General features: G+C 38.4%; 3 protein-coding genes across 5 annotated transcripts; 2 read left to right on the top strand and 1 right to left on the bottom strand.

Moving 5' to 3' along the window:
* Positions 1-28,487: 28,487 nt before the first annotated feature.
* LRRC72 (leucine rich repeat containing 72) lies at positions 28,488-45,217 on the top strand. The gene is made up of 9 exons (XM_057371641.1): positions 28,488-28,517; positions 30,057-30,130; positions 33,625-33,694; positions 34,753-34,834; positions 36,019-36,132; positions 40,308-40,397; positions 42,374-42,541; positions 43,528-43,555; positions 45,003-45,217. The coding sequence occupies exons 1-9, from the start codon at positions 28,488-28,490 to the stop codon at positions 45,166-45,168; spliced, it is 822 nt and encodes a 273-aa protein (XP_057227624.1). The 3' UTR covers positions 45,169-45,217.
* Positions 45,212-70,619, bottom strand: ANKMY2 (ankyrin repeat and MYND domain containing 2). Of its 3 annotated transcripts, none has more exons than XM_057371639.1 (11): positions 70,177-70,619; positions 66,859-66,923; positions 58,898-59,036; positions 56,981-57,079; positions 54,777-54,937; positions 53,395-53,609; positions 52,150-52,285; positions 50,294-50,422; positions 49,751-49,892; positions 47,355-47,574; positions 45,212-45,688 (listed from the first exon to the last, which is right to left on the bottom strand). In XM_057371639.1, the coding sequence occupies exons 1-11, from the start codon at positions 70,385-70,387 to the stop codon at positions 45,637-45,639; spliced, it is 1,569 nt and encodes a 522-aa protein (XP_057227622.1). In that variant the 5' UTR covers positions 70,388-70,619; the 3' UTR covers positions 45,212-45,636. The 3 variants fall into 3 exon arrangements, with proteins under 3 accessions (XP_057227622.1, XP_057227621.1, XP_057227620.1); XM_057371638.1 differs by having other exon boundaries at positions 45,625-45,688; positions 47,344-47,574; positions 70,177-70,402; XM_057371637.1 differs by lacking the exon at positions 45,212-45,688 and having other exon boundaries at positions 45,697-47,574; positions 70,177-70,402.
* On the top strand, positions 70,607-126,939 carry BZW2 (basic leucine zipper and W2 domains 2). The gene is made up of 12 exons (XM_057371640.1): positions 70,607-70,716; positions 90,900-90,964; positions 97,258-97,434; positions 98,534-98,637; positions 101,761-101,826; positions 108,399-108,534; positions 111,974-112,083; positions 113,901-114,071; positions 114,531-114,677; positions 118,220-118,358; positions 124,714-124,836; positions 126,483-126,939. Exons 2-12 carry the CDS (start codon positions 90,907-90,909, stop codon positions 126,509-126,511), a joined length of 1,260 nt encoding a protein of 419 aa, XP_057227623.1. The 5' UTR covers positions 70,607-70,716; positions 90,900-90,906; the 3' UTR covers positions 126,512-126,939.
* Positions 126,940-142,157: the final 15,218 nt, after the last annotated feature.

Below are 142,157 nucleotides of genomic sequence, written 5' to 3'. Positions count from 1 at the left end.
TTTTCTCAAGCAAATTATCTAAAAGAAGTACATTACAGACCATTAATATATGAGCATTATTTTTTTTTTCAACAGGAGTGAACCAATGGACTACTTTGTTGATGTTCAAGTCCTACTTCATTTTTTCTCATATTCACAGATCTTACAGATCTTTACACATCTCACCTTCCCTGCAGGACAGTCTCTGTGCTGAAATGAGCCACTGTAATTAAAAGCATGGAACCAACTTGCAAGTTATCCACAGTACCAGTGTATACCAGTCAGGGGACCTCTTCMCAGCAGAGAGATTTTCCCACATTATACAACAGTTAAGAAAGTCATAGGTTTCCTTGAGAGCTGTCTTCTTTGAAATAAGGCGCATAATATTCTCACAGGGAAAATGAATGGGACTTTGGAGTCATTATAGGACTGGGTCTACAAGGAGCTTGCTAGGCCTCAAACTTTCCTGCTTTCAAAGAAAGCTGATGATCATCCTTTCAAATGTAGACTGCATGAAACCATTAAGTCTGTCACATACATCTCTTGGTCTTGTCACTTAGAGAAGGAAGACCTCAAGACAAGTTTCTTACAGCCTTTGTAAGGGAAAAGTTTGGCCCTGAATTCACCAAAGGAAAGATAGGATAGATTACCTCATTTTTCTGTGCACTAGACACAGAGTAGACATTATTTTAATTTTATGTGTGTTTTGCACTTTTTACAAATACTGTATGAAAATATTGTGAATTCAATTCCTGTCAGCCTCTCTGCTTTGAAAGCTAAGCAGGCCTCTGAGGAATTTAGCAGTTGATTTGATTTATGCTTTCTTCATCAAACTTAGAGCTTGCAGTCTTTCACTTTTCTTGAGTCTTCCTGAGAGAGATTAGAAGTTGCYTGAAGAAATTCTGATCAGACAAACTTGGTCATTCTTCCTCAGTGAACTTCAGGATCAGAAAGTGTTTCTTGTTGATTAGCTCAGAATGAGTTCTTCCCACACTTTAAATATATTTTGCTATCATTAGTTAGATGTTGTGATAAGTTCTCAAAGGTGGAAGGCTCTAAGTTATTCTTGTAGCCTCCAAAATAGACTTACACAATGTSTAGTCTGTTCTCATTCTAGTCAGATTCAATGGCTTGTGTAGAACATTGCTCTGCTTAATCTGTAATATTGGCCATAAGGAATACATTACACAAGGCCTTTGAAGTCTGTACTGGCTTCCTTTTTGCCCCTGGGCATAATTCAGGATGTTCTTATTGATCTATAAAACTCTATGTGCTTTGAGTCCTCGGCAATAAATTCTCTCTCCTTTATCTTCCATTATGATGCTTAAGATCAGCTGGGGCATACTGACTATACCTGAGTGTCTGGAGAGGTTGAATGCTCAGTGTGAAGGGTCCAGGAGTCTGGATTTCACTGCTCCGAAGGACACAAGGATACTCTGCTGCTTGGCATGGTGTAAAGACCTTTGTTTAGTCAGATACTTGAAAAGTGATCCTGGGGAAGGCACAGGGCAGGAACCCATTAAGCAGATTAATTTAAATGTTTGTACATGTACCCAGGGATAAAGTGGTACATTTAACTACTCACTTTTTTCAACTTAACTACTCCTTCTATCTTAACAGCCTTGTTTCTGAGTGAACTTAAACATAGTGGTAAAGCCATCCATCATTCTTCAGAGAGAATGGTATCCAGAGTTATCTGCACTTTAAATCTTACTTTTTCCATTTTCTGTGATGGAAAAACCACACTCTCTCAATAGATGTGGAATAATATAAGGCATACATTCCATAAAGATCCTAAAAGAGAATTCCCTTCTTCRTGGTCATTTATAAGTCTGTCAGGATCCCATCCTCCATGTTTCTTAGACACTATAATGATGTCCAAAGGGCAAAGTTTTGTGCAGAGTGCACACACCTGTCTAGCAGCACAAAACAGCCACAGGGAATAGAAGAGTATGCACTGACAAGTACAAATGACTGCCAGARAGCCTTGTCTTTGCAAACCACATGATCACTGAATATGCACAAAAAACAGAAGGAATCCTCAATTTTTCATAAAACTTAGGCCTGCCCGGTTTTAATAATGGCAGGAAAAGGCCAGAATTAGAATGAAGGCATCATGGAAAGAAAGGTTCAAAATTTGGGTTTATATTTTTATCATTAATTCCAAAAAGAAGACCATTCAAATGCTGCATTTCTGACTTGTTTCAAAGCCAGATAGATACTTGAAGCACAGGCTCAGATAAATGATTGCAAAAAATAAACTGACATTTATTACTTTGCACCTTAAAACAGAAATTACTGTCKGGCTATTTTCTGTTAAGCAATAAGTATATTAGTAATGTACTTCAAAGCTGCATAAAATGTGATTTGGAGCTTGATAAGAGAACTTGTCTAAAAGTGAGGTAAAATTGTAATAAAGGCAACGGTTGAGAACTTGTAAGCTGTTGTGCAACAAGTTAGCGTAGTTTTAAAGCTCATACAGAAAACATGTTAGAGAACCAAGATACCCTCCCATGCTGCAAATTCTAAAACCAAAGACTTTTTTAATACTGAGGTTTTTCTATACTGACACTTTTTAATTTTCTCAGTAAATTAATTTTGAGAGATTCAATGAAAAACATAACATATATTCTCATTAAAAAGAATGGCTAATTAGTTCTGATTTATGTCTTCTTCATCTCCCTAAGATGCCATATTATAATTTTATTTTTTTCTGCTTGCTCTTCTTATACATAATGTAGACAGAATAATTTAGGTCAGGCTGTGGCTTCAAAGGAAGTAGTTTACCATTTTTATCAAAAAAAGATATTAAATAGACTGAAAAGGGGGAAGTATCTTTTTTTTTAATTCTAGGAAAATTTACAGTAGAATGAAGAGTTCTTCTGGAACATTTCCAGTAAGATTTTAAGACAAATTTAAAAACAATGTGGCTTATCATCCAAAATATATTTTATTATTTCGTCATGTGTTGAAAAAGCAGGAATAACAAAACATTTTACGAATTGAAAGAAAAGAATGAGAATAACAGCCTGTCCATTTGCGATAACATTTTCAGAAACTCTTAGATGACACTGAAATGTAGAGCAGGAAAGACAAATTTATTTTTTTTAATACACATAGACACTGAAGTCAACTGGACTGTGGTATCTACATACTTTCTAAAGTGTTGCCCTAAGGAGTGAAAGTTCTATTGATTTTCAGTGAGCCAGTMACTTAAATGCTTTTGAAAATTTTACCCTCCGGTTAAAATTCTGAAACTCCTACTCAATGTTAAACAGGCAAAGTCCCATCAGCATGCCCCAGTTACAAATAAAACAGAAACTGAGTAAAGGTTTTGAAGTCTGACTTGTTTCTTTATGTGTAATTAASTGAACTCTTAATATATCACCATGTTTCAGTAAACTGCTTTGTGTTTCTAATTATGTGGTCTGAAATGATTACAGTGTATTTAAAAAATGCACACTCTACTACAAACCAGCTAAGAAAAYCTGGCACGGTGTCAGGATTTCCTAGGCAAACACTTGCCAAACCTGTTGTTAGATCCAAAGTCATAATTTAAAAACAAGCCTACAAGGTATCTGGAAGAAGATCCCTCTTTCCTTCCTCCTGCTCCATCTCCCACTCCCTTTACGAGGAAATTGCTTTACATTATCTAAACAGAACAGTTACTGACATTTGTCTCCTGGTAGGAAACTTAYCCCTGCTATGTTCAGATTTTAGATTTGACTAGTGCACATTCTTGCTAAAAAAAAAGTTACCTTCCCCAAGAATGATAGTGTCCAAATTCTTCAATCAGATAAACATTCACAACTTCCTGCTGAAATTAAGGAAGTTCCTGAGGGCAAAACCTGGCCCCAAATTATAATTTTAATAATTGTAATACTGTGCGGTCCTTTCCCTGCCAAGAGGCAGAAATGGCCTATCCTGCACAGCAAATTCACGCAAGTACCACACMCTCAGTATCAGGGTTTCACTTTTARTTCATGAACCACAATATAATTGATCAGAGTGWATAGAACTTATTTTATTAAAATTAATCCATCCAATATGATGGCACGTTTGTACAGTACTAAGAAGTTCTTATTTGCATGTGTGGGATCTGTCATGATCCAGCAAATGTTTCCACATTGTCACCCCAGACACAGTTTTAAAAACTGTGAACCTTAATTAAAATGAAAATCTGTCTCTCTCAAAGGATGTATCTTGATGTGTTTGGTTTTACTCTCAGCTACTGAGAGTATTTCCTTCCTACCTGAAGTTAATTTCAGTCACCTAATTCTCTTTTAAGTCCCATATTGTTTCATGAGATAGATGAATGTATTCAGTCTGAATGAAATTAAGACACAGAACCAAGTATCACCTGACTACACAGACACTACAGCCCATTCCAGATTTCCTTTCCGGCATTTTAATTACCTTGAATTCACATGCAAAAAGAAAACATAATAGGAAGAGCTGTTTGAAGATCTCCAWGGAAAGCTCTAGAATCTCYTCTAAAATTGCATTTTTACTAAACTAAAGTTTAGTAAAACTTACTTTGACCACAACACAGCCTTAATCATAAAGTGGCAAAATGCACACTGAGAATCAAGTTTCCAGAATTCTACGGCTAAGTGCATAATAGGTTTTTTAGGCATTTTTACAGTGAAACCATTATGTTGTTGCAGTTGAATCATGTCACTCACAAATATAATACATAGAAACACATGCGCAGTCAGTTTGGTGAAGAGTGTGAAAGATGTTATTGACATGAAGTTGAGATGTGGGAATGAATATTCAGCATATTCCACCCATTCTCCAAGTTCCATGAAAACTCTAATATCAAAACATTGTGGGGAAGAACGAGAATTCTTTGCAGCAGTAAATGTCAAGATTTCAAAATCTTTTCTTCAATACAAGTCAGAAAAAAATCTACACATTCTGAGACTCCTTACAGAAGAAACTTCCGAGAATGAAGAAAATCTAACCAGATGTTACTATTTTGATTTTTTTCTTTGATTAATCTTGACTTTTATTAGTGGCAGTTCAACAGCAGTAGAATAATCCCTGCCTTAGGTTTTAAAGGATTATTTATCTCATCTCATCTTATCTAAGTTTAGAASACTCTTAGTATACCTTCATGCTAATAAATAATTGTTAGCTGTACTTGCTTAATSACAGAGTTTTAAGCAAACAATCCTCTAGCCTGAAGTGCAGTGGGATTTCAGTTTTCATCTAATGCTTCATATATYTGTATGATCACAACAGATTAGCACTTTGAATTAAAATGTAGTTAAAGTAATATGATTACAAAATACCTTAACGAGGCCATTGTTAGCAGAGATAATCAGCAATGATTATTTCTGTATAACTATTTCTCTGAAGATTAAACTTTGTCCATACTGCTCAAAACTGGCCATAAGAGTAGCTCTTGTCACTGTTGCACYTCACACTGTTGCACACCTGGACATTAGTCCAGGAACAAAACAGACTCAAAAACAAATGCATGTTATCCTACTCAAAACTTTGCCACTATTTATGCCTCTAATCTTCCAGTAATGACGACATTTTTTTTCCAATGCAAAGAATGGTTGTTGTGAGCGACATTTATTTTGGGACTTTAGTCTTTGGAATGACAAACTGGTTTAGATGACTTATAAACAATATTCAAGAAAGGAAATGTCAGAACATTCTGTTTGTTCACTTGGCCTTTCTGCAATTCTTCAAAGCTTTTCAAAGGGTTGCTTTTCTAAAATGTATCCTWGCATGGAAACATTAGACAAATAAAGCTTTCATAACTGTCAACATCTGAGTTTGTTTTTCAGGAGGAATATTTCCAATAGATTTTCACTCTGAGGAAAAACAGAGTAGTGTCCTCCCTTCCTGGAGTTTTTATCTAAAATGTAGCTCTCATCTCACACGTTYATGCTTGCCTGATTAGAGCAACAATTTTTCCTGTAAATTGAAAATCCTGCAGGTGAAAATACCTGGCCTGATTCTTTCCTGATGGTAACCAGACAGACCTCCTATGGACTTGGAGATGCCTGATTTCTTTGTACTTTGTACTTTTTTGTGGTTGGATGTATCTAGCCACCTTGGTATAAACCAAGGTATAAGCCAGTAAGATGGTATTTTGCTTAATTTTTGTTTTTCTCATTACACTACCTTTGTTACTTCTTAGGAGGGTAGGAGCATGAAATCTTGTCTTCCAGCCTCCCTTCAGAGTTTTGCACCACAGACCCTCATTTCCATCCACCTCTTGCACATCTGAATGGAATTAGCGCCCTATGCCGACTCCCTCCTTTTCTTTTTCCATTGCAAACTCAGGCAAGCTGTCAGAGCATAAGAAGTGTGATAACAACTGCGTGGCATTCCCGTGTCTGTCCACCTGGTTCCCCTGTGTGGGGAGCACATTTAGCAACCAAGAGAGGAGATAGAGGATTGGAAGGGTATCTCTCCAGAGATTTTTTTTTTTTTTTGCACAATTGAATTGAATTTTCAAGGAAGGAAATGCATTTCAAGTACCTGTAAAAGCTGCATACTTGCACGATGTCAGAAAGGGCCAGTAGATCACGCAGGTCCAGGGAGCAATTTGGAGATAAGTTTTATAAATTTGGTATTCTGAGGAGATTCTCSTAACTAGTAGGTGGCAATGCATTTTGTACCAATTTATATAAAATAATTTGTGAAAAAKAATTTTACAAATTTCTGTGATTCTATGGATGTAACTGTTGCTGTAGAGCTCCTTTAAACAGTGAAGAAGCATATCTGTCGTGCATTTCTTACTTTATGGAAATCACATAAAGTAAAGGAGAACTAGTTAACAATTACTTCTATATGTAGAAGTTATGGCTCAATTTTTGTATTTTATAGGTGTAGAGGATGTCAGTAAATGCTGTTATGGCTCAAAGGCCTACCTGAACTTTGAGGTTGTGCCCATTCTAGCTGATATAGTTTCACAACTGCTTCTTACTTGAACTACCACATTTGCATATGTAGCCTCTTATAAATTGTGCATAGAATAGATATATTTCTCTCCTTCTAACAAATAATATGGAGAACAGAAAACTTTATTATATGCAGAATAAAGTGTTTTATTCTGGGCAACCCAATCCATAATTCTTGTCAACATAATATCCAGCATAAAGCATAAAGTCTGTTAAAAAAAAACCCAACCTAATACTGAAGTGCTGGACCCATTTTATTCGTTAATGACTTTCTCTGTTTTAAAGTGAGGAAAGTTGTCATTTTATTACTGTTAATTCAGTCAACAAGTATAAACATGAATGATAGGATATGATGGTTACTAAGGACAAAGGAATCTATAGCCATGAAATGTGTTTTATTGTACATTCTAGAAAACTGTTTAAGTTAATTTATTTTCTAAACTGTCACAAGGAAGAGCCTTGCATGCTTTTTGCTTCAGTACTAGGGGTCCAATCTGAACTCTGCTGAAGTCAATGGAAATCCTATGATCACCTCACAGGGAGTTGTGTTTAGAACCTCCATGCAGTAAAACACTCACCAACAGAGCAGCTGGCCAAGTTCTGATAATAAGTGTTGTGAGCATGCACTTTAAAATAACCCTAAATGTCTTTCCAGTAGGTGGCACTTGAGATTTCATAGTTTAAAGTGTAAATACAACAATGGCATGTCACCACCAGCCCAGAAAGCTCTTATGTAAACAGTTTGGACTAAAAGGCCAATATGAACTTTGACTGTCTCTATGCAGCAATTTGTATGGTCTTTTTACTAGCTTTTGCTTAATTAATATTAGATTCACATTTCCATGTTAAAAAGAAACATCATATTTAGGAATAGCATGGTTATAAAAATTTTGATTTATCCAACTTGTTAAAATAGTTTGCATCTTTTCAGTGCTCCCATTTCTTAATGTTTATTACAAATGTCAGCACACTTGTGCCAATTATGTGATGGCAGTCCTTCCCAAGTACTCATTCCAATCATCTGAGGGGGGACTATTTTCTCATTCTTCCTGACAGAATTGCACTTTGCTTTGAGGTCATTAGTGAATGTATCATGTCCTTCCATCCCCCAATATGCACTGCTTCCTATGGACATTAAACACTGAAACTCCAATTTCAACCTCATGCCGCAAAAAAATGCCGCTATAAAAGATCTGGGACTGTCCTTCAAAGAGAGGCTTGGGAATCCTCCCATTTCCATTTGGGTCCTTTTTGTATCACTAACTGTTGTTTATTTTGATACAATAGGTAATGCAGTAGTGACTTAATACCACATCACCACATAAGACTTTGTATGCTTTGTGAAACTACAATACCTGAARGAACTTGAAAATATTTTAATTATCCCACACAGAAAGATTAAAGGAAGGAAGACAGTCTCAGGAATACAGAGGGTGCTTAATGTAATCATACTTCAGGATTACTCTTGGTTATTAAGGTCCTTTTTGGCGARGGATGTTGCAGAGGATTGAAGTCACTCATTGTGTGCCTTATTACCTTCAGTAAAACTTCTGAGGAGCAGGAGCACTGAGATTGCTCTCCAAATCTAGCCTTCAGCTTTGTGGCACACATAATCTTTGCATGGTAAAAGTTCAGACTGTATCCTGAACCCTAATTGGTTTGGGCTCCAGCATCAAAAGATGGCGGTGTACTTGAAAATATCTCATTAATCTAATCTCATGATTTTGGGACCATTGCAATGCTTTTTATGTCTAGGATTTGCATCTCCACTGTCAGGCATGTGTGGATCTCAGAATATTCTCAAGACCTAACTCTCCCATAATTCATACCACAAACCCTTAAACTAATACCRAGGCATTATTTAGATGAGTGCCAGGAGGTGGAAAAACTCTCACTACACTCAGAAACGCTGATTATACTCAGTGGCTTTGTGTGGGCCAAGCTTTTGTTCAGGCAGCCTGCTTGGCCTGCACCCAGGCAAATCAATCATAGTAATGGTTCATCAGCTAGCGCTAGGAGGTTGGTTTTCTTTGTAACAGTGTAAATTATTTGAAACCAAGCTGTGAGTGGGCTATGCACAAAAGTAGAGATGGAAAAATTGTGGGACATGTGGCTTGGGGTGCCCATATGTGCAGTCAAACCCACTTTTCAGTTTGTAGTCTAGACATGGCCTTATGGCTTGGATTTGGRAATACTGAACCTCACGGAGATGAAAGTAGGGTTTAATACCCTAAGGCAGATAGGATGGAATGTGGAGAAAACCTAATAATGCAGGTTACTTTAATGTCTGCAGTATGATTGTGGTCAATCCTACTCTTTTAAATGGGGAGGGGGAATTTCATGTCATCAAAATTTGGCAGGTAAAATTCAAGACAAATAGTTTGAATCTCTAGTGAACGTGGTTTGGAAGTGAAATTAAAGTTTCTAATAAATTTCTGTAAATTTTCTTTCTGAATGTTCAGCTAAACAGCTTCTCTCTTGGAGACAGCTGTAATAATAAAATATTTTACATTTATAAAGTGCTTTTCATCCTGAAAGGTCCCAACAGACTTTGCAAACTGCATTCAATCAAAATCACCTAAATATGAATAAATTGCATGGGGAGCAACAACCAGTCATGAAGGCCCAACACATACCTTGGGACCACAAAAGTTTTGGCCCTGAATACTAGACTAAAATTATACCAATATTGAAAGAATAATACTGTTTTTATTTACATGAAATGGCCAGGACYCTGGATTTTTCAAAATACTCAGTTGATTGTAAATTTTACCACTCCACTAAGTACCTGAGAAGGTAGAAGCAGTGAAATTATTTAGTTGGGTTTGGAATAATAAAAGTCTTTTTGTCTTAAAGCTAATGCTCAGAGTGTTAAGCTTTCCTTGACAGATATGTCTGGATATTAGTTCCTATGTTTTGCATGCAGGTGAAACAGTGTCAAATACAAAACCTTAGGGAGGCTGCAGACATGCAAAAGTCCTTTCCTACAGGAAAGGGAACTGAATGTTATTAGAATTCATTTGCCAGATTGGTATGCTCTCCTAAAATTAAAAAAAATATTATACACAGCAGTAACTTAGAAAGAAGTACTTAATGCAAGCAACTACAACAAGAAATAATATTGGTTGAATGCATATATTAAAATCATGAGCTTTTTCATGAAAGTGGGAATAAAATGGAGGATATAGTCTGTGCTCTTTTTGTTYGCTTACAGAACTGTCATGCAGCATTGTATTTTGGCATCAAGTATGTTGAAAGATCCAAAAATGCTTGACACAAGTCAGGACTGAGATGTGTGCTTCTTTAGAAGCAGGAACTCTCACACAGTTCARTTGTGCATAAGCAAGGCAGGATCTAGCTTGCTTAAGAGTAGCTGCACCATTCAGTGAAATGCTGTTAGGAATGGAAAAGTAAAGGATTTAGTATGTGGCATTAGAAATAATAAATCAAATTGAAACTGCACTTTTGTGTATTGAGGCAAGAGTCTCAAGAAACTAAAAATGTATTTCACCCAAAGAAACAKATTCTTGGTTTATGTATTCCATGCCAGCTCACTCCTGCCAGAGAGCCAGTCCTTATCCGAGCATTTTATGCWAATTATCAATAGAACACTTATGGACAAAACACACTCATATGGTACAGATAATAAACATGTATATAAAACATTTCAATATATACAGTTTCTTCTTCCCTTTCAAATTGTAAACTATAATCTACATATTTTCTTTTTTTCTTTCATTCTTTTTTTTTTAAATGAGTTTTTGGAAGAATTCTCTTAAAATTGGACCAACTTCATTTTAGAAGAAAGGAATGATTGCAATTGATGTTGCTTTTTGGGACCTAYTATTCATTAAAACGTTTTTATCTTTCCACACATAGTTTACTGGCCAAGTTATGTCTGTTGTTCTGTGCCATAAACTGTAAAGTCTTCAAGACTATAGCTTTGTTTCAGGGATAATTCTTTAGCGAAACAGAAGAGAAATACTCTTTTTAAAGTGCACRGAATGCAAATTATTTCTTGTTTCTGAGTTTGTGTTTGTAGGAGAAACATGAAAAAAAGGAAAATTGAGTTTGGATGAAGTCTTTAAAAGAGCCAAAGAAAGTCAGCTGTCTACTTTAGTTRGTTCATGAGGATGGTTTATTTTCTATCAGCTTGACATTTATCTGAAAAAGACAGTCACTAAAGCAAAGCACTATTTTTGATTGGAGCCCAAGAATCTGAGACTGTGAAAGCCACAAAATATATGTAAATTAATAATTCTAAAGGCTACAGATATGGCAAAATACTTGGCCTACACATGAAAAGTATTCAAATGTCTTTTTTTAATGGARGAGTAAACAGAGCATAGATCCAATTTTGCTTCATTTCTCAAGGCTTTTTTAAGATTGAGGCCAGGGGAGATTGCCAGGTGATTTTGTAACATACATACAGGTTTTTTTTGTACTGAACTTCATTACTTTGGTATTTGACTAAAGCATGTGTTTCAGAAAGACAACTGAAACGTGAAGGAACACTTCTTCAGAGATGCACAATCAATCCTTTCTGCTAATTTGGATATTGTCCCTTGTTATTAAGAATATATATATCTTATCTGTAGCCTGAAGATTTGGGATTTCATATTTTGGCCACAAAGACTTCTTGGCTATATTATAACCTAGACCTTTGCCTTGTAAAGCTACAGGCACACTAGGTCTCAATGATCTCTAAGTCTTCTTTTATTTCTCTATCATTTGTCACCGTTCAGTCTCTCAGACAATGCCAACCTACTCYGCTGAACACAAAGGAGTTATTTTTGTCTCTAAGAATATGGTATGAGGCCTGCTATACACAGAGTACAAAACATCAAGGCATTCATGACAAAAACCCAACATAAGAACAGTGCTGTCAAAWTCTCAGCAGTGTCAGAGTGAAGAATACCTTGATAAAAACAGTTATATCTGTCTCTAACTTTTACCATCTTTGGTTCAACATGCAAATACATACCTCTAGCAAATGAATTAGTCGAGGTGGACCCCCTTGCCTCTGTTTTTTGGGTTTTTTAAAAAGATCATATAGAAAGAACTGTGCTTGTTTCAGGCTTGTTGCTAATTTTTCAGCGGAYGCTGATAATTTGTACCTCTGCACAGCCCAATTATGCATTCTCTCTAGAATCCTCTTGCAGTAGAAATTCCAGATTCATTAGACTAATGCCACTGAAATGTACTGGTTTATGAGCAAGTTATACAGACATTGTCTTCAATTCTAAATCTGTGCACAAATTGGGAAGTTGGTGCTTTCATGGAAATGAAACAAATGGATTCCTAGAACTTGTGGGATGAAGGTTGGTGTCATTTGATGTGAACTGGTAACAAGGTTACATGTTCAGGCAAGTAGTGTGGTTTCAGACCAAAATTCCCATCCCCTAGAGGTGTATTTCTTGTGTATTTCATCAGGCAAACTCATGGATCTGCAGAAAGCCTTAGCAATTATACTGATGCCCCACATCCCAGGAGACTGTGACAGTCCAGGTGCGTTCCAAGGAATAAAGGCAGTGAAMGCTGACATTTTAAAACATGTAAGGGTACATATAATTGCTCCTCATGTTTCATAAGTGCTATAGAAGTCACTGAGAAGTAAAAAAACCTGAACTTCTACTAATAAACATGGGTTTAACACAAAGATTGGGATATAATTAGAAAGTCAGAAACAGAATATAGTGACTAAAAGGATGGAGCATACTATTAAATAAGATGGAAAATAACTGGACTTCATCACTAAYCACTTTTGTACCAAATTATGAACTCAACCATTTCATAGAAATCTTATGATTTAAAGCCAAAAGAAGCTTGAGTTCTTGGGCTTTTCCCTCTTTTTTTCCCCCTCTCTTTTGTTCTTTTGTGCAACTTATTTATTTGTCATTCTGGGCCAGTTCTGTACATAGGAGCTCACTCCTCACAAATCATGCTGCTTGAGAAATGGGTAAAAGATGAATGAGGCCAAGGCATAGAGCTGTGCTGGGGGAATGTCTGCTGKGAGAAAGACTGCACAGGGCAGGAACAGAGGGAGGCCATGAAACACTGACTGTACCTCCTGAACTGTGATAGCTCCAGAGCGTATCTCCTCGTCCGTAGAGGATGCTGGAGAGGACACCAGGGAACGAAACACTGATGCTCTTCAAAGCTAGCAAGATCAATCMCAGCCATGAATGTGAGATCTACAGGGTATGGAGTCAACCTTTTTTTCACCCATGACTATGTATCTACTTGTCCAACGGAGAAATTGCCTGTGGCAACAGTTTAGTTTAGTTGACATGTACATAATGAGCAACACATTACAAGAACCATAGATTCTATTTTTATTTTCATTTTCCCTTTTTTTTTTTTTTNTTTTTTTTTTTTTTTTTTTTTTTTTTTTTGGGGGGGGGGGGTGGACTTAACTGTTTTTCTAGTACGAAATATAAAGTGATACCATTTTCCTTCATTAACACATCCAGATTGCTCTCAAATACATACCTACAACCCCATTCAGTACAAAACCTTAAGTTCTCATCTTGTGGTTTGCTGTGAAATTTTTTCAGTCTGTCACATTTCCTTTCCCTATTGTTACTACAGACTCCATGGGGTATCATAAGTGAAGATTCACCAGAACGCTCTATTGTAAGATCTTCCTTTTGTGCTTCCTTTTGTCCTGGCAGGAGATAAACCATCTCCTTCACTCTGTCTGGGACACAGATGGGTATGGGCAACATTCTTCCACTATTGAGTCATTAATCAAAAGGATCTATTTTTCCACTTTTTAGTGGCCTCTCTTTCAAAATTTTGTCATTGAGTAGACACTGTTGAATATTTTATATTTATATAAGCCTGATTTTTTTCCTAAACCAGATTGAATTGATTCATTTAGTGTCAATATTCTCTAAACCATGCAGAATTTCTTCAGTGCTAATAAAATATGGATGCTTGAGATCTTCCTGCCTCMATTATCCATTGAAAGCTGAAAATGTAATGCAGCAATAAAGAGCACTGTTTCCCACTTTATTTTCCAGATATGACAGTTTTATAAACTGTGAAATTTGTCCTTGAGCACTGAAATATCAAAAAATGTTTGTGAGTTTCAAGAACCTGCTGTTGGTATTTGTGAAATAGGCACACAACTGTTCCTCAATTCTTCAGGTGGGCACAAAGGGYATGTTGTTGTGGGCCATCCATAAGGTGGATAAATGTACTTAAATGTTTATAATTGCAACCAAATACATTTTTTTTTTTTACTACAAAAGTTGGTGTTGTTCAGATACCTTGCAGTTTTGTAGCTGTATTCACTCTCATGCTGAAGGACCATAACAAGCATTGTTGTGATGAAAATCCTTCACAAGCATGGCCTCTAAGYAACCCAGACCATCAAGGACCTTTGTGCTTAACATATTGAAATGTAACTAATTTCAAATGTTGATGATTACTACCCACAGTAGTATTTAATCACTGACATTTTACTGCTTCTGCAGTATTTATCATGCTTTTATTCACATTACAAARCAATCTCAAAGCATAGAAACCAGGCAGCTTTTAGATGAGACTGAACTAGAAGATATACTCCAAAAGTGCACCTAATGCTCTCCAGCCACAGGTCCAGGCTATCTATCTGTCTGTCTGTCTATCTATCTATCTAGCTAGCTAGCTAGCTAGCTATCTAGCTATCTAGCTATCATCTATCTATCCCTGAAATAGCTTCCTGAAATGTGTGATGTGGTTTTTAAGTTCTCAGCACTAACTCATGCCATAAATGCTTTCTCATTTGCCTGCACTTCTCACTAAAGTAGACATCATTTCCGTGGCTCACCTCAACCTACCTGCAGAGCAGAGACTACCTAGATGGGCTCTGTGAATCTGACTGGAAATTTCAGTCCATCCAGCAAAGTGAACTACAAAATGGAAACACTACTGGGGCAGGCTCTTCTGTGCTTGAGGGTTCATTGCATGTCTCTAAGGTATGTAATGTTGTAGCTAGGTAAAAAGCCCCGGATCAAAACATTTCTTCTYAGTCAGAGTCCAGAACAATTAATTTTCAGAATATGCTTTTTTTCCCCCTTGGTGTAATAGGATGGATGTTTTGAGAGATTTCCCTAGAAGCGGGGTATTCTACCGAATTTCCTAGCAGCAAAAAAAGAATTTTGAAGAAGAATTTTGAAGACAGCATTATTGACAATGTATGTTATACATTTGTCTGAAAAATGCATTTTGTCTGCTGTGTTTATATTTCTCATGAAGCATGCAAAGAGAGACATAGAGTRTATTTCTTAATATTAAAAAAAAATGGAGACAAAATCACATCTGTGTATAATTATAGCTGATGTGCTGAAAATTTGCAGATCTATTGTGAGCTCATCCTCAGCAAAACCCCACACAATCACCCATTTTCATGCCAAAAAATGAGTTAAATAGCCTGGACTTTTTTCACAATGCAGAAGCATTGGGAAATATTATCAAAACCAATATTTTTTTGAAGAGGTATAATGCATTTCTGTATTCTGCTTTCTAGGCTAAGTTTTGCTATAAATTTGTAAGCCCACGCAACCATGTAGTACTTTYCCCTTATATGATACAATAAAGGATCTTAAAATACACAAGCTGTATATTTAAAATCAAGTAACCACAAATTCTTACAATTCAGAAAGCAGCAGTATTCCTGTAAAGAAAGGACACAATTTACTGCAATTATTTTTATTAAGCAAACCCAATTTGGACTTTTATGAGGCCAAGATAAGTAAACTGGATTTCTTCAGTTATTTTAATGGCAAACTGAACTATTCAAACTTAACATTCACCTTTTGGATTAATAATGCCTATCAGATCAATCTTTGCATTTACCTAAAGCTCCTAATTTTAAAATTGTGCGAAAGGTTTTATTGGGTCAGACCAATGGTCTATCCAGCCAACTTTTTTTGTCTTCAGCAGTGACAATAGGAAAAGCTATTCAGGGATTAACAAACCCAGCTGTTCTCAGAGGTCCATTCCTCTTTCTGTTTCCATGATACACCACTGCTGTGTTGGGGTGGCCAGAGGTACATCCTCACCCTGTTGTGATATTGTCCATCCSTTTGCCTAATCCCTTTTGGAATCTCTTGATGCCCTGAAATCTCATGTGACAACAAGTGCCAGGAATCCACTACTTTGTGTTTAAATAAATGTGGGCTTTTTCCATTTGTGTTAGGCAGATGTTCTATTATTTTCAAGTTCTCATATTATAGATAGAATGAGCAGAAATTTTGCTTTCTACCTTTTCCACAATTTTCATTATGTGGTCACTTGTCTTCCCTGCATTCTCCTTTCAATGCTGAAGACACACAATATTTTTTTTTATTTTCTCCACATAAGGTAGCTGCTGAATTCCATATTCATTTCAGTTCCCCTTAGAGAAACATGTTTTGTACAGAATGCCAAGATATTTTTTAATTTTTTGAGAGCTCCTCAGAAACTTAGAGATTCAGCTGCTGTACTGGTGAAAAGAAAACTGAAGCTTTTCAYATTATCAGTCTGATAGTTGCCTTTCTAATAAGACAGATAACTTTTCCTTGTTGTTTATGCATAGAGGTCAAAAAATTATTTCTAGAGAATAGAGTTTGGTTTTTCCTCCTTACAAATTTCCAACTACTATYTTATATGTAACACTATTCATTAACCTAAAATTTAATATTTTGAACAGTAACTCATTTTTGGTGTAGCAGGCTAATATATTTAGCTGTTGATCAGTAACACTTACACTTTCCTCCAGTGTGCTATTTGCTTCTTCCTTTAAYGCATTTATCTATATCTACAGCTCTAATTATGTTAGGCTCTCCTGGAATGTCTTTAAAGTGTTGCTCAAAGACTCTGAATCATGTATATTTGTTGCCTTCCCTGACACTCAGTATTTCTTCTGCTCTAGCAACTTTAAATACAGTTTTTGAAAACTTTACATTTCACTTTTATTTGAGGGGTGTTTTTTCCACCTCATCTGCTAGAGATTTAATTTTGCATTAGTAACAGATATTATGTACAAGCACAGAAGCTTATGGCCACAGGTAGCTATATTTTTTTTCTCCCAGGAGAAAAATACAAGCATTGTGCTGACTGTAAGTGATTTATAGAACACAAAGGCCTCATTCATTCTCATTTCAAGGTCATCGCTGTGTGATCTTCTTTGAACAACTTGCAGATAAGCATCAAGAACTCCTCATGAATAACAATGACTAAACTGTCAAGGCAGTAATAGCATGATTGAGGAGAGCATCCTTTAAATGCAACATATAGTAAGGAATGTGGAGAAAACTTCCATGCCTTACAGTTGAGATAAAATGCCAAGTGCCATTTTAATATAATGGTGAACTGGAATACAGATTGGAATCAGGTCTTAAACAAATGGCTTATTTAGCCAAGAAGAGAGGGGGTTTGCATTTTGAATAAAGCAGTGATTTGCAGGAAGCTCGGAGAGTACAGTATCTTTCTCTAGCTCCTTTGTTCCTCTGTGAGGGGCCACTTTACAGTATTCAAGGAAATGCCCTGATGGTGCTACTGAGTTTCATATGAGCACRTTGACAGGATGCACAGTTTGGCACAATTGCCTATTTCTGATCTGAATTACAAATATGGTGGCAAAGATCCAAACTGACCTACACTGGTGGAATAATTCAAGTAATTATTCACGAAACTGTAGTGCAAACACATTTAGTTCTTTACTTTCCTGTGGGGTTCAAAATGCTGTAAAAATCTCATCGTATGCTACACAGTTGTGAGTTCCATGCTGCACACRTAGTTTAATAATGTGGTGAGGTATCCCATGAGACTGAGACAAGAAGATATATACAACAACCTTCTAAGGAGTGATAAAGTGGGTTTATTTAATTCCTGGATAAGTTTCATAGAAGTAGGACACATGTGAAAATTGGATGGTAAAGATTCCCATGCCCARATCAACTAGGAATGTCATGTATACTAATTAAGCAAACAGAAACAAGAAGATAGTTTTTATGTATTTTTGAGGTGCATACAATTCACAATAAGACAGGTTTCCAGTCTCAGTGCCAGATAAGCCTAGTCAAAAAAGATAATTGATTGGTTTTATGCACCATTGCACAGTGTCTAAAGCCATTCATAATCTATGGTTGATTGCATTTTGAATATTGCCAAAATGAATACAATCCCCTCACTGTTGGACAAGATCACAATATTTATATTGACAATTGAGAACTTTGAATAATACATGGTCCCATCACGTTTTTACTACRAAATTAAGACTCTTTTATGTCTGAAATTAAAACCAGTCCAAACAGTTAGGATTTTGACAGCATTTTTCAATTAAAATTGCTTATTTGTGTAAGTTGTGCCTTTGTCATATAAATATGAAAATACATTCTTATAGTATGGACTTGGATTCAATTCAACTTCTAGTTTTTCTAATATGTTCTTATAGTAAGCCTTCACAAAATGAGATGTAAAGGAAGTTCTTAGTTTGTACGACTGAGAGAACAAAACAAGGTTCCCATTTAAAAATTCTGTCTAAAAGTTAGTGTTAAATATGGAGACATGTATCATCTAAGAGTGACCACATTCATTGTGACATAGCACAAGCTGAGGGAAGAGTATGTTCCCTCTCTGAAAAAAGTCCCGCTCCTCAGTCAAATTCTGGAATAAAGAGCTATTTTTATTCTGAGAGAACATGGGAACAATCACTATAACCCGTGAGTGTCCCAATCAAGCAAGAATGCTGAATCAATTTTAAAATACCAATTTTCAGGCACTTCAAGAACTTATTCTCAGGCTCAAACTTCATGCATGCATTCAAGTATTTAAAAAGTTTTTTTAAACTATTTTATTAAAATATTTTTCAATCCCCTTTCTTTTCTGCCCCCTTCTAATTGCAGAGAGCTCTGCTATTTGGGCATCATGATGAAAGTCAGTAGATTTTAACTTTGTTTCCATCACTACTGTTCTGCTTTGAATTCTGCACTGATAAAAAGAAATTCTTTAGTATAAAGCTTTGGGATTTATCTATGAAAATATCTATTCACACAAACCAACAAGATAAATTTTGGTTGCTGGCTAAGAAAAAAAGCTTGAAGTTATCTAGATAGCCTAGAACAAATTTGAGACTAAAATCAAACCARAACCCCAACTGGAATAGGTTCACCATTGCAGTATATCCAGTGAACAAGCAGTTACATTTTGCTCACGGAAGCCTTGAACTGAAATTCCTGCCACAAATCTGACAGAGGAGCAATTTGGGGTCCTCTATACTCATTGGACTGKGGGCATAAATGACCTACTCAGAAGAAAGTACACACAGAAGGACTGATGTTATTGGCATGTTGTGCTGATGCTGTAGAGCCTCTGGGATAAGGGAAGTCCCTTCGGGTACTGCTGCCCCTGCCAAAAAATTACCTCTGAATGTTCTCCTCATTCTTTACAGGCAGAGGAAGAGGGTACTGGGGTGCTTTGGGCACCTAGAAGAKGTCACAGCTGCAAATTGCATTTTTTGTTGGCTAGCTCAGAGTACAATCTGCCCTGCAAAAGGATTTCAGCTAATTCCCTTCTGGGCAGCTAGTTCTTCCAGCATGGCAAGTTCACTCAAAATTATGTAAGTGAAAGAGTTTTCAAGAGTCAGGCATAGCAATACTAAATGTTATATGTTTTACTTCTATAAAAATCTTCTGCATGTGAGTATTAGATAAAATTTTCACAGGATTAATTTCATAAAGGGATTGTTATGCCAGGGACACATTTCTGGTAGGTTTGATCTTATTTTTATCTCTATTAYTTAATGTTTTTCTTTCTTCTTGTCTACTGTTTCTCCAATAGCCTTGTGATTCAAAACGACATGGACTATCCAAGAGAAGTGATAATGGATTGCTGCTGAAAATGCATTGCTGAAAGTCGAGGTGTAATGAGAAACTGCACAAGAACTTTAAAGCTCAGCAGTGAAGTTCTGAAGGCCATCAGAGAATTGAAGATAGAGGTGTCACACTGTGATGCTTTCAGGAAGGCCACAAAAGCACTTGTTCATCCTGGATGTTCTGCAAGGGCCATGAGGTCTGATTTCCTTGATGAGCTGGATGAGGATGCTTTGAGGTTATGGAACACCATTTTGGATTTTTACTGTGGGAAGTCTCAGGTGCCAAGTCCAAATATTAATTTATATAACTTTTGAAGTTCTGTGAGAATTCTGCAGAACTGCTTTCTACCTTTGTTGATGCTGTTTCCAAAACATTAATTGGGAATCCTTCGGTTCTTTTAGGCAGTATGGGAGAAGATCAGAGAAAATTGCTCAGGATGTGCTGTTCAATTTTAGCACATACATTGTGKGCCAGAGTTGTTTATGTATGTGGTTAGCACAGCAATAGAGAGGGGAAAGAACCACAAAACAACAAAAAACCCCAAACCAGAAAGTCAGTTGCAATGAATGGCAGTTCAGCTTGTTCTTATTTGTGATGGATTTTTTTGATGATAATTATTTGGGAGAAAAAAAAAAACAGTCTTTAACTACAATCCCATCTACTCTGGAGTTAAATACTCAGCACTGCTTACTAATGACCTAACATTAGCACTAAAAAGCATAAGTGTTACTGGCAGTTATTAATGTTCTAATAGTATWTGGTTTGGCCTGTTCTGAGAGTTAAGATGATAACGTATAAAAAGCTTGCAGATACATATCCAAGTCAAACAAATCCCCAACAATGCACTGACAGACACAGGAAATCTCACACAAAACTATCACAGCACAGACTAGGCAGTATTTTATTCCTGCCTTTGTTGAACAAAGTATTTTAAATATGTGAAATGGTTTTTTTTTCCCAAAGCATTTTTGAAATCTGAAAGTTCAGCTATTACAATTTTCCTTTTCATTCTGAAGTTACATGTCTCCYGGATCTCTAGAACTTTCTAAAAATGTTCTTTCTAAAAAGTATATTTGGGTAACATTTTAGGTAAAAATCTTATTATCTTGAATGAGCTAAAATAACAAAAGCCAATGCTATGTATATGTATGTGTGTGTATGTGATTTTTTTTTTTTATTGCATGAGACATATACTTTTTAATGGAAAATTATTCCTAATAATTCCTAATAATTCCTAATGGATTATTATTCCTAATAATCCTCAATCCACACAAAACAAGGAGCTSTCTTGTATCAATAACCTTTAAGTAACAGCAAATCTTCTGTTCCTTCAAGGCAAACACTCAGGTAGCTCTGACWCCTGCAGCTACTGTGAACATTCACCTAAGGAGGAATCAGACTAGTGGGAGCCTGCAGAAATATAAATACARTAAATGGATTAAAAATACTTCACATGGTGTTTAGAGATTGTGCAGTCATGAAGTACTAGTTTCTCCTAATAAAACAAGCCCCCAGAACTCACTAAAAGTTACCCTACTGTGGGGTTGGAGCAATTATCAAATACTTAAGAGAGGATTAAGGCTGTGTTCATACGCCAARCTTTGAAGGTAGAACAGTTGTCTAAAATGACAATTCCTTTTAAGATCTGCTGGCATACTTGACAGAATATATCTAGCACTTAAAAAAAAAAAACCCACAGATTTTTCTGTGGAAATGGGGTCTAAATATATAAAATGTGATTTGTAACTGTGCCCGTCTTTTAAAAAATAAATCACAAATTCATGCTGACAGACAAAAAGTAAAATTCTCAAAAGTACCAGWGTACTTAAATTCCAATTGTCTAAATTTTCTTTATAATTTGTGTTGCTTCAGCRATTCCTCTACATTTGACAGTTCCAAAGAGTCTATATTGGATTCAAATTGTGTTCTGCTACAAAGACTTACTTGCTCAAGTTCTGTACCACTTTTACATWAATATGCTCATGTATTTTTCTCCCCAGTACAATTTTGTGATCTTGAACATGTATCTTTGTTAGTCTTGGGTCTAAATAATGCCAATAATCAGTATACATACCATACCTCTACATATCATTGCACAAAACTACTGTGGAAAATGAGAACATGGGCAAAAGAAAAGTTTAATCTGAATTTATTAAACTGTTTCTGTGTGAAAGGGAAATCATCAAGCCWATTAGCTGTAGAAAAACCTCTGAAATTAGTAGCAATTATGTAATTTGTGAGTATCTTGAAGTTCGTGAAGCTGCTCTTCAAGACCTCCAGAAGTTTTCTCTATTCAATGTTACCTGCTCCCTTCTTCTCCAACATGAAGACAAGAAAGAAGAAACAGAATCAGAAGCACTTGTGAAACATAATGATGGTATTTTCATTCTGCTGCTAACTGACAAAAATATAACAAATTTATGAATGTGATTACATGGACATAAGAGGAAAACAGTGGAATTGATCTAGAAGATCTGTTCCAACCTAGATCATATTTTCTGTCCAGGACAGTACTGTAATGGTGGCTTTTGGCATGTACAAAAATTTGAGAGACAACTGAGAATTAATCCATTAATTGCCTTTGATACACTATCATGGTGTCCATATGTCGTTTGACACGAACTTTTACTAGGTTTAGCTTCTTTTTAGTACCTTTAGCCTAGGTACAGTACGGAGTATATAGCAAGAATTGTAGAATAAGAATAGCACTAGTAACATAGTGTGTAAGTAATTAATTCACACAGTTTAGGTCAGTAGAGCTTTGATAGACTAAACAACAGTTACAGGATCCCAAAATGTCAAATCAGTGAGACAGAKGAGTCAGAGTTTTTCCCAAGGCAGAAGGCATGAAGAAATAATTTCAATGCCAGGTTGCCAAAAGAAATAATGTATCCCATATTTAGATTAAGATGATCAGTATTATGTAAATAAAGACTTTTTTTTATTATCCAGATAATAATTTTAGGAGTCCTGGTATTAAGATTGCATTCATTTTCCCTTGAATGAACGTACATGCAAGTTCTTACACGTATAAATTCAGACTCTTCTTCAGACTTTAGTTTTATTGTGTATTGCATRTAATCATTTGCATCTATTTAATATTGCAGTATGAATTCAGCASAGGATATGTATTTTCCTGTGAAACATTCCTGAAGGTATGTTATATCTTCAGAACATTAACTGACCAATTAAGCTATTACATTTCTTGTCACTGGGGATGCTTATGCATACATTCTCTGAACCCCCCTGGCTCCAGAGAGTGTTTAGGGGTCAGCAATAGACACAGCCCATCCAACACCCAAGGAAATTAATTCAGTTCAGCTTTTGTGCATCTCTGTGTAGCACAGTTTTGCACACAGCCACATTGCTAACATATTAAGAAGACAGAATACTGGAAGTTTACTTCTGAAAATTACTTTGGCAGATATCACTATTAAAAAATATTTGAAAATGAAAAATTAGGGGTTGTTTTCAGTATCTGCACATTACAAAACAAAAACACTGACAAAGAACTCTCTGAATTGACAGGGACAYTGCCATCAGTCATCAGTAAGAACAGTATTGACTTCTACTTGTAGAGAGCTCTCCAGATATTCTTCTAGAAAAGAGTTATTACATAAAGGGTAAGGTAGTCAACTTTGTTAGAAAGCAATATTAAGTTTTAGCAATGCACAATATGTTTTTATGAAAAATACCAACAATATGAGTAAGTTGATTTCAAATACTGAATACAGAAGATTTACTTATGTGACAAGTAGTGATACTTTTATAGCAACYTCCCTGTTAAAATATCTTCCCATGAAGCCTCAGGCATTCCAAGCTTGCTCATTACAGAGGACTAAAAATTCCAGTTATCATGTTCTGGAAAGCATATGTGATCATAGCAATGGAGATTTTTTTTTTAAAATATATTTTATACATTTTTTTAATATAAGGATAGATACAAATCATTGTGGAAATGCACATACAACATTTTGAAAGGTTATGATGTAAATTTCTGAGACTAGAATAATATGATCATTTGCCATAAGAATGCTGTTTACAGAATGTTGCTTACCTACCCATAAAAGAGATGTAGCAGACAACAATTTCTTTTCGCACTGTTAATCTGACTTGGAAGCCRAACTGCAGGAACACTCCAGCATGCAGAATGACCAGGGAACAAAGTTAAGGGTTGGGTATGTTGAAATGAAAGATACATCCAAATTKTGCTGATAGAAAAATAAGACAGAGTATTTATAAGTCTGTTGGAACTCCTCTTCAGCAGGGCTGTCACATTAGTGGTGATGTYCTTTATTCTCCAGGGTAGCATTCAGTTGTCAAGTCCAAGTGAAGMTGGATTCAAACAAGGCGGTTCATCCATATGATGCAGTCTGCTGGGACAATTTTGCCATAGGTTGATCTGGACTGTTTTTTCTTTCCTTACACTCACCATTGTGTATAATGTACTAATTTATGTTACACATAATACTAGAAAAAATAAATGTTTCCCAGGCAGCAGCCTAACTATTCTCATTAATCATTACTTTCAAACTAAAAATAGTCTAAACTGTTTAGATATACGATTAAGTTTGTATTATTTACTGGAAAAAAACCCAACTAACTCCCAAAATTCTGCTCCCGAACCTGATAAAGGGTCACTGGGATGTCATCAGTGCCATCAGCAAGATTAATAGAATGAGTGAGAGAAGTGATTCAAATTCCTGAATGCTTTATTCAGCACTGAGTATCTGAAACATCTGCAAGGGCTTGCAGCTACTGGACCCACAAGAAAATGGCACTCTTCTGGAGCAATAGCTGGAATGCAGGTGGGATATCCTACTGATCTTTCCTCAGGCTTCTCAGCTTCACCTGATAAACACTGATAACATATTTCCGGTTACAAGAAGAAAAAAAGGAAATATGCATGTATCTACAGTATTTTGCATTTCACTTTTCAGGTGAAATACATTTAATAACCTCAAAACCAAGTTAATTGTACTAATTTCTATGTATCATTAGTATAACACAGGCAATTTTAAATTTGTCCCAGACAATGCTCTTGTTCTTTGATGGATGTTCTCTAAGTAGCAGAACTAAACAAACATGTGAGATGGGAAATAATTCTGTAGYTGGATCTACTTTCTTTTGGGGGTTAGACTAGATGACCWCCAGAAATCCCTTCCAAMAGAAATTAGTTGAGTCTATAAAATGAAAATACCCATGTGAAAAAGCCATACAGCACAGCACCTTTGATGAACAATATTTAATTGTAGAAGACAGTAAAGAACTGTGTGATCACCATACTTAAGGTGTATATAATACAAATTCCTCAAAAAAAAAGAGGGGATGAGTGCAATCTTACTACTTTATTTTTCATTCTTAAATACTTTTCTTTTTACACTGAATACATGTGCTCTAAAAATGCAGGTCTCCTCAGGGAGAGGCACTGAAACACCAAACATTAAATTGAGGTCAGTACAACTACAAAGGTGAGAATAATGCAAGCAGTTTAAGCTAGCTGTATTAAAATAGCTCATACTCACAGTGTTTGTGACATTTCATGAAAAAAATGCTTACTTATATATAAAAATGCAAACCTTCAAAATGTTAATTTTTAGAAATTAGAGGGGACTTGAAAACCAGAAACTGAATATAAACCTTGAAAAATAAAGAACAGTTCTAATATCATAGGCGAAGGAYAACTGAATTTTGAAGACTATAAACTTTGGCAATTAAAAATATCACATATTAGGCATTGGTTTCAGTATATTTCATCTTTCACAGCCATTAAATAACAGGTTAAGTTACAAAGAACTATAGTGCTATTGGTTTTTCAGTAAAGCCCTGTCAAAATCATTGGGAAGTAAAAAAAACGGCAGAATGATTTAGCACATCAGATCACTATTGTCCATGTGTCAGTTGCTAGACTGTGATAAAACTCTTCCACAGAAGAGTTTTCCCCACAAGGGTAAAGCACTTGGGCGACTGAAAAAGAGAGCATCCAACAGACACAGGTTACATTTTAAATCAGGTTTAATCTGTWTTTTATTGTCCCTAGCAAATCCATGTTTCTATAACGTGGTCTCTAAAGAAATACAATGACAATCTCCTATACCCTTGGTGTGTGGTTGAAGCACGGACATAACAGGCGGCCTCTGAAGTAGGGAATAAAAGGTGTCACTCCCCAAGGCCTGATGATTTACAAAATGASTAACCTGCTGTTCTGCACTTTCACTTTTGTCAGTAAAAGCAGATCTGTCTGTTCTTCCCCCTTTTTCTATGTTCTGTTATCACATACTATAAGGTCACGTTGTCTTGTTGCAATTGCTCATTCATGCATAAGCACATTAAGTATTTTTACTACATAAACATAAGAAGTTTTTTGAAAAATATGTATAGCAAATCAGTCAYTATTTTGAATAACCTAAAGGACAAATGATCATTGTTCACTGACAGACAGCAATCCAGGAATACTAACAAATAGGCAATAGGTTATGTGTTTTGGAAAAAAAACCAAACAAAACAACAAGCCAGTATAAAATATAGTAATAGTTCAGACTGAATGAAAAAATATTAATTTTTCTGCCCAAGTTTCTTTAAACTTAGGAGATTTTAAGAGTCAACTTGCGAATGCAAAAAGAAATAGGTATTTACTTTACTGAATTTTAGACAGTGTCTGAAATTCTCTCTCTCTTTTCCCGTATTTTATTACTGAATTTCCTTGTCCTGTCATGTTAATTGGACTAGTTGATAAGTCACTTTTATTATTAAAGGCAACTTTATTAACTATCTTGCTTTCACAATTCTAAACTGGTAGCTCTACCTGGCTGATTGAAAATGCTGAACTTGAATATAGCATGAAAAAAATATGGCTTTCTGTACCAGTTTCTTCTTCTCCATTAGAGCTCCTCTTTTTCTGATTTTAAATACCCTAGAGATATTTTTAGAAGCTAAAATAGGGGATTAAAGTAATTTCTCTTGTCATTTTTATACCTTTAACATGTCTAGTTTTCTTATTTGAGGTTTCTATTTGTTTAAAGCTACCTAGATGAAATGGAAGCCACCCACATAATTTTTTCTATGAAAATTAGATATTTGCAATATAATACTTGTACTGTAGTTCCATTCCTCCATCACACACATTACATCTAGCTTCAGTGGTCTGAACAAGCAGAGGCATGCACATAATTAATTCCATGAGGGACAGCTTATTCATATATTTGCACACACAACTCTTGTTCTTTGTATATCAGTTACACATAATTTACAATGACTATTTCTGCTAACTTGAGTGCTCTGCGTAAATTAAATTCTAAATAAAGCTCCAAGTTTTCAGACATATTTTTGTTGTAGCTTGATCAAACATTTTCTATTGTCCTACTTGCACATGAGTGCGTGCACACACACCCACTGGAAATGGCTTTCTCTATTCTTCAGCTTGTGCTATGCAGTAAAATGGTTATAAAAATAGCAACATGGCAACAGTTGCTTGCACATGTGGATGTCATAAACATTTTGTGCTCCTTTACAGCCAAACTCAATCCAAGGCTCTGTCGCCGCAGTGGGCCCACTCCAGGAGCTGGCAGGGAGAGGGGCTCTCAGGCATCAAGGTGATTTGTAAGTTGCAAGGGAATAATACATACGGTGTAAATTAGCTGTAAATTAAACACACAAGTGTTTTCCCTATATGTGACATACATTTCGGAGGAATTTCTTCACAGAAAGGGTGATTAGACATTGGAATGGACTGCCCAGGGTGGTGGTGGAGTCTCAGACCCTGGAGGTTTTTAAGGAAAGAGAGGATGTGGCGCTTAGTGCCATGGTCTAGTGCACGTGGTGGGTTTTGGTCATAGCTTGGACTCAGTGATGTCGAAAGATCTTTTCCAGCCTCATTGTTTCTGTGATATACACACATGGACATAGGGTCTCTGCTTAAAAATAAAAAGAAAGGAAAAAAAAAAAAAAAAAACCGAAACCATGGGAATATTGTTTAAAAAAAGCAAACAAACAAGCAAGCACACTTTTTTAGGGCTGTCAGAGAATATGATCCAGGAGACATCCCAAGGTATCAGAGTTCTCTCCCAGTTTCCCCTCGCCATTACCCACCCCAGTGTCCTGCTGGCCCACTCAGGCCCCCTCCCTGAGTGGGCATCCCTCACTTGCCATCAAGCTCCTTCCCCAGCACAAAGCCCTGTCTTGATTCTCTCACTTCAGTGTTAGGCCATTTCTACTGCAGCCAGTTCTGAGATCCTCAGTTCAGGAAGGACATCGAGGTGCTGAGAAGGGCAAGTGAGATGGTGAAGGGTCTGGAGTACAAGTGCTGTGAGGAGCAGCTGAGGGAGCTGACAAAAGGAGGCTCAGGGGAAACCTTACCCTCTCTACAACTGCCTGAAAGGAGGCTGGAGCTGGGGGTCGGTCTCTTCTCTAAGGCAAGCAGGACAGGACACAGCTGCCCTAAAGGAAAAAATAATTTCTTCACTAAAAGTGATTAGACACTGCAATGGGCTGCCCTGGGAGGTGGTGGAGTCACTGTCCCTGGAGATGTTTAAGCAAAGACTGGATGTGTCACTCGGTGGCATGGTCTAGTTGACATGGTGRTGGTCTGTCATAGGTCGGACTTGATGGTTTCAGAGATATTTTCCAACCAAACGATTCGGTGATTACCCCCGCGCTGAGGGGCCAGACCCTCACAGCGCAGCCCGGCCTGCCCACGCCTCGCGCCGCTGCCCCGCGGCCGCCCACACGGGGCTCTAAGATGGCGGCAGCCGCCACAGCCGGTGCGCAGGTGAGCGGGCGGCGGCCCCTCCTCTCCTCTCCCTTCGCCCCGCCCCGGCCGCGCCGCTCGCCGCTCACCGCCCCCCTCCCGATCCCAATGCCCCCGGCGTTCCCCTGTCGCTGTGCCGTGCCGGGGAGCGGGGAGGGCTCGGCACCGCCACCACACCCCGAGGCGCGGCGCGTTCCGTCCTCCCGCGGCGGTGGAAGGCGCTGGGCTTCCCCGCCCGGCCCCGCGGCGGCAGCCAGCGGCTCCGATCCTCCGCAGTGCCGGTGCAGCCCTTCCAAGGCAGCGGCTGAGCACACCTGAGCCCTGCGAGCCCCGCCGGGACAGGGAACGGGGCTCCAGGGTGGCGAGAGGATGAGATTTCGCATGACGGAGTATGCGAAATACAAATCCTTGAGCACAGCCTTCCTGACTTGGAAGGTGACACCGGCCCTGGTGCTCTCCGCAGTAGGTGTGCGTTCCCCTTTGTCACGTCCACATTCCCCATCGGTGTGTCCTGCAAATCTGAGGCCTGACATCGGCACACTTTGGGTGTCTCACAGGTGCTTCTTCTCTCCAGCTATCCCTTGGTGTGCTTTGGGCAGATTTTGCCCGTGTAGAAGGAGAACGRTGGCCATTTGTCCCCGATTTCCCCCATAGCTAAAACCTGCAGTTGCCAGCTGGCCGTAATGAACTGTGGGCGAATGGCAGGGTCCCACATCCACTGCGAGGGACAAGCGGCCCTGGCTGCCTCTGTCAGAGAGTGCCACTGGTCCCATGCTTTTGCAAGGTATTTTGTGTATTTTAGTACTCCCAGAACCACACTGGAGTGGTTGTGCACCTAATGCAGAGCATTCTCAACATGCCTGTTGATGCTTCCAAGCCATTTTGTACTTGTAAAGTTTATCCATTTTGTGTTTTAAACAGTAGTGATCATAATGGTGTTGGGTGCAGTAGCTCATGTAGTAGACCTGTTCTGTCTGACACACACTTTAGTTTTTATCAGCCACTAGTAACACAAATCCATAATTCTTACAGTAATGGGTTTTGTTGCTTTTGCAAATTATAGCATATCAGTAATATACTCWGAAAATTAAAATTGTGCCTGCATTTTTCAACCTTAAATGCACAAGTAGAGTTTTTTAGATGCATAGTTTTGAAATGTGGCGCACAGTAAAGCAGCCTAAAATGAAGTGATTGTAATGCAGAGGAAGCAGTTTCATTGTTCATCACGTGTACTGGGTTGGCTGACCTGAGTGAGAAGCCCATYCTCCAGTTAACCTACATTACTTTCTATCTTCATGTTTACCAACTATGATTCTCCACAGGAAAAGAAAACTAGTGTAAGTGTAGCCTAGTCATCGGAGTATTTTTATCAATTTAAAATAGAGACTCCCAATTTAATACCTCTTTATCTCTCATAGACTGTGTTATAGTTTGCAAGGTGCTGTGATACATATATTAATTTTGGTGTGCACTTTAAACACTGAATTCACATAAGTTACRATGTAATGAATCCATAGTGATCCAGTATGTTATACTGACAAATGTACTGTATACTGTCAGGCAATAGAAAACCAGCTGAAGATCTGTGGCTATAAGAGCAATATGGATGTCACAGCCTTGTATCTGGCCAGACAGTAAGTAAAATGTTTCTTGTTTCAACTTCTACTAAAAGTAGAGCACGTGGTAAATGGTAACCTTTCATAGCGCTGTCTGTATCATGGACTCTGTAAACATATTTTTTATGTGAAATACCAGTAAATTGTATTTTTCAGTAGTCCATACATGTTGTGAATGAAGAAATGTGAAGGTACACCAACACACAGCAGAGCTGTGCTCACAGCTAACAGCCTCACCCCTAGATACACRATCTGTCTTCAGCAATCCAGAGTTGCTTGAGGGTCTGTGAGTTCACAGAGTTGTACATGAATTTCTGCCATGGGGAGCARAGGAGTGAGGCTTGAAAGGCCAATCTCTGCCTGTTCTAACAGGCTCATAAGGCTGGGTGGAAGGAGTATCAAGAAGGCAAATGAAAAAACACAGGACCTGCCCAGTCTATGAACTGCCAAATTTCTGACCTCCCTGAAGAGATCTGTTACTGCAATGGGAAGGCTCGGTGGTACCACCCTTGAAATTACCTGCATTTCTACTGTTAGGAACTGAAGCAAGGGCAGGGCAACATGAAGTGAATGCAAGCACAAGAACACTTATTTTGGGCAGGCAGTGCTGATGAGAGAGCTGATCTCCTCTGAGAGCATGAAGTAGCTTGAGATGTAGGGCAGATGAGGAGAAGATGTGCTGAGTGAAGGAGGGCGAAGCTTTCATGAGCCTGTGGGTGATCTAGGTCGATAGAGGTGTATGTTGTAGTATGAACACGCTGAGAGGCGGCCATAGAGGGATGGATACATGACAGGACATACTTCAAAGTTTTGGGAAGGCGTGCTTTGAATTTCTGGCCAGGGCACAATTCCAAGTGTTGCATACCTGTCTGCAGTATCCCAACTGCATCCCCTGCTCACATAATTATATAGAAAGAACTAATATAGTTTAATAATTTAGGGAAAAGGTTTTCAAGGTCTCTTGGTCCAATAAGTGGAAAAAAAAAAAAAAAAAAAAAAAAATAATTTAAAAAAATAAGAAAAAAATTTTAAAAATTTATTGGTTCAAAAAAAAAAAAAAAAAAAAAAAAAAAAAAAAAGGTTAAGGGTTTTCAGTGTTATCTAGTCTGTTTTTAGTGGAAAYCATRTGGCCTTGAAAATCTAAATGTGCTCACTAGTATRTTCAAATTCCTTATTACATCTTCTGATTTACACCAAGAAAGTATTTGATGGTTTGTGAAAAGTAAACATGAAACATATAGTTACTGTCAAAACTCTTAAAATACGCATTTTAGAAAGAAGAAAACATACAAAATTTAAGGGAGAAGTTGAAATAATGAGAAAATTACAAGGTGCATAGATACATACTTTCTGAACAATGTGATTATTATACTCTATATCTGTAAAAGAATTAAAACTGTGTATACAGTCTTAATKGACACATTTTCTATTTTAAAATGCTTAAATGTGTGCCCTCACTGGGCTTTGAAGTATATTTTTTTGGTATAGAATAAAAAGGAATGTTCACATGRTAGATACAGAAGTGATCACTCTTTGCATGAAACCATTTTGGGAAAGATGATGCAAGATGAATTCTTTGATGACTGGATAGGAGTGAATTCCTTTTATTCTGTATCAGTTTATATAAACTTGAACCTCAGCCAAGCTCAGTATCAGATCATGCCTCCTTTACTATTGGTTTGACATATTTTTCTGCTGGCTGAAGTAAGAAAATGGAAAGAAAATAATTAAAGTCAATTAAATTCGAGGGAATGAGTTTCTATTTTTAAACCACTACTATTAAAGGGACATGAAGCAATGTATTTTGGACACTGAAAGCTATCATCCTAGGAAAACTGATTAACTGARCAGTAGGTAGAAAAAGAGTGCTGCAGGCCAAAAAGGATCAGTTTATAAAAGACATATATGCAAAGTTTGGAAGGCATCTAGAAAAGGCAGGCTCTTTTAAAATGTTAGAGGAATTAAGCTCTACCTGGGGCAAATTAAATGTCTTAATACCAGAAAAAAAAAAAAAACCCAAAAAAAACCCCCAAAAAAACCCAACCAAAACCCAGACAAGATTGCGGCTTGGAGGTAGTCAAGATGAGGCTGTTACTAAGCGTGGAGCAAAGCCAAATAAATGTAAACCTGTAAACTAGTTGTAAAGGGACAGTGACAAAGAATATTAGAAATTTTGGTTTTGCTACCTGAAATGTGATTCAAGGGTGCACAGGAGATTTAGATAGGAGCTCTGTAGGAACTCTCTATGTCCTGTCAACAGCCAGCTGCTCATCTSTGCTGCTTGCAGTAATGTCTTTTTCTGTTACTTGTGACAATAGTCAAGTCAGGTATATATTTGCTGGGTTAGTTTTTATGGATAATATGAGCAAGCCAAATAAACTGTTTAACAAAATAACACAGGAGGCTGGTCTGATTTTCAGTAATACAAGAGATTAAAAGTACAGCACCTTAACTTTGTAGGGTTTGCCTCTGACAGACTTTTCATTTGCAAATGCAAGATGAGAAAAGGCATTCACGMTCCCTTTGTCTGTACCTGGAGGGTGTGTTGGGAAAAAAAACCCCAACAAATAAAAAGACAACATGGAAAGCTGGAGGAGACACAGTTGGAAGACAAACATTACTTWAACCTGATGATGTGAGGTTAATTTTTATCAATCCAGTTACTTTGTGAAACACTGGCCTTTGTCTTGCAACATGTTAAACTCCATTAAAATCTTGCAATGAATTAAAAGGAAATTTTTATTATGGTAATTTGAAATTGTCAGGTATAGGTCATCTATAATTTTTCTAGTGGAAATCAAGAACATTTACTTAAAGCACTGAAAAATAAAGAAGAGCAGTTACTGAAAATTACTTGGTAGCTCACCAGTATTTTCTTTAGCAGGTAATTTGTTATTTATAGTACACTAGCTAGCTCAAARTGCTACATACACAATTAAATGTAAAACTATACTGGCACATGGGAGATAGTTTCATCCTCCGTGGATGTACTAAGTTAATATGAGAAGAGGAGAAGAGTGAAAAAAGGGCAAAATATTTCAAAATATGCACTAATGTGAAAAATAATAAAAAATACACATTAATGTGCTTGATGTCTGTCTTCTGTTGGCTTCTCTGGCACTGTGGCTGGACAATCCCCACTGCAAAGCACTTATCCTTTTAGCTTCATGTCCCCAGGGTGCTAAACTTCTCTGTTCTGAGCAGGATTTCTACAAACTGCAAAGTACATGTGACTCAGACTCATAACTCCTGCTGTTATGGAAAAGTAATTAATGTATCACTTATTTTGTCCCATTTCTTTACCACGTGCTGCCTTCTGATACTTGCAGGTGTGCAGAGTGCTTACACTGTCTCTGCCATCTTGTTCTTTGTGTCTTTGCTATAAATTCTAAGGAAGTGTGCCCTTCTGGTTCTTGTATAATGTTATTTATGGAAAACAAAAATATTTATAAAACTACTAGGCACAATTAATGTTAAGAAATTTGTTACTCCATTCTTTTTTCTTCCGCCAGAGGACTAGGAAGTATCCCAAGTCTGTCACAGTTTCGTAGATTAAAGTATTTGTGGATTAACAACAATAAGGTAATAAGATATTCCTTTAAAGAGCAGAACAATGATTATTCCCTGATTATTATTTTGCATTTTTTCTAACATAATGTATTACATAATTGTCAAATTAATAACTTATTTTTAATTTCTAAGCTAATTTTACTGTCAAATAAAACAGATTTGAAGAAAACTTTTATATATTACTGAGTATAACCTAATGTGTTTTCTTTTAGATGCATATCTGATTTATAAATTTTGTGTATTTAAGAAGCTGAGGTTAAATGCCTCAATAGGAGGAGCATATCTTTCTGTAATCAATAATTTTATCGCAAAAATAGTAAACTTCAGATGATCCGGGAAACAAAACTTGCCAAACATAGGGAAACACCTCTATGCCAGGGAATGGGAAAATTCCTGTTTTATGCTTTTGCTTCCAGCTTTCAGATACTGTTAATGCACAGAGCAAAACATATTTGTTTTGGAGTCAGTGGCAAAATTCAAGGACTGAAATAATTCCCTTCCTTACAAATTACTTTTCATCACAGAATTCAAAGAGTCAGGAATAAAACTGTGCTTGTTGTTCTTGCATTTAAACTGTAGGATAAAAACTTCAGTGCCATTAGTATCCCAGTTCTCAGTGATTACAATGGTCAGCTTGCTATCCCATTGCACATACTTTACCTTGTGCTGGAGTCAAAACAGTATTGGAATTGAGCTTCTCCAAGCAAGGAGGTGTGATTTCATAGGAACTGAAGATAACTCTTTATTTGAAATATACACTTTTTTCCCCCTGTAACTGTAATTGATTCTCTATATATGATTAAATTACATTTTTAGACATTTAGAACAAATAGGTACTCTTTGAACCTGCTGGTGAAGAAATAATTTAAAAACAAGCTGCTGGGTTTAGTCCAGTGATGTATTTCAGCGATATTTTTATTCCAACATAGAATTATTATGTTCTATAAGGGTCTTCTCACAATAAAAATTATTTCAAATGTGGATAGAAGGAAAAGAAAATGTGGAGACCAGTCATTCAAGGAAATCTGTTTCTGACTGACATATAACAGTTTGCCTAACTCTAATTTCAGATCCAAGATTTAACTTTCTTGATCAAAAACTATTGCTTGACTGAACTGTATCTCAACAATAATGAGCTGACAGATATATCAGGTACCAATCTTCCCTTTTTAGATTGTTGAACAGAGGCCGATGCTTTCTTTTCTCTATATTAGCATTCAAATTTATAAAACTGGGTGGCTGCAAGTAACTTTCTGGTTGAAAGCTCCTATGTATGCATAGTAATACATGTTAATTATTAGATATTTAATTTTTCCAGCATACTTGAGTGGCAATAAGATGATATGTTTATTCTCATCTAAGAGATGAAATGTCATTCACTTTATGTCAGGAAAATGTGAAATATTTTTGTTTTTACATGACCATATTTAATATTTAGAATTTATAACCAGAAATATTTTGCAAAGTTACTGCCAAACTTGGTTTATTGTAAAAATGCATCTGTCTTATACTTGTATTTCAGTTTTTCTTGCCCTTGTAGATTAAAATGGCTTTACCAGAATATGTGAATGAACAGGCCAAAGCATAATAAATTTCTAAATATTTTAGACATTTTAAATGGTAGTATTTTATTTTTCTCTGTCCCTATAAAATGCTGGGATGAGAAATGATGTTGATTAGTTTTAATTTATCTTTGAAAGACATAAACATGGATGCAAGAGACAATACAGATTCTAACAAATTATGGGTAAACAGAAAGGAATCATTAATAGAGAAATGTGGATAAAACACTGTATGTAATTTGGAAATGAGATGTTTAATCCTGATGTGGTGTGAGGATGTGAACACATAGTTTGGGTCACAACAATATTTTGAAATAACTTTTTAATAGATCAATAATTACTTGAAACAACTATTTTCTAAGGAATTCACTATTTATTGCTTGTGAGGCAAAGGTAGTATTAGGGATATACTATTGTTTGTGATGCAAAGGTAATTGCAAGTGAATTAAAGATTACAGGGATGTAGGAGGAAGGAAGGGAGGAAGAAGAGAGGTAGCAGTTGAGGCTGATTTGTTGATGCAGGGGTGATGTGGACAAATAGAAAATTGGAGTGAAAAAAGTTAGTTATATGTTTAAAGGATGTTACTAGAAAAGTGAAAAGGATATTGAAATATCTCTAATTTATTGTTTTTAATTAATATCTCATGCAATATGTTACCAAAAGACAGGCATAGATAGATAACTGGAATATCAAATTCAGTGTTCAGCATAGCAAAATGTTCTGATAAAAGCAGCTTTGGTGAGAATAATTAACTATTTTTCATTTTATTTCAGGTGCTCTGAAACACTTATGCTCATTACAGATTCTGTTTCTTCACAACAATGAGTTAAAAAAACTTGGCAAAACAGTGAAGGAATTGAAAGGAATGAGAAGCTTGCAGACCCTAAGTAATTCCTTATTTTTATTTTACAGAACAGCAAGTAGTAGGATGTTCCTTATCAGGATGTTTCTTGTCTGTTTCCGCATCATTTGCCAATAGCTTTTGAAGCTAATTATCAATTTCAACCAAATTTGACAGAAGATAGAGATCTCTAAGACATGAAAATTCCACAAAGAGTATCTCAGCTGAGGAAAAAACTGCTAAACGAGTTCAGAATTTAACTTTTTGGCTGCTAGCTAGCCAGTATCTTGGATTAATAGCTTAGAAGGGTGTGTAAGCAGTTTACAGCTGCCTCTTTGTAATGGAACATGGGAGTACAGTGAGATTAACAGAGGTGAAGGGAATTGAAAAATGGATGTTATTGCTGTTGAGAGTGTGATAGGTTATAGAACCTTAATTCTTTCCTCATTAATTCTCTTGCTTATAGAACTTCCTTTCTGCATCTTTTTGGCAGACTTTGGATTTCTAGAGTCTGTGCAAATATACTCTAGGTATTATTCATAACAATATCTGTTAAGGAGCATATTTTGATACACTGGCTGGAAATGAAAATAGCACCAGCTCTGAAATTTCAAATGAAGTTATACCAGACAGTGTTGGTGCCACTAAGTTACAATGTAAGAAGTAGCCTCCAGGGAAGGTAGGATTATACACTATTAAGATACTGAAAGTGAAAATACAAGCAGTCTTTTTCCATGATTCCTACAGAAATGTCCATATAGGTCATGCCAGATGCTTACTACTTGGAGAAGACCGGAAACAAGTTTTGTGCCTAGTGACATTGTTAAGAAGTTGAATGTCAGAATGTCACCAGGCCATAACACCTCCTTAAGCATTCAGAAAACTGAAAGTCTGATTGTGGGAAAGTGAAATATGAACGGAAAAACAAACTTTTAATTGAACTTGACCCTGGGCCAAAGCTAAAAAAAAAATAGATCAAGTGCTTATGAAGACAACATGCCAACCAAACTATTGTAATTTTTTTCATTTTATGCAAGATAGAAAAATTAGTCCATTTAACAATGAAGTGATTAGGCAGAGTCTGGACAGGCATCCTATGATAACCCTGTGAATGGTGCAGTCACTTGAATTTAATGTTAGCTTTACAAATTAATAAGGAGCTTCAAACAGTACAGGAAGTTTGTTGTACTTGTTGCAACCATCTGTGGGAAATACACAGCAGAGAGTTTAAGTGCTGCTGAGTCGTTATGAACGGCAGTTACAAAAGCATGGTGAAAACTGGACTGGCCATCACCACAGAAAAGGAAGTGTTTGAAAGAACAATCAAATAATATTTATAATATACTGATCTACCCTAATTAAAAAAAAAAAAAAAAGTTGTTCAAAGATTTGTACAAGAGTAAAAAAGTAATCGGTGGAAGAAGTTTAACAACCTTAATAATTATAACTTTAAATCCATTCCTTTTTGACCTTTGCAGTCATGAAAAAAATCGTCAATGTGTTTTTTTTCAAGGAGATTGCTTAATAATGAGTTCTCGAGTTAACAGGTCTCTATTGGTTTAATAAAATACACTCGTATTTGATGTAACTAAATTATATCAGCAAATGAACAAAATTTTAAAAGTCATTATCCTATATATCATATTACTCTATCATCTGTCTTCTTTCCATATTAATAAATACTAAATGGGTGCAGGATTTGCACTGTGTAGGTTTGAAAAGGGCTGTGCCCATAAGTCACTCTAATAAAACGAAACCAGTGAGACTTCTCACTGTTATGAGGTAGATACTTCTTATTGCCAAACAATCTGATTTTAAGAAAAACAGCTACTTGCTGGTCTTCATCAGAGCTCCTGGATGCTTAACAACATTTTATTATTTTGTAGCTCTCAGGGACAATAGAACTGTTAAAACACACTATTATCTGTTCACTTCAGGAGTAGCATCCAGCTGCCAAAATGTTACATTTCCCTTCCTGAAGGCTCTCCCATGATTTTAGTGACCGTCATGCACTGGATGTGTAGCATAACAACCATCCTTCATCAGGTGTCTGGGGAAGACTCTCAGCTTCAAAAGATTTACTACACATGCTGCTCACAAATGCAGTCTTTTGGGAGACACAGTGTTTCTTCATGGGCTCACCTTGTGATCACATCTCCCTTTTGGAATACAAGATTTTTGTTACCTACTCTGTAAATTGCCTCAACTGATTTATTGTCTGCAGCTGATAAAATCCTGCTGCTAGACCTCAGAAAACTGTTGTTCACTATGTTTCTGCCCCATGTGGCAGAGGCACACTGTTTTCCTACACTCCAAATAGAGAAAACAGACAAAACTGTGGAGGAAGAAAGCATTATCCTAATTTGTAGAACTAAAATTGCATGACCTTGACAAGAAAGTAGATAGCTCAACCAGGAATTGATCCCAGATGTTTTGTAAAACAAAACCATCTTGATCTGTACAACGGCTGAATTTATTGTAAAAATGAGTAGTAGAAAAAATCACATTCCCTAAAACAAACCTACAAATCAGTGTTGTTGAGAAAAGATGTAGTCCAGGCATTATCCAGATTCACAAGTGTTTAGTATCAGACCTGGTGTGGGCCTTGGAAAAATCTCCCTTGAATCTTTATTCCATTTCACTACCAAATATACCTGCTTTTACAGATCTTTCTGAAGCATTTTTCTCTTTGGAATGATACTGTATATTTTTTTGACTCAAGAACAGACTCATCAGATAYATACATAATATTCTTTCTAGGAAAAAATAGATCTATTATTTTGTTCAGTAAAAATGGAACTTTCTTTTGCTTCCACCTTGTACTAATTTTAAGTACCATGATTTTTAAAGATTCATTAAAGAATGAAAATAAAAAGTTCTCCTCTAATTACATGAACAGTTGTTTTCTGTGTGGGAGATACCAAATGCTGGTTCCAGCTTTATTGCATCTTCAACTAACTACTAAATCCCATGGAGAACTGAGCCCTCTCAGCAGTCATACTTGTCCTGAAGAACATGAAATTGCATCTTGTAGTTTACAAATCTGTGTGGAATATTTTCAGACTTTTTTCTTTTACTATCTCTTATTTGCTTCTGTAATACCATCTTCTTAACTGATAAAATGACATATAACAGCATTTTTTTACTCTAGAGGAAGTATTAGCCACATCTTTTCCTCAGAAAGAGAACTGATCACTGTAGAGTGTAGCAGAAGTTGTCAAAATTATCAATATAAGATCCTTTTCCCCTGCTCTGATCTCAAGGTGGCAGCCTCCTGATTATTTTACTGTCTTAGAAGAGCAACATTTGTATAAGGAGAAAAATATTATTATGTTATTTATTGAGAAAATAACCCCCACCCCACAACATTTGTTTATTAGCTGACCCAGGAAAGAGACAGTTTCTATTTTAATCAGCCTCAGATGTCATTAAACAGACTGATATAAAGCAGTAACACAGGACTGATACATGTCTCTGTGTTGTAAAGGTTTGGTTATGCAAGTAATATGAACCTGAACATGAACATTTAAGCCAAGTTGCTAATGGGCTTTTGGAGCTTGGTACCTCAAGTCTCAAGGGAAGCTGGTGAGACCCAGGTTTTCAGGAATTTAGGCCCTATGAAACATTTTTATGTTAAGTTTCTTGAGTTTTCAAACTTATCATCTGTCAAAACATCAGAAGGCTGTGTATTTGCATTTTACATTGTGTCTGTGGGATTAAAACCTTTTATCAGTGCTCATCAAGTACTAGGTTTCCTAAAGCTCATCTGATATTAATAACACCATCCTCCTACAAATTTTGTGTCTTACTTTTAAGCTGTCACCCCTGAAAGAACACCATTATTTAAAATAGGTATTACTCAATAATATGTAAGAAAATGGAAGGCAAACACTTCAGTGTTTTTTTTTCTGCAGATCTCATAAAACAGAAAAAAACTTCAAAGGTTTGGAGTCCATGATGGCACCTTTACTCAGTTCCTGCCTGTGGTATTTTGCATACTCTGCAATAAATCAGTTCCTGCAGTCCATGTTTAGATCAGTAATTTCGCATGCCTAAAGAAACTGCTTTGTTTACCTAGCGTAAGAACAATTTGAATTTGATATTTTGTACGAAATCTTTGTCTCCTGGTGACCTTTAATTTTCTTGCCGTGCAAAGTTGTTCTTTCGCTGTGTTTGCTTTTTTGTGACATTGTTTGTTTTTTTTCTGTATACATTTTGCAGACCTATTCCAAAATCCTCTGGCATATGATCCAGACTACCGGCTATATGTGATATACTTCCTTCCTTCAGTTCAGCTCCTTGACAGGAAGTGTAAGGATTGCTTTCCTCTCTCACAAAGCATTGACAGTTGCATTTGATTTTAGTCAGTTTGGAAAAATAGGTGAAATTGTCTTATCTGTTCTTTTATGAACATTTGTTGATAGAGAAAAAAGAACTAATAAACAAGATATCTGCTTTTTGCAAGATTTGTCAAGCAAAAAGACTTTGCACAGCATAAATACTTCTTCAAATGCTTTTGATTTCTTTTTCTTTTTAAATTGTGTATACTTTTCTTGTATCTTGGTCTATTTGAGTGAAGACAAAAGCCTGTGATTAGAAGCATGTACCTACATTAGTGCATTCAGACTGTTATGTTGATATGGGTGAATGTGCTTACTTAGGTATGGTAATATCCTGAGCTTCCTACATGTTTCCATACAGTTTAAATATGTATATGCGCATTTCTTGATAAAGTACATGCAGACCAAGCTTTCAAATATAAATATTCGTAAGTCATGAAGAGATCTTTCACAGCTTGTCTACTATAAATTTTACAGTAAAAAAAAAAAAAATAGTTTTCTTAAGAATAGCCAAATGTTAAATCAGTGAATCCATAAACATGCCACAACGAACCCAGAAAATCAGCTTTGGTGATTTTTGTCTCTGGTATTTGGAGAACTATGTGATTGGCAGGACTGAAAATTACTGGAGAGCACTGAGAAAGTAGCTGATTCCCACCTCAGCTCTATTTTATAAGACAATAGCTAGGAAAACCACTACCATCTTGAAATGGTACCATCTTGAAAACCTGCTCCAAGTCTCGAAGAGAATCAGGATGTAGGGCTGAGCAAGGCAGACGCAGGACACCTGCCGGTGCTGGGAGCCTGTGCAGCTTCATGAGGGAAAGCTGGTGGATGGGCCCCAGCAGGTGCCAGGGGCTGCACAGGAGCTGCTGGATCTGATCATGTGCCCATTTGCTCACACAGTCATTTTGCAATGGCACCGCCACTCTCCTGAGCTTTTGGTCTTGTGTTACAGTTGTGCTTAACACGTCTGTCGGGCTGTGTTACAAAATATCACTTTTTGACTGGGGAGCAATGACTGAAGCTTAATGTGCTGAAAAATACGTGTTGCATTTACATGTCCAGAAACACTTCCATAAAACTTCCTGGACTTCATCTCCTAAATACAGTTCCACTGGAGTCAGTCCTGGATTAAGGCTTGAGGCAGTAATTTGTATCAAACTGTATCCTGGATTTACTATTAGTGAACTATTTCTCTTACATTACAAAGATTCTTCACCATCTGTAGAACATTACCAGAGCATAGTCCTGGCTGTCTCCTTTATACAAGACGTGCTCAATTCTGTTACCTTCAGGCATGACTACTGCAGTTCCTTCCTAATTGGTCCCCTAGACACCATGACTCCAAAACTTCCCTGAACTGAAAATGCTTCTGCCAGTTACTTGTTCTAAAAGTTTAGCTTACTTCTGTTCCTTAGCTCAAGTACTAGATTAGTATAAAGTTCATATAATTGAAGCTACCACCCCCAATTTGATTTAATGGTCTCAAACTATTTGTTTAAAAATTGAAGTTATTTCTTTTAAAGTGCAAAACAGGAAAGAGTTACACTTTTCTTTTGATTCCACTCCTAGGGTTTTTATCTGTAATTGACCAATGGGAATTGAACTGGCCTTAAACCGAGCTTGTTTTTGCTCTTCATAAAGACACTTCCAAATCCTTACTGACTTCTGCAGAGCTCATTTAAGCAGTATGAAAAGTCTTCCTTTCTAGCATCTTCATTTAAAACTTCTGATCCTACTGCACTCAAGATATTTTATTGTGCCTGGCCTCACCCTAAAACCTTAGAAAGTATCACTCCATGTTCCCATTTCGAATTGCTGTGAAATTGTGTAAATAACATTACTACTGTTACAAAAGTGCACAGAAAATACATTAATCACTTTTGTATGCAGCCTTTTCAATTGATAGGAAAAAAAGTAATTTTTTTACATCCCTTTTAACAGTAGTTACACAAAGAGAAAGGGAGTCAGCGCTTCATCTTTGTAATCCCAAAAGGGCTTGGATCATGCAGTCAATAGCTTTTGGGACGAGAGTAGATACATCATCCCCGGGGACTACGGTGGGATCTAGCAGATGCACTCAACCAGCCACAAGACTGATAATGCCCTCAGGTATTTATAATACTGGAAGGAAAAGCATACTCTTCTGGTGATTTGAATTAGCAATTTTTTTTTTTTCTTCATCTGATGAAAGATTATTGGTTTTAATAATGAAAAATAAATGCATTGAAAACTCAGCCAATTTGCTTCATAAAGCAGTCGTAGCAACAGCAATGAATCCTACTGAGAGTATTGCAGCAGATAAATTCTAGTCACAACCTGCAGTTACACAATTGTCTTTAAAGATAGCTGAACAAACAATTTTCATCAGTATGAGTCTTGTGTTTAGTTTTAAATAAAACATCTCAGTACACTTCTGAGTCTCAATGCTCAGCATCATAGAGTTTTGATGCCCTCTAGTGCTTTTACAAAATAATCTCTTGAAAATATTTTGTTCCAGTGCTCTAAATTTTACATATCTTGCCTGTTTTGTAAACAGATTCCTCTTTATGCTTTCCAAGCTGAGTGTATTTTAATGATGCCTTATAATAGTATATAAAGCAATTTTTAGAGTTCTTAAAACATTCAGATCTGGAAGACAGCATGATCCTGGCACAAGAAAGCAGGTGAATATCACCTAGAATCATGAGACTTTATCACAATCCAGAACAAACTTTGATGTCCCACACAATCCTGTCTGGTTTTGATGTTTTAGAGATAAGAAAACCACCATTGTGTGTAGATGACTGAAATTACAGCATTTTAAATAGTGTAGATGAAAGTTTGGAAAGTAATCAAATAACTGCAAGTTTTTTTAAATGTATATATCACAATAGTAAAATGAAAGCACTGTACTAACAATGACTACATACACATAAAACCCAACTGATACTTGCTTCCATAGTAATTCAATAAAATATTATCTTAAATATTTCAAACCACATGCTAGTGTTCAATTAATATGAACAAGCAATTTAGGATCAAGATAGTAATCAATGCTCAGATACTCAAATTGTTCTACAGCCATTTAATGTCATAATTTGACCTTTCTGTTATAGGTTGTGAATTTGGAAATAACACAAATAAGTAAGTAATGCTTTGGATTTCTTCTTCCTTTTGCATCTCTGAAGCATTTAATTTCGTCCTTCCATGCCTAAAAAATACCTTAACTAGAGAAAATGTGCAGTAAAAATGAGCTTTTGAAACAATTTCATGTCTTTGTGTTTAATACAGCTGCAACTCTCCACTAGGTTTGATGTCTAAAATTTAGTATTGAAAGGTATTCCACATTTGGAAATGGGTATGTAAATATGCCATTTATTTGTAAGATCAAATATGGATCACTAGAAAAAGCATGCTCAAAGTATTAGAGCATCAGAATAGCTGTTCTCTATTATGTCCCAGAAAATATTCTCCTGACTGGTTCTTTAAAAGTACAATCTCTGGAAAATATTATGACTTGTAGAATGAAATTTTTTTAATCTCTACTTTTATTACTTTTATTCTGTTCAGTTTTGAAATAAATGTAAAACTTTTATCTCTGTGTCTGAATTGAGACAAGAGAAAGGTTGCACTTTAACGTGATGACATTTTAGACGCAAACTTTGTAAATTTACAAACTAGATATCAGTTTTGGCTTTACTTCCCAGCTTTACATGAGAAGATTTGAAAAATGCATTAAAGGAAATTATAAAAGCCTACATAAGATAGCCTTTAACTCTGAGCACAGCTCTTTAAAATCAAGCTAATTTCTGTTGAAAAACTCTTACCTGCCTTCAGTGGAGTTAGCTGTCCTTAGCTAGTGGATGTACAGCTGCCTTGAGTCTTATTTATGTAAATAGTGAGGCTTTGCAAGGTGTCTTTTTGTGACCAAGTGCATTATACTCAGTGGAGATAGCCCTGTGGCTTATATGAGGTGTATTACTACAGGGTCATCTTAAGAAATACGTTCTTCTAAGATATATATGTGAGTTGGAAGGTTTTGGTCTAACATGAATTCCTTGTCAATCCTGCTTTGATGCTGTGAGTCTGTTCTTTTTCTCTCCCAGATGGCAGCTCTGGCAGGGTATATGAACACAAGCTCACAGTGATCTGGACTCAGAGCCTGGGGAATGGATATTTGGCCAAGGCTAGTTAAGAGATTCAGTGAAATAAATGTACATTTCCATTAATGGGTATCAGATCACTTGAATCATGTCCATTGAATCAGAGCATTGAAAGTATACAATTATAACTTCTGTGGGGGGGAAAGAAACCCCAACAAAATAGCATTTTTAAGTCTACTAGAAATGTATTTTAAATAATTTATAGCCTTTTAAAAATTAGAATCCTGTGGTTCTGACCTTTTCTCATTTTGTTTAGCTTTCTTAAATTTGGTAAAAGAACACCTTCTGAAAATCTAAAATTTTCAAAGTCTCACTTTTAGTGTTATGATGACTGCTTCTTTCACTTTCTACAGAGTGCCTGTCGTAAATTAGTTCTGAAGTGGTTTGTAAATGTTCAGGTAATGGGCATTGCTTTGTTCTTTTTGCAGAGTACCATTTGAGAACCCCGAAGATGCAGTTTTAGTACGGGCAACCACAAGATCTCTAATGGAATACTCCTCTGTGGACTGGAGCAAAGTAGCCACTTGTCAAGAAAGACGGCTTAAAAACGAAGCAGAAGAGCCCCTTCAGAAGCTGACAGTCCAGTTTAGATGAGAAAAATCCCAATTTCTCTCTCTACTGTTAATCCCTTAAGTAGGTTAACAACTCAATTAAACAAGTACACATGGACCTAACTGAGTTTCCAGAAAAAAAAAGTTTGTGTAATATTTCTTTTATCATATGTAGTATAGAGAGTGAAGAAATTAGGATAACAAATGATAAATAGCGACAGTGTAATAATAAAAGTTGCTTGAAATGCAATTCTTACCATAATTTTGTTATCAGAAAGTACTAAACTGCATACTAATCTTTAAGAAATTAAGGAGAAATACTTTTATTTGTTATAATACATTTTCTCATATATTTATCCTTCCATTCTGTCAAAGGCTTAAAGTCAATGATGCTTTCTAAACATATCAAAGCCCTTCTTTCACATTGTAGCTTGTCTTCTGAGTTCCTTCTCTGCAAAGTTAGCACAGAGCCACAGAACACTCTACGTTGGCAGGGATCTCTGGAGCTTATTTAGTCCAATTTTCCTGTTGAAAGCAGGTCGGAGATGAGGTTGTCTGGTGGCCTGTCAAGGGGAATCAAAGATTTCCAATGAGCAAGGCACCACCACTGGGAGAATGAAAGGATTTGTGCTGGGGATTTTAGCACAACTCCAAACCCCTGAATCTCTTGCCCTGAAGGGGCATTTTTAGAGAATCTTTGAAGAGCAACACATCCCTGTGAGCCCCAAATGCTGTGTGTGGAACAGGGGAGCAGCAGCATTTCCACAGCTCCAGACCTCAGAGTGGAGGGTGACTACAGATTGGAGTTCCAGGCAGGAGTCTCTTGCCTGCCAACTGTCATGAAGTTAAACTTGTATACTCAAGCTACAGGAAGCCTCTGCATGTCACAAGAGAATGTCACCGTGTTACAGACAAAGGAAACAGAATTGTCACATAGCTGCCTTCTTTGAAAAAATTTCCCTTTATTCTTCACAATCTACTAATCCTTGAAATTAAAACATAGGTACATTCCCTGCACATGTGCATTTATGTATCCTCTTACAGTTTTCAGAATATTGAACAAAAACTTTCAACATATTAAATAGTAAAAAAATTAATAGCATTTTCCCTCTATTTTGAGAATGGTCCTTACTCCTCTAATTAGAATACTACCACGTTTAAAACACCAGTATTTCAGCCAACAAGACAGTCTCCAATTCTGCTATCCTTTTGCAGCAAATGATACTTTCAGTTGTGGCATTCCCACTGATTTAATGGGACACAGAAATAAATCTGAATGAAAAGCATAGTTAAGGGAAGCTATTTTCTAGATCTGGTATTTAGTTGAAAGCCAAAGTGAAATCCCAGTTGTATCAATGCACAATGAATTTTCTCATCTAATTCACTGTGACCATTCAGCATGAAAAATATTAAGCATTTTTTATGTTTATGAAATAACTCATAAGCAACATCCCAGTGTGCTCAAAGTCATCTTTACCTGAAAACTGGTTTAGAATGCATTATTCTTGTCAGTCAAAATATAGAGTCATTCTGGTCTTCCCTTCATTAGACTTTGGAATATTTCTGACCAAACCAATAGTGAAATACACGTTCCACCATCAGCTTGAGACACCTGAACACAGCAGTTTCATTTACTAAAATTGCCACAAAATAGACACTATTGTTGTGCTTTTACTAGTCAAAAATATTTACAGTAATGTCATGAAAAGTTGAGAGCTCAAATGAGTATCTCCAGAGACTTAACTACTACTGAATTCCTTCAGATAAAGCTTCATAAAGTGCTGGAAAAAAGCAATTTAACACTTGTCCTTCCAGTGCTTTTAACTACAGATCTATGTACTTGCAGAAAAAAATACTTAAATTACAATTAAAATAAGTTTTCGTTTCTGAAAACATGAATAATCCAAATCAAATGCTTTTCATTTTTCACTATGTGGTTCATTAACCAGATACTCATAGAGTTTCACTAGGCTTATTGTTGGTATACATACAGATGGATCTATGCCACTCTAACTTTTATCAGATAATAAATACCTATCTTGACAATTTACAACAAGACCTGGAGTATTTATAGACAAAGTTGTCAGTATTCAACCACATGATGAACAGAGAAATTCTGTCTTTTAAAGGAAGTCTTGCACAAGCCATGCTTTAGGAACTCACACATGGTCAGCCTAAAAAATTCTTTAGTACCCTTGAGAACTCTGTCCCTTCCTACCCTCTTCTTACTCCTCAGAATCTTGAATTTTTTGAAGATCAATGTCTTCCAAGCCACTATCACTTTCCAGTGGACTTCCAGGGTGCAGGGCTAATGCCTCCATCTCTTTGGTTAATTCAGGTTCTTCTGTTCCCTCAGTAGGATGATTTGGATCCACTTCTTTTGTAGGATCTGGACCAGGATCTGACTGTTGTTCACTTGTAGAACTACTCTCTACTAGTTGCATTTCATCTGAACAAAAGAGAAATCACAAAATTAATACACAATTAATTCATTTGCAAACAAATATTTTTATTACTGAACAATAATGAACACTAGGGTACTTTGCATCAATTACAGAAGTGATTAATTTCGATTAGATTTTATCAAAAAACCCCCAGACACTAAAGCTTTGAGTAAGTTAATATAAGGTTACTCTGGAACTAACCCTACACAAAGCTCTCATTAATTTATCTTCCATTTTGCCATACTTATTTTTAATATAGAGAGGAGTAGAGTAGGACACTACAGTTATTTTAACTTTCAATTCAAACATGCTTTATTGACACCATCCTTATCATCAGCTTTTCAAAGAATGGTGGCAGGCCAGTTAAACACAGAGTAGAGGTGGGGTTTGTTTTAAATCAAAAAGGCTTGGACATGACTATATAGAAAGCATTCCTGCATACAACAGACTGAAGAAATGATGTGCTTACAAACAGTGAATTTTGGTTGAAGTGAGTCATCCTAAAATTTACAACTTGATTGCATGGAACAGAATTAGCTATTGCACCTCTACTCATCAAGCAATGTTTTCTGAGAAAAAAAAAAGTTGTTAAATAACATTGTCCTGATTTTACTAAGTAGGGCTTTCATGCTAGCAATTCTGAAAAGGAGAGGAAAGCCTAATTGGGAGCAGAAGAAGTTTAATCTTAGTTTCTTGTTCTCTGTCATGACTGATAGCCAGCCAAAAATTGTCTCAGCTAGCCACAGCCCCGCCAAACCCCTGCCAAGATTTTACCTGGCTATGGGCTAAAAGCCTTCAGCACAGGCTGAAGCATGGACTTCCTTGACACCCTTGTACACTGGAAATGCTTAAACTCTTGGGTTTGCTTGTAGGTGCAGCTGTCACATTTATTTTTTAAATTTTTAATTTCCAGATGTACAGGATTTGTAGGGGGTATTACTAACTTCCTGAAATAAACCTGTTGATTATGAAATGCTCTGACAGAACACCATTCACAAGGTGACCTGAAGCTCAGATGAATTCAGTGTCTTGCTAACAATGCATAATCTGATAAGGTCTATAGTGTGCTGGCCACGTACCTGATGAAGTTAATAAAGATTAACATGTAGATAGTGCAGTAGAAACATAACAAAAAATGTTAGCTTCCCTTTTTAGGCAGGGAGGGAGAAGAGCCAGCCACCAAGATCCTGGCTGTACCAGCATGTGGTCACTGACTCCTTCAGTAAATATGAACCTGCAAGGGTGTGTGTTTGTCACCAGTGTGAGGCATTACTGCTCACAGCTCATTTTGTTTTATTGTACTTGTATGCAATATATCCAGGGATTTCTAATATCTTTGCCTCCAGCTTCCACAGCCATCCTGATCCTACACAACAGCAGCAGCTCTTGTAACAAGATCATTTCAGGAAACTGTTGAAAATTTCAATTATTACTAATTTATTACTGATTTATATCCTGATATTTCAAGAACAGTTGAAGTGAACCACATTACTATTGTAAAGCAACCATGACTTGTGCAGTCTATTTCTACTATCCTTAAATAGTACAATAAGTTGTAAAAGAGAAAGTGATTTCATCCCCAACTTTCCTATTATTTCACCTCAAGAAACATTGCATTAGAGTAAGTTAAGGGAAAGGGTGATAGTGTTTTTTCTGTTCTTATGTTTTAATTACTTCTTTCTTGAAGGGATCAAACAACCATGAGCAGTTTAAAGACTCCTACTTGCTTCCCTCCCATTTGAAGCGTATAACAAAATTAACTTGATAGTGTATAATGAAGAGAAAGTATTATGGGAGAATTAACATCTACATAAACCTTTGCAACTGGAAGGAGCAGGCTGATTATTATCCAACTTGTCCTAACACCTCCAACAAAAAGTAGAGCAGTATGAAACTTCTGCATGAGCTTGATTAAAGATCTGGATCTTGAAACACTGCAGTGTAAACCGGAATACTTTCATTGTAGAAACCTGTGTAACTGTAGCATTAAAAACCAGTTTGGAAAGTATACAGCATTTTTAAACTGAAAGGCCAGAATCCCAACAAACTCAGTTTTGCTGTTATGTTTCATCCAAGATTTTTCTCCCAATCTAAGCTGTTAGAGTATTAAGACCTGTTAAATTCTGTTTGTGATGCAGTTAACACAGCATTAGTTTCAGTAAGGGAACAACAGACACTAACCTTTCTTTTGCTTCTTCTCTTGTTTCCTTTTCTCTTTGGCAGCTTCTAGTTCTTGCTTCTCATGGATTTCCTTCAGGGTCTTGCAGACTTTTTTGTGAGTAAACCAGTGTATTTTCTGACAGTTCTGATCACAGTACATTACCTAAAAGTTACCAGAGTTATCAATTCATTTTCATGTACTAAAAAATACAACATTTTCTTGCATTTTTTAGTGCACCAAGTTAAATGTCTCTACATATAGTATTTGATGGCATTTTTATGCAATTTGTAAGGTCATATGAAGTGATTCTAACCTATATAAGAATCTATAAAAAGCGGTTTGCTTTATTATCTCTAAACAGAGATTTTACTCTTTTTCACTCTTAAGCATACGCATTTGGAAATCCAAGTCCTCCTCCTTTTGAATTTTAGGCATCTTTCCCAGAAGATGGATTGAACATTTTCAGTGCAGGCATGTGTGCCATTCCTCATAAGTCTACACAGTAAATAAGGAAGCATTAAAAATCCCCAGCACCTCAGTGGCACGATTTTTTTGATTCTTACCATTTTACATACTGAACATCTTTTGTCTGCTCCCTTCCCCCCACAAGTTGTACAGAATTCAGCATCCACAAAACCCACTTGGCCAGTAATTGCTTGTGTAAGTACAGAAAAAGCTGTGGGGTCAGAGCCCTGAAAGACAAGACAAGAGGTGGTAATGAGATTAAAACCCAGCACTGCTACAGAGAGGGACACACAAGGGAAGACCAGAAATGATTAACGCAAGTGTTGGTCTCACTGAAGCTGCTGCAGCAGCAAGAACATAAAACCAAATCGCAGAACTTCAACTAACATGCACAACTTAACGTTTATATATTTAGATAAATTTTTGTATATGAAGTTAGCTTAAGCCCTTAGTTTCTGTAGAATTTACTCTGTAAGTTATTAACAAACTCCATGTTCTTTATATCTGTCACCTGCTATCAGATTCTATGCAGATTTTTGCAACTCAGTCTCYGTGCTGGCACACACAAAGGTGTTTCATTTGTCACTGATACCTGTTGTGCTCAGGGCACACAGATGCTACAGATGGTCAGAACTTGGAATCTTCAATTATTTGCCTATTACTATTTAGATGTTATTTGCAGCATCCTTCCCATGCAATGCAAGAAGAAAGATTTGGGTAACCACACATTAAAACTATTGTTTTGGGCAGTGATGTAAACATAAGAAGTAAAAAATGGCAAGTTGCTGCAGCTCTAAGTAATTCCTTAAACTGTTAGACTGTCATGGAATATATAGAATCCTAACTACTATGACAACACTGGGATGCCCAGACTGAATCCAAGTAATTGTGCAATGACAAAGGTCAAAGGCTCCCAGATAAATAAAAAATTACAGCATCTTCTCCTTTCCAGCTCTACATAATGGACAGAAATCCAATGGAATAAATCAGCATTTCTTTAAAGGCAGAAAAAACTGCAAGCTCTCCCAAGAAAAAATCAACAGGAAGGAAAATGTTTACTCTAAAGCAAGTTGTAATGCATCGTAATGGCTTATGTTTTCACACTGTGTTTATCTTCCTGGCTTAGACAAACAGTAGAGATTGCCCTAAGCCTCAGGACATTTTAGCAGACCTGGAGCCACTTAAGATGGAGGCTATTTTTAATTCACTCAGAATAATCCAAACACATCACAAGATTGCTCCCCTTCCCTAGTGTTTGTGCATACATCTTGCTCTCAGAGAACAGAGAGAACATGCTTTAAAAAGAGCAGCAAAAAWTTATTATGAAACAATAAATAGTCCTAAAATGAAAAGTGTGTTAGCAAAGGCATAAGAGGGAAACTGAGGCTACGATTTTTAACTTGTAATTTTGATTTCATAATTTAGATACAGATTTTGCTGCACATTGCATCATCTTGCCTCTCTGTGACAAAAGGAACCTCACAGAATGTTTTTCCTTTTTCTACCATCATATATTACCAACTTTTTGTGTACAATAGAACAAATGAATGCATTACATCTACGAAGTTATTTGATCTTAAACTGAATTTAGACATTGTGAAAAAAGAGTGCAAAATAAGCTTCATTTCTGTCTGAATCTACCATTTCAARAAGTGAATTGGCATAGAAACTGGACATCCCAGAGTGGAAAAGGAAAGCTTAGAGACAAGAAAATAATTGCTTCTGTTTTCCTTAAAAGCTAAGGTGTTTAAGCATTCATTATGGGCACATTGGAAATATACTAGTTGAAGTATTTTAGAGCATTTTCCTGCAACTCCAGTTAGCCAGAGTTCAGGGACATGAAAAGCCTTTGCTTAATATAGTATGTTGCAGAAGCTGAAAACAGAAAGATGGCTCAAACAGAATTTATTATGCAAGTTACTCAGAAAGGATTTTCTTGACAGGAAAAACTTACTATTTCAACAGGAGCAATACTTCTCACAAGCTGCTGGAGCAACGTAGCTTCACAGTAAGGAAACTTTCGGATACTTTCTCGAATTAGCTTCTCTTGATACACAGGGAAACCATCTTTCTCTCTYCCTTTCAAGAGACTAAATTTTTTAAAACCCATAAGAAATCACATAGTAAATATTCAAGAACAAACAAAAACAGCACGTTGTACTTTGTCCTCTTTTGGATTACAGGGAAGAATTCATAATAAGTTGGCAATTTGGTATGTTAAGGTATTTAAAATGCAAATGAAAGCATTTTTACTCTAATGCACAATCATTATGAAATACACAGTAAATAAATGTGTGCTCTGAAACCAGGACTTACTAATTCAACCACTCAGAGAAAAATAATCACCTACAGGCAGACTATCTACTATCTACATSTGACTAAAATATCAAAATGCTTTGTGCCGTTTAAACATTGTCATTGTAAAAACTGACAAATGAACAATACCTTAAAATACAAAYTCCACTTTATGATGTTTAATAATATTTTATAGTCTTAACACCTCTTTGGCTACTATTTTTTATATGGGTCATTAATGAACTATTTGATTTCTGTATGTGAAAGCTACTTCATGATTTTTGTATCACAGAGGATTACATTAAAAATCCATGGAGGTCTACAGGGAAAGTGATCTTCTAAAAGCCAGGACTCTTTGATATTTAAGATCAGGCAGCTGGGTTTGTAACTGAGTAGATTCTGAAGATCTGTCTGAGTGATTTAAGAGTCTAAGTCTTATCCAGAGTCTGTAGAATTTGCAGTTCTCWCTCACTTAAGTGTTTTTGAAAAAAAACCTCACCCTGTGTGACTGCTGGAGAACAAATGGGCACAAGAAATGTCCCCAGATGAACCATACTGGACACTGAGAAATTATTTTTTCAAGCCTATCAYTGCCCATTTTTTCCATCACACATTGCTGTCTGCTGCTTCATAGTGTATATGTGAATGACAAATTCTGACCAGTTCCAGCAGAGAGCTGAAATTCTAGGAATGTTTCCTGTGTACCCAGGAAAGGAGAGTGTGACTTCAGACATAGAAAAAGTCAGTGTCACCCTGACGTAAATGCAGTTGGGATTATTTTAAAAYTTATTTGTCATAGTCTTTATCCAAGCCAATTCAATCTATTCCTGCAGCTGTTTTTTTSCTGGTATCTGTAACACTGGTACATACATGCACTTTCAGATCTCTCTGTAGAAATACTCACCTTTTGACAAACCCATCTAGTTTATCCTCTCGCTCTTTTAAAAATGTAATACATTTCTGGAAGATGCAACTGATGTAGTGCATTTTCATAGCAAGAACTTCATTCATGTCTTTCTGCTTCATACATTTCTCACAAATGAGATCCAGAACCCTGTAACATTTCTGCAGTGCTTCTACTTCGGCCAAMAGAGGGTTCTCTTTCACCAGCAACACGATCTAGGAGAAAGATAGAAGCAAATGTAATCCAGTTAAGACTTGGGCATTAGCATTAAAACTTATATAGCTCATTGTAGCTAAATTTCAGTGGAGTTTCTAATATTCTTCCACTTCCTTCRTATGCAGTCCTCCCTTTCTTTTTCCAGTCATTATTTAGCATTATTATTCAGTAGACTGTAATTCACAGTTCCCATACAAGAAATAATTTAAAATTAAGACTGGTATTAAAAGTAGAATGTTGGGGTTTGTTTGTTTGTTTGTTTTTTTTTAGAATATGAACCTGAGAAACAAAAACCATTTCTAAAGAAAGGTATAGAAACTACCATGAAAGTACTATACAATGTCCTAAGATCTCTTTTCCTTTAAAATAACTGGATTTGTATAATTTAAGTGGTTTCATGGAACATATCAACCTCACAGAATCCTGGAGTACTTCCTGTAGCCTAGTAAAGCACTGAACAAAATGTTTTAAGAAGAAACTGTATGCTCTACTCACTCTATGCCACTAGTGCACTACTGACTGTGAATACTGCAGAAACTTGATTGGAAACTTGTTGACAAGTTCTGGACTTTGAACTGGCAAGCCTAAAGAATCTGTATTTGAATTTAGCGGTGTATTTATTTCTCTGAACTACACTGGAGGAGCAAACCATAAAAGACATTATTGTCAGCAATATCCTGGGAATTAAAAATCATTGCTCTCTTGCACATACTCCCAGAAASTGCAGCAGTGGTAGATGTTACTGTGGCAAATCAGTCATGAAGGTAGGAAGATACATGCTGAGGAAAGCATTGAGAACAACGGGACTTTGTTAAGAAAGAAAATTGTTCTGTGCTTCCATTTCAAGAGGGGCTGGGAAATAAAGCTAAAAAATACAGCTATTTATGGTTACTGATATAAAAAATAAGAATCTCTCCACTTAGGTGGAGATGTTAGTTCAAAATTCTGTTGTATTTAAAGAATGAAATACCTTAAAATTAATTGATTAAAAAATCACATCTAAATGTTGAGCCTTAAAATAACCTTCCTCGCTTTCAGAAGTATCTGAATTAGTGAATAATGCTTTTGATCTCAATTGGACTCTTCTTCAGAAGAGCTGAATGYTTCATGACACAAAGCAACAGCTCCCCTGCCAACAAACACAGACAGTTTACATATTACTCCACCTTAACAGGATGCATGTTGGTAGTAGTAATAATTTTATGCAGAGGCCCAGCTAATTTTACTGGCAGTTTTGGTTCTTTGTCTAAGCCTTGTGGTTTAGTGTAGTAGTCCAGCCTTTCACGTGGAAAGAAGTTGTTGATGACAGTCACACAGTCATGTTGACCTAAAAGGCACATAACAAAAAAAAATCAACAGCAGAATAATAATGAAAAAGATTACCTAAACCCAAATCTAATATAAGCAATACAAGTGAGAATTACCCACATGCAAAGGAGCTTTGCATGATATACTTTGCATTGCAAACAGGCAACTCTTGTCATTCTCTTGTGTGTAGTTTTAATCTTCAGTAAAAGCTTATTGACTCTCAACAGGGGATGCCCTAATGAAAATTCATTTTGAAAACTCTTTCCCGTTCCTGCCTCCTCTTTCCTGGGAAGCCTAAACTAAGGGAATAGCTGTTTCTCCTCCAAGTTATACTATACTACTAGTCTCATACCAGTGTTATAGTTTTTCAAGATAAGATTTCTCCACTTTATACTTCTAAAATTTACATTTCCATTGAGACTCTTAAATTTTTAGACCTGAAGCAGATATTAGTGTTTTAACCTAAGGTGAGAGAAGTTATAAGAACAGAACACGCTCAAAGTTTACCAAAAATAAAAGGACTGTCATGAAAGCAATAAGATGAGAAAAGTTACACCCTCTTCCTGTTTTCTGCACCTGACAATATTATGGATTACTTGGCCAAAGGGAAAGTAAAACTTATCTTCTCTAGTTCAGGACCACATTCTTTAAATTGACTGATTTGTCTTGACACTAATCCTATAATCAGTAGATGACACAGCCAACTAAATTCCAGCATTTAAAATCCTCCACTGTTTTAGAAGAGACAGTTCTGAGCTAATAGAGCACAATGTAAGACAAATGACAGGGGAAGAAGTATCCTCACTTCCCACACACAGACAGATGAATTAATGTTGATTGGACAAAGAATAAAAAAAGAACACAGGAATAGATTCCAGGGTTCAGACTTTTACAGAGTAGTGTATCTCGTATGCCTGAAAATCTTATGCTACCTTGGTGACATGATGAGATTTTAAACAAGAATTCTCAAAAATTATGTTGGAGATAATATTCCCAATCATCAGTAACTCCATACAGCATCACATTGGAAAAGACTCCAAATCCAAAGAATAATTAACAGTAGACTTCTCTGATTCATTAAGTGAATAGTTAAGGTTTTGCTACTTGAACCTCAGGAGAGCAATGTCAACWCTTCCCTCTTTAAACGAGCAGAATGAGACAAAATAGAAATTGAAATTCAGGACTAAATCACTATTCAAGGAAGTGAATCTAAATAGCAAGGTAGGCTTTTGAATCCAGAACACCTAAAGGACTTGAAAGGGAGTTCTCATACCACGAGAAGGTTGTGTTTGAAAGAAAATACAGGTCCTTGTTTTTGGAAAGCAATAGCTGTGCCATTGAAAGCTACTACACKTTTCCTCATAATATTTTATCAATTCTCCTTGCTGGAAATAGAGAAAAAGTGGAACATTAGGCCAGGAACCAGTGTACTGTCAAGGTGGGTGAAAAATGTATTCTTCTTATAAAGAAACAAAAGGGCTTTCCAAAAGAAACATAATAGCAAAAAAGGCCATTCCATGTCTTGCCAGGGATAATTCTGCATGCAGGAATCACAAACCTTTCATCTTATTCTAGTGAAATTCAGGTCAGTAAGCACTGATAATTCAGAACAGGTTCCAAGCCCTCTCCCAGATGCAGGAGAGAGGGCAGGTGGTGGCTCACTGCCAGAACATGGCTGCAAAGCTCAGCTGAGTTCCTGACTCCTGCCACTAAGGTYCTTCTTTCCCATAAAGAAAGCTCCAATTAGCACTTGGTGTTACACTTCAGACACCTCCAATGTAACCAGCTTCCTGCTCCTGTTTTCAAAGTGGTGACATTGCAAAAACGAACACACTTGAACAGCAGCACCTGTTCTCACAGGTAAGATCATCTGTATTTTTATGAAACCAAACATGGGAATAGAACACAAACTCACTCTTCCATGGTAAGATGTGGAAAACAAAGCTCAATAATGTGTCAGTTCAGAACAAGTCATTAAATAATGTTTCTCCAACAAAAAGCATCACAATCTAACATTCTATTTCTTCAGGAGTTTAGGAAATTATAATAATTTTCACCTTACCTACAAAAGCAGCCATCTGAGCTGCTGTCCTTCCCACAGAATTGACAACATCAGTTTCTGCTCCAGCCTCTAACATCATCCAGGTGATTTCTTTATTTCCTGAATTTGCAGGAAAGATATGGGAATGAGTGAGGACAAATCAGAACTTTTAATTCTCTACATTTCAAAAAAACATGTACTGAATTTCTTAAAGACCAGGAATAACACTAAGGAAAATAGATGTTCTTAAATGTTATTAAATTTTAAAAATGGATTAAGACAAAGGCACAGTGCTTATTTAGAACTCCAGAGAGTGTAACTCTGCTTTCTGTAATGCATATTCACCTTCTCTTGGAGCTTATGGGAGTCACACTCATGTAGCTACAGTAGAGCTTGGTCCATCTGGATAGCAGTATAGAAGGAAATTCTACTAATCTAGTTTGACAGTTCAACTACATTTGCTATTCTAAGAAGAAAAACACATTCAGAACTATGCTGTAGCAGGAACACAGTGAACAGAACAGATTGTTCCTTTCTCCACAGTGGGAACTGGGTGTTCAGACTGGGCTAAACACCAAGTAAAATGAAGCTGAAATTTGATGGGAAGATTAGATGACTTAATTGGTGCCCTTCAGAGACTAATAAGGACACTTGTCACTATTCCTGCTGGTTCTGCTTTCAAAGGTAGTCTTACTTTATTACTTTTTGTGCAAATGCTAAGTACAGAAAAGTCAATACAAAAAAGGGATGGTGGATGAAAAAGAATGTTTAAAAACAGTCACTGCATCAGTAGTACTCATCAACGTTTTGTGCTCACAGATAACAGACCCTAAAGTCAACATTCACACCCAGGATGACAGGTCAAAAGCTCAGCTGTGAGAAAATGGTAAAAATCCAGCATTTTCCATAAAGCTATAGTCACTTAACCTCTAAGAGACTGTTCTCATCTATCTGCTGTAGCTTGTATATTGCAGAATACCACAGAACACTGAAATTTCCCAAACCTTTCTACCAAAGTTTTAGCAGAAAAACAATATGATGATCTAGTTAATGTTCACACTCATAAGCCTTTCTTTTTTTATACTTATGGTGAAAGAAGGCAATTTAAATTCTATCTGCTACAAAACCTGACTTCCCTAGAATCTCCTTTTTTGGGAAGACTTAAGTGGCCTAGTAAAGAAGATACTTCAAATAACCTAATATTCCCAAATCTAATATTTTCCCCAGAAGGATAAATGTTTAAATGTCRTATCTTTTTCTCACTCAAGGAAACTACTGTTTCTGCCATCAGGGAGAAAGAATAGCAAGAGAAAAGCTGCAAACCACCAGTTGGGACAGGAGAAGATATATACAGCTAAAAGCACCTCCGCGGAAATGAAAAATTATGTAAGAGGAGAGCGAAAATTAATGTGGGAAAATGTGTTTTTTAAACTCTCTAAATGCATTTTACAAAGCCCACAAGATAATTGGGAAAATAAAATAGGAGAAAGACAAAATTTGAAAAATATGGGACTGAGACTTTTCAAATGTTCCTAAAAGCTACTGGTTTGCAGTATTAAAAAGGCAGCCTGGTGCAGCATCATTTTCAGTGTAACACAGTCTAAGTAAACAGAATGTATCCCACTGCTCAAGAAAACTGTTCCATGAAAGTGACTGTTGMGATCTCTATCAAACAGGACAAAGTAGGTACAGGGCAAGTAGACTAGATGCCTCAAAATGCTGAACAAAATCAATTTTTATATGAGCCTGAACAGTAGCTCCCCTGTTGCACTGTCCACAGGATGCCACTGGTTGTGACATAGTTGCATGCTTCCCATAAATAACAGCAAACCCAAATAATAAAATCATGTCAATACTTCCTTGGAGATTATAATTTATGGCAAATTGTACCCACTCATGTCATAAAAAATCAGTGACCTGAGTTTAGTAAAACATTACCTGAAAGTCCAGCAAACATCAAGGCAGTGTATCCATGCTCATGTTCGTTGCAGTTTACATCAGCTCCATGTCTCAAGAGCAACCTGCACATGTCCACCTTCCCTTTGTAAGCYGCATGCATCAGAGGGGTCATGCCATGCTGGCAAAAGCAAGGAGAAGCRAATAACATACAAGAAAGAATGTTACATCTCTTGATCTTCATTCTATTGGTAATTTTYACTTGTACATACATATTCAATATAACTATCAAAGCCTCATGTAATATTTTGTTCACAAAAACCCTCAAAAATCTTAATGAAAAAACAAGGTGACTMATATGCAGCAGATTTTCCATTTTCATGTCACCTTTCTGATTATGCTGTGCTACAGATTTGAAAAGAGCAGTGCTGAGTAAATGAAAACAAGTCACAGCCAATTTATCATTGTCCTTTTGCATAAGACATTAAYGTTAAAGACAACTAATATTTCCACTAGTTGGAAAAGCTTCATTTAGAAAACTTGTTAGCTTCCTACATTATTCTTTTCTCCCCTGCTGTTGCTTATATGATAAGCAGCAAGAAAATTAGAAGTAGCCCCTTCTTGTTTTAAACATTACAAAGATTTGCAGTCTCTGAAACCCATCTTGCTCATTTTCAGTCATGATTACTGGTAATTTTGCCACCCGCCTCTCTCCCACTTCTCCACCCTTCTAGCATTGTGTCCATGGTCAGCCAGAGCTCTGAAAGCTCTTGTAAAGACACACAGCTCTTGTCAGATTTTAACAACCACAGCCTAAAACCGTGCTGCTTTGATCAACTGCCCCAGTACAAAAATGATTCRCTTCAGCATGGGAGGACTGAGGTGTAGCTATAAATGTAAAGCTGGGCAAACCCCAGAGCAAATTTTCAGAACTAGGGTGAACTGTTAGGAACTGTTAGTGTAGGCTCTCTCCCTCTCCAAGGGCAGGGAGAAGCATATTGCTGTGTTGCATGACATTCCATTTTTAGAATTTAGTGTGCTTTATCCAATATGCTGTTTATTTTCACTTAACATCAGGTCAGGATTCACATTACCAGCCAAGACACTTCAATTGCCCAAGAGCACCCTCCAACACTGCATACCAGGGAGTATGCTTTAGTCTGTCCCTGAAGGAAATCAAAATGGCATTCTGTTCCTTCCTTTGCYAGTCAAGGCTGTGTGCTGAATACGTGCTTGAATACACTCACATACACCATTAGTGCAGCTCTGTAAAYGCATGGTAAAGTGATACTCTGAAATAATGTAATTGTCAGTTTGAGCCTTAATATATTTCCTGTTTCAATTTATGACACAGTAAAACCCAAATGAGTTTAATTTACCAGCATAATTTTCAAAAGATTTCTGAAGGTGAGAGAAATTGAAGAAATAATAATTTTAAGGTATTATACTTTCATTATTCTCTGTCCTAAATAAAAAAAGTGCTTACTTAATGCATTATATTTTAGTAAACTGCATATATTTTAGAAAACTGCAATATAAACTGCCATTAAAGAAACAAAATTCCTGAAGAGAGCACTTCATGAATACAAACAAACTGGTTTTGCTACGTTTCTTTTCAGGTGCCACAAATGTTAAATAAAGATTTTCTGTCCTACTATATATTTTACTACATTACATTTCATTACATTATGTCAACAGCAATTTTATGGGCCAATYCCAGTCTGGAATCACAGCAAGGCTTTGCCTCCTTTAGTAGCACAGAAGGTACAGCAGTAAAAGAATATGAACACAGCATGGTTTTTGATGGGAGAAAGAATTTTTAGAAAACTATGATTTTTAAGTTTGGTTATATCTTGAAAGCCAGTTGCTGCAATTAAGATCTGAAGATTATATGACAAAGCAAAGAATTGGGTTTGTTTTCCCTTTCCTCCCAGAAAACAGTTTTAATAATCCTTTGATTAAACCTGCAAGTGTCAGTCTGTGRTGTGGATCAAAAAAAACATATCAGACAGAAAATATGTGGCCAGTTGCTATAAAATTGGATTTAAAGTCACATACTATCTGTTTATCACATTCAAAGCAAAATAAATAAGGTCAGGCTAGACACAAGCTTATCTGGAAAAACTTGGTATCCTGTATTATGTCCCTACACTGAAACTGACTTGACTGCGAATACTTTTCTCAGCCTGAATGACAAAGACAGGTCAAGCAACAGTCTGTTTTCTCATAGATGACATTTGGATCATCAAYACAACATAAAAAAAGACAAAACTAGCAGACAGTTTACTAAGCACACAGAAGAAACAAATTATTTATTGCTCAACGATGAAACACCAAATGCAGGATTTTCTAGCAGTCAGCATGTAACATTCTTCTGGCAAAAAAAATCCAGCCTTTTAACCTTATTCCCTAGGACAAAAATGAATCCTTCCCAGTTTCCAGCTTGTTTCGTAGGGATGTTACATGGTAACACCTCTTTCTCATCTGCAGGGCTGTAAGCATTCCCTGTATGTCTCACTTTACAACAGGAATAGAGTTTGAAGTGCCTCTAGAAACTACCTCAAGTGCCAGGTAACTGGGCTGGTTGACTGGGTTCTCCAGCTCACCAACCAACACGGACTCCCTGGCACAACGAGGCCCTTGGCACAGCCAGCCTGGCTATTACAGACTGTCCTTCCCAGCTCCTCATGTTGAAAATAACCCAAAAGGAGACTGAGGGATGGGATTCCAAGAACTACGTTGACCTAATGCGGACAGGGTGGGGAAGTTAATTGATGGAAAAACCGCAAACAACAACCTATGGGGTCAGTGGGCTGACCCAGCTAACAAGAGAAGAAAAGGATGTGTATGTAGGGAGGATGGAGGGGCAGGCAGATGAGGTGAAAACCAGGGAGAGGTTGGACTCCACCACCAGACACAGAGGAAGAAGAAAGCAGGTCAGTCTATCTCTCTTCAGCACCCAACTGAGGTGTGCTTGCACAGGATGAATAAAAACAAATTTATTAAGATAATAAACTGGAAAAGCAACCTTCTGCCTTCTAGGAACTACAGAGGACATTTCCAACAAAACTGTTTCTCAACCTCCATCAACCAGAGGAATAGGGAAACATAGGCTAGCTAGGGAACAAGAAGGGGGACAAACAAACTAAAAAAAGTATATRAACCATCTCCTACTCCAGTGACAAGTGTCAAGTATTCACACAAAACCTCTCTTTTTTGTGAGCATTTAAACACTAATGCTGTGYAAGAACAAAGACATGAAGTGTATTTTAAAAAGCCATTGCTGTGTGGGTAACATGATAACAGTATCATGATAACATGCTGTGTGGATAACATGATAACAGAAGTATTTTGCATGTGTTACTCAGGCAAAAAGTGCAATCCAAGTGCTCCCAACACTTCTACRCTCACTTCACCCTTCTTCTCAACTATGGAACCTTGTCAAGATGTGGCATACAGGCTGGATCACCCTGGAGCAGTCTCTCAGCAGGTACTGGGGTACAATAAGACACTGCACACGCAAGTACCAGCTATTTAATAGAGGGAAAAACAAAAAAAAAAAAAGGGAAAGGGCTGTCAAAACCCTAGCTGAAAAACTGCTGTAGACACTTGTACACCAGCCATACTAAAGCATCTGCCTCTCCTTTTCCCAGCTAATTTTCCAGTGAGGAACCCAGCCCCACATTAACACAGAAAGAGTGTCTTATTTTATCCTTTAGATTCAGGCAACTACACCAGTTCTATTCAATTCAGAACATTATAAACAAAACACATAACTCTAGGTTTGGCTTTCATTTGAGATAGGATACGGGACATTACTAAAAATGATGCAAAAAGAACAGGTGCCACAAGGACAGCAGAAATACTTGTTGATTTATGTCTTTAAGATCAACTTTCTGGTACTGAATACTACTGCTAGTCTAGAAGTACAACTTAACTTTTCACCAGATGAAAGCCTTTAGAAATTTCACCCTTAAAGCCTTTGAATAAGATTGYTCTTACACCTCTTAAACTTCCTACTGGCAGAATCTGGAAGGAGGTCAACAGTTACATGCATAAATAATTTTAGCTGTAGCTAAGTATGGACTAATTAGATTATGAAATACTGTTCAATCAGTAAGTGTCGATCACAGCTATAGTTTTCCCCTTTATAGTCATTCTGCTCAGCTGTTGGTTTCACATGTGTAACACATTAGATTCCTCTGATGATCGTTCAGTTCATCTGCAGTGATGAAAAGTTAAAACCTACATCAATCAGCAACCTGAATTGAAACCAGRTAATTCTTACTAGCAATTGAATTTTCTTTGGTTTGTGTATTTTGAAGTACTATGTAAAAAACATCAAAAGACAAAACTCTTTCTCCTCAATAAAGGCCAAAGGTCTTGGCATTTTCTGCTAGCATARKATGTTCACACTGGAATTGCCAGATMCATTAACTGAAGAATTSAACATACTTAGTATGAGTGAAGCTACACACATCTCAGCCATAAATAAGCAGACTGCTGCAGTATTCAGTTCTGTAGCACAGAGAAGGAGTGTTTCTAAATGATGTATTACAGAACTGAACAGCTCAATTACCAAACTAGAGGAGAAAAGTAATGCCCCTAATGCCAGATGATAGTTTTGTATGTAAGAAGATTATGAACAACCTTACAGTTATTTTAAATACAGAAAAAATATGTACTTTTCWGGTCAAGTCTGTCAGCTTGATGTGCACAAAATAGGGGATGTAGCACTGCAGAGCTCCTTTGTAACCTTAACTATCACCACGACCCACAGCTGGAAAGCACACGTGCTTCCTTTAGCCTGCCTTTCTATAATAATCTGAAATACTTTAGCCACACACTGCAGATGGAGTTCAAATCAGCAAACTGCCAACAAGAAGTCACAATATTTACAAGCTCTGCATTCTCAGGGGAAAGGAAAGTCCTGAACACTTTCTCCCATACTAAGTTTCCAAATTAGCAACCACTCTATTTAAAATAGGACTAAAGATGACTAAGCAGTGTGCATTTAAGTGAAATATATTTGTGTATTTTGCATCCAATTCCACAACCCATCTATTTGTCCTTATGTTTTAGGACATCTGAACTTAAATGTCCTGAAAGTTTTAAAGTTACCAAACTGTTAAAGACCATTTTTGTAGAAAAGCTATTGCATTCCCTGGTTTTCATAAATACAGTGATTAAGCCTAAATACCTTTCCTTTCTTCATCCATCTAAATCCCCAAACAACAAAAACAATTTATTTGGTCAGGTCTGCTGGCTATTTCCAACCTTCTGAAAGATGGGCATCTGTGGAACTCATTTGAGTGAACGGATCTTACTCTGTCTTCAGGTGACACTTCCAGCAGAGCTCTGCAGACAGCAGGAGGTGAAGGGTGTGAGGGAGTCTCGGCACAAGGATAGGAAAAGCAAATAGACTTAGAGGAGTCAGTTTTTATTTTAAAATACATGTACCAGCAACAGAAGCAATGCTAAAACACTGCATCCAGTTCATGTGTACATTTTTGAAGTAAGAAGCTGAAACAACTGGAAAGGATTTGGAAAAGAGCTACTACTATAGCTCACTTGCTGCAAAAAAAAATAACTTTAGGCAAGATACGTAAAAGGTCACTGCATCTGGAAGATGTTAAAATGTCACTTAGTCCTTGTCTAAAGGTACATAGAGAAAAGACAGCTGACTGTCAGCACTTTTTGATCTAGAACAAAGTAGATCGAAGCAGTTAGAATATATGGTCAAACCAAAAATGAGAGGAACAGGTTATGGTTTGGTTTTTTTTTAATTAGGAAGTGCACTAAATAAAAGCCTGCTTCTGTATGCTGTAGATTCTTCAGCCTGTGGAAATTATTAAATTGTGATTGCATGCTTGCTGTACCACAGCTAGAAGAGARAATTACATTAAACTGAATGTAACCATGTACTGAATGTACAATTAACAGAATTGAGTTCCCACTTCAATACCTAAACATTCCATTTTCAGGGTTTTCTTTTTTCTTAACATGAACAAAATAAGTAACAGTAATATAAATGTGAATTTCTAACTAAGGCAACAGAGAAAAACAGTAAAACCTGATGCATTGAGAAGAGTCTCCAGTTGTGGCAACAATGAGTCACAGATGAAGCTGTTGTTTAACTGGGATTTCACAATTCTTACTTATGTACAGGTATTTCAATAACACATTGGAGCAAGAATGGGTCATAATAGGAAAATTCAGAAGCTGACATGGCTGATGGATTGAAGAATCTTAAACAAATCTGTTCTTGGGGATAAAAAGGAGTCTGCAAGAAGTCCATTGCATAAACTTTTCAAGTTTTATGGGCCTTGTGYGTATTTAGTCAGATGTGAGCCTTAGGCAAATACTGTTAATACTATTTCTTCTACAACAGCCTGAGGCATAACTCAGATACKGTTTCTTTGAATAAGCCATATCCTCTCAACATTAATCCTGGATGTGCACTAATACTGCAGCAAGGCTGCAGTCATTCAGCATGACTTCAGGAATTACACTTAAGGAAAACCTTTTAATGTCCATACAATAAAACACACTCACAAACATAYTCGTATTTTGGGTGCCTGAAGTTCACTGTAAAGCTTAGTTTGACTTAGTTTTTCAGAAACTTGTTGAAATTTATACAGTAGAAATTCAGGTTTAGTATTTAACTTTTATTTAAGAACAAACAGATAGTGGATCTGTTGGCAGAAAAAAAAGCTAACAATATTCCATGAAGATATTTAATAGAAGCAGTGGCAGTTCTCCTCCATTCAGCATTCATGAGACCACATCTACAATATACCCTGTCCAATTCTGAGCCTTCAAGTGCAACRAAGACATGGATAAACTGAAAAAAAGAAACCAATGGAGTACCACTACTTCATGGCAGGAACCTGAGCACTTGTGCAAAGAGGCTGCAGGAACTGGGCTTAACCAGCCTGGAGAAGAAATGGCTTTGGTGGGATCCAACAGCAGCCTGCCAGAATTGACAAGGAGATCGTTGAGAAGACAAACTCTTCACTTATGGTGAAGGGAGGGCAAGAGACATTGAGCCTAAGTTGGGGTTCAGACTTCTTCACTGAAAGCACAATAAGAGAGTAGAACAGCTGCCCAGAAATATTGTGCAGTCTCCATCCTTAAGAGATTTACAAGGCCAGACAGGTCAAAGCTCAGAGCAATCTCATCTGACCCTGGAGCTGAAGCTGCTTTGAGCCAGAGGCTGAACTAGACACAACCCCAGAATTTCCCAGTGATTCCTATGAAATTATAAAGCTGTGAAAAAAAAATACAAATTAACATTTAAACTGATAAATTACAGATGGATTTAATATGCATGATGGTAATTAGTTCTGCTTCCATGTTACATTTCATATTAATGCTGCATGCTTTAGGAAGACATTGTAAAAAGAAAGGGGAAATGTGAATATTCCACAAGGAYCCTTTCTTCATAAACTTATTCTCATCTTCAGGGAGAACTTCAGGATTTCATCTTCTGCATGTCTACCCCACTCACATCCATAAAAAACTGTTTCCACTTGTGATCTAGCTACTTGTGATCAAGCTACTCACCCTCTAAGTAAGTTGTTTGGCTAAGACAGGGCTTTGGGTGATTAGATCCAAGCACGGGATGGGGAAAGGTATTGTGTCTGCCACAGAGAGTCCCTAAAGAGGCACCACACTTTGGTGAAGGTGACAGGAAGACAGGGAGCACCCCCATATGTTTTGCTGCAGTGTTTAGCTTACCTTACAGACAAGGCTCACGCTGGAACTTAAGAGAAAATACAATGTAGTASTTTAGGTAACATTAATCTTTAAACTTTCTTAAACAGTGAGAGCTCTTCAAAGATTCATTATTTAACTGCCRGCTAGAAATTGTTCAGAGTAACTCTGATTTTCAGGTCTACAGCAAYTGCTGTTAGAAAAATGTTATTTGACAACATGCAGGCCTTCAGACCTAGTATTTTCCTTATTAAACTCAGCATAATGCTTATACAGTTTTGCAGTACCTCATCCAGGCAATTGACACGGACATTCTTGCTGCCCAGTAGCCTTCCAGCCTCCTCAGTGTTTCCTTTGATTAAAAACAAAAAGACACAAAGAGAGAGAAAATGAGGTGAGAAACAGAATAAACTGAAAATCTGGAGGAAAAAAGTCACTTCTATTTCTCATTAGAATCAAAATCTTTGTATGTTAACTGCTTGGGATACAGACAAACCACCAATAAATCAATTGCACTTCGTGAAGAGGCTTAGGAATGAACAGTGTTCTGTTSTAGAAGCTGAAAGTCAAGAACTCACAACATCAAACAGCAGTTGGAAAGCATGAACTATAAGTAAACATCCATTTTTTATGAATCAACTGATCTACACATGGAAGAACAGGACACTCATATGTCTCATGACAAACAGCACATGAACAGTTCTCAATGAGTATGATACTGAGAATTTTAACACATTTTGTACTTTGATCTCTTTTGGAGCATCTTTTGTCTAGAAGAGCTGTTTACACTCTCACATAAGGAAATTACCTCATTTTGAAGACCTTTTGGTCTGAATGAAATATGCTTTATCATTTACTCACACCATCTTTCCTGTTTCAATTTGAAATGYGCAACATATCACATTCACAGAAGAGGAAGAATTTGCTTTTGGTAATACAAAATAGGGATAGAAAGGACAAGGACCCAGGTAGCTGGATCACTGACATTTCTAAACATTGACAAATGGATAAGTAGACTGAAGTCTGAAAAAAAAAAAGCCAGGAGAAAAAGGCTACACCTTTGTATTTTTCAATTCACCACAAAAATCCTTTTGGCTGAGCCACGGGTCTAGGAACATGATTTAAAGCCCACTGGAGGACTTCTGACAGTGTATGGACTATTGACAGTGACTACTGACTACTGCCAGTGCAACCTCTAAGGGCACAAATAGAAATAAAAAAACATTCCAAGAGGTTGAGTTTGGAGAATGTTTATTGCAAATTAACAGAAATTTCTAATCACTAATTCAATTATAAGCAAAGCTCTTTCAGCAGTGAAGTGCTTAAYAAAAATAAGCACCACATCCCTTGTTTTAATGATTTTCATGCTTATCTTCACTGTATCACAAGGAGGTGCTCATGTAGCAAATTTTCAGTTTCAAAAACAGCTCTTGCAACTTCAATTTTGCCTAAAAATCCCATTACAACTACTAGAAACAATTTATTTTCACAAAGCTTTTGATGTGGTTTACCTACACTATAGAGGGTTTTACCAATTTTTTTAAAATTCATTAATTTAGAGAAGACAATGAACTGAGTCATCTCACACACTTGAAAAAGATTCAGTAAAATACCCTAACTAAGAGTCAGGGAACCATCAAATTACCTTACTCTCCCACATATATGTATGTTCTAAATATGTTAGAAGTTTCTTAAGACCTGGATCAGTTTTCAGAAGACCATCCCAGCCAAAGAACAAACATCAGTAAGAGCAAGTGTTCAAGGGGTGACCTTGAAGTAAACTTTAATACAAGCAAAGCAAAGTTGCATTTACAAACTCAGAGTTCTGTATGACAAAACACTGAAGGATTTTCAAACAAGACACTGAACTGATGGAAGTCAGACTTTGAGAATCAGCCAGAGCTAAAAGTTGGAGCCAGGCTCTTCATAGCAGTGCATGAAGAGATAACAGGCAGAAGTTGAAATACAAGGAAGCTTCAAACTGGATACAAGGAAAAACATTTTCACTATGAACCCAGAAAGGCAAAGAGGTGGCTTAGGGACACCGTGCAGCTTTCCTCCTGAAGTTTTCAAGACCTGATGGGATAAAGCCCTGAACAATTGCATTTGACCTCACAGATGATGTGTTGCGAGCAGGAGGTCGGCCTAGAGATCTCCTAAGGTCCCTTCCAAACAGAATTATTACCCTCGACCCTAAGCAGAAGCATCAGATAAGTTAGACAGAAAGTGCTGAAACTCTTATTAAAGTGAGTCAATCAAACTGATTCTGGCCTACAATAAATTCATTGCTGACTGTCCTATGCTTATGTCTCTGACACAGAGAAATATTTTAATAAAACTGAGAGTGAAGCACCAAAACTATAAGTAAAACTTTCATGGGCTCAAATTGTCTGGAAACTACATATAGAAATGCATGGTTTTAGTTTGYCTCCAATTAATGAATGCTGCTCACAATTTTCAAAACACCAGTTGGAGAATAAATACGTAGTAAAGGTGATGAAATTCCCGTTGCTGGACCAGGAAACCCAAATGACAGAAAGTTCCCCTGGCAACAAGCACGTGTGCCACATAATGTGATGAAACTGTGGCACTTATATGAAATGCAAAATCACAGAATCACAGAATGGGTGAGTTTAGAAGGGACCACAGTGGGCTGGTTATCTAGCCCAACCTCCCTGCTCAAGCATGGCCATCCTAGAGCACACTGCACAGAATTGCATCCAAAAAGGTTCCTGAATATCTCCAGTGAGGGAGACTCCAAAACTTCTCTGGGCAAGCTGTTCCAGTTATCAGTCACCTGCACAGTAAAGAAGTTCTTCCTCTTATTCAGGTGGAACTTCCTGAGCATTAGTTTCTGCCCATTGCCTCATAYGCTATTGCTTGCCACCACTGGGAAGAGCCTGGCTCCATCATCTTGACATCATTCCTTCAGACAGACATTGATCTTCAAAGAGGACAGTATAAGATAATACAACAGAGAGTAAAAAAAGACAGTATAAGGAATAAGAGGTGCATAACACCCCAAATAAGCTAAAGTTCTGGTAATGTGAGAATAACGCGTCTGCAAAGCCGTTCCGGTCTGGCAACACCATATCGGGAAAACCGTACAGCAGGCTAGAGGAGTGGATTACCCCCAGGAAAACTTTTTTTTCTTTTTTCGCAGAGAACATTAACACCAATAATTCGGCAAATGCCAACAGACATTATTAGTAAGACGTAAGCGTTCCTTGGCAGAGTCAGACCCGCCCAGTCGAGCTTCCCCAGTTCGCTGCACCGCGCCCCCCACTGCACTCCCGGGGTGACGCGGGCCTGCCGGAGAGGGCAGTAAACCAAGGGAACGGCCACTGTCCCCGGCAGGGAGAAAGGTGACGGGCCCGRAGGCGGGGCGGGAAGGCAGGCGGCCCTCAGCGCCGTGACACGAGTGTTGTTAATGATATAACGAGCGCGGCCGGAGGCGCGGGGAGCCCGCGGCGAGCGGCCGGTAACGGCGCCTCACCCGCCGCCCCCAACGTGTGGGGACACAAAAACCCTCCCGGGGCACGGCCAGCGGGGCCCGTGGGAGCTGCGGCCYGGGGCCGCAGGCGGCGAGGGCCGGGCGGGCTCACCTGTGGCGATCACTGCCAGCAAGTCCTTCTCCTCCGCGCTCAGGTCGCCTTTCCTGGGGGGAGCCATCGCGCTCCCCACGCACGGTAAGGCGGGATCAGCCCGGGACGGCGCCCGCAGCGCCCCCGCCCGCGGCACCGCCCCCGCCCCGCGCCTCACGGCGCCTTCCGCCCGCAGCCCCGCCCTGCCGGGGCCGACTGCGGGGCGAACCATTCCTGTCGAGGCATGGGGGTCACTGCGTGCTGGCTTGTTGCCCTCCGCCAGTTTTCCGTCCGGTGTTRCCGGAGAGAAGGAGTCTGTCCGCTCTTGTCCCCGGTTTTCAAGTTGTGAAACACGTTCCGCTTTTCTTTTGTCTCTCCTTTTCGCCTTCTCCGCCGCGGTTCCGTTCTTCCCCCCCCGGGGAGGTGCCTGGAGTGGCGCGGGCGGGCGGAGGCGCCCGTGTGTCAATGTGTCCGTCCTTCACTCCTCCATTGTCTGCCGCCGCTGCTGCTGCSGTTGTGCCCGCTCGCCCTCCCCGCCCCGGACCGCGCAACACCCGACAGGTGCGGCCGGGACGGGGAGAGCGCCGGGCGGGAGCCACGCCGGAGACCCGCCGGAGCCCCGCGGCGGCGCTGCCCAGGCGGCGGCGGCTGCTGTGGGGCAGCTCCGGGCGGGCGGGCGCGGCGGCCATGGTGGGGCAGGGCGGGCGGCGGCGGTGCAGGCACAGCCCCGGGGTCGGTGCTGGACCCCGSGTTTGGAAATGCCGCCATTCGCGGGTTTGCGGAGCACCGGAGGCGCCRGGTCCGCTGCGAGAGGGCGGCGGAGCGGGATCTGGTGCACGCCGGCCCTTCCTTCTGTGGTTCTGCTTTTTTGCCTTTTTATGGCATCGGTTTGTTGGGCTGTGGGGATTTTTTGGATTTTTTTTTTTTTCCTCCAGGCAGGAAGAACGGTTTGTTCGGCTAAAGCGGCYGAGTGGAGCCGTGCTTTTGCCACGGCATCGTGTCTGTAGGAGGAAGCGGGCGTTGWTGGATCGGGAGGGGAAGTAACGCGCTCGGGGTGTTCAGAGCGGTGCCTTTTGTTGGCCTTTCTAAAATTAAACTGTCGGTGGAAAAATGATCTTTGTTACAGATCCAACTTTCCACTATTCCAGCAGAAGCTCAGTAGGCACAGGGACGGTGCTGCAGATTCCCTCCAAGGGTCAGAGAGKGAGGTTTAACATCCTTGATTTTTGCCTGTGTTTGTTTCAGAGAAAAAAAAAAAAAACCAGGACCCTGGTAGTAGGTACTGACTTTTACCCTCCWTTGCCCTGCTCTTCAATGTATATTTTTTTGTATGCTTTCTTGTTAGGAACCCATTTTTTACCTGTAACTAATTTTTGAAGGCATAGCTTTATCAGCAAGCCAATTTTTTTTCTTTCCTTAGTACTTGCAGGTCATCTCGCGTTTACTTACATATTGASATTTCTCTTTCTAATACTAATCTTGATCTCTGTTTTGGTATGTTGATGATTTGTTGGCTGACTTTCAGAAATGCTGAAGTCTCACTCTTTGCTTCCTTGTTCATAGAAAAGCAGGCTCTCTGAATACGGTGTATCTTCATGAGTASTTGGGTAAAAAGCCAAAATGTGATAGTTTTGTTTTGATGAAACAACCAAATTTTGAACGTTTCCATGAATTTAAAAATCATGGGAATACAAAAGTGTATACCATCATCTAGTTTTACTTGCATCAACAAGTGTAAATAGAAGAGATTGGTTTGGACTTCAGATTATAACAGATTCCCTTTCCTTTTTTAGTGGGAAATCGAAAATGCCATTGAAGCACAAGTGCTTTTGTTATTCTGATCTAGAAAAATATCCCCATGTAGTGCTAACAGAARTGTGTCACTGGCTCAACCATGAAGGCTGAAATTAGGGTTTAAGTGGTCTTTTGTTGGTTCACTGCAGGGTGTGAATTTACCTGCTGTGAACAAATTTTTTGATACTCCAATGCTCTGTTAATCTCTGTGGCTCTATTAACTAACAAGAGCTTACTTTTGCTGCCAAAAATCCTCCACAAAACTGTGTGCACGGAAGTATGCATATTACATTCCTTTTATTTARTATGAGAATGTCAGTATTGCCATTGCACCCTAGTTCACAGAGTGAACAGGCAAACACATTTTTTGCTTGGCAGCCTCACTGGATCTCACTTGGTGACTAAGGCTACAGGAGTGCTCCATCTGCAAGGGTAATAAAATACTTTCAGTGCTAGTTAAAACATGTTTCTCACTCTTACCTGACTTCTGAATGACCTTCAATCCTGTGATATGCAGACATTTCACAATCTTCAGTTWATCCTTGTGAGATGGTGATGAAGTGGCATTGCCTCCATTTTACGAACATAATTTGAAGCATGGAGGCAACAAGTGATATWTTTCAGGGTGGTGTAGGGAGTCAGTGTTAGGGCAGGGAACTGGAACATGAAAATGTAGGTTCTGTGCCTTTGTGTCTTGCCCCTTAATGTGCTTTCTTTTATCTGCTGCATCTGTTTGTTTCACATATTTAAGATGTGGGTATTACTGCTTAGTAAATAATAATTTACATTTTGGCTATTACAGAGGGAAAACGAAATGTTAATTTCGCTGTGATTCAGAGTATTTTTTAGATTTTAAATTATATGTTTTATATTATAAATTAAATATAATACATTATTAAAATTATATATTATAACTTAAAATTATATTTAAAATTTCCTATTTCCTCATCAGGTGAGGCATCTGGTACTTGTGATTTGTGAAGCAGGAACGGTGGTGATATTTTTCCCCAGTGGTTTGGTGGTTTTAGTGCATGGAGATGTGCTTGTGGGGATTGGTGCGAGCATTKGTTAGCAATGTGTAGGTGATCCTAAGTGCCTGTCTGCAATTGCCAAGAGTAAGATTCATGAAAGCAAATAACAAGGGTTTCTTTAGTTTAAGTAACATCCATTTTGGGAAAATGTACAGAGCAGTAAGCTTTTTCTTGGGGYCAGGTTTGGRGAGAAGAGATTGCCCTATGCATTAGAGAGTGCACCATGAAACCATGTCTTTGAACATGGAAGAGAGGGAAATGGTGAACTCATTTCACTGTTTTCAGTGTTTTGTCTCAAATGGCCAACCTTTGCTTCTGTCTTGGAGGGTTGCCTGAATTCTGGCCGTGTACTCTAATGGTAGCAGAGATCAAAGATCCTTTATAGTCTCTTTCTGTGCCAGGGCCTGGCACGGTCAGGAACTTGGTCTGATMTACTACATTTTATCTAGGGGAAAATAAAATTATAGGTCAAACAAATATGTATACTTCTATGACTTGTTTTCTAGCTCCCATCTCACTGGTTCACAGCTAGGGATTTTCCTCAGCAAAAAGTGATGTCTTTGTGTTTACCTTGATGTTTGACAGCCTAAAGTAGTAGGTTTTTTGAATTTAGGTAAATTGTGTGTATGCAGCATCCCATGATTGCAACTTTCATGACTGCTTGAAAGAGGACCTCTTTTTGTTTTTGAACCTGCTACTTCATKATTTTGTTCAATCCTCAGCCCCCAGTTCCTGTTTTGGGAGCCAATGAGGGATTGGTTCCTGTTCAACATTGACGTGCAGTTATGCCTTGACAGGCCTGTGGTGTCCCCTGCTATTGTCTTTTTGCCAAGCCGAAATCTTAGGTGTAGTGAGTCATTCGTATGTAAAATCCATTTCATATGGTTGCCAAGTGTGTTTTTGTAAACTCTGTCTTCCCGCATGCCCCGGGCAATAGGAAATCTCCTTCAAGTGGAGCTGAGCCTTGCAGACAGACCCCCACTGGGTTTTGGTCCTGCYGTCTGCAATCATTATAATTATATCCTGGCCAAAGTTAAGAGGATCTAATAGGATTATTAATTTAGATCAGTTCAAGTTCATGCAAGTTCAAGGGTTTTTTGTTGCTAGAAACATCCTCTGTTTTTTCCTCTCACATCTCTCAAATAGTAATCTGGATAAGTTACTTCCGTCCCTCCCTGGCCCAGTTGATTGGCATTGTATAACTCTTTGACTTCATTAATTGCTTCTATTTAATTGTAAGTGGGGTGTTTTTTCAACTTTCATCTGGATCTTAGGACAGCACTTGATCTTTGTTATGATCTGTCAATGTTGCTAAGGCCTGTTTTGTGCCAGGGGTTTATAWGACTTGTTTTATAAGACTACAAAAGAATAACTGAAACTGGGGAGCACTGATTTGTGTTTGAACACAGTYGGTATATCCACAATAGCTATGCACAAGGTATTCCTATGGCTAATCTGAGACATGGATAGAGGTCTCCACCTGCTACCAATTCCTTGTGAGATGTTGCATTAAGTAAGGCWTTCTCTACACTTTGAACTTGAGGAGCAAATCCCAGGACCTGAGTGTAGCTGTATCCAAAGTCTGACAAGATGAGGCTTATGCTTGCTTCATCTTCTCTTGAATCCTGACCTGAAGGATTCTTACATTTATGGGACAAAAAAAGGATACCAGGGCATTCTCCAAAAGATTATCTGATCCAGACTATTGGAAGAGCACGGTAGAGGTGAGCAATGTTCTCCAGCGGGAAATACAGGCCAGAGCAGTGGGAAAGTACCAGTTTGGGACTTGAATGGTAAGGTACTCCTGTTTGGGCTTAGTAGTCTGATTTAACTTGAGTGTTGGTGGTTTGCTCCAAGACTTGACCTGATYGAGCAGAGCAAGCTTTGGTGGTTTTGCACCTAAAATATAGCAAGAATAGCAGCTTCCTATAGAATTTTCTTTTAGAAAACTACTTAGAAGTTTATTTGTATAGGTTGTGAAATGCATTTTTGAGCATATATGCTTTTATTTTTGGGTGTTTTTAACTGCTAATCATGCTAGAGCAACTGAAATCTTCCCACAGGGAGAGATGATTAACAGTGCAAAAAAAATTTGAGGTACCCAGGTGTTGTAATGATGATCATGGGCAACATAAGTGCCTTAGGTGAATGTGCATTTGTACTACCTGGTTAAAAGCTTAATTTGAAAAAGTCAGCATTGCTTTCTCCCTTTATATACCCAACATAGAAAAGAAATAAATTGCTCKTTTGCAGGTTGAGTTCACATTCTCTTAATTGCTTGTTCTAGATGCTTCTGGTATAAACAACTTGCTCAGACAATGCATCTTTTGTGCTTTTCATGTGCGGCTCCAAGTCGTTTATTGAATTGAAAGAAATCTAACCTTTAAACAAATTATTTCATGCCTATGAATTCCATTTARGTAGGTACTTCCATTTTTTTGGAAGAGATGGCATGCAAGCAGCTTTTTGCTGTTAAAGCCTKAGATTTATTTGGTGAGAGCAGAGCAATATGTGTCAGACTATGCCTGAGCACCTTTGCAAGACTAAGTTCTTTCCCACTTAAGCTTTTCTGGTGGTAGCAATAACCCAATAATGCATTAGTGCAGCTTCTGTAAGAGTTGATTCGCAATGGCTTTTCAGACAAGTATTCCTAAAATAARGTCAAAATTTCAGACATATAAAGTTAAAATTACGTAAAGCTGCATGGGAAATACATCTGTGTGTAGAAGGAGATGGAAAAACTACAGCACATAGAGAATATGTACTGCTTTTAGGGATTGGTGAGTGCAATACTGGGAAAAATAGTGTCAGCAGCATTTAGTCAATCAAACCTTGTATCTGGTGAAGAATGTTGGAGGCACTTGGGTTAAACATTTAATTTGATGTAATTAGTAATTTTTTTAACCTCCAGACAGGTTTATTTAAACTCTGCTTAAAATCATATGCAGATACGTGTATCAGTTTGTAGGCTTAAGGCTTATTGTTTACAACAGAGTAATTAGATCATGCATTGAATGGATATGTGCTGTTAAGTTCAGATTGCTTTATSAGACGTCATCTTTTATTCCTCAGCTTATTTTCTGTCATCATTCCTCTAGTGCAAATGCAAGAATTCCTATGTCTGTGTTACTCATAATGCAGTAGGCTGTCACCCACATCTGTCTCTCTGSCTCAGCTTACAGGTGAAGTAATTCCATTCTCATATTTCATGAGCAATAAATCACCTGTGAACTGCCATGGTTGTCCATTAAACTGTAGATTTGATTTCTGAAATGGTTTCTTTTTCCATATGATCCATTGTTAATTAAACATGAGTTTTCCCCTCGACTGCAATAGTACTTACATGTTAAAWTAAAGTAGTAACTATCTGTTCAAAGTTAGATAAAATACTCAAGTATCACTCACAGGTATGCTGGTGTGTGAGAGGAAAATAGAYAAATGGAAAAAATCTATTCTTTCTCCCTAGAGAGAAGTCTGTGGAGTGCAATAATACTCTGCCATCCCTGAAAACCCTTTTGAAGTTGCTGTACCATACTTCTTAAATGTAGCTGTAGATCTTGTAAGAGATTGYAAAAGKCAAAATAAAAAGCAAAATAGAGTCTAGTACCCATGTACAGTGGTGTGGTTGCTGTATTTACTGCRGTGTAGTACTCTTCACCATTCTTACACGCTGCACAGCTGAGAGCAGAATAAAGCACTTGCATTTCAGGGTTTAACTCTGGAAAGAGTGGTTGTATAGTGCAAGCACAATACAGGGAAATCATATGTTTGTAACAATTTTGCTGGTAAACTGACTTGCATTGCTCTTTGTGATGGGAATGGTTAARTRCAAATGGCAGCTTTTACAGATCRGATTGCAGGCCTGTTCTCACTCCATCTTTTGACATGCTTTTATTGCTAAGCTGGTTTTAATAAAGTAGAAAGCCTTCCTCACATGTCAGTAATCAATATTGAGTTAGGTATTTTGGTTTTTAAATTCCAGCAAGTCAAGAAAATACTTCCAGGAAATAAATGAGTAGTAATTCCTACATTGTCCAATGAGAGCTACTTATGAGAGCTTTTAGTTGCTATGTGTCTAAGAGCTTTTGAAAGTAGAAATGTGGTTTTTCTACTRCAGATACTATAGAGTAAATTTTAAAATTTCCTAAGTACTTCATACATAGAAATATTTTGGCATTCTGTATAAGGATTWGCTCTGCAAAATCTGAGCTATTATGTTGGATGGAGAAGTTTTGTRTAGAGGTCACTTACGGTTTTTGCAGACTCATAGTGGCATTCAAAGATTATTGCTTTTAGTCAGCTTGTAAGACGGGTGGATTACCTCCTGTGAGAATTAGGACTGAGGACAGACATGTCAGGCAAAGGAAATGCTAGACACAGTCTGCAACAGAGAGGTTGGCCAGGGATGTTGGAAGGAAGCAATCTTCTGTGATGTCTTGAATCTCAGCAAGTTMCACCCTTCCACAATTCCTTCACCTGATGCAGGCAGAACAATTAAATACGGCTTTGGGGTTGTACTTCCTTGTAATAACTACTGTCTCATGTGTTTTCTTTAGATGTGTTTTCATGCACGAAAGAAGCCTGAGCAGTTCAATGGTTTGTAATTTGCAAGTTAAAGTGATCCTTTCATTTCAGGTTTTGTTTCCATAAATAAAACCCTCTAGTTCTGTATAAATGATTTTAGGAGGAAAGATACATTCAGTGCATTCGAGTTATATATTTCACTTTTATTTCACTTTTCGAGTTAATCATTTCACTTTTGATAAGACACAGGGAAAATCTTGGGAACGCACTACTGAGCATTAGCAGGTAAAGGGCTTGTCATTTWTTTCGCTACCATTTAATGCCTCGAGCAGTAGAATATTAGAAAAACAAAGTATGTTATTTCTTCTAAATGCTTGAGGAGAAGTCAGCCCTTTAGAAGAGGGGATGGTGAGTTTCTTTTCAATCTACAACCTTCTTTGTATGCACCAGTGTTATATGAGTTAGGTTTGGGTCTGGTTGCTGGGTTTTCCATGTGTCTGCATCTTTCTGAAGCCTGTGTTGATAAACCTCTTTTGTCTTAGGTCTGCTTTGACTGTATTTTCTTAGTGMAGGGTTTCCTGTGACAGACTTGGGGATCCCAAAACCATCAGCCAGTGCTGTGGAACCCCAGTGTTGTGCTGTTGAATACCATATTCTGCCAAAATGTTTGTGGGATTTCTTTCCCTACATTTCGTGTGAAAAGAGGCCCCAGTCAGTGTGTCCCCAGGGCCATATGAATCCTTGGCTMTGCCATTCAGATTTATCCTCCTACCCATCAGTCTCAGTTCTCTTCACAGCACAAGAAAACACGTACTTCTATGGTCAAGCACATGYACGAGGTCTTTTTGCCATGTTTTGAGTTTGGCTGTCTTGTTTTGTGGGGCCTTGTTAAAGAGCTTCTTGAATTAGAGATAGGAAAGGATGCTCATAATTCTCTAGAGACAAGGGAAGGGCTTTATGTTGTCAGTTATTTTATTCCTGTTAAAATATTTATTGGTGTATGCTGAAAAGTGCCTTTTTCCCAATGTGCCCTGCCATCAGTATGTCAATTTGCATTGCTGTTGTGCCTCCAAGATTCTTCATGATGACAGTGGGCTGGTTGTTTGGTGACTTACGTGGCTAAATCATCAAGACATCAGACTCACAGGTCTCTCCTGTGAGGAAGCTGTGCAGTTCTTGAACTTTTATCTGTGAGCAGTGATTCCCAGCTTGCTAAAGCCAAATGTGTCGAGCCAAAGTTTCACGAGTAGCTTGTTTGATGCTAGGTTTAGTTTAGTATCTTAGTTCCCTCCCCAAGGTGTATTTTGTGTCCTGGRTATAAGAAAGCCTCATTCTCCTTTTCAGTTGCCATTTTCCTTTATCCTGCCAGTTCAAAGAGTTGTTGACCTTTTTAATGGGTATTAGCACTGCAAAAGCAGTATTTTGGTATGAGTAGACACCATAAAGTACTTTGAAGCTATGGGAGAGCAAGATGTTGGTGATGGGGACAAGGACTGAAGGCTATGTTCCCCATTTATTATTTTGAACATACTTGCTACATTCTTTTTGTAATCCCAAGRTAAATTACTCAATTTATGTTGGAAACTAGGCTGTTAGATTACTGAATAAAGTACCTGTATTCATAATCCTAACAATTGGTTAATAAAGGTTCATATCAACGTGTTCTTGTCTGAAATATCAACTTTATTTTTGAAGCATTGTCAAGAATAACAAAAATTACCACTTATCCCAAAGCCACCAGTTGAGAGTCATATTGAATATCTGTTCTTTTCTGTTTTAGAATTTAAAATAAATCAATTTAGCTTGGCACTTTTCCTACCTTTGCATTTTTATCCTCCCTTAGCTAATAATATATTCAAGCTTCTCTGGTTATTCAGCTCTGCAGAGTGTATCAAACTAGGCAGAGCAACATTTGAGGTGGGATACAAATGTGTTGGTTTACATGGCCTTCAGCAGTCAGTTCCTTGGCTTGGAGAGTTTGGCTGTATCCACAACTGAACAGCTCTGCRTTCTAAGATTTAGCTAGGTTAACTGACATGTCTTTCTGAAGCCTCTGAGGGATGAGCCAAGCTTTTCATTGTGATTTCTCAGTCCAGGAAAAAAAATCCTTTAGCTGTCTCACTAGTAAACCTTTTAAWTTTTTTGTATTTTGCATCTTCGTAGGAAGTAAGTTGTAGAAATCTAAGGTAGCTTTTATTGGTGTTTTTGCTCTCTTGTACATTTGTATGYGTGGATACACCTACAGATACACATCCCATGGAACCCTTATTAGGTTAGCTGCAGAAGCAGGTCACTGATACGCTCTTTCCAGTGCATGAACAGCAATGCCGTAAACAAGAGAATAGATTTCACTAYTAATAGTGTCAAATATAATTGTGCTGAGCTAACATTGACATAGGCCAAACAACCACAAAGTGGATGCATGCTTTCTCTGAAGGAAGCAAGGCTGTCTGGCATAGTGGTGCTTTATGCCCTTTAAAAAGATATTAAACATATTCTGGTTAGAAGTCCATAACTCCTGCWGTAATGCTTGGCTTCAGAAACTAGGTTGGGAGTGGGTGGATGGCTGTGGTCTGATGCTGAGGCTGTTCTCTCAGCGTATTTGTGGTCTGCTGGATTTTGAAACTTCTCAGCCAAAAACGGAGATTCTGTGAATTATTTCAGAAAGATAAACAAGCAGGTCTACTGAACTAACTATAGAACTGAATAGTATACAAATAGTAATTGCCTTATTGTTAATTTTGGGTGGGTAACTAAATTGTTAACTCTGCCTGAGATGTTATAGGTATCACTGAGCTATAGACTTGCACACAGATGGCCCATCTGCAGGTGTGAAGTTTGATCTGATTCAGATACCTAAAAAGTGCCTTAAATCTGAAGCTGTGAAGCTGTTCACCCATCTCACTATAAGGTGGGCAAATAGAATATTTTAGATAATTTAGATAATTTTAGAAAAGAGATAAGCTATTTTCTGGAAATGGTTATGTTTCTCCTTATATTGAAAGGRGGCAAGAATTGCAGGATCAGACTTAGGCGTCATTCATTTTTAAAGGCAGGTCAAACATGCCCCTTTCTTGGGTTCTWACTGTTGGCTGTTTAGTCAAGAAATCGGTAGGGGTTTTGGCTTAGCTGATTGCCTTCTAAAACAATCGACAGTGARACAGGGAGTGGTCCTCACAACCAATAGTGCCAATTAAATTGCTGGGTTTTGCATTGAGCTGMGCTGACTGACGGCTCTCCATGCTTCCATTACCAGTGCATGGGCACCAAGCATTGCAGTGTATTCAGCACTGCCTGCTGCCTCTGCTGGAGTGGGGTAAAATATTATATTCCTGCTCTGGTCTACATCTGGGTGAAACAGTAGTCTCAATAACTTCTACTGGCTTCTTATAATGTGATTATGCTGATAGGAGATGATGCTAATACTGGAAAATAGATACAAATTAGTGAACCTAACAGGCTAGTTGCTCTATTTTTTTCTACCTTGGGTAATTTATATTGCTGATTTATTTGACTTCCTTTTGTGGCAATGTTTCTTAATTCTGAAAATTTGGCCACCTGTATRTATAAATGTATTTTTGAGAACTGAGTTTTCATCTGATTGCAATTATGATCAAAATTGCATATAATTATAACTTTTTGAGAAGCAAAACTTGAGATGCATTCATAATAGCCATTGCTTGCAGTGCTGTGTTTATACATAGACTGTGAATTCTTTGGGTTCAGTTTGATAGACTTCAAAACCTCCTGAATATATAGGCATATTCTAACAAAGACATATTCTTGGTTTTATGCATTTATATTTTCAGGTAGGTATTGGATTTAATGTCATTTATGTTTAGATACAGCATGGAGGAAGATTAAGAAAAGCAAAATTGAACTGTCAAAATTGAGAGAAGATGCAGTGCTTTGAGCACTTTCAGGACTGTGTCTGTGTATGATATTCCAAAATATGGGAAACTTCGTCATACATGATTGCTTGGCATTTGATCTTTCAATTGCCAAACCAAAACTGATCTCCCAGTTGTGATACATGAATAGTGTCAGAGTCCAATACTCTCTGACCAGCATCTTTTAGATATTCCATGTGTGGAGGGTATGATGTTGTCAACCTCCAAYTGATGTTTAATATTTAATTTCCTCACCTGAAGATAGTGGATGTTACATGGTATTTCCGATTTGGCAGAATAATATGAATTACATTGAAAACATCATACTATTCTAAATGACATRTAATGAAGTAAAGCAGTTGCAATGCACAGTTCAATCACAATACCAATGTAATTCCCATTACCAGTCTTGACAATATGCTCACTGGGCCTAATGCTGGGCAGCCCCAAATTTTGGGAAGAAATATGTGACTTGAATCACAGTACGTCTCGAAGATTTTTACTTTCATCACTGAAGAAAGCTAGTTTTCCCTCATCTTACAAGAAGCAATCTAATGTCCTCCTGGAAAATGAGTAATACAAGCTGACCTAAGATGGACCTCTTGGGATTTTTGCTTACTTTTTCCCCTAATGKGACCTTACTCAGGTGCCACCCACCTCTCTGTTGTCATAATACTCCCCAGTGGAGTATGCTGTCATGGGTGAGTAAAGCTTGTCTTGTGTGTTTGTGAATTTAAGAGACAGCCTTCTCATACCAAAGTTTGGCTTACTGGGGAAAATTTGCCTTAGGTTTTTAGTATTATCTCTGAAAGTGGCCTGTAGTATTGGTAGGTGAGAAAGGAAAAATAAAGGGGYGGGGGAAGTTGAGGGAGGAGAATGTGGTGGTGGTATAAAAACATGAATCAAAGGAAGTGCTACATTTCTTTTTTTCATGTCCTGTCAAACTCACAGCATTTTTCAAGCTTAGAAGGTAGTATCATTCATGTGTTTAGTAGACTCTTCTTCCATGAATTAATCTAAGAGCTTTCAGGTTTCCACATAGAGATGAAGAAACGCTCTTCTGAAGTAAGGCTATGAGTGCTGGTGTGGGAACTGCCAAGCAGTGGGTAGGATAGCAAGTATCTGCTCAGTATGTAATAGTTCTTTTTCTGACTCACCTGGCAWAGCAGTTGATTGTGTAGGCACCCCATGGGTGGGCTTTATTTCTTTTTTTTTCCCAACACATAACTTGGATGTGAATCAGTATTGCTCCAGAATTATCTTAGCTTGATCTGAGAGGAATTGTATCCACCATTTCCTAGAAAATAGCTGCAGGCTGAAGCAATCCAAGCATTGACTGCTTCTATTCCCCACTCCAGAAATTTATTTACCAAAACTAGTGTGTTCTGTCAAAATCTTCACCTGGTCTGAAGAGGAAGAAGCAGTGGCAGGGAATATGGGACTGCTTTTGGGATGTAGAGTGACACAAGTCAGTTGCAGACTCTTTTTTTTTTTGTCCAAAAGAATGCTGCTAACAGCAGAATCAGCGTTGGCTGCTAGATCTGGAATACTTGATACGRTGCAAAGTGTTTTGTTTTCACTGCTGGCCCTTTGTGCCAGAAAGATCAGAATTCAGATATCTGGAAGCTGATTCACTTTCCCTCAGGTAAAAAAACCACCATGCATTATCTTGGTGAACTCTGCACATGCTTTGAAGAAATAATTAGGGAGTTCTGAATTGAAACTTGTTTTAATGCTTAAAGCACTTGTTCTATTAAAATCAAGRCATTCATCAATTGCAAGTGTGTAGGAGGTGCTGGCTATTAATACATCCCTCCTCCCATTACTGTATTTAGTTCATGAAATAATAAACTGTTAGCAACTGAGGGGGGCATTGCTTTCTGGAGAATGCACAGATTGTATTTATTTATTTTTATTTTTAACCTTAGCCCCTTAATTTACCCGTTTTCAAGTGTTGCAGTGCTGTGTCTTGGAGGCATCAGTAATTTCCAGTGCTTTTGCTGCTACTCAGAGTTTTGAGGTAGCAAGAAGAATGGAAGAGCCACATCTTCTGATTTTATTCTTGATATTGGAATTGCATGAGTAGGGGCAACACAGTAAAAACTTTCAGTGGGCTGATACATTAAAAAAAAAACAGAAACAGGATGTACTTGAACAGAGGAGTGGTACTCTACATGAGAAAGCTGATCTTCCTGTGCTGGGATTCATTACTGAACTGTTCTTGTCTGTCTTACAAGCTTCATCCCTGGGAATGAAACCTCTCTGGGTTTTTTTTTTAACGTGTTTTCTTCCAAATACCTGTATTTATTGGTTTATTGGAGAACTGGTTCAAGGTGACCCCATAAAGTAACTCCATTGATGATTTCTTGCAAATATATCATGAACAGTGGCTACTGCAATTCTCCCCCAAACATTAATGAAGGATTGAGCTAAATTGCTGCAGTACCTTTACAATCGTGTTTTTGCAAAATTTCAGCTAAACCATTTTTCCTGTAACAAAATCATCTCTATGGTAATTGCTAACAGTTGTATTTTTCAGGATGATCAGGACATCCAATGTCTCCAAATTCCAGAACTCTGTCGTATCATTTACACAGTCCATTGAAAGTGGTGTCTTGTGTGAGGAAAAACTTGTTTAGCTTTGGAAGTCTTCTGTCTTCCACTAGTTTTCCTAGTTCACCTGACCCTGGTCTCTGCCTGATCCTTTTTATCCTCTTCTTTTTGTAAGAGGTTTTCCCCGTTGGCAAGGTATGCAAGCTTGGATGACTAGCTATTACCTTAAAATGAATGTTAATTGGATATGAATTGATCTGTAGCAGTAGACCATCTCCATTATCTCAGCCTACTCCAGTTAAGAGTACAGCACCTAAGAGAGCTCTCAACAGTGAGAAAAGCTYCTGCTAATACCTCATCCTTAAAAGAATTACATCTAATTCCTCCTCTTTAGTTGCTGGAAGAAATCCTGTTATTGAAAGACAACATTATGTGTGTGTGTCAACCTGAATGTGTGATTTTATTTTCTTGACTTGTATTTCTACCTGTCAATTATTAAGGATTTTTTACTCTTTTATTTTTTTTTCTTTTCTTTCGCTGTCTGTGCCATGAGTCGTGCATTTTTTGTATGGTTCCTGATGACATTACAGAGAAGTCCATTGTCTCGTTGCTTCAGTTTACAGTCCTCGACACTGTGAAGTGCATTCAAAGTGCTTCAGTAGTGTTGCTCATCTGAGCCACTTCTGTTGAAATTCTTGGTTAGTGACCGAAGAAATACCCTGTCTCTTGAAATAAATCTAGGGAGGTGGATCTCTAATACAGTGTATGATTGTACTGTCATTGGTGGCAGGAGGAATTGGTTTTTTTCTGGCTGTTTTTCAAGAAACATCTTCCTGTGCATCCTAGCTGTTAGGTGATGTGATTTATGGTGCAGATTTCAGTGAGTCTGTCTTCTCATTTTTTYCTGGGCTTAGCAGYGTAGAATTGTTTCTGTTGGRAAAGRCCTGTAACATTKAGTCCAACCATTAACCCAGCACAGCCACCACAAAACTGTGTCCTTAAGTGCCATCTGCATGTCTACCAAGTCCRTCTACATGTGTTTTAAATACTTCCAGAAATAGTGACTCCACCACTTCCCTGGGCAGCRTATTCCAATGCTTCGCAATGCTTTCAATGAACAAAATTTTCCTACTACTGAATCTAAACCTCTCTTGATGTAACATGAAGCCATTTCCTCTTGTGTTGCTGCTTGGTACTTGTTACTGGAGGAGCCCAGCCCCACCTGGTTACAGCCTCCTTTCAGATGGCTACRAAGAGCAATAAGGTCTTCCCTTCCCCCTCCTTTTCTTTGGGATAACTACTCCCAGGCTGCGTGCACAATTCTTGGCTGGAGAATTATGCATGAGCACAGGTTTTTTATTTTTTGTATAATGCGTGGTAAGTTTTATTCTCTTTAGGTATTTGTTTCTACTTGCTACAGAATTAAACCAGTTCCACTTGTTTCATCTCTYTTTCTCTCCCACTAGGTATGCTAATAAAGGACAAGTACTTTTATTGAAATAGATATACTTTGTACTGTGGACCAACAYTGTTCTGTGATTAAAAAATAAACATTTTTTAAAAATTTAAGTGCCTTGAGAGCTTCTGGAAGGCTCTTTTGGGAAAGACAGGGCATGTGGATTAGCAATATTAGTATTTCATGTAAACACTAAAACATCAGGTTGATTGTGTGTACCCTGCACGTCGTTACATTACTGTTTCGTCTCTGCATGTTGCCATTGAGGCAATAAAATCAGGGAAGGGATTTTAATGTGGCAAGAGCCTGGCTCTGGCTTTACTGTACCTAATGAATGGCACCTTTCSGTTAAAGGTTTCATAAACATTGTAACTGTGCTGGTGCCTCTGTGGGCAAGTCTGCAAGATAAACCTGATTGCCAGTGCTGCACTTCCTGGTGATTTGTGCCATGGTTGAATTTACAGACCTCCAGCTTATTAGCCACTTCTTAAAAAAATCSCTATGTCTTAAGAACAAAGGACRCAGTGTCCTGGTGGAAAGYGGGAAGCCTGATGAGGATTTGGCAAGAACTGGCAGCTGCATTGCATCCGCTCTGTCTTCTTGTCCCCTTACATTGCTGTATTCCTTTCTACTGGTAATGATTTATAAATTTTCCACCTAGAGATTTTGTTAGCTCATAATCTGTCTGTCTTCTGCCTTCCCAGAGAGCAGAGAGAGCTGCTGGCTGCATGCTGACATTTTCCTCTCTGGCAAGAGTACAAGGGCAGCTCTTCCTCTGTGCTGCTCAAGTTCAGTATTTGCATTTAATGCAACTTGTTGGCTTTGCTGCTGAAAGAGGTGGAAAAACCTCTTTGCCCTAAATCTGGAACTGTAACTGTGAGAGAATGAAAATACCCTATAAAATTGCTGGATAAAAAAGATCCAGTGAAGCCTTTTAATGTCCTGGATATTGGTGGGGGCGGGAATTGCCCTTGATATGTGTTTTGGAATGTTTTCCTTCATAGCAGCTCTACCCATCTATGCTTCTATCTCATTTGCCTTTGTGATAAGTGCCCCTGTCTTACGTGATATCTCAGCAAGGAAAGGAGATGGAAATGATTCCTGCCAAGCATCTGTTCCTGTGAAAGCTGGTGGTGCTGTGTTGGTGGTGTTCTGGCAGCTCTTTCCATCGCCCTGTCAGTTAAATGTTGCCAGCGCCAGTCCCCACAGCAGCAGCAGCATCCTGTGGAGCAGTGCTGCTGACCCCTCCCACTCCAGTGGGCTGCCCACAGGGTCCCTGCCTGCCCTGTGGGCCATTTTTAGTGCCCGGCACACATACAGCCACAAAATTTTGGTAGGGAATTTTATTAAACCGTTGTTCTTTTTCTTATGTTTTCTGGCATTGATTCCCTTCTCTCTGTAAGTAGGGCAGTGAAGTTTTGCTGCTGTGAAACAACTGTTCCCAGATTCATCTGAGCATGTTTGAAGAATCTGAGATGATTCTGAGATTTTGATTAAAAGAAATGTAAAATGATTCTTAGAAAAATAGTGTTGCTTTGAATAAAGGTTTTCAGTATTTTTTTTTTTCAATTTAAGTAATATGTTTCCAAGAATAGATGTTTCCAGTATTTTAGGTTGGTAGAAACTTCAGTCTTATCAAGGCTTTAAATAATTCAGGAGTTAATCATTATAAGAATTCCCCTGTGGTATGGATAAAAGACTGCATTTTTCTAACTTATTAAGTAAGTTCRTACTTGCTGAAGCTGTGAAGTAACTTTTACTTCATCTGTTGCAGGTTTTATGAATTAATTTTATTAATGTTGGATTTATTAATTAAAACTGTTACAGTTTTTATTAATTATGTGAGAAGGATTGGTTCATTAGAATAACTGCTGTATAATATATGTCTGGGTATCTACAACTGTAGATATCTCTTGGTTTTAACTGTTTTGGCAGTGAAAATGAGGGGCAGCCATAGAGAAAGCTGAGCATGAAAATGAGGGGCAGCCATAGAGAAAGCTGAGCTTCTAGACTTCAAGCAGTCTCAGGAGAATGTGCCAACTCACCAATTTATTAATTTTTAAAGTATGAATCTGTTTTTATACAAGCCTGTTAACAAGAGTGGGAGTGGAATTTGGTAAACTTTAAAGTTATGCAAAGTTATTTTTTAAATTTTTCTGATGAATTTTGTAGCTGTAAGGTAGTAATTAGCAGGCTTAGACATTCTGAGATTTGTATGTAAAATGAGCCCATTGTGGAGCACAGTGCCAGGTTCTGTACTGTTTTCTGATATCTGCTTGAGTATTGAGCAGTAAATTGGGAGTAAACCTATTGCTGAGCCTCTCTCATCTTTTGGTGAAGAGTGGAATCTGTGAAAGGAGTGAGCTGTCATTTCCATATCTCTTGCTTGCTTTCCTGTTGACAATTCATATGAATCCTGGAAGGATGTTGGGCTGCAAGCTACAAGTTTGATTGGYGGTTTGGATTTTCTTTTGGAGGCTATTTCCTTCTTATCCATATCTGTCCTTAAGATCTTTGCTCCATTGAAACCATTATGACTYCTCTAGCTGCCATTTCAAAATTTGCCATAGGCTTTGAGCTGCCCAGGTGCTGTACCTTTCAAAATGGAGAATATATGTAATAGGTCTTATGTGATTTCAAGTTTTTACARCTACCTGACACCCGAGAGGCAGGCTGCACTCTGATGCAATCATGCCACCTTGAATTTACAACTTTCAGCCACCACTTTTGTGCTGTTGGTGTGTTCTTGATACAATGAAAAAGCTTTTTCATTSCATTTACTTTTGTAAATTTTAAGCTATTATCCAGGCAACTGTTGTGGCGGCAACAGCACTTTAAAATCTCATTTTCAGGAGCTTATGCCATTTATCCACATACATTCTGGATTGTTGTTTAGTTTATTGGTTTGATTTTGTGCAGCTTCAGGATGCAGTTTCTTAATGAAATATCCTGGGCCACTGCTTGAGGCAGCGCCATATAAAGCCAGACCCTCACTCGAGCAGATCAAAGCACAGTGCATTTAAAGCTAAATATAGAAGGCATATCCTATGTTCCTAGTAATTAATTATTCAAGAGTCTCTTCTGTTGCGCTGAACCTCTAGTCATTAAATCTGCCACAAGTTGTGAGTCCTACTTTAAGGGCTTTTTTAAAAAAATGTTTTTCCCAGCTATCTTAAAGGACATATTTTTTGTTYACAGGAAAAATCCATAGTCTACCTTCAGATGCGTGCAATTTTTTTTTGCAACTTAAAAATACACTGCATCAAAGGGAAGTCTTGTGTTCAAAATTTAGTGGATGCATTTCTATCTTTTATCTGGGAAACTGTACCAGTATGCTGAGTTGAAAGTTTTTGTGTGTTCATTARGGAGGTGGGCACTGTCCAGCCTGACAGTATGTTGGTGCTCTGAAAGAGCTGTGAAAAGCGGATTAATTCTTACAGTTCTTACCTGCTGTGTGGCTCACTTGACACTTTCATTGCAAATCTCATGGGCTCCTCTTGCCATCTCTTGAAATGAACATTTTTAGACCCAGAATAAGGTGTCAGGTGTCCAGGCAGAGCATRAAAACTAATCAAAAATAACCTGGGTGAATGTTACAGATAATTCTCTTTACAAATAACTGAAGGTCAAAAAGACAAAGCAGGTAAGTATGTCAAATCTAGCCAGTCACTAGCTAGAGGCTGGGCTGTTGCTTATCCCTGTAGACTGCTAGATTATCTGCCTAATTAACTTGTAAAGCACCTCCTGTTCATCTAACCCCGAGCTGTCTCAGCAGGGGAAAGAGCCTTTTGAGCTCTGCTGTGAAGGGACTCTTGGTTCCTACAACACTTCAAAAGATCCCATGATATTATGGTTTGCCATGTTTAACTACTTTTGCAGATGAGCAAATCGTTTTTCCAGGAGGCTGTTTAATATTGGAGGTTTTTCAAAATGGTGCTTGGTCTTAAAGCAGCAGCTTTAAACCTCAGTGATGAATGTGAATCTCAGTTGAACTGCTTGTTACATATTTGTGTTTTTATGACTTACAGAAAGCAAACCCAGTTTTGACTCTGAATTTTACTGGTTGTTTCCAGTTCATGTGCTTGCATGCRCAGTGTTTGACTAGATAAGTGGTAAATCTAAACTAGAAAAGCAGTAGTTTGCCGAGTAAAACATTTGAAATGCTGCAGAAGTGGCTAGCTAGGGATGCTGCCACTAGAAGTCTGGTGAATGGGAATATATTGTATAGCTGGAGCATTGTTAAGAGAGCTAAATCTACTTTCAGGGCCAGAGAAAGCACTACTTGGCTAGTAACATGTGATTGATTGCTTCTTTCTCAGCCATGGGGCTTGACTTTCTTTTCATTTGTGGAAAGAARTATGTTGGCAAATCCGTGTACTTCTAAACCAGACCTGCAGAGTCTTCAATGAAGAAATAGAAATAATACCGATTTTTGTAAGCTAATGTTGTTAAAAGAACATGCTCAAAGTCTTGAATGAGAAGGCTTAATTATGAACAATCAAATCATATGTAACAGTGCCCTAGTGGCCTGCAGGGTGTGAAGTAGGTGGCCTCTAAGTCTCAGGGCTGGCACGTGCCATGGGCAGGATAGGGGGATGACCCAGGGTGATTTCTATGTGCTACAAAGCTTCCTTTTGCTCACTGCTGTTTGCATTCAGCTCTTGGTTTAGCTGCTCTTTGCATAAGCTGTGTTTTGTGTGAGGAGATTGATTATATCCAAAGCTTAAAAATGGGKTTTTTTTTCTTTAGATAAAACAGCATTAATGTATTATCACTTCCCAGGTTTTTTGACATTGCGTGTTGAGATTTGCTGTGAAGGTCTGAAGTARTATAAGCCCAGTATTTTTTGCTGTTTTATGATGTGCCGTGTGGGTCCGTAACTCCATATTTAAGCACAAAGTTGATGGGACGAGGGATTTGTTTATCGACAATTATTTTTACAACACCCACATGCTTTTCAGAACTTAAAAGTTACTAAGATACAATGGTTCTTGTAAGAAACATATGATTAGAATTTGATGGTTAAAACATTGTGATTAGACTACAGTGTCTTGAGTATCTAACCCTGGGCATCCATCTGCCAGGTGAACTTGCCAGAGGATGAGACCTGTGCCATGATGAGCCTCACCAGGATGGTTCCCATTCCCTAGTGGCTTCTGTGTTCCCAGCATCCCCATGAGCTGCATGGGCAGTGCTGCTGCCCTGGGAGTAAGGGCAGAGAGTCCATCACCTCCCTGTTTGCTTTTGAACCCTCAGGTTTTGTTACAGAGATGCCAACAGCCAGGTTTTAAGAGAAACACATCTCATCAAAATTATCCTTGGATTGTTGTTCTCTTCATCCTAATGGGAATTACTCTTTGAATATGTGACAAGAGCTTTCTTTACCTTTCACATGTCAGGGTTTTACTACACTGAGTCTTTATTTTGCCTTTAGAATGATCTGTTGTCTGTAAATGCTAGAGTATAAATGTTTTTTCCTTTTTTTTCTTTCCACAGAAATTTTATGAATAAGAATCAGAAGCCGGTGCTAACAGGCCAGCGGTTCAAAACTAGGAAGAGGGGTAGGTTGCATTACATCTTTTGCTTTATTTTTCTCTTTGTTAAAATAACTGGAATAGTTGAAGGCTCAGCTAGAAGATTTTTCTCCCCTTCTTTTCAGCCATGTTAAGATTGAAGAAGTTACTTTTAACTAAGTTCTACAAATTCTTTTATTTTCACTGTATGTCCTAGAACTTTTTCTAAAATTTGGGTTTATTAACTATGAAGTCTTGTGGAAACCTCRGGCAAAGATTAGATGTTAAATGAATTTGTAGTATTTATAGAATTTATCATTTACATATGATGAAGAAAGCTTGTTAGATGTTGGTTTGAGTGTTTCTTAAGCTGTCCTTTTCAACTAAAAGCAAAATATGAGCTTTTATTTAAAGGTTGTGTAAAGAAAGTGATCTGGGTTTTTTCACTTTAATTTTTGTTTTTAGTTCTTTGACTCAAATCAATGGCATGTCTGTAAGTGAACCTTTCATATTAAAAAAGGAATTTTCYCACCTTCCTTCTCCATGAGATGGTCAGATCATCTCACTGGCCCTGGTTTCAGGTCAGAAGGAGGTCATAAATCTTCTTTTTCAGAAATACGTATTTCTCCTGAGTTAGTATAGTCTTTTTAAAAATTGTTAAAACAATTGCAATTRTGTGAGTCCCATTTTACTCATTGATCTTCTGTAAACATGGCCAACACTTTGTTTTGTTATGTATAMTAGAGCATAAATTTTTTTAAAAAGCTGACTGGTGCTAATTGTACTGACTATCCTAGTACAGCAGGTGTTAGCCTTAAGTACTCAGAGTTCATYTGTTGAAGTTTAGGTGGCTGAGATGAATGCCCAACAATTTGAGGCAGAGAGGCAAAACATATATAATTAATTATTTTATTCTCTTCCTGCTCCCCCACTCAAAAAACATAACCAAAAGCCTGGTTTGTGAAAAGAAGGATCAGATTTTTTTGTGGTGTAGCAGTAGATTATTACAGCAGACATGTGGGATTCCTGTCTGTCACGAAACAGACATTTTCCATCTTGACTTCCCTGTTTCTGATCATAAGTGTGCACCTCATCTTAATGTCTTGTGACAGAAAATGTAAACGAGCCTTTTCTTTGTGGGGATGAGAGAAACAAAAAGAGTTGGTAACCTTTCTCAGARCATTTCAACTTCGATCACGAGTCTGAAGAGCTGAATGTCTAGAGATCTAGGATGATCATGAAGCTTAGACAGGAATTCCAAAACGGTTTGGTTTCAGTCATGTTAAAAAGCAGTGCCRGCTTTCTCTTGTCTTTCCTCCCTTGCACCCAGCACTTCTTCAATTTGTTTCRCTGGTACAGTCTCTTAAATGGAAAATGTCTTTTCTACGGTGCCCATGCAATATTTGTTAGGATAACTAATTAAAAAAGAAACCAGTATTGTTTGTAATTAATTGTCATGGTGCTCCACTAATTAGTGAGATTAACTTTCTATCAGGACGGTCGAGAGCATTATGCAGTAGGAGCTGTACACTGCATTAACTGACAACCATACAGACATAGCCAGAGGAGTGGAATTAACAATCCCTAAAGAAATCCGTCTGTSAGGTCAGCCAGTAAAAGCTCTCACACATGCACACTGCTGGAGTGATCCCATGTATTTTTCAGTCTAGGTCACTCAGTTACAGTGARTATGTTATTTGATGCTTGTCTTAGAAAATGTTCTTTCTCTCATAAAGGCTTTCAGCCTGTGTTTTCCACTGAGTTTGGCATAATTGGTCCTAATACAGATTTGGTCTTTCACTCCTTTAATACAAGCAATAATTAGAATAAACAAAGACATTTGATTTGTGATTCTGTGCCTCTCCCTTGGACATCTGTTTACATTGATTAAAGTAGCCCTAGATAACTCATTGATAACATGGAAAAAGACAACTTGGGGGGTGGTCTGAAAGATTGCTTGGGGTTTTTCTTTTGAGAGAGCTTACTTAAATGGGATCATGAGTATTAAGTGTYGTTAATATAGAAATTTTAACATGCAAAYACTTCCTTTTTGTACTCAAAGCAYAGAATCTCTTCTTCAAATGTGGTGRCATCCTGGTTCYCTTAATATTCTAATTTCCTGCGTAGAAATTTGTGGATACTTGTTTCTTTCTAGAGGCGGAGTGCTTGAGGAAGAGAAATGGCTGCTAAGTATGTTTATTTATTCCCTTATGTTTGCATATGCTTCTTGTATCACAATAGTGTCACAGATTGTTAGGTCTTTGACTTAAGGTTAAAAGATACTATTAGGGTTTTTTTTCTGCTGAGTTTCAGTATATTGGGGCGACCTGAAATGTCACCCAGGTAGGACAGAGTGCAGTAGCTGTGGTTTGGTCATGACATTTCAGTTGTTGAAGGCTGTTCTGTTGTGCAAAAAGTCAGGTAGGAGGTCTGAAACATGCACGTGCTGGGGATGGTGAGCTGATTGTTTTTACCCATTTGTGTCCTGTGAAGACCCCTTTTTCCCTTCTGCAAATCCTTGGAGCATTGGTGTGACACTGCAGTCGGGCATCTCATAAAATTAATTGCATATATGAACTCTTATCACAAGTCAGCTGCAACTATCTTGGGTYGTGAACAACTTCTGAGCTTTCAGAGACCAAAAGAAGAATAATACAATTTTTCTAAATTTAAAATATGAAAGTGTGCCTAATGTCTAAAATATCTTTGAGAGAGGACCATGAAGGAGTAGCTTGTAAATATCACTCTTTCTAGTTGTATTGATTAACCTAATAAAGGAATAAACCTATTTCTGCAGCATATATAGTGGCAGACATTCAAATCACGTTAAAAAGATTTGAAGGAAGAAAAATGATGTTGTTAAGGGAAGAACCTTCCAAGGGAAGGAGGCATCTCACAAATTCTTATCAATCTAGGTAAATAAAATAGTTTGGTTAGTTCTTGGTATAATCTCTATACCTGTTGAATATTCCTTTTTCAGTGAGGGTCAGCAGTAGTTGGCATCTGGCCAGTACTTGTATTTATGGAACAGATACATGGGATGTGGACTCCATTGACAGAATGAATGCATGCAAAGTAATGTCTTTGTGTCTTCTGAAATGGGAGAGGGAAAATTGGATTAGCAAAAATACTAGTAGATAGTAAGGAAAATTTATCAATCCAAACAGCTGACAAATACCTACAGGACAAACACCTTCCCAAAGCATTAACGGGATCAAGCAGTGCATGTTAAAGTAAGCTGGCTGTCAATACCTGATACCTAAGTTTGTTCCCATGATAAAGATAATAGAGGTTAATAATTGCTGAAAAATGCTGCAAAATAAGCTAAGCAAAATGCTGCATARTACTTTCAAGAAGAAAATTATCTAGTAAAAGGGCAATATTAATACCTTTACATTACCTTGTTTGGCCCCTCTTCTTTATGTTATCTTTTTTTCTTCCACAGGATTACAGTTGTGGGCCTTCTGTTTAAAAGATAAAATTAATTCTTAAGGGGAGGRCTATGAATGTATTTGTGATTTTCTTAGAAGCAAAAGATAGGAAATAAGGATCTGGGAACATGCTGAAAATGAAAAGCTGTGTATAGCACTGCTGCAGTGGGTATTGTGTGCATCACATCTGCAAGCTGCGCCTGCCTCTGCTAGTCCGTGATTGGAGCTGTGCTTGTTTAGTAATTGTGCACTTGACAGCTCAACAGACTGTCATCCCTTGTTGATGATGGCTTCTTACTCAGCCTCTTGTACTACATCAGCATATTCCTCTTCAATACATTAGCTTGGTAGGGAAATGTTTCAGTAAAATTATAAATTGCTTTTCATGCAATGAGTTCACCTCCTGTTCCTGTGTAAATTTTTAGATTGTGATAGACAAGAAAATAGTAGGGTGCTACAGATGAGACGCGAGCTTCTGGGGCAGGGGAAGAATCTTTTCAAAAGAGCTAAAAAATAATAATCATGGTATTTGTGTTTGTACTGAGCACTATGTACCCATGATACCAAGCATATGACACCTTCCAGTTTGGATGTGAACATCTTAAATTTTTAGGCAAAATACATTTGAAAAAATAAAACAAGATTTTTTTTCTCTTGAGATTAAACTGTGTCTTCTTGCTTGTTGATGTGTCATCAAACTTTTTATTCTTTGACCATTTAAATAATACATACTTATTTGGCATTCCAGAAGAGAATAATTATACTCAGGTGCTTGTTCATGGGTGGAACTGTGTTTCTTGTGTACAAATAAAACTGCCAGAAGTACATGTACTGAAATACTTATTSCAGTAAGAGACTGGTTTGTTTGTGCAATGGTTGGCTGGTTTGTTCCTTGTTTTGTGTTGGTTTTTGTACTTCAAGTTGGACGAGAGCTGCAGCTGAGTATTTGGTAACAGATTTGGTGGCTGGAATGGGATTGCAGTACTGTGCTTCTTGTAGGCATTTCCCCAGAGCAAAGGCATGTTCTTCAGTTCCCCTCTCAACCCTCTGTGGTGTGTGTGCCCTGCGGATAGGAGAGGTGGTTCCTCAAAACACAGATTCCAGGTTTTCATCACAGCCAAAGTCGCTCATAGCTGAGAGCCTGAGCATCTCCAAGGACTGGTGTGCAGTAAAAGCCTGGGAAGAAATTATTTGCAGTCCAGAGAAGAGACATATTGGTTAGTGTATTGAGTGGTGAGAGCATGGTGGTGGAGACTCTAGATTGGCCCTGTGATTGTGTGCATCACTTCAGGATGAGCCATGGTTGGGAGCAGATGGTGTCTTGAGCATATGTATAGGTGTCCATAGAGTTGTCTCAGTTTTGGTCTGAGGACGACAGATTTGGGGCATGGGGAAGCACTCCATGTGCAAATGGGTAGTAGAGTYAGTGAGTCACTAAAAGCTAGGCATAGCTGGGGATTTCTGGAAAATTAGGGGTGMTACAGTTTTCCAGTGCTTAGTGCTTGAGAGACAGCCCTTGAACTGCACCTGGCTGTGTGATGCCAGGCTCCTTAGAAGGACAAATGGACTAGTCACTGGAGCTTCCCAGTGGTCTGGGACATTGGGTGGAAGAGACTGCTTTATTCCTTCCAGACACAATTTTTGCGGAGGAGGGGGATGCATTGGGGGTGGAGGAGAATGTGCAAGTGATGTACTGAAGATGGGAGAATGAGCCCATCCCAGGCRCATGCAGCAGAGAAGAGAAAGCTTTTTTATATTAGAAATAGAAAAGCTATCAAAAGTAGGAATTGTCTGTAAAATATTTATTTAATTGCCATAAGACTACTGTGGCAGGAGGGGAGAGATTAGGGAAGAGAGGCTGTTAAAAAGCAAGGTCTCCTGTTTAACGCCTGGAATGAAAAGCTGCACTGTGAGTACCAGAGAACATCCTGCCACTAGAGGATGCATAAAGGCCTGAAGCTCTTGTCACCAAAAGCCTGCAAGAATTGCAGCTGGCATCTTTCAGACTGGATTAGCACCTGTTTAGACAAAAATTTAACCAATCCTCATTTATATGAATAAGTAAAAATATCTGGATTCATCCTCCGGATATAGTATTTTCCAGCTTTTCAAGAGCTTGTATCAATGTTTGTGTCAGCAGGTGATAACAAACCTGKGTTTTGAGTGCACAGAACAGCTTGCAATTTTGTTTCTGACGTTTCAGAGTTATTTTAACAGTAACAGGCATTTCATTTGTGCTCTTATATAAAGCCAGGACCTGTTTTTTTTTAAGAAGCTTCAAGTGGCCATGGTAAGCTGTTAACTGCGTGGGCAAAAAGGCAGCAGGAGGTATGAGTAAACCTACGTAAGMGTTATCTGGAGGTTGCAGTTATGTCTTATGACCTTGACACTGGGACATTGTCTGCGGGTCAGGCTGTACCTTGATTGAGTTCAGTAAGGAACAGYTGTAGGAAATGCAGTGTGAGTTCTGTGCTCCTGTGTTCCCAGTGAAAAACAGCAAGAGATAAAAAACGAAATGTTTGTACAGCGAGAGTATGTATGCATAGCTTGACGTTCCCTTTATTTTACTCTCAGATTTAGCAATGGACAGTGCTATGCAGATGTGATAATATGTTAAGCAAGAGAAGAGTATGAAGTTTGAAAGCAATTTCAATAACTGCTTTTAATGTATTTATTATTCCCRTATGTTTGTGTGTGTTTTGGTTTTRGGAGATGAGGAGGAGARGGAAGCAAGGGTAAACACTGCAGAATTTCCAAAAACGATACAAACTAAACGAACGAAGTTTTGTTATGTTGACCAGAGTGAGAAGAATATATTAGGTGCCATGGTCATTTCAATTGCTGACTGATACAGGATTTTGACAGCAAGTTTAAAAACTGACACTCTCTCCTTCTTTCTCTTTGTTTCAGATGAAAAGGAGAAATTTGAACCCACAGTCTTCAGGGATACTATTGTCCAAGGCCTCAATGAAGCTGGGAATGACCTGGAGGCTATAGCCAAGTTTCTGGATGCAGCAGGCTCACGACTCGATTATCGCCGCTATGCTGACACACTCTTTGATATTTTGGTAGCTGGCAGCATGTTAGGTAATCTGCAGAGTACCTGACAGAGTTTTGATGATCAGCCTTGCTCACTTCTTTTAAGATGCTGTCTTCCTCTGTGGTGGAAATTATATCCTGTATCACAATTTCAATGCTTGCATCTCATATCATACACTGTTGTTTGTCGTGCAGTAACACCTCAGTACTTAGTGGATACTGCTCTGAGAAGCCTTCAGTCTGAGCTATATCAGCATATGATTGCAACAGCAGAGAGAATGGGAGAGATGGTTACTAGGGGAAATAGGGATTTATTAGCATAAAAAGGTGTAATACAGCACTCCAGGTTAAGAGCTGCTGCAAATCTTGCTTTATAGATGTTGCAACAAAGGCTAGCTGAGAGAAGTGAAGGATAATGAGGTGTGCTTTGTGGATGTTCATGGGACATTTCTATGAGGTATCAGTGGCAGCTTTTGGCAAAAAAATGCTTAACGCTTTCCTCTATGTTTTGAGTAAGTTAGCTCYTTTTACTAGTCATGTTGCTTTGATTCCTGCTTCCTGCTCTTTGGTGTGTAAGAAGAAAAGATGTGTTTGTAAGACTTGAGGTAATGCGAGAAATAAGAACTAGTGGAAATGCCTACGAAAAGAACTTTCAGCAAAATAAGCTACTGTTTTGAATGTTTGCATGAGTCTGCTAAGCATTAGAGCAGTTAGCAGRATGTTCCAAATACTCAGATTACTTACAGTGCTAATACTTTTCTCTTTGGAAAGGATTTACATTATTACAAAATTTAAAGTAATAGTTAAAATAATGCATAAGGGTTCTGCTCCAACCTGTACTTATTTGATCACTCTCAGTGCTCTCAAAACCAGCTGAGATTCCTCAGTGTGAACTGCAACCTTCAGTCCTGTGAGAACTATGTGATCTATGGTGCAGCATATCAGCCAGGTGTCCCTTCTGTCAGGTGCCACCACAGTTCAGCAAAGCTYGGTCTCTCTGTTTCTCCCTCTCCTSTGCTGACTCTTACCGTGGCCTTTTGCCTCAGTTATGCTAACATAAGACCTATTAGACTTACTAAATCTTACACATAGAACATTCTTTAAAGTAAGAAGTCAGTCCTTGACTTTTATTTTTCCTTTCCTTTAGCTCCTGGAGGCACACGCATAGATGACAATGACAAGACCAAGATGACCAACCACTGTGTATTTTTTGCAGATGAAGATCATGATGCCATCCGAAATTATGCTCAGGTCGGTAAAGGCATAGCTGATTACTGTTTTCCATTTATGTGTCAAAAGGGATTACAGTGKAACATCTGCAGACTGTCTAGGCTGCAGTAAGGCTAGCCACAGACCAATTGAAAATCCAGTTAATCATTAATCTGCCCTAACCTGTACATTTTAGGTAAGAAAATAGGATGTCTACAATAATCTGATTACAKCTGGCACTGCTTTCTTTTCAAAAAGCAGTCTTGCTTATCACAGTCTGCCATTGGTTGAGTCTATTTCTAGACACCATTCTTCTTAYTTTTGTTGACCTTTTCTGTGCACAGACTGAAATATTTATATGACCATATTTTTAGAAACACATGAACTGTATCAGAAATTCAGCTTTTATAAGCAATGGTGTGGCCAGCAGGACCAGGGCAGTGTTCATCACCCTGTACTCAGCACTGTGAGGTAGCACCTTGAATCTTTTGTTCAGTTTTGGGGCTCTCACTGCAAGAAAGACATTGAGGTGCTGGAGTGTGTCCAGAGAAGGGCAGTGGAGCTGGAGAGTGTCCAGAGAAGGGAGTGGAGCACGAGTCCTGTGAGGAGCAGCTGTGGGAGCTGGGGGTGTTCAGCCTGGAGAAGAGGAGGCTCAGGGGAGACCTTATCGCTCTCTGCAACTCCCTGAAAGGAGGCTGTAGCTAGGAGGGGTCTGTCTCTTCTCTAACATAACAAGGGAAGGGTGAGAGGACATGGCCTCAAGTTGTACCAGGTAYGGTTTATATGGATATGAAGAAAAATTTCTTCACTGTAAGAGTTGTCAAACATTGTAGTACACTACTGCCCTGGGAAATGGTGGAGTCACCATTCCTGGAGATATTTAAGAGATCTGTAGACATGGTAGCATAGGGACATGGTTTAGTGGCACTTGACACTCCTGGGTCAACAGTTGGACTCTATGGKCTCAAAGGTATTTTCCAACTTAAACACTTCTAAGTAGTGTAGTAGAAGTACATGAATGACAAAATATATAAAGCTCACRCCTCCAACCTTTATTTACATAACTAGTTAGGAKTTGGGCAYGTATTCCAAGAGCTTTCATTTCTCMTACATATGTGATATATAATTTCTTCTTGCAGGAATAAGGCTTGCATAAATAGGCCTATGGAATTGATACAAAAAAGCAATTAACCCTAAAACATTATTGAAAAGAAACTGACTTTGCATATGTCCTTAATGGAAGGTMATAATTATATGAGGAAGTACAGTAAGTAAGAATTCTAGGGAAAGTTCAACCTGCAATTCTGGATATGAGTAGGATTGCATAAAAATGCAATACCCTTGCAATTTTCATGTGTCAAAMCTCTATCGTTCATGAAGTAATATATTTCTCTTTTTAAATGGCTAGTTATTAAAGGAATGCTGGAGACAGCAACTAAAAGCATAAAAGCTGTTGTCCCTGCTAAGGTGTTTAGGGTGATAATTTGCTRGAAAGGTGCATATTGATTTAAAGAGTGCTGGGATCAAAATCTGCACTGGTAAAAAATGTTTGCTAAATAGCAGAAAGCTTCTTTAAAAGTATCTTTAATTAATAATCTAGATAATTGAGATATACTTATTTTTGGAAAGAGAGTCAGTATTTCTTGTGCATCAGCTTTAGAATCTCCTAAAACCAGGAAAATCTCTGTAATTGGTAAAAGCATTGAGTGTGTCTTCTTGAATTTTAATATTTTAATAAAAAGTGGCAGTACTAGTTCTCCAAAGAGAAATTTAAGGTAAAAGATTGCATATTGAAAAATGGAAAGTAAGATTTCACTTCAGAAGTTGAAGCAGTGGAATTTTCAATAWATTTTCTGCACTTCCAACCAAAAGCCACCAAAATAAATCAGCATTCTGTAATTAATGCCTGAAGAGATGTGTCCTTTTATTGACCTTGTCATTTTTTTCATGCATAATGAAAAATAGAGTTCTTACTGTATTATGAAAATGTGGAATTAGTCTAAAATAGTATTTGGACCTTTTTTATCTASAAGATACCTAGAAGGTAATTTTTCACTCTGTCTCCCAAATGAACCAGTAGGGTGGCTGTTTTTTTGTGGATTTAGTCATGGAAACAATTAAAAGTGAAAAGTCTTCAAGTAAAAAGACTGAAATTAGTATTCATGTTTTAGCAGATTATTTGCTTATGAAGTGTCAATTTCTGTCATATATAGAGACTTTAAAAATATACAGAATTTCGTCTGGAAATAACAAGAAGAAACTTACATTTTGATCTTCCATCTTAYTTTATTAGGATTCTGTATCTCTCTACCTCTCAGCATGGCCACAAYTTAATTTTCYACTTTTTSTGAGCCAAAATACTACCAGTCAGGATATTTGGATKTATTTTATAATCTGGAAAGTGAAYTGAARCTTTCTAAGCTTWATTTTCCTCCCTCCTCCATCCAGTRTGGCAATAATGTCRTTYGTTSCCCACATAAACCTTTTTACCTGTGACAGTGAGTCATATGCTTTGTGCCTTTGTACAGCAGTGCAAGCCATGATTTGTTTAATTTCTTATCTCYTCCTTCTTCCTTGAATGAACTCTGCACCTGTGCTGCTTCTGGTTTCATAATCTGTGGTTGCATGATGGGAAACAAATGGTCAAAACYGGAGAACAAACGGTTCCAATAAAAATAATTGTTGTAGAAACTTCAGCAAATRCTCTTCCTCTTTCTCTGACAGTGGTGTGTTTTGTTGTAAGCATTTATGTTAGTTGATTAACCAAGATATTTAATCTGCTGAAGACACTCAGCATCCTGACTGCCTCACTCCATCAGACTACAGCTGAGAGCTTCCCCAGGGCTGCATTACCAGGGGAAGGGTRCAGAGTTACCCTCCTTCTCCTCTCCCTTGCTTTTATCTATGGATTGGGTGAAAGGTAGAGTAGGAAAAAAGTTTTGAGAAATATGAAAGGATTCAAACTGCAAGAAATTCTCAGATTCAAACATTGCTCTATGAAGTAAGAATCACAAAACTGAAGGAAGGGTGTTTCGTGCTCTTCATGAGGCAGACAACACTACAGAAATGTCATTCTGCAAGCTGCTCATTTCCCTTTGCTTTTTTGTGTGAAGAGAGATGGTTGCAAGTGTTACATTTTTTGAGTTAATCTGTGTTTATCTTTAGGTCTTCAATAAACTTATTAGGAGATACAAGTATCTGGAGAAAGCATTTGAAGATGAAATCAAAAAGGTAATGTTGATGACAGTCTTTACTGGAATGCTAATCTTTTTTACTCTATTTCTAATATAATTGTGTATGTATGAATGTGGTGGTGTTAGGTTTTATTTACCTCTGCTGGAAAAGAGGAAGGAAACTTCAGGGAGCCATCTTTACTCTGCAAATTCAGCTCTATGAGAATACTGCAGGAAGAACTTGATGTAGAGTATTTCTGAATTAATGATTGCTTTGGTTGCTCTGACCAAACTCACCTCCTTATTCCAGACTTTTTGTGCAGAACTTTGATACACTTTGGGATATACCTCTTAATGAGAAGTGGTATTACTGTCCTGCATGTAGAACATCTCTCTGTTTTTTTTTCCAAATAATAAATGCAAATCTACTATGAAAAATATCTCTTGATGTATGAGTATTGASCACTCCTGCACTGTGGAACGAGTCCTAACCACAAGTTTTTTGTAGTTGAGGCCACTGATATGTCTAAGAGAAAGTCCTCACCAGTGGCAGTGTGCTCAGGATTTGCCCATTAGACTGTAGCAGCTATTTGTGGATACTGCTTTGTTTTGTGATACTGAATTCTAAGGAGACAGGAGAAGCCAGGGTAAAAATGTTTGAAAAACAAAATACAGATTTATTTTGTCTATTTTGAGTTCCTAGTAACAGATGTAAATATCTTTTTCTAATGGCCTGAATAAGTAATAAACACCGTATTGTCCTGTAACTTAACAGGCATGCTGGGGATGGTAAAACCTGTCCCGTGACTAAAAAGTGTATTTCCATATTATTTAAACATTAGAAGGGTTTCTGCAAGGGTCAAATGAGGGCACATTTGAAGCTTGTTACTTCACCACTGCTTCTGGTGGCTGAATTAATTTGGCTCTGATTTATACATTCTTGCTCATATAGGAAATTATTTTTACACTTGTGGCCAGCATGCCTATCAACTGATGCTGATTACTCAGTACATCATTCTAAAGACCTAAATTTACCTCTATCCCCACACAAATCTAATGTTCCTGCTGTTAATTACTGTAATCACTGACATGAGAAGCGCTGACTCATAGCATTCAAATTTCAGAGAGTGCTCAGCATATTAAGCAAAAGCCATGTCAATTCAAGGCCTCCTCCGCTCATTTCTRTATCTTGCTTGGCTTTGCATCTTCTTCAAGTTTTCGGAAATTCACTTTGCACACTAAGTGATGAGACTGTGGTTAATGCATAATAATTTAACTCTTAGTTAAGGAGCAAGTGCCTCTGATGTGAAGTTTAGCCACATGCCAGCTTGAGAGAAAGCAGTCATTTGAGGTGCAGTGTGACTGGAGCCCAGCTGTTCAGTGAAAGCCATTGGAAACATCCTGGCTGTGCCAGTGCAGGATCACAGTATGCTGGTTCATCTTGCACACTGCAAACCTCAATTTTATGTACATGCTTTTTGGTGGTTTTCAATGTCAGACTACATCTTGTGTGAGAAATCATGAGATAAGGTTTGCACAATGGTCCTAGGCCATGGGGAACTTTCCATCTGCCCTTCCATCACCCCCCATGGTGCTGATGTGAATYTTGGTGTGTCTCCTGGGGATGCTGGGTGTATCCTCTACCTCAGTTAATGCAGTTTATTAGAGAACTAGGAACTGGAAAGATGGTTCTGATGGTGTTTTGCCTGTGTGTTGCATCTCCACTGTCATTGCCCTTAAAACCCTTGAGGACTATTTTTAGGTGCCTTTTGCTTGTCTTCTCCCTCCCCTTGCTTCTGTGAACCCACAGAGTGGCTGTTTCCTCACTTAGGCGGCTGCAGGGTTTTTAACAACTTAATCCTTTAATCCCTGCATGCTGTAACTTGTACGGGAGTAGCTGCCCCTAGAGGGCCATAGGGAAGATACATTTGTAATTCCAGAAGGTGTTTCTGCAGGACCAAAGACTAMTGCAGGTAGTCACTGGTTAGATATGTAAGAGAGCAACTCATTGACTTTTYTTTCATGGGTCACTGTCCCAGCAATCCAAACGATGTTTCTGGCAGACTCATTAGGCAGATAGAGTCATTGCAGGAAAATTAGCACTTCTCACAGAAAAAAAGGCATGCCAAAGAAACCAGGGCAATACCAGTAGTTTCATGCTAAAGAAGCAGATGGTGTCAGTGGGACTTTTCTTTCAAAACAGATTATCTTAGAAAGCAGTATTTGCACAAGTATTTGCTTTGTCGTCTGGATCACAGCTTTGTCATTAGGACATTATTTTCTAGCATCTTYCCCCTTTTTGTCTGCTTCTGTCTTTCAGTTGTTTTATTTCTTAACTCTCTTCAAAACTGCCAGTTATTCATTTTTCTAATGGCATGAGCAAACCATATATCCAAAGTTTTATATCTAAATTATTTTGTGCAAGCAATTTCAACAGAGGACGGTAATGTTGAGATGCTTTGCTCATTTGCTGTGTTTTGATGTAGGCAGCTTAAATTTATATGAACACTGCCCAGAATATTGGGCATAGGGTTATGACATTTTGCAATAATTTCAATAAAATTCTAAGTGCCAAATTTGTGTTCATCTTTCTCTACATATATATTTCTGTGGGTGAAGAATGCGGTATTAGCTGTCTGTTTAGTAAGTTAGAATGTTTAAGTAATTTTCTATATGAATTTCTTATTATCAAAATTGGGATAAAGTATAGATAAATTTATTTTTTATCTTAACAGTGATAAGTGTTACTGAGTCACAGAGGATAACTGAAGTATTGGGAGATGTTGTGACATCCTTTATTCATGTTCCTATTTTCCTGATGAAAGAACCATAAATCACGATAGGAATTAGGAAATACGAGGAGAATAACATTCTGAGATCAAATGGGGAGTAAGCAGAAATGCTTAAGTCAGCTGAATGAAAGGCAGGGCTCAGTCAGCAGATATCTGTTGCTATATTAGCTGTCTTTTCCATTGCTGACAATTCAGCACTGTCTGCAGATGTGACAAACTGTCAGCAACAGACCAGTTCAGATAATGAAGTCATAAAAAGACACCACACTCCCTGTGTGGATAGAGTTCCTAAGTTTTCACCRTTTAAGATTTCCTGATCACAGGAGGTGAACAGAAGCACTTGTTTTTCTYGTGTGCTTTTTAATGTTGCATGGATRTGTTTACTTGTGTGTGTCTTGTATGCCCAGAATTTGTGCTTAAAAGATTTTTTTTTTTAATGGCAAATACAGTGTGGAACATCACATTAGATCTGGTCTTGTGCTTATTAAGTATTCTGAATTTCTACTTAAATAGCTGTGAGTCCTTATAGATACTGAAGAAATACAAAATTATGAACCAGAGCTGCCCTTTTTATGCTTGGAAGCAGTTTGTATCTTAAGGAAAGCAGTAATGGCTGTGCTTGGCTAACAGCAGGGAAGAATTAGCTGGAGAATGTTCTGTGGGTGGGTGGGTACTGTTCTGAAGTGTCTTGGACATTTTGTGACTTCCCTGCTGAGGTTTGTAATTGTAATGACAAAGGAAGAGTCCTTGAATTAATCAGCAATAAAAATCTGGAATAACAACTTTGAACTGAAATTTCTGGTCTTTTTTATGTTTTTAAAATGGGTTTATGAAAGGTCTTAGGTTTTCCTATCACCCAGTYTCTCCCTAAGTTGTTTCACAATTGCTGGAAAGTATAGAATAATATCCTTAAACACCAGAAAACAACAAGTCWAGGTTTGAGCTGCTTTTAAAAAATRCTAGTAAAACAAAAATTAGCTAGTGGCACCAATGGTATTCTAAGTACTGACGGGTGTGTTGAAGGTGAAGGTTCTGTTTAAAATACACTGCACTGGGGTGCAGTTCAAGAACACCAGAAACCACATTCATGGTAARATACTTGCAAGGAGCATGTTTCCTAGAAAAGGGAAGAAGGTGAGGCTGCAAACACCATAGACRTGTGATTCCAGACCTTCTAAAACATTTGAACAAATACTGCTTACTCAAAACTAGAGTTGATAAATTTTTGGGAGTCCTTCTCATAGAATCCATCTCCATCTTGGACTGTGTAACTTTGGCTTTGCAGCTGGATTCTTTACTGGCTCAAATTTGACATGAATGGCTATAACTGTTCATAATTTGCACATTACTGAGAAAATCTAATGGAGGTTACAGCTYAGAATTATGCCAAAACCTGATCTGTCACGTTAAAGTGGTCAGTGTGACTACTTTCTAATTAAAATCCTTATCTATTGCTTTTATAGAAGCTAAAGAAAGAAAAGATAAGTGAAATCTTAAGATAACAGAAATCTGAAGCTRTTTCCTCTTTATTAACAGTCTCTACTTCCAGCAAAGAGGTCTAATTTTGATTTTTTTTTTTTTCTTGTGATCTCATTTTGGTGCAATATTATTAAGATCAAAAAAACTTTATTAAACTTTATTATTAAGATATAAAAAAAACCTTTAAATCCACAGGCTTCCAGTTAAGACTGGGATTATATTGAAATTCTGAGTCTTCCATTAACTGTGGTGCTGGAGCTCCTTTGCCTGCACTGTTATGTACCCCAGTTTGTTGCTGCATTTGGAAATACAGCACACAATTCGTTTCCCATTCATTTATTTAGAAATAATAATGCCATTCTTCTTGCATCCTAAATTTTCATACATTTTTGGTTGAGTCACAGTCTGCTGAAACAAAATGACACCTTGGGATTTTGTAGTTTCATAATTGTTCTTTTAAGTGCACGTTGCAGTCATTTGGCTGAAGCCCACTAAAAAAAATTCCAAGTGATTTGTCTGTAGCTGAATCATTCAGGCCTGCGTAAGCTCTAATTTAAAGCTGATGTTATTATGTAAGTACTACCGTATGAATGAGATTTTTTTTTCAGTTCTGTTCACTGATGCAGAGCAGAACTATTCATAAAAAACTGCATGAGATTTAAAACTTCATTAGTTACCTGGATTTTTAAAATATCACTGCATTCAGGAAGCTTTACAATTGATAATAAACTGCTTAGATATTTAGAGAAGTTCTCTCACTGTCCGTGGTTACAAACAATCTCAGGGACATGTGTGATATGCTGTCCCTTTATACGGGTAGAATGTGGTAATTAAGAAATGCSTTGAATGTGGAAACCTGGTGCGAGTTAGTTTCTATCAAAACAAGCTGTTTTGCTTTAATTGCATCTGATGCTCATTTAGAAAAGAAAAATGGGTGTCCTGACATTCATGACACCCTTTTGAAGAGGTGTCATTTCTTCCTCCTTATAAAGAAGAAAATTAGAACTCCTTTTAACTCTGGGAAATTGAATCTGCAATACTTTTTTTTTTTTCCCTTCTGTGGTAATGGTAAATTTGTAAGCTAGCATCTGATGGAGTCATCAGCTTTTTGCATTGAATTAAGCTGTCCTTTATTGTTTCACCTATTTTTCCCCATCACCCATATTGTAATCATTAAGAAGACATTAAGWAAACATTGTTAACAGTAATACCGTTGACAAAATGTCATTTTGCATGACTTGTTTTTCTGATGTAAAGGAAAAAAAGAGTGTAATGTACTTCATCAATATGCTCTCAAGTCAATAATTTTTTAACATAGGAAATTAATTTTTTTAAGAATAGACTTAATTGCCATTTTTAAAATTAAAAGGTATATATGTAGTTTAGATCTTCTAAGATGATGAGATTTGTAATTTTTTTTCTAGCTATTTGTTTTCTCTTGTAATTAGTACTGGAAATAGCAAGATCTTAAATCAGCCCTTATTCCTGTCTATCCTTTGTCAGCTTTATCAAGAATGTCTGAAGTTGAGATATATTTCTTGTTTTTTAGCCAGTAAAAAATCTGTTGTAATTGTGCTGTGTTCCATTCCCTATAAGAAAAACAGGAAACTTTCCCATCCTTYTATTGTTTGCATGAGCAGTGGTTTTCAAAAGCTAGAAAACAACCTGCCAGCTCTGTGTGGCTCAGCTGGAAGTCTGAAGATGTGAACAGACAGGCTCCTGTCTGTGATCCTGTAATTTCTGTGTGTCTCAAGCCTGTGGCAAGTGCTTTTATCTTTACATATACATACACATATTTGGAGAAGACGGGTCTGTCATACCTGACTWAGGTCACATTCCCCACAGAATCATGGAATGGTTTGGGTTGGAAGGGACCTTCCAGACCATCTGGCTCCAAACCCCCTGCCATAGGCACACACACATTTTACTGGCTCAGGTTGCTCAGAGCTCCATCCAACCTGTGCTTGAATACTGCCAGGGATGGAATATCCACAGCTTCTCTGGGCAATCTATCCCAAAGCCTTGCCACCCTCACAGTGWAGKACTTCTTTCTAATATCTAATCTAAWCCAACTTTCTTTCAGTTTGAAGCCATTTCCTCTGGTGCCATCAGTACCTGCTCCTGTAAATGCTCTCTCTCCATCTTTCTTGTAGGCTCCCTTCTGGTACTGGCTTGTGTCCTTACAGAAAGTGAAATTACAGCAGATCAGTGAAATGGCACTGTTATGCTTCTGGATAAATTTTGATGTGATTGTTATMATTTTTATTGAGATTTTTCAAGAAATAAGAAATTGAACTGTTAATTTCTGCTTGTTGTCTATCTGTGCCTCAAATACTTTTTTTCCTTGTCTGACCCACAGCTCCTGCTGTTTCTTAAAGCCTTTACTGAGACAGAGCAGACAAAACTGGCAATGCTTTCTGGCATCCTGTTAGCCAATGGGACTCTTCCTGCTACAATTTTAACAAGCCTCTTCACTGACAATATAGTCAAAGAAGGTAATTTTCCATGTCTTTTTTCTTACATTAGCTTTTGTATAGGACGTGTATTTTATTGCAATAAAATGGAAGATGGAAACTTGAGACTGTACAACAGAAATAAGTATTTTAAAGCCAAAGCATATACAGACAGCAGTGCCCAACATACTTTGTGAAATCTAGTGAGAGGCAAGTCAGACAGAAAAGACACAAAACAAAAACAAATCCCAAAGGATTTATGGCTTTTTGGAAGTAATTTCTTTCTATGAAAGTTCTGACTACCTGGCATGATTACAAATGTGCTGGTAGTGTTCTGCAGTTTTCATTACTGTTTTTGGTTTTGTTAAAGTGTTGTATATTAGCTAAAATGTATTCTAACTTTCATTTAAAAAAAAAAAATTACTCTAACTTCATGTTCTCATTTGTGCTAACTATTACATTTGTTTCCTAAATGCTGTGGAAAGAAAAGCCACAGCTGCAGTTCTGCTCTGTCATCACTCACAGCTTTTGGAATCAGAATTAAACTAGGAAAAATCTCAAACAAAAGCACTAATCCATGTTTTTAGGGTGATTGTCTGCAACGTGTTTAAATTAAAGTCTTGCTAGTTATGAGAAGACAAGAGCTATCAGAAAATCCAAATTTTTAAAAATCATGTAAATTCTTGTATTTTAAATTTAGCATTTGAAGAATGCAATTCTTATTTGCATTATGACCTTATGTTTCTAGGAGCCCTAAACTTTTGACAGAGTTTACATATATTTTTGGTTCTTTGTTTATATATACTAAAAATGAATCTGTGACAGCATTTGAGAAAAGATTGTTGAAGATTGTTCAGTCAGTGTCCTGGAGTAGATATTTTATGCAAGAATAATTAAAGATGCAAAGGTAGTTGAAAAATGGGGAACAGAACAAGGTAGAACAAGTAGATCGTACATTAATAAACTCGAAGCTTTCTTTGATTTACAAAAAAACAATGCTTCAGGCAGGTGGGTTAAAATACATGAGGAAACAGTTGAGCTGAAGGAATTGTTGATGAGCATGGGACTTSTAATGTTGGCTAAGAAATGGCTGAAAGTGAGATAATGGTAGATTGTGTGGACAGGTGATCTGAGTACAAATATCTAATTTATTTTAAGATTACATTATATCGGTGTTGTCATTACTTTTTCTGTTCTATATAGATGGAAAATAAAATTATCTTTCATGGATTGCTGACATACTTGTAGTAGAGACAGAGAAAGGTCTAGGTGGTGGTGGATAAGGATAAGGTTAAGGATACCTTTCTTGTTCCCTGTGCTGGGCAAGTAGTGCAAATGCTAAGAGCAACTAATGGGCTTAGTCAGTAAAATAAATGGCTAAAATCACCTTCTACAAATAAGGGGGAAAAAACCCAAAGCAAACAAAAAGAGAAAGCTATTTAAAGAGTTCATAGAGTATAGGAATTGCCCAGTGGTAAATTAGTTGTAATGAAATGTAAAAATGTAAAAGTTTGAAAATACATAGGTAGTGAAGCCCTAGAACAACCTGTCTCTGTCGTGGTGTAATCTCAGCCAGCAGCCAAGCCCCAGACAGCCGCTCACTTACTCCCACACCAGCAGGATCWGGGAGAGAATGGGAAAGATAAAGGCTCAAGAGCCTTTGGCCTGAGATAAAGACAGTTTAATGGGGAAAGCAATAGTTGCACACRCAAGGAAAGTAAAACAAGGAATTAATTGACTGCTTCCCATGGGCAGGCAGGCKTTCAGCCATCTCCAGGAGAGCAGGGCCCCACCACACATTGGGTACTTAGGAAGAGAAAAGCTATCACTTAAAACATTCTCTCCTTCTTTCTTCTTCCCCCCACTTCATATCCTGAGCATGATGTCATGTGGTCTGAAGCATCCCTTTGGTCAGTTGGGGTCAATGTCTATGCTGTCTCCTCTCAAGCTCCTCTCTCCTCGCCGCCCCAGCTTCCTTGCCAGGCTGGAAGTTGGAAAAGCAGAAAAGGTCTTGGCTCTCTGTAAGCCCTGCTCAGCAATAACAAAAAYATACCTGTATTATCAACCCTGGGTTCATCATAAATCCAAAATACAACCACTGTGAAAAAAAATTAACTCTACCCCCAGCTGAAAACAGTGCACCTTCTGATACTGGCATTAAACTTCGTTTTAAGCTACAACTTGAAAATTTATTTAGGACATGTGTATTGGTACACTGCTCAGTGACAGAGACCATTCCATTCAATTTTCGTATTGAGCACATAAGCATGTGGATATACTGAAGTCTGTTTGCAGGTGGAAGTTATGCCTAAGTCACCTAATAGCTGGCCAAAGGCTTTGTGAGTCTTGATTAGTCAGCTTGCAGCACTTAKGATTGCTGCATCATGTCCAACATGTAAAATAAGCCCGAAGAATTATTTGCAGGACATTGCAGATCCCTGGTTCCATGCAGTACTTCTCTAAGGATTGTGTCTTACCACTAAGCTCCTGAAATAAGGTTGCCAAAACTGCCATAACAGTCAAGATCTGTAAAGACTGTCACTGAACTTTACATGCTCTGGGAACAGTCTCTTCTGTTCTTRTTTGGTGACTCACTTAGTCAGAGGATTCTAGAAATAAAAATAATGAATGTCTATCTATAAAGTGGCTAATAGTGATGAAACTCCTTCTCACCAGTAGATCCCATCTAGCTCTAAGAGCTTCTGGACTATCTGGAGATGAAACAGAAAATTGCAGTGGCCAGCTGTAGCATAAAATTGTGCTTTTCATTATGCATTGCCATTATCACTGCCCTCAGTAGCCCTGGAGTGGAGAAGCTGCAGCAGAGTGGTGGTGGTGCAGCTCTAGGAATTAGGAGGTGTGGGTTAATGGTTTATTAACTCCYCTGGGAAATCCACAGCTAGTGGGGGTAGAGTTTGTTTGATTTAATACACAAAATACTAAGTTGTGCCTCAAGGAAGGAATTTTTTCATTGAAACAGTATTTGTGCCTCGTACTACTGGCTACTAAATGCTTCCTGGGAGGACATTGTACAGTCACCTTGAAGTTGCAAAGTTATTTAACCTATTCTAGGATTGCTAAAARCATATTTGAAGATACATTTCTTAGTTCTTATTCCTGATTATCCTTTATTGTTTTRTGCCTTTGTTTCCTAACAATTTAATGTGTAATTTTTCCTTTTGCATTGTRCTCAGTCTGTGAATTGGGGATGTAGGAAAAATAATTGCGAAGCAATTCTTTGAACAACTAAAGGGACATGAGCCATACAAAAAGATTTTCAAACAATCTAGCATAATTCAGAAAACTAAAATTGCACTAAAGAAAAAAAGAGACGTTTCAGCTCTGCGTGTTTGTTTCTATTGTCATAAATGCATTTTCATTCCATAGTCTTGTAAATTTTTTTGTAACCTTGTAATTCTTGTAGTCAACTCTAATTCATGTTGAAAATTGCTGAAACATGTTTTGTGCTTTTCTCTAATAGGGATTGCAGCCTCTTTTGCTGTAAAGCTTTTTAAAGCATGGATGGCAGAGAAAGATGCCAATTCTGTWACCTCTGCTTTAAGAAAAGCCAACCTCGATAAGAGATTGCTAGTAAGTACAATATATTTTCAAAAATCCTTATCTCTCCCAGGGAAAAAGAAGGAAATGAAATGCAGATGGTGGTTTGCTGTAAGCATGTTAACTCCCCCTCAGACTCTGTTAGCGTTTGGAAAATGTTTTGAAACACAGCAATATTGTTATGGCTGTAGCATTGATACAGGTTCAGAAATATTAAGTATCATGTGTTTTTACATTCTGTCTCTATTTTTCCTGTAGTCAGATGCCTTCTGAGAGACTATATGTGTAGGGCTTGGGAATTAAATAATTGGGAGCTTTTTCTTACTACTGCTAACAAAACATACTAGCAACTGAATATGAGAAGCTCTATGTCTTTAAATATGTTTTCCTTTTCTAGCTAATAAATAAAGTATAAGGAGTTATGATTAGAATGTAAGTTTCTGAAGCACCAGTGTTTAAAKAGTGCAGTGATTGAACAGTAAACTAATTTTCTGCAGCAGTAGCCATCTAAGTAGCATAAATGGTCCTGCAGTGACAGCAGACCTAGTAGTAGGTGCAGTGCTGGAAGGCTTTCAGTCTTAGGACTCTAAACCTGTTCTGTGTTCTGACTTTGTAGCAAGGTATTCAAAGAATATATGAATATGTAGCAATTCCATTTGCCTTTTTCTCCCAGTGTCTTTCTGAAGATCATTTGGGGTTTTTTTAATCCTCAGAAAGATTGCTGGTGCAGTAATCCAGTCAAATGCACATCTTGTGTAGCACTGCCTGGAGACTCAGCAGTATTTCCTGTTTCTACCTCAATAATGTATAATTAAGCAATTATCTTTCAAAAGTGAAGCAGCTTCCCACACCCCTCCATCTCTTCAATTTGTTCTTGATTCTAAATGTCCAAGTCATAAATAATTTGCCCTAAGATGGGAAATAGACTAATTACACTGTTCATTMGAGAGGGGGGGAAAGAAAACTGCATCTTACTTCTGTTTCAAGCTTGACTGACTTAAAACTTTCAGCTGTTGGCTCTCATTACTCTGCTCTATTAAACAACTGTAAAGTATCATATGATGTTGCCTAGCATAGATGCCTTCATAGAAGTTTCTTCTTAATCTCATTAGTCAGTAAGTAAACAGATGGAGGGTCGGTCTCTAGCTTCTTTGTTAAAAACAAAGTGCTATCCACCCCACAGATCATTCTTAAGACACCAAGAATGGATGGTAGACAAATGCCATTGAATGCTTTCCAAGATGAGGCATTTGCTCTAGTAATTTTCAAGAATAATTTTAACTTTTCTAAGAGGATGGTCTTTCATAAATTGACAGTGTCTTTGAATTAGAAATGCCTTCAGGAGTTAATGTTAACAGTACATAGTGAATTTTTTTACATGAGGCATTATTGGTAATGCAGGGTGCCTGGGCCAMTTGTGTGTTGTTGAATATATTTTTCTTAAGAGATACATATGTGGATGCACTGGGAGGGCATGATAAATGTGCTTTACATAAAATGGCTCTGCCATTTGTTCCTTTGTACTTTCCCTACAAGACTCTTGGAATCTGGAAAAAGTATGGTTCCTTTTAGGACTCTTTTGAGCAACATGTTGAACTTGTGGCTCTTCATAAGTGCATGCACTTCACATGGAGTGGGTGTTAGCTTATTTGTGTAACTAGACATAATTTTTTTCCTCCACTGTARTGAAACACTGCAATATGAATGTTGACTTCTCCAGTGTGGATACAAGCAGTATTTTAAGTGAAGTAACAGGTTATTCCCACTGTTCATTCTTAAAAAATGTTCCTTCCATTCTGTCAAGAGTCGTAGTTGGTTATTTATTTAACAGAGCATTCCTGTCTTTTTAGGAACTATTTCCAGCCAACCGGCAGAATGTGGACCATTTTGCCAAGTATTTTAATGAAGCAGGTCTAAAAGAACTGTCAGATTTCCTTAGAGTTCAGCAGTCACTGGGGACTCGTAAAGAACTTCAAAAAGAACTACAAGAACGACTCTCTCAGGAATGCCCAATTAAGGAGGTAAAAGTGGTTTTTTGCAACAACTTTGTTTATATGATCATAATCAAAGACTTAAATCAACATAAGGTAGAGAGGAACAGATTTCCTCTGTTTTTCTTTCAACTATTTTAGTTTATTCATCAGTTCACTCTGTTCTTAAGACTGAAGCAACCAAATATCATCTGGATTTACAAATGCAGCTGCCTGTGGGGTAAGGGGTGGTTTCCTTCATTTACACCTGATAATGTATTTCCTTTGACTACATTAACTGTGAGGTTGGAGGGGAGGGACAAAACTTGTAGCCAAGTTACRGTAATATCTCTAAATAAAAACATGCCAAATACTTATTTTTTATTATTCTTGTTCTAATTTTGTTTCTCAATACTTTTACACCATGATGTTAGTTGTAAATGACTACAAGTATTTGGAAGTCATCATCATTTCTGTTTTATTGGAAATATCCCTTATTTCCTTCTCCAGGTAGTGCTTTATGTAAAAGAGGAAATGAAAAGAAATGAGCTGCCAGAGCCAGCAGTGATTGGTCTCCTGTGGACCTGTGTCATGAATGCTGTGGAATGGAACAAGAAAGAAGAGCTGGTTGCAGAGCAGGCCCTCAAACATCTAAAGGTGAGTGCATGGGTGAAGAGAAGGAAGCTGTGAATTCACAGAATACATCCTTTGGCAGTCAAGTTTTTACCTGTTTAAATCCAGGAGATTTGGATTTTTGAAGGCTGATGCKGAGCATACCAAGCATTGTGTGTAGTCTGACTTCAGTCAAATGAAAGCAAAACTGAGGGAGTTTTGAGTGCCCTGAGTCCCACGGTGTGGAGAGCCAGGGCAAGCCAAGGTGGACAGAGCCTGACACAGCCTGAGTGTGTCTCCCTTGTGCTTTCCTGGGGTGCCAGGTCCCGAGAGACTCCTTGCCCTGGGGACAGTGCTAAGCAACTGCTGGGACTCAGCCTGCTCAGACCTGGCTAGAAGCCTGCAGGAATRAGTAAAGACATTTTGGGAGCATGGTGAGGTGGCACCTGTGCTGTCTTTTCACAGAGCTGGTTAGATCCRGGCAGGAATGCTGAGGCCAGGCTCTGTAAATCAGTTGTTGCCATGTTGATTGTGGGAGCTGGATACTCAGCACTTTGTCAACTAAGGACCCAGGAGCTGGCTTGGGACTGTGTATACATGTATATATATGGCTACTSTCTGATTCAGCTGCTRTCCAGAGGATGAGGGAACTGAATAYGTAGGAAGACAGGCTGCAATATTGCAGTACCACCATTGCATTTGGTACAAAAACTCTAAAGACTTTGGGGTAGAAAAGAAACCCCAAACCAATGCAGARGCATCTGATCATTGCCATCATTGGTATTCCTCACTAAAGTCTGAAGTAATTGTGCAGTTCAAGGTGCTGGATCTGAGAGCAGAGGCCGAGGCTTTTCAGCAGAGTTAGTCCTTTTGAGCAGGTAAACCATGACCAGGAGAATACTCYGTTGTAACCAGGGCTGCAAAAGTTTGCCTTAGAACAGAAGCAATCTGGCTTTATTCTTTATGGTAAAATAGATCTTTATTCGTATTGGRTGTCTTTCCATACTTGGGTGTTCCCATGTTGTTTTAGTTCCTGCTGCTGCTGTCCTTTTGTCTGAATTTGGTTTCCCAGTCAGTAATCCCAGAATTKCAGTCGCTTGGGATATTGTGTAGTCTTTGATAGTAAGACTGAATGCCTTTAAGCTTTCTCAAGTGACTTGAATAGCAGTGGAAAGACAAGATAGTTTCCAGAAGGAGGAGAGACATTGTTTTTCTTGTTCTTTTGATGTAAAATTTGATTATCTCTCTTTGAGTTGTAACAAAGTATCCAYTGAGATTCACTGTCTAGTACTCCAGGGCAAATTAACAAACATTTTCTGGAGTATTTGAACACTGGGAAAAGAGAAACATAGCTGGCTTTGTACAAACACCATTYTCTGGATGTTTAGTCCTATGCATCTCACTGACTCAAGCCATCAGCTATGTATGTACCCCCACTGAATTAGGTAAACACAGAATATTGACCTGGCTTACAGATCTTAAAAAGCTTTGCTGGATGGATGGYTACCTAATGGGGGGGGTGTGTGGACAGCCATGAACCAGCATACTCAGGCAGTGCAGTAAAAGTCATGTGTGCCATCCATATGGTAGCACCAGCAGGAGCTGACCTTAGGAGGAGACAGGGCAAGCTGTTCAACCCTGGATCTCACAGAATAAGCTCCTSGTCGTCCCAGTAACCCGACTCTGACACTGGGGCTTAGTGCCTAGGCCATCCCCAATGCAGAGAAGACATGTCCTCCATGGGTGGGAAGAAGCTTCTAGACAATTCTCACTGGAGGCAAGGCTCTGGTGAGCTTCACGGCAGTGTGGGTGCTGACCCCCTGCTCACTAAAATKATGCTAATGGAAAATAGTGCCACTTACTCAGCCAGAAATGAGATGGCTCCTTAGTCAGTTAGACGTTGGTAAAATTGGTAACTGTGAGCCTGTACCAGTTGAGAAGTGCGGGGTGAATGTGAAGCAAATAAAGTCAAATGTGGCAAAATGAAGGTAATTTACTTCCAAACTGAACACGTAGGATTTTTCTTAGAAGTTACTTACTGTTTATAGACAGCAGCATTTCACTGCTGGAAATAYATGGATGGGGGTGAGTTCTGCTGAGGCTATTAAATAAACCAACTGCACTGTATATTGCTCTGCCTCCCTTCAACTTGCCTAGATACCAGCTGSATGCTGCCAGGGCTAAAAAGGGAAAAAGAGCTACTCACAGCCTGCACAAGCTTTTCAGTGCTTTTACCAAAGCACTGACGTTATTTCTAAAGATGTGGCTGTACCTGCCAGAAATGGAAAAACTKGGCCTCTGGTGTTAGCTGTATCTAGCCATTTTAAGGGAGTTTCTTCCATCAGCCAGCTGAGCTGCTTGTTGCTATTGCAGTGTGATTTTATGCTTTCTCTTTYTTAAATAGCTGATAATTATTACAAAACACGTTTAGGAATAACCTTTCAAATTTCAGTTGATTTTCATGTGTTAATAGTTACTTCCATGGATCATGTTGAGTAAAACCCTCAGGATTTAGCTCCTTGCAGAGAGGTGCTGAAGTGTATTTGTTTTTAAAGATGCCAATCAGTGCTGTGGGTGATGGGTGGTTTGTCACCTGACCAATTCTAGTGGCAGCCCTGGTCATTGACCAGACCTCTGTAATATCAGGCCATTGCAAATCCAGCTGGAGAATGCCAAACTGGGGGTTACTGAAAACAAGGAAGAAAGGCTGAGCTGATTAGTGAAAGAACAGATGAAATAGTGACATTATACAATGTATATTTGGCTAGGGGCTCTGAGGATCAAGGGTAATTTTCCTTCGTCTCTTATAAATGTTCTTAATATTACTTTAAATTAGCTGGACTCTTCGGATGCTAAGATAATAGGAAATTGGAGAGATGTAGATGAAAACACTGGCTTTTAAGGAAAGATATGGTCCTTCTGTGCAATTTTTCGTTTTAAGATCTGAAATAAGAGGGGGAAATTGCATAACAAATAAGTTTTTGCTGTGTTTTTTACTATATTAATAAATTCCAGGAAAAGACAATGAAATGTACCACTGCTATCTTGTCAGAGTAACATTWGCAGTTAATACTGTGCTTGAAAAAYGTTTACCAARAAAAACTGTGTCATGATACTCTTGATTGTAGTAATRAGAAAAACTAAGGACACTTGATCAYGGTTAACTTGGAATAATTTTCTTTATTTCAGTTTTCTGGGACTTCTAAAACCCCTGTGAAACAAGAAATTTTTTCATGTATTTCATCCTGGGATATCTTATGTTGCAAACATCTGTAAAGCATCACTCCTGAATGAACAGAATGCTGCCTTGTGAAATGTATGACACAACACTGCCAAATTGTGGGCTTTATAAATTGATTTTACAGGATTCAGTAACTGAGTGGTACTGAATTTTAGTTTGCAGTATGCAGGACATGCTACAAAAAATCAGTACATATTTAAGAAAATGCAGTGTGCAAGTAAATCTRAGGTTTCAGTGAAACATTTATTAGGGATAAAATTGATGATGCTTATCCAAAAATGTTTATTTGTCTTTATTCTAAGTATACTGACATGCCTTTTGCTTTTTCACTCTCTCTTTCTTTTAGCAATATGCCCCCCTGCTTGCCGTCTTCAGCACTCAAGGCCAGTCAGAGTTGATCCTTCTCCAGAAGGTGCAGGAGTACTGTTATGACAACATCCACTTCATGAAAGCCTTTCAGAAGATAGTGGTACTCTTTTACAAAGGTAAAAGTGCATAACCCACTGTTGTATTCTGTGCTTGGATTCTCATTGTCAACCACTCGCCTSATGTTTCATCAGGTACTTCAGATGAGAAGGCTGTGTTGGCATTGAACTCTGAAATACTTYATGCTTTGATAGTTCAAAGGAGTGTGTGGCAGCAGGAAAAGTCAGAACAAGCCCTTTTCTCCCTGTGTTGCTTTCATCCCATATTAAAGAAGCATGAGCAGAATCAAGCACTTCCAGCCAGCTCAAGTGCAGTTTAGTCCTTGTATAAAACCAGTTCTAGGAAGACATTTCTATAAATTTCTGGCAGATTTCAGAASTATATCAGAGCTTGGTCTTAAGAAGCCTTGAAAATGCAAACCCTCTTAGCAGGAGGATTTTTCAGGGGTTTGGAGTTGGGGGCTTTTTTTGACTCMGTCCCTGCCAGAAGGAGCTTTCCTTACTCTTCTTTCCCTGCCAGTTTTTTGCAGGTGCTATAGTTTTGATGGATTTCATTTTTATTGTGAAATTGAGTTCTTCACAAGTTTATTCTGATCAGGTTGTCATAGAGACTAATGGTCTTGCACTGCGTGTGATAGGTGGGTGCCAAACAGTTTGTTCTGACGTTCKTGCTATAAATAGTTGGAGGAGAAAAATCAGCAGGAGTAGAAACCTAATGTTGATCTTTGTTCACCCTGTTGAGTCCAGGTACATGTTCAAGGCCAAAGAGTTCCAACTGTTAAAATAATTTCATGGCTTCAGAAGGCAGAAGGAAATGAATTATGTGGATTTATTTCTGTCCTGTCAGTATAGCGTTGCCTCAATGGTAAATGAAGAGCAGTGCACCTTGTCCTTCTGCCCTCAAATTGTACAATTTGTAAATACTATTAATGACTGTATAAAAACTTGAAACTGCAAGCTGCAGCAATCGCTTGATTCAATTTTCTTTGGAAAAGAACATTTGCTTCGGACATGATGAATGGGAGGCRTAATTGCTGTGCACTCAGAGCATAAGTGATGGTTAAACCAGAAATAGTCTTGTGTAGGATTGCCTTCAGAATTTTTGTAGATTCATTACTGGGTTAGCCTGCAAGAGCARCCCTGACATTCCCAAGCATTTAAAAATTAAAAATAAMATAAATCACWGAATTTTATATTAMACTTAAYATGCTTGAAGAACCCAGTTCCCATCTACTCTGCGCACCCTACATCCTCCTGTTCTGACTCTGGAGATTACTTGAGCAGGCTTGTTTGGAGGGCTGAGAAGACTTTAGCCTCAGCACTACAGGTGCCACGATCCTGTTTAGGATTCACATGAGGTCTAGAGGAGTGTTTGGAGCTGCTGTATGGCCTGTCCAATATGTGCAATATGTGCTGTGCCTGTATTCCTGTTTGGAATATCTGGGGTGTGCTGCAGCACCTGCCCTTCTGCCATCTGATGCAGTCATGCGGCAGCACAGCTGCAGCCCTTCCTGGCCCCATTTAGGCTGAAGCTGGATCTGCCCTGTGTGACAGATCTGCTGCTGCCTSCTGGCAGCTGCTCACCTCASCTCMCAGCCCCTGCTRTAGGGTCCTTCTGGGCACTGGACAYRRTGAGGAAGTCTTCAGCTCACTCTGGTTTTGGCAGCTTTGGAGTTACACACTGTCCATTCRGTGAGGGTGTGCTACTTTGCCAACCAGGGAAAATTCTGGGAGCTCTAGGTCTTCAGTTCCTATTTCTTCCACATGACTCTAGTTCCAATGGCTCATGGTGTGGCTTGTGCAGTGCCGTGCTGCCTGCCTCTTCTTTGCTTCAGTGCTGGTGGATTTCACCCTCTCCTTCTCCCCAGATATCTATCCACTGAAAACAAGCCATCAAGTCTGTTTACAGACATACACTTTGTTTAGATACCTTGCCAGATAGGCTGTATCTTATGTTTCCTAATAGCCAAGGAAAAAATTCTCCTTAAGCTGTTCTTGGCTGTGCCAGTGGTGAGGGAACCATCATCCTTGTTCGCCTTTCTGTTGTTCTTAAGCGTAATGTGCACAAGATCCAGAGAGGTTTCAGGGTCCCTAACGAGCTTCATCTCGTGACAAATAAAGGTACCTGAGGCATCTGTGAATGGGCAGAGAGAGCTGCAGCTTTGTACCAGCATGAATGTGGACAGTTTGTTGCTTGTTACTCATTATGAGGGAGTGCTTCCTGGGCATAAAAATAGTCAGCAGTGATGATAGGCACTTAATGCCAGTCACGCTTTGACTAATTTAGTTCTATGACTATTCTCATCAGCATGTCCAACATCCTGCATCTCAATGCTTTCCATATTTCCATCATAAAATAGCCCTTGGATTACTTTCCCATGAATTACCTGGAAATACCTAAACATGTTGACAGCTGGGTCTCATTAGCACCTAGAAGGTCTTGAAAGCCTGTGGYGCTGATATTTTTATTTATTATTCTGTCTCTAAACAAGAAGGGGCATCCTCTTTTTCCCCTGTGCAAACCCAATTTTGCCTTAAGTAAGAAGCAGCAGCTTCTTACTGGCTTGTACATATAATTTTCAGAAGCAGTTCTGTAGTTAGTTAAAGCTTGTTGACATTATTAGTGTTGTTATTATTATTACTACTACTCCTCCTCTACCCATGTGTTCCTTAGACAGTATAGGGAAAAATAAGCTGTGCTTTTTTCACTTAAAACCAGTAGATTTGTTAATCTGCTGGCTGCATTTTGACTAAAATCGAAAAGCCAATTGCAGATGAGAGTTGCTGGATTCTGAGTGGTACTCGATAAGTTTGCAGTCTCTTTGCTTGCACTGTAAGATGTACGGTGTTTGTTAGTTCCTTCTGTGTTGCAGTGTGCCCCTTAACTGTTGGTAAAATAAGCACTGTTGTTACTGGATTACATGCTATATATCATATTCACCTGTTGATCTCCTTTCTTTTAGTTTGTGTTCATCCTTGAAATTTTAAATGTGAAATCTTGATGCTGTTGAAATTAATAATCATTCCTTTCATGAGGATCAGAATTTCACCCTTTGAACAGCAAACAAAGCTTCTGTGTACTTTTTCCATTAGAATTCAAGACAACATTTACAAAATATAAAAAGAAAGAACTGATTACAAGTACATGTGAAGTAGGACTCTGGTTTGAGGTATAATTAGGCCTCAAAGATACTCTTTTGCAGAACAGAGATACAGTAACCAAATTATGCAGACTGACAGCAATTCTCAAACTGCACTTAGAAGAATGGAATCTTCAAGTTCCATTTCATACAGGGGTTTTGTTTTTTGACGGATCACAGTTATCTTTAAATATCTTCATTATTCAAGTACCTTTTTGTGGTACTTGATGCAAAATTTTCCTGGGAAAAGCCCAAAACAAACCAGAAAGGCCTTAACTGTACTGTGGGTGACATTCCTTGCGTTGAAAGAACCCTTGCCTGAAGGCTCTGTTCTCCCAGCTGAGTTAGCTGCAATAGAGTTGAATTTTGCAGATTGATTGACTGTGTTGGCAGCTGCCAGGCTGTGCTTTTTCCTTTACTGCCTGTGGCTATGTGGTTTGAGTTAAAAGCAGAAATTCATTTGAACTGGGTGATTGAGTGCAAAGCCRAGACCTGAACTTCAAGTAAGTTTCCAGTTAACCCTGAAGTAAAGAGACTTGACTGGGCTGTTCAGTCTCTGCTCTGCAGCTTCTCCCTTTCATGAGGGATGTCCCTGGAGGCTCTGGCCGTGGGTGCTGTGAGTGGCAGTTGGCTGCACCTGCAGGAAAAGCAGCTCTCTGGGGCTGACATCACCTGGGACTGCAGTGMAAATGATGTGCTCACGCCCACAAACCCCAGTGTTCAGCTGCAGCCATTAAAATATATCTATAATCAACTTCAATGAGGAATAGCTATATATATACSAAATGAGTCATTCCCTTCATCCTCCATCCATTTTCCTCCAGTGTTCCCACTGCTTCAAAGCAACTTAGAGGTATCATTAACTACACCCTGTCCTGCCTGATTGTTGAATTGAGCATCTTCGTGCTGATGGGAAAATGTCATCYCTTATGAGCACTGCAGGCATGAATGTATTACACGTAATATTTCTCAGAAATGAAAGAAGCATTGCAATTGTCTTTTTGTAGTTCAGGGCATTTTGTTCTTCTCTGTTAGGGTAGGAGGYTTATTGCCATGGAGTTTAATACAGGCAAATTTTTCAACTTCCAGACTTGCAAATGTTTTAATCATTGAGGCRCACAGTGAGATTACATGCTGCTTTTATCAGATTGGGGTTTTGGGAAGGGAGGGAGAAATTCCCCTTTCCTCTTTGGCAACAAAACCATTGAGCTTACAAGCTGCAAAACAAAAAAAACAGATTTAAGTCCTATTACTTTTGAACTGAGCTATGTGCCTACCTGGAGGTGCTTCTGTGTACAGTGTCACAATGTGACCTGTGGTGCAGCAAGGGGCTTCAGCACTTTCTTCTRTACAGCAGCTTCATACTTGTGAATGTCCACAGTGCCCTGGAGCTTGAGCTGGGAATGGGATTACTCTATTTGGCTGTTGTTGGTTTTTTTTTTTGAAATCTTTCCTTATTTTCTTTGCYGGTCCCTGTGTCATACCCTGAGTAATTTTGCAGATGTAGTTGTGTGAACTTCAGGACTCTGAAGTGAATACAATCTTTTCACATGTGCTTTATATTAAACTGCAAGCTTATGGGTCCATGTCAAATATTTTCAGGTTTGCTAAATTAAAATCCAGGTTCGTTAAAGACTGTAATACCTTTGAGCTGCTGCTAAGGACTACCAGGAAGTATTTAATTCACACGTGTTTGAAACTTCTTTCTTGTCTCCAGCATTTCTGTAACATTGGAGAAAAAGATCCTTGTGACAGGTTGTGATTTCAGAAAGATAGTGGCTTTGTGTGCCACTTGTAGGTTCACTAAGCACCATTTATAAGTACGGACAAAAGCCTGGAGCCAGCTCAGTCCTGTTTTCCCTGCATTTTCTCAGCATTACTGTCAGCTGCAGTAAACTGCAGAAGAGGTTTTATTTTGGAAAAGTGCTTGAGAGACACAGTAATTTCCAGTCATACACACTGTCTAAATTCCTAATTTTCAGGGAGATTTCATATTCAGTTACTGTTGGATGTCTTAGAATAGTTTTGATTAAGTTCAAACATATCTCTGGTTSCTTCCATCTGTTTATTATTCAACAGCGTATGTGAAATGTGTCTCTTCTGTCTCATTTGATCAGATGCTTTGGGGTTTTARTGTCATTTATTTCTGTTTGTCTTCTTCCCTTCCCTGCCACATCTGCTCTAACTTTARGCTGAAGCAGAAGGTGCTGGTCAGGGTCGGTGCTTTGGCAAGCAAATACCCRGTGGGTGGGACAGCACCAGGAAGCTGAAGGAAGCAGTGAAGTACATAAGTGTGTTGATTTTGCAGAGCAGGGAGGGTAGTTTGTTCAAAGACAAAAAGAATGGAAATTTTAATGAGGTGTAGAAAGCTATCTTTAGTCTTTTTATAGAACAAATACAGTTTGAATTTTGTTGTTGTTGATGATGTTGTTGTTTGTTCTTGCTTCTTGCATTATATAACTGCCAAAATGCCATTGTGGATCCCAGATTTTGCCTCCACAGCCATCAATTACTGAGATACTTGGCTTGGCTGGATCACAGGAGCTTTGTCCTGGGGCTAGAGGTCTGTTGCTAGACCTAAATCTGCATGTTAGTAACAATAAGTGTCCTTGCTATTTATTAGTTTTTCTTTATTCTGAATTGTACTCAGCCTCACATGTCCTCACTGACAGCTATTTTGTTCCTGATGCTTGACATAAAAATGTCAGCTGTGCTGTCCATCCAAGCTAATCCCTTAAAATGGGTGGTCTGAATAGTGACCTTAAAACTTATTAGCTAAAAACAATATAAAACCTTCARGGGAAAATGATTACAAAAATCCCTACTGGCTGGCTCTTAAGTGTTCATTCAGGAGTTATCTGTCACTTTGGATTTCTACAATCACGGACAATTCTGTGATACAGCAACAAGAAAAAGTGTAATAATGCTTATTGTGGTAACTTCCAAGATGKACAGGCTGATTATTATATTTCTTTTATCCAGCCATCTTATGTGGTGTATTTAAAAGAGTTGAATAAAGAGCTCTTCTTGACAGAAGCACAGTATTTGAYACTTTATTTTAAGCCTAATATGTTACACGTTTTATTACATCTGGAACCCATTATRTGCATCAAATATTCTGTATTTGTAGCCTAATATAGACCATGCAAAGTTTGTTCCACTGCAATCATATTAACTTTATGTTCCTTTTAAAAAATCTTTCTTCTTTTATGTTTGAAATCTGCTGATCTCTAAAAATTTTATTTTTTTTTTCCAATCTCTGGTCTGTATTTTAGCTGATGTTCTGAGTGAAGAAGCTATCCTCAAGTGGTATAAAGAAGCACATGTTGCTAAAGGCAAAAGTGTTTTTCTTGACCAGATGAAGAAATTTGTGGAGTGGCTGCAAAACGCTGAAGAAGGTATGGGTTCATTTGAACAACTATGATAGTCTCTTTGCTGAGGATTTTTTTGAAGAAAATTTCTTTTTCTTCACGTTTTATTTGTACCAGGCATGAAGTATGCAGGACTTGAAATACAAAACAGCAGGCATGACTGTCTGAATTGTTTCTGACCATACCTAATCCTAACACTACTTGCTGCTTTTTTAGTGATCATGGTGTCCCTGTGAAGTCCTTTATTCATTGGGTACCACTTGTCTATAGATAAACTCTCTTAGCTTCTGCAGAGAGGAACTCTGCCCTGATAACATCCTGGAATGCCTTGGTGCTAGCACATGCAGACAAACATTTTTCTGTCTTTTCTGCTATTACCATGTTTAATGGCACTTAGCTTGAGCTTGTCTGTGCCCTGGCTCTTGAAACTGGGTTTAGCTGAATGGTCAGGCTAAGATTATGTGGTCTGTATTTGCTGCTTTCAAGTGGTTATTTAGRAGGGGAACTAGTTCCTTTAGTCCCTAACCTGGTTTTTCTCATGTTCCTCATGGGCAAATACTTGTACTGAATAAGTAAGTTATCTTTTACAGCACGGAAAAATAATTCCACATCAGTTRGGAAGATAAATCCATGTGTAATARATAGGGATAGAATTACTAGGGTTCATTTGCAYCCATTTAATATGATTAGTTTTATAAATTTGGAAGGCATATGTAGAAATTACAAGGAATAAATAAAATTTATCAGCAATTCACATGTTCAGGTAGAAGTATKAAAATGGCAGCTTCTTTCACACTTGAGATTTTGGATGGGCAAGCTTGGTCTAATTAAGCATGTTTTTTCCCCTTTTAATTTTCTGCTTGTATGCCTTGGCTGCTCTTTATTTTTATCCTTTCCTGCATGTCCCCTCTGCCAGATGTCCTTAATTACAAAGTCCAGTACAAATGGAGACAAAATGTTTCTGTAAGAACATGCAGATCATGTTTGCTCTCAGGAATCTGATCTACGGTGTAATATTTGTTGGCAGTGAGCCCTTTCCTGTCAGGTGAACACAGAAATACAACACGGTGCAAAGTAGCTTTAGGTTACAAAACCAGCATGTGTATTCCTGTTTCTAAGTTACTTCTGCTTCTACTACTAAATRAAATTTATCTTATGCCATAAAAATTGTAAAAAAATTTGGTTTGTACGTGTTTCATACCTCTTGTAGGGTAATACCACTTATGCCTTTCTGGATAGGCAGGATGGTGATGTTGATTGATATTTGCAGAACAAATAGTTTTAAGGGTGCTTCCTGCATGAGAGCAATACAGCCTGCTCATAGAGATTAGAAGAGTGAGCAAATAATGCTGTCACTTTATTAAACTCAGCTCAGATACACATTGTGTGGCTCTGCAGATGAGCACCAGAATCACTCATAGCGACATGGTGACAATTTTAGTGACATCTGTAAATGAAGAGCTCCACCATGAAGGGCAGCAGAGTGAATCTTCACCTCCTGAAGTTGTGTGTTTCTTTCTGGTTTATTCTGATATGCCAACCTTTCCTAGGAAGTATTAGGTGTGGTGAAAATGTTCATTTTCATTTTGGAAARATACCTTGTTATTTCAGTAGAATTACTCTCATCAATGTCCTTGTGCAACCTACATGAAGTGTTTTACTTTCTTTTCTAGAGTCGGAGTCCGAAGGGGAGGAGAACTGAGGTGGTTCCACAAAGCACAGTCCCAATCTAGGTTAATGCCAAATGCGCTTGGGAATGCCGTACTGTTCAAGCAAAGAGGCTTTACTTCAGTGTCATACAGAAAACTATAGACTAGACTTTCCTTTTGTTTAGAAGAATAAAGGTTTTTAATGGAGCCCTGAGGCATTAGATGCTTTACTTGGGACTCTACCTCTGGCTCATTGTACACTAACTTAGGCAAAGACATTCAGCAAGGAGCCATATAGAAAAAGTGAAATTAAATACTTATGGACTCCTTTTTATTAATGGTCTTTTTCAGGTACTATGGTATATGAACACTCCRATTTCTGTTTATAGAACTGTTTGGTCTGTGTTTGTAGCTCAATATTGGCTTGTGTATGTGATTTGACACCACCACATTTTTTTGAATAAATGGCTTTTATATCTTAGTTTGTGGTATTAGTATGTATGTAAACTTCTGGCTTGCCGAAGTTTTTATGATTCTTCAAGTAAAAATTACACAAGAATGCCAACAGACTGTTTTCATACTTCCCCAAAAAATGGGCATCTGTAGTTAGCTGGGATCACTGTCAAATCTTTGTTCCCATCCTTACATACRACTTTGGACAGATTAACCATATTCCATAGCAAATGTTGGTTCACTGTGTTGCTTAATTCAAAGAAAATGTACAGAAAAAAATCTGTGGAGTCCCAGTTTTGCAGATACAATTTATGCAAATAATGAGTAGAATAACATGCTCTGCTGAGTTTACTCAGTTACTGGTGATCGCTGAATTTTGAAAGAGAAACCATCTCATTTTAGAAGTATTAGCTTCAAAGCATGCATGACTAGAAATCATTACATGTGAAAYCTGAAATTAATTTACATCAGATTTAGAAAAGACAGGCTTGTATTCTTAYAGGAGAAAAGCATGAAAGGGCATAATCAAATGAAGTGGTGTATTTTGTCATTAGAAATAAGSAAGCAGATAGTGCAGATTTTTCTGAAGGAAAGTCATATAAACCACAGCTCATATGATTGTAAGTGTCCTGTCTCARTATGTATTTGGCTTTACTGTAAGCAGCAATTAGCAGGTGGAAATCAAGTGCTGTTGAATGCCAGCTTTCCATCTAGTTCAGCATTTATTTTACTAACAGATATTGATCTTTAGAAGGGGAAATTCGTCATAGTGATGTTTCCAGTAACGTAGAGAAGACCAGAGATGCTTACATTAAAAAGCAGAACTGATGCATTAGCTGCATACTTTCCATTTTGATCCTTGTCATTACAGAATTTAAATTTGCTGGGCATGAAAACACATGCACAAAACTCTGCAGCTGTGACGTGGTGGTATTAAGTCATTGATATACAGCCACTGTTGCTGAAAAAATCTTGAATTCAAAATTGCTGTTTTCTGAGGTACTAAAGAATATTTAGTTTGGTGTTCATAAACCCTCTTTTCTGTATAATCCTAAACTTAGGCTGATTTCAAAGGTGCCAACCTAGAGTAATGTGCAGAGAACACAAGAGCATTTCCCTGCAGTGAGACTGCCAGGGAGAGGCAGGCACGGCTGACTGCGGGCTGGCTGAGCCATCTGCTGGAGACACAAATCATCGGCTGGGAGAGGCACTGCCAGGCCAAAGGCAGCAAAGCTGGGCTGCCTGCAGCAACTGTGGCCCTGGCACACTGCAGTTACAGAGCTGAGAGGGATCCACTGCACTGAAATTCAGGTATCTCCAAACCAGGCACCCAAGTTGCACCTGATGATCTTTTGGGTCCTGCCAAATTGAGATATTCTGTGATGCTGGCACAGTTGTCCCAGCTCCATTTATAGAATTGTGTTGGAGAAAARTGGATGTTTTTAGCACAGGGCTGCTGGCCAAGTTGAGACTTGTGATTAGAGCAGGGTGAGGAGTTGCACTTTGGGCTGACAGGAGTTGTTCACTTTTCAGTCACAGAATGCCCACAACCCTACATCTTCTGTATTCATATCATAGYTAATGTGTAGCTTCTGGGACCCCATCTCAGCTTGCCTTTCCCCAGCAAAATTGCTAGGCACTAACAATTTCTGAATCTAATTTTCAGGAATTTTTCCCACTTAATCTCTGAGATCAGATGAGAACTTAGAACACGTGTATTTTTTTTTTCATCCAGCATTTTGCATATATGCCGGCAACTGAACTAGGTAGGGGCACAAATGCAAATAGATCTGGTTTGCCTCATACTGAATGTCAGTACTAAAGTGTGTAATGATAAAGTTTCTCAAGAAACCTTGAAAATTAAAAGCTGGGCAGAGCTTTTGATGTGACTCCCTTCAGGCAAAGTGCCCTTCCCTGGAAGCCTTCAGAGTATGCATTTCACTTAAAATTGTTCCCAACAATGTTGTGTTCTTCAACACAGCTCTTGAATTAGAGAAGTCAAAGCTACAGTCAACACCAAATATATTTTTCAAATATGGARTCAGTTGCCTTGTAAAAATAAAAGATACTTCATAGAAAGCATGCTTCACATAATATATTATACAATATTCAGTTTTGAAACAGTTTAATCTGAATGTCAGAGCTGTGCATCTTTTACTTGGCAATCAATTGCAATAGGGTGCACTTTTAAAGGRGGATTGCTGAATTTGAAGGTGATTCTTCCCTTCTGGCCTCTCCCTTCTGAAATCACAGCTGAGAAAGCCAATTATATTGCTTTAAAACATTCCTTTGGTGTGCAAGTACCCTTCAGGAGAAAGACCACATCTCATACTTGGGATGCAACAGAGAGGATTTACAGTGAGGTCAATCAAAGCACTGGTTGTGAATCTGAATGGGTCTGACACAGTTCCTATTTCTTATTGCTTCAACTACCTAATTGCATTGCAGGCTTGTTAACTGTGCCAAGCCCTATGCAAAGGGGGCTTCCACCCSACTGCAGTCAATAATCCTACAGATCACAAACAATAATCAAGCTGACATTCTCTACAGTGTTTTCAGCAGCAATCCTGCTTCACCCATACTGTGCTTTGGCTGATAGAGATTTATCCCCAAAGTGATGACCTGCTGTGCCAGCATCCCCCTTTTCTGCTTGGGGGATGACAGACCTGTGCCAAAAGGAGTGATGGAAAAGTCCCCGAGCTCATCCCTAGGACAGCTGCAGGCTGGCTGAGCAAGGAAGGCAGATAAAACCCAGAGAAACCAGCATCTGCCAGGTGAGACCCCTGTGAGATCCCAGGGTCCACTCCATGACCACACTTGGGAGAGGGCGGGTTACGTAGGTGATCTTGTGTGTGTGCACAATTAAGATTTTTCCACAAAAGTGGTTCTTCAAATGACAAAGAGCCATTTTCTCAAATCTTTAAAAGCCCTCCCCCTCCCCAGTCCATTTAGTGACCGTGTAGTGTTAAACACTGCCTCAYAAATGGGTGGCTGTGGGAGTGGTGTTTTCCTACAATGCTGCCATAATCCACAGTTCAAGGGGCAGAGCTGTGGRCAGRACAAACACTCATGCACTGACCGAGMWGCACTGATGGACCAGGGAGTGTTGGAGGCCCTTCCTCCCCACTCCAGGTAAAGCTGGGGCTGAGAGTGTTTGGTGCAGCTCATTGTGGAGCTCCTGCTCCCAGCACAGCTCCSCACAGCGGGTGCCTGGGTCAGGGCACTGACAAGCAGCTCTGCTCTTGCACCAGCAGCAAGAAACAAGCTGCTTAGTGCCTGTATTTGAGCAGCGCAGCTTTATTCCATGACAGCTTGTGCACTTCAGCAACAACAAGCCAGCACTTCCAGGCAAGCAAAGGGCAAGAAAAAACAACCTAATCCCTTACGTTCACTAATGTAAAAGTGTAGGGTTGCTGAAGTCTGGTTTCTCTTTTGAGCCCCTTCCTCAAAATGTGACCTACCAGAACGAGTGGGTTCAGCCTAGAGGGGTTTTAGATGGAGGGCATATGGTGATTCAGCCTTGCTGAGTTTGTCTAAAGAGCGTTTGGAGAATAAAGCTTGTTGCTGCCAAGCATGCCCTTACTGAGGCACTGCTAAACTAGCTAGTAATTGTTACAGGTCCCCTCTGGTATCTCAAAGGCTTTGCTTTAAGCTCCTGTCATGCTCATGAACAGGAATAACTACCTTTAAAATCACATTTGCACTTAAAATGGTGATTAAAATAAGGCTTGTGGGCTGAGACAAACCAGTCCTTTCTCAAAAAGAGCCACAAATAACATTACATGGTTTAATTGCAGCAACCATTCAGCTCTCACTGAGCTGCGCTGGTTATTAAGAGCCAAAATTAGGACAAATTGCGTAAGTATATATTTTCCAAAGAAAGCCACATCTTTTGATTTTTGAAAGGGGGGGAAAGCAGGAGTTTACTTCTTCCATTTCCCTCCCCAGGCTTTTCAGTTTGTTATTGCTGTGATGTTTTAAGCAAAAGTTAATTCTTGCTCCTTACCAGCGACATGGGCCTTTATAACTTCATGTAAATGCAAACAAATCCCAGGAGGGGAAGTTACACCAACACCTGCAGAAGACACAATTCAGACAGGCAAGCACTCCCGGGCTGTGCATGTAACCTATATTTGGTCCATGTCACAAAGCCACTGCGCTGGTGTCCTGGGTGACTAAAATAGCTCACTTGCTATTTTTTCCTGGCAGGAATCTGATTAACACCACGGTGACAGCCTCAGTTTCCTCCCACAGAGGCCTGGCAGCTCACATCACCCCACACATTAGCAGGGGATTCAGGTGCTTGACCCCATCTGGCTCTCCACAGTTTACCAGTGTTATTCCCTGCTGAGAAAGAAGTTCTGATTTTACAAGATGTCAAGAGCTTCAGCAGGAGCTGTGCAGGTTGGAGTCTCACCTCACCACTGCTCCTTGCTGCCCTGGGGCCCCAGGGGCCGTGCTGGGAGCGCAGTGTCCTTAGCACTCATCTGGGGAGAGCCAGATTAGAAGGAGATGAAGGATACGTGCTCRCTTTCCCTCTGCCTCTCCTGCACAGATGCAGGACAGAAACGCACTTGTCACTCTCAGCCATCAGTGAGCAGCACCCCACGGGTGGCTCTGTGTTGCAGACATGCAGGACATGTCCCCCACCCACTGGAGAGGCACTGCTGGACTGTGTGTGCCCAGATCCACCCTCATCTCCCTGTCAGCACGAGGAAAGAGGCCAGTGCTGGAGCTGCCAATGTGACACAGCTACAGACTGACAGGTGGCATTTTGGTACTTGGATCTGTCCCTCCCATGGCTGCCAGRAGCTCGTTTGCCTTACTCCAAGTGTCTCATTTAAGAGTTCAATGTTAACAACTGCTACTGCATCCTACACTCACCAGAGCTCTTCTGCTGATAGTATTACAAGATTGGAGTGTCTGCTTCCATGCTATGCAGCACCCTTCACTCCACAGGACTGCAGGGAAAAGGCAAACTACTCTAGAACTTCACCAGTAGGGATAAACACACCCTGAACACAAAATTTCTCTGATTTAGGAACACACAAGAATAAAAATCATTCAACCCAGAGTGAACAAATCATGGCAACTTCATAACAAGTGGCATTTGTGTTGCAGTCTCTCAAAGTGCATCAGTTGCCTGAGATTTTCCTGTTTATTTTTCTCTGATGAAATGGGCCAACATAACACTCTCCATATCATTAGTACTTAGTGCAGGGATATTTACATAACACTGACAGCYATAAATTATTCTGAAGATATATAWATATATATATATGGTATAGAAGAAATAACAAAACAGTATTGTTGGTGTATCCCAGGATACGACCAAAATAAGGTTTTTAGCCAGACCTACATTACTGAACCCACTAGTTTAGCTGGCAAAAATCAGTAAACTTCCAACTATACTGGTCCTTCCACAAGTCCAAAATAGAAGCAGCAGCCTTGAAAAAGTAAAAACAAACTGAGAACAACTGAGCTAAAATTTAATTAGATTTGTATCAATAAGGCCACCCAAGAGAATTGCTATCTGTGATACTGAAGGAAGTTCTAAAGGGAAATGAGAAGGCAGATAATTTATAGTTTATGGACTAAATAGGACAGTCAGTGAAAGAAAAGGTTAAAAATTGTCACAGAATCTCTCTCTTCTACTGATGACCAAGAGAGGGTGAATTTATCATGAAGCTTGGTGCCCATCCCTGTATCAGCTCTGTTCCTTTCAGTCTCTATAATCCAGGCCCTTGGGATAACAGCAATGCAAAGACATCCTCTGAAAGAGCCTGCAGGTGACACTGCTTCCACAACCAGAAATTTTTCTGGTGTCAAGAAATGGAAGCAGTTGAAGATAAGGAAGATTACACTTTCCCCTACTTTTGRAAATAAAACCCAGTTTTCAGTGATTTTATCAAGACAGTGTGTTCTGGGATTAATAGAAACAACCTTTTTTTTTTCTTCTTGTTACCATAGACATTGTAGCTTCTGCATTTTGCTTTGAGTTTAAGACATTAGACATTAAGACCTGTAAAGCTGTTCCCACAGAACCCATTAATGCTGATTTTTAATTAAAGGGTGTCTCATCCTATACCCAGCTGATAAAGTCCTGAATTCTCTCTCCCATCACAAATCACACGTAATTCAATAAATCCAACATGGAAAAGTCTTCTGCTGCCAAACAGATCATTTCTCACTTGCTGTGGTTTCTCACCTTCCTCACAGGTTGGCCCAGATCCCCAGAAAGACTGGGAAAACATTTTGTTACACTCAGCTAAATTTCTGTACCTGCAACCAGAGCTGTCACCTCTTCAAGCTGCTGAAGAGCCTGTGCAGACACATCCTGCAGCCCCTGCTCCAAGGAAGGAAAGGGGATCCCACTTTTCCCAGGAACTGGGGCAGGCACCAGTGCCATTGCTTCAGCCCCCTGTTGGTGTCCCTCCTGCTGGCACACAGCCTCCTGTGAGGAGGGCCCAGGGGAAGCAAAGCACATGAACCACATCTGGCACAATTCCGCTGCTCCACAGGGAAATTTGGGACGAGTACAAAAATAATCACAGCAGCCAGATTTGTAGGGATGCAGTCCCTAGAGATCCCAAATAGGCCAGTAGGTTGTCAAGGGAAATGCCAGGATCAGTGCAAAGACAGAGAGAGAGATAGAGAGAGAGGTATAAGACCCAAAAAATATGGCCAGGAACATAATCAGAATATCTGCATTATTCAAGGTCATGTGTTGTCCTTTCTTGCACCAAACACCACGTGTGTCTTGCACCAACACTCTCACGTGTGGCCCCTCTGATAGTCACACCAGATGGAGTGGAGACTGCTTTGTTTCAATTTTTTTCTTCCATTTCAGCTTTTAACTGCATTTTGTGCATGATCACATTCAYAGTTCCCTTTACATGTTTTTTTTTWAATTTTGTGAGGGTGAGTTTTAGTATTTTTAAAATAATTTAGTGATTTTTGTAGCATTTGTATCTTATTTTTCTTATAATTTAGTGGCTGTTAGAGCAACTAATTTTTTTTTTTAAGAAAACTTGAAACAGTAGCTCATGATGATTCTTAAAACTGAAGGATTCTTGAGGCAAAATGCAGCTCAGATGATACAGGCACACATCTGGATGATTTATTTAAACTGAATAAAACAATTCTCCCTTCAAGGACTAAAAAAGGAAACAGACACTTGTTTATGCTCTGCCTGCGTGCAGCTTCACCTTTACACGTCACTAAACTTGAACAGGATGGATGAAATGCAGGAATCAGACAAAGGCAAGAGGAATCAGCAGAGATAAATCAAAGACACGGATATATTTACTGAAGAAGTCCTAAAGCAACTGGTTCTCATGACCCTAAACTCCAAACAGCTTCAGCAGGGTGTGGGAGAGGTCTGGGAGCTGCATGGACAACTGACTGAAGAGAAACACATGGTGGTGCTGATGCTGCAAAGCTACCCCAGAGTCCTAACATGGAAAAAGCACCGAGGGAAAGTGTGGTCTTCTGGGGAATACCAATCCWCAGAGAGGAAGCAAAAGGACAGCTTCTTCCCATATCAAAGGGAAAATCCACTAGGGACAGTTTTAATAGTATAGATGGGAATCTAAATGTAAACTAGAGGAAAAGCACAAAAGCACGGCCTTCTACAAACACTACAGACAGCAGAGTAACAACCTGMCAGTCCTGCCACAGTGGGAGGTCTGAACCATGCTGTAGATGAGATTTAAGCTGGAATTTTGTTTCCATACTGAAATTCATGTTAACTTTTCTCACCAGAAGTCACTTAAAATATCAGGAGCTCTGAGATATTGTGAATTCRCAAGGGGTTTTAGTACATCCCATAAAATGGAAGAATCCAGATAACCACCCAAGATGAACCAGATTCCCACATCACAGCCAGAGACACCTTCCAGTTTGGAGAAGGTGTTTGGAGACATGATAATTATATTATTGAGCCACCTCTCACCAGCCATCTTTTGCAGCTGTGCTAGTCTGTAACGGGCAGAAATATATTCTTCTTCAGAGGCAAACAAAACCAAAAAACCATCCAGGTCAGAAAAATAATATTAAACAGATAAAGCAAAGAAGCTTTGACTGCTTTATCACCCGACTGCTGAATAAAAATATCAAGTGTGCTCTACTCCCAAAATGCAGAGGTGCCTTGGTTGGTGCAGGGCACACACCTTTGACACAGGAGCGTCATATAAAACAATAAAATGAAGAAATGTCTTAATAGTTAAGGACTAACCCAGCATTTGGAGAAAACCCTTAGAGGGATCTTCTCTCTTCTGTCAGACCTGTGACCTCACTGTCCTTTGGCTCAGAAACGGAGATGACATTTAAGGAAGACACGAAGATGCCTGTAAGTGTTGGCTGTGTTCTGACAGCAAAGACTTGGTGGGGTGAAGTGTTCCCGTCTCAGCCCCAAGACAGGCACAGCAATGAGAAGCAGCTAAAAGAGAGATGAGATCTATTCCTTTCTTTCTCAAACATAAACTTCTTTGCACCAATAGACAGAACTGAGACTAGAAACAAACCCTGGCCTGCTGCTGATGAGAAGATAAATTAAAGTTCTCTGCAGAGTTAAGTTTAGATTTACCTTTATATTTGGTTATAATTCAGTGTACATTCTGTAAAGCACAGTAACTGCAAATATTATCTTTATTTTAGGATTCTTCACCTATTCACTTTCTAAAAAAAAAAAAAAAAAATAGAGAGTATAAACCCCTCTCTATCCTTCCTTCATTTCTGTTTGTTTCTCTTACCCTCTCACAGAAGCGTTCTTGACCCATGTGAAGTACACAATTAAATGGGAACTGTATTAGCACACTGGCAGTAACTGTCTGTGTAAACTCTAAAGTAAAAATCAACTGCATGTTAAAAAAGAAAAAAAAAAAGAAAAAAAAAAGAACAAAGCAAAGCTAATACCTGGCCATTTAATATAAAACCATTTTCAAGTAATGGCAGTCTTGATCAGCACCAGCCAAAACCCACAGGGTTTCAAAAGGGCAAACTTAAATTGGGATTTCTGTCTGGGAAGACACACAATAAAAAGAGACAAATCTTGTGACTTCAAGAAGAAACTTCGGTAAAAAAATCAGCCGTGACATATCAGCTTTATCTTTCTTTTAGAGAAATTGYACCAAGCCAATTCGATGGGCAGAAAATTCCTGTGTGCTTAAGGGATTAATTACTTAGTGCAGATACCAGTATGTGACTGTCAGCCCGTGTAATGTCCCTAATGCAGATGTTTGGGCACTGATAGCAAAARGCACTGACAGCAGACTCCATAAGCAGCTAACTTGTGGGATAAAACAGGAAGCTAAGTTTAAATGTGTAAGCCTATATACTGCTTAGCTTACATAAAGTCAGAAATGCACTCCGCACAAATACAAATGGACTGATTTTTACAGTGATATGTCTGCCACTGTAATGGAGCTGGATTTATATGGCTCAAGAGCAAAGGAGGAAATCAGAATAAGCATGAGACTCCAGGGTTTCAGTGTCAAATGCTGGTAACATTCACTTCAGGTAAGAAACAAGATTTTTCCTTCTATTTCCTAATTACAAGATACCCACTCTGTTGTCAGTCTCATCTGCTTGCAAGAAGACTACTGGACAATAAAGAGATATTCTTACAGATGAACATACTCCTGAGCACTCTTGTTGTTTCAAATTTTTATGCAAGGGCCTGGTATGCTTTTAGTGCCATCAAGGGAAAAGACCAGAAATTGCTTCCCAGCTTGTCCCCAGCTTGTGCACAGATGATGATGGTGGTGATGCAGCAGAACTGGCTGKCAGCAGCAGGTTGTTTCCCCAGCTAAAGAGTCATAGATTTTTCTATTCACTCCTCACACACMCTCAGAAGTGCTGAATTCACATTACTGGCAGCTCAGGGCTGTAGGTCTTCTCTTTGCAAGAAAAGGAGCTAGGCTATTGTGATAATGAGGTATTTTAAAGAATTATGACTTGCTAGAGGCACATAGCATTATCACAGAACCAACTGCTTCAAAATGTATGTCAGGTGTCTAAATTAGTTATGACACTGGTTTAAGACYTGATATTAGGAAAGAAATTAGGTTCTTTAAATTTAACTTCTGAATTTTAAGCCATTTACTGTTCATGTTTTCAGAGTTTTGCTCGTAACCAAATCATCTATTTCTGAAAGATTCTTACCTCACCACAGGACCACAGCAGCTGACTTTACCAAACTAAGCCACCCTAACAGAGCAGGATGGGAACACAGAAACCACAGAAAGAAATAACAAATACACCAAAACTTGGCATTTGATCTACCTTTCTCTTTGTCCTGTGAGTATATTTCACAGGGAGAAATTTTTGGTTTGCATGAAATGTCTCTATTCTCTCTCTTCTATACTTCAGCAGAATAACAAAGGAAAATACCAGCTCATGATAACAAAGGGAAAAATATTCCTGTTCTGGCTCCTGAGCAAATGACATAGGAATGACAATGGAACTGTGTTTATTTAGTCTACATAGAAGAAGTCTGGGGGTAGATCTGACCGCAGTCTTCCGCTCTCAAGAAGACATGGGAATGAAGACAGAGCCAAACTTCTCAGGGGACACAGCTAAAGAACAAGACAATGGCCAAAAATTGCAACAAGGTTAATTCTGATTATGGAAAGGATTTCACAGTGAGGGTGCTCAAGCACTGGAACAAGTCGGTGTGGCCCTTCATCCTCAGAGACATTGAGAATTTGACTGAACATCTCTCTGAGAAAACTGCTTTTTTGAGGAGAAGGTTGGATCAGACAACCTCCAMGAGTCCCCTCCAGTCTGTGTTCTCCACGGTTCTGTGACAGGCACAACACAGCTCATCACACAACTCACATGCACAGGAGGAGCAGTGACACAGCCAACACGCAGACCTGGTGATGATCATTTAGCAAATCAACATCAGAACCCTGGTGCTCAAATTTCCTTCGTGATTCTCAGCTTTTCTCCCCACCCTTACACCATACAAGGTCTTGGTCAAACCATCTCCTACTGTTCTGGTATATACTTATAAAGACTTGGGACTTCTGCTTCTTAGAATTTCTTGGAACTCTCCCACGGAATCACCTGGGAGGGAATTCAGCAGATAGTATCCATTTTCCCTTCAAGAGGTGATGGTTTCCACGTGAATGTGATAAATAGGAACTCTTTGGCATGCGATGGTAATGAGAACCCACATCATAAAACAAAGAAAACCTGCAATTAATTTGAAAACTATTTACTTTCCCACTGCTTACATCCCAGTGTTAGTCCACAAGCACTAACATGTCCCATTAATCACAGATTTATTAACTTACGTTTGCTGTTGAAATTTCCTGGGTTTATTTCAGACCTGAAGAACAGATGTGGCAGTGGGTCAGGTACCAGCATGTTGCCATGATCCACTTCCCATGGAAAAAAGCACGATACACATGTTCTCCCAGAGGCTACTTTCCTACTTGTTATCCACCTCTCCAGAGAGACACCCAAGTGCCTGATACATTAAGGACAATTAAGTTAGGGTTTATCTGTAGGAAGCCCTAGACCATTTCACTTCTGGGATCTAGAATTCTGCCTTCTTCTCTTCCAGGTTTAACTACAAGCAGCCCARTTTGAGAACATTTCTGAGTCCTGGTCTTGAATAGAAGGACTGGGCTTTTGGTCAAGCCTTTCACGTATTACTATTCAAAATACCATTATACTGTCTCTTCAGCTTCCAGTTGTTTCTTTAATACATTAGATGTAGCAAACTCTCCTAATCCTAATCCTCTATCAGYTTAATTCAGAATGGATTTGAAATGYGAYGAAAGGCGATTCTTAMAGTTAAGATCTTTAGAAATCCCAAGACATAGCTGCTGAACGTATGAGTATTTGTCTCTTTCACTGTTTTTAGCAGRGGGCCCCTGAAATACACTTTCCCTTTAAAGTCTGCATTCTGGGGCTATTTTACTTCTTTGTTTTGTTGTTTTAGGATATTTCCTCTCAGCTGTCTACAAATTTTACCAAGCCTATCTTCTCTGACAAGTGCTATGCATGAGACAATTCAAAAGACATGGGCATTAGCTGAGTTGACAAGGAGATGTGTTATTGTTACACTCCAATGTTATTTTCCACCACCACATGGTATATATATGGGGGGAATCATAAAGAATGGCTCAAAAAGCAAGGCCAGGCATCCAGCAGTTCCATCCAGGACAACAGCTTCATGCTTGCCTGTAGCTGCTGTTGCTTGAGTGAGTGTCCCTTCTAGGTAGTCTCCTAATAGCAATTTAACTTCCCAGGCTTAATCCAAGAGCTTTATGCCATTTGGATTTTRGTCAGAAAGTTTGTCAAAGAACACATTCATTATCTGTCTCTCCACGAGCAAAGATGAACAAACCATTATTTCMTTTATAACCACTTGTTAGATTTATTAAACTGAACATGAGCTATGTCTTTGTGCTTTTGGAGGAGCTAATTTCTGACCTAGTTGTGGGTTGCTCTAGCCACAGAAATCAAATGGCCTATTTTCCTGTCCTAATTTATCTTTCTCTGTCTTCAATGCTCCACTAAAGAAATAAATAAAAACGCCAAACAGTTTCGTACATTTTTTTCTTCTCTGCAGAGAAGAACCTCTGATCCAAACAACACAGACAGGTTTATTCTGTATGCCAGACTCGCCTCTCCACGGTGTCTGGCTCGTAATGATCATTGACAAGAAACATCACCACAGCACCTTGTGTGTCACCCTGTGAGACAGCAGAGATCCACGCAACAGCTACGCCTACTCACGCTGCTCCTCTGCCTGGTGCCAGAAAGGGCTGCTTTCAGGTTGGGGATGGAATGGCACAAGGGCAGCAGCACTGCTGGGARCTGGTTTTCTTCCAGGAAGCAGGGAGAATTTCATGACTGCAAGCAAACACCATGGCACAGCCAATTCATTACTAACACGTCAGGAAGTAACTGGGGTATGTCCACAGGACATTTGCATTAGATTTTAGAAAAAAAAAAAAAATCTCGATTATTACTGCAGATAGCATTTAAAATATATGTTTAATTGACGCCATGTGTTCAGTCATAGGTTAGTGACAACTAAGGTGACTAATTGACATTAATAAATAAGTGAGGCAGTTCAGGTGACYGAGATGACTCAGACTTTCCTGCCCAGTGACACAAGAAATGACTGGACATTGGAGCCTCTACATCCATGGAGAAATACGATGGATGACAAACAGTATTTTAGTTCACAGGCTTTGTTGGCAGATTCTGTGGTCGCCACCAAACTTCAGGCATACTTAACTGGCATGGGAACATGCTTTAATGGTTCCCTGCCAAAAAGGATAAACCCTTTGTTTAGTCCAAGTAAAAYCAGCTGAAACCCTGTCCTGCTGTGTGTATACACCATTCACCTCAAGACTAATATCTAAATATGTCAACTGTACACAATGAATACTACTCCTGGAAACACCTGGCTTTCTTTAACCCTGTTTTACCCCTCCCTGATTTTGATGTGCATGAGAGATTTTATACAAACAAGAAAAATGACTTTACAAGACAAATAGTGAAATGAAATACTTAAACTGCTGTCAACGACTCATTGTAAACCTGGGAAAAATAAAGTGATAAAAATCGATTTCTGCAAACAATGTTTCACTCAAAACATTTTAGACACTCCATAATAGTAGAGAGTAAAAAAAAGGTCACACTGCCTTAATTTTGAGACAATAGTATATATTTTAGGAGAACTTTSTACATACTTGAGCCTTCACTTTTCAAATGCGTGCCTCAGAAGTTACACAGACCTTTAGATTTCACGCACACAACAAATAGCAAACCAGCAGTACCCATGTGGGGTCACAGCCTATAGAAATGGAAGAGATTTGCCTACAAGCTGAGTTTTCATTTAGTGTGTTACAGTAAAAGGCTTCATGCAGTGATCTTTTGGAAAACAATCCAGCTGATCAGAGTTTACTGGGAAATAAAGAATATACTACCCAAATAGTTTCATTTTAAKCTTTTCTGACTAGTAAGAAGTGTGCCAGCATTGAGCCCCAGTAACTCTGTGTTTCCACTCCCCTCTCCCTTTGCAGAAACACTTACTTACTTTTTGTACTGTCTTGTTAGTGCACGTCAGCAGCATTACAAGTGCCCAGTGTACTCTCCCCCCGCTGCAGTTTCCCATGAAAGAAAGACTAATTCATGCTGTTCATGGCTCCTCCTGTTGCCAGCAATGSCATTGAAACGCACCATAGAAGGGCAGGAGAACAAAGACTGTGCAAGGAAGCGGAGAATAAGCATCAGAAAGACAAAAAAGTGAGGGAAGAAAAGCAAAAGGCGTATTCTGCTCTTGGTTATGTCCAGCAGCTCTGGATTTGTGTAACAGATGGGAGTGAAGAATTTATCCCCGATGAGACAAAGGCTGAGAAGAAGACAAATATCTAGGATCCTCACTTGGACCAGCTACTTAAGCAATCTTAGAAAAAAAAAAATCAAAGTATCGCTGTCTATATTTGCCCTACAAAGAGGGACAGATTWCCCTCCTACTGTGGGAGAGTTTGTTCATAACTGACAAATTATAATTACCCATTTAAAAGAATTAAGCCAATTTAGTTCTATCCAGAATACAAGCTAAGTTCTGAAGCCTGATGTGAAATGGGAGCACAGACACACTCCTGCCCACCATCAGAAATTACAGACGTCAGCACAGCTGACTGCTGTATCAGCAAAAGCATCCTTTTTAATCCAAACCATGTTTTTCCAAGTTTGTACTATAGCTTGCGAACAAAATTGGAAGGGGGGTGGGGGAAGGGCCCCTACTACATTTGTCATAGAYCTATTTGCTTAATTGGAGCCTTTGAGTGCTGACATCAGCTGAACTCTGTCCCAGTTCATGGTCAGGCGTGGGTTTGAACAAAATTGCATCAGACATGGTARGATGCCTACCTGAACACGAAGTAGTGAACATGTAAAAGGTACTTCCCACCCACAACAGGCTGCAGGAGCTGGGTCCTTTAATAAGAAACACCACCATTAATTAAGAAAGTGGAGGCACAGCTTTTAATATTTAATAGTGAAAGAGATCTTCTAAAAAGAAGGGCAGTGGATGATCATGTTGAATAATTCAGCACTATAACCAAAGCAACAATGCCACAGTAACTTTAGATGTTAGCATTTGCAACAAAATCCAACAAAAACATTTGATATGCTGACGGCTGCTTGTATTCAGGAAAGGGCACACATCCAAAATATACTTTCCTATCAGGTGGACAATTTCTGAAACCGGTT

This window comes from Malurus melanocephalus, unplaced genomic scaffold (assembly GCF_030028575.1).
Source record: "Malurus melanocephalus ecotype Western Australia unplaced genomic scaffold, MMel_1.1 scaffold_150, whole genome shotgun sequence".
In the NCBI taxonomy this organism is placed as follows: domain Eukaryota; kingdom Metazoa; phylum Chordata; class Aves; order Passeriformes; family Maluridae; genus Malurus; species Malurus melanocephalus.
This window is presented reverse-complemented; position numbering and strand designations above follow the sequence as displayed.

Excerpts from the sequence above, each read along its gene's own strand:
- LRRC72 (XM_057371641.1), top strand. The coding sequence starts at position 28,488 with ATGGCGGCAGCCGCCACAGCCGGTGCGCAG. Across the intron at positions 30,131-33,624 it reads GCCTTGTATCTGGCCAGACA|AGGACTAGGAAGTATCCCAA; the intron begins GTAAGTAAAATG and ends TTCTTCCGCCAG. Across the intron at positions 40,398-42,373 it reads TCAGCTCCTTGACAGGAAGT|TAGTTACACAAAGAGAAAGG; the intron begins GTAAGGATTGCT and ends CCCTTTTAACAG.